Genomic DNA, 121,095 nt, shown 5'->3' with positions numbered 1-121,095 from the left:
TGGATGTCTTTGGAGGATGGTATCTCACATTTGTGGCTGTGTTAGCCCAGGGAGAAGAAGCTGTTGAATGTTGTATCCTACAGCACACCCTTTCCAGCTTTTCATACGACTCTTGCTTATTCCTCTTTCATAAGCTGCTGCAAAATCGTTTCTTCAAATCAAGTTGAATCCAAAAATTATTGTAGATTTGTCACAGACCTTTAGATTTATGAGTATGACTTTCAAAATAGATCTGCATTACCACATATCATTAAACCCCTAGTAATCTTATCAATACAGTACTTCTTTGATTAGATTTCTTGAAAGACAGCGTAGTTTGTTTCTTGCCTTCTTGACCTTAAGCCTCAATCTTCCTCAATTTGAAGCCTGCTGTATTACTGTGTATTCAGTATTTGCCATTCCCTGATGCAAACCTCCATGCTGTGTGACCTGAGGCCTGCAGTATAGATGTAGTTGGCATGAATATTGACCTCAGTACCAACTTCCATAATATTAAATGCCACTCTTTATAGATACCAGCTATTCATCAAAACCAGAGGACCTCTCATGGAGAGCTGTTCTTAGAGTACAGAAAGAAGTTTGTTCTGAAGCAGTACACGTTCACATTTTCATTTCAGACTTCTGTCTGAAATCTGGTCTCAGTTTTACTTTATTCAAAGGGCAGCTACAGAAGATTGAAAAGAATCTTTCAGTCCTCCTTGTTTATGAGAAACATTATGAACTAATATAATTAATCCAAAGATGTATAACTGGTGACTTAGCTTCACTAGAGGATTTTGTGTCTTCCACACAAACACCATGGTTCTTATGATTTCCACCAGTTCTTAGGTGAGAATTTCTGATTTCCTCCACCTCCCTTGTCAGTAACAGTGCTACTAAAGCTCTAACTTACCCTCAGTCCTCTAATCTTAATATTTTAACCTCATGGACCCTGCATCCAGACCACCATCTCAATATTCTAATAATAGTTTAATGCACTTGAGATGTTAATTCTCCTTGAAGCATATAAACTAGGTGAAGGGAATCATCTTCATCCTGATCATGAAGCTGTAGGAAAGGCCATAATACAGCTGACTGGCATTCATACAGCAAGCCCCTGACAGTTCTGTGATCAGCCAGAAACAGATCTTGAGCTCTTCAGTGCATACATAATGTTTTGCTCACTAAAATTTCTGCTTCTTCATTTAATGGAGTATCTTGTGGTTTGAAGGTCAAAAGCATCAGAGTTCTTCCTATTGCCACTGATGGTTTGCAGCTAGGTGGGAATAATGGAACTTCCTGCTTGTTTTGGAAGTGAGACAGTTAATGTATAAGTTTGTCTCTAAACAGAAGGCTTAAATCAAACTTCCTACCCTCTGCATTTATCTTGCTTTTCTACAGTGTTGTGTTTTGACACAGATGACCACAATTAGATTTTTGCAAAGATTTTGGGTCTAATATCATATTCTAGGGTGTTTTCCTATTACAAACACTGTTCAACAGGCACTGTGCTCATACTAATTTCTGACTTGCTTAGCTGATTTTAACAGAGGAGTTATAGTCATTAGTGAGAAAACTCATCTCTTTTCTTATTAGGTTGTTTCCATCTGAGTAAAATGCCACAGCTTCTCAGACTAATGCTGACCTGAAATTTTCCTTCTTTTTAATCCATATACTATTGACTGGGAGAGATTAGGATGTATGGATATACAGAAGTATTGACTAATGTAAAGCATTTTAATTTCAGGTGAGCAACTTTGTTTTTCTGAGGTCTAAAATATACTTGGAGGTAGCAATTTTGCCTTTAAAATCACATGGACAATCACTATAACTTTGCATGGGTGAATTCAGATCAATTAAACAATAGGCAAGATCTTATCTGAGCAGGTAGGTACAGTGCTTATTAACTGATATAATTTATTTGGAAAAGACTAACCAGTGGATAAAAATTAAGAGCAGCTGGTGATTTTGAACGAGAAAAAAAATCTGATTGTGTTATTAAAGGTAATTTTAAGATATTCACAGCAGACAGCCAGAAACAGGGGCCTTGGGAATAATCCAGAATTTTAAAATCATCATGGAGTTAGCTCATAATCTGTTTTTTGAATGGTGACAAATATGAAGAGATTTTTTAAACAGAATCTCTTTTTTTGTGGTTCAAGAAATGTTGAAGTTATAAAGAAGTTATGCAATGCGGTTTTAATTTTTCAATAAAAGTTTATCTTAAAAATGACTAATTTGTCTCATACAACTTTTGTGAAATCTTTTGTTTCCTTATGAATATGAGACAAAAGCCATGCAACATAATCCCTTATCTTAAAAATAGTAAGGAAAATGCTAAGGCAACTATTTAATTTTAGTTGCTGATTGAATGTGAGCTTGTACCAACAGAGGCTGAGGAAGAACCACAAGCACAGAACCTTGGTAAGTTTGGACAGGATTGTTGAGACATTAGTACTGTGTATAATGTGAAAAATGTGTTTTAAAATCTGGATTCTAGACCACATTTTGTGGCAACCCACCATTCTCTTGTAGAACATAAAATAATTTTAGGATTTTTTTATACCAAATAGGTTGAAAAATTTTGAACTCAGAAAAGTATAAAATTCTTTTTTTATGGTATGGATAAATTCTGATTAATTCCTGCTCTATTCATTATCCATAAAACAGTCATTGATTTTAACAGCATATAGGAAATTTGATTTTGATTACTTTAGGATAAGATGGGCATCCTTTAAGTAAGATGACTTTTCTTAAGAACAGCTGTATTTCCAAGTTAAATATTTTACGAAGTAGCCACTCATGAGAAAAATACATGCAAATAAACTTACTAAGTCAATTAGTGTAGCATACAAAAGCCATCATGTAAAGCACTAAAAGTTATGGAAGATTATTGTATGGTGTGAGTATTAAGCTTCAGCTTAGATTGTTCAGTAAAATGTTAAAACAACAACAAATCTATTTGTAGTTAGTACAGTCTCTGGGTAACAGAATTACAGCTGCCTGAATTTCTTCTGTAGTGTTTCATAATTTGCAAGTGATGACAGTAATGCTGAGGGTGATGATACATGAATTGGGAGCAGTGTTCACTCAAGAAGAGCAGCTAAGTGAGGAAGAGATGAGAAGATGCAAGCACTGTCTGAAAGCAAAGGGTAAAAGGAAGGATGGCTGCAAAACACAGAAGGATTTGAGTGTCATTAAAGCATTTGAAATAATCAGACTTTTGGACAAAACAAAATTAAAATTTTGGTTAGAAAAAAAGGTAAGATGCAAGAAGATAACTTTAAGTAGACCTGGTAAAGACAGGGAAAAGTTCTGGTTCTCTGCTTTAATAGATCTATCTACTGAGGAAAAATGGAACATTTTTTAGTAATGATGATAACAGAAAAAGCTGAAGATAAAATATTACAGACCTTGAGTTATTTCTGCTATGGATAAATACTCTGTTCAGCATCTGAATGTAATTATTTCAGATTGGATAAGTATACTTATGTGTATTTGTGATGTGTATTTGTGAGTGTATTTGTATGCCTTGATATAAATGAGAAGAACATGTATATGCCTTACATACACAGTGTGTATCAGAAAAAAATAAGTTTTGCACCATGATGACTGTTTTGTGTAGGACTTTCCAGGACAAGTTAAAGTATAATATTAAACAAGTATATAGTGAGTGAAATAGTAAGTTATTTTCCCTTACCCTTGACAGTATGTGTGTATGTGTTGGATATTTATATAAATGATTAAATCTCTATCATTTGAAATTCTCAAATTACATACCTTTTAACAGGATACCTGTCTGGTTCATCTAAGAACAGTTGGTTTGATGCAAGAATTACTCCATAAAAATTTTTGGCCTTGTTTTTTGCGGAAAGGTGTTGTGTCATGAACTGTGTGAGCACAAATATGTAAGATGAATGCAGATGATAGGAAATGGAGAAAAACTAAGTTTAACATTCAGTAAAACCTAGAAAAAATGTCTCTACAAGCAAAATCAACACATGTAAGTATAATTACTTTAGCTTAGACTATAGAAGTCTATCATCTGTGACCACAGTGTAAGCTGTGTGACAAAAAAAAAAAGCAGTATGACATCATTAAGAGTTTCAATTATGCTGGTGCATGAAGCAGGTATGTTGGCCTTCTGAAAAACAGAAACCTGAATGCTACTTTAAATCCAATGGGTGAAAGTGTCTCTAAAAAGCAACGTGAGAAAGGCATAAAACATTTCTCATTCAGTGTCACATGCTATTTATATCTTCTAAAGTTTCATGTAGTATAAATTACATTACATTGCCTTATTAGGACTTCCCATGGGCCGCAGCAAAAAAGGCCATTAATCTCAATTAAGCTTCTTCCTTTACTTTTGGGAAGGTTGCCTGCAGGGTAAGACTGATATATGTTCTTGTGGGTATACATCCAGTCTTTCCACCAGATAAATGCTTTATTTCCATTAGCTGAGGCTTTTTCTGGTTCCTAGCTGCATTTCCTGGCTGTGAGCACTGTCTGAAGACAAGGCCCTTATTGACTGTCTCCTTCAGGTGATTCCTCTCCTGCCACACACACGGCACTGGCCATCACTAAACACACTGCACAGCTCTTGATTATCTCAGGAGTACAGCTTCACTGGGCAGCAGGATGACATCTCCATATGCTGGGTTTAAAAGTGCTGAACCAAAGAACTGCTCTTTTGATTATAGCAGGATTTTCTATTTGTGAAAAAAATAATTACTTTTACTAATTCATTATAACCATGACTCTTAATGAACTCGTTTTAATCTGCCAGTAGGTGTGCTGCTGCAATAATTCACTGTGTTCACTTATCTTCATTGTACTTTAAAAGTCTGTTACTTGTACTGACTCAGTTATGTTTCAGGGGTACTATATTTCTTCATTCTGTTTTGATCTTCATGTCTCTTCTATTAGTCTACAATTTTTCAAGAAGAGATGTGGGGGAATTTTCCACTACAAAAGAATCAAGTTTAGTTTCCTTGTTATAAATACCCCATATCAGTGAGTAGTTGTTAGTTTTTACTCAATCATAGAAAATGTAATTATTCTGTAGGTGCAGATTAAAGACCAGCTTTATCTTACAGTATAATGTGATGCATCTTCTTTTGTTTTCTCAAGCACATGAGGCCTGTCTTTTTGCAAGCTGTGATGTGAAGTCCCAGATTGCTAATTGTGACCTGGCTCCCTGGCAGTAGGAACTGTAATTGCCATCAGACAGCTCCCTCTGCTTCCTGAAGTGAGTGTGTGCAGACTGATTCCAGCATTAGAGCTCGTGTTGCAGGTTAAAGAAGTTAAAAACACTTCTTCCTTTCAAATGCATCAACATTACTTTAAAAAGAGCTACGAGGCCAGTAATTGCTACAATTTTCCTTCCCTAAAAGCCCACAGTTTTTTTCCTCTCAGAAATTATGTGACTACAGTGTAAATAATTATGCTTAGCCATTGTGAAACGACTTAAGAACTCATGTTAATTTTCTATATATAATACAGCTATAATTGTACAATTACTGCTGTACTGGAAGCAGGCCAGAGGTGGAATAGAGGTCCTCAGGGGAGTTTGAAGGCTTTCTCATTTATTCCACAGCTCAGACCAGAGCTGTATCCATTAGGCTGGCAAAGTGGTCAAAAAAAGAAACTGAAATCACTGGATTATACTATAGAGACTTGGTTGGATTCTCAGAAAAATGTACATGGCTTGAATATACAACAGGAATGTCTGCTCCCCTCTCATCTTTTACCAAATACATTTAATTAAAACAGCTTCAGCAAACGTAGAACCCTTACTTAGGACCATGCCCCAGGGTTTTTGTAATAGCCACTAATTCACCTATCTACCTAGGTAATTTCTTAAAAGGCACAATTTATGTACAACCGTACATCTCTAGGCTTGTAACAACAAATTATCTGCAAATACAGGGCATCCACAAAATTTTAGAAGTAAATAATGTTTTATATGTTATCAGTCTTCCCAACATTCCATATTTCTCATCCTTCCAGTGATTGGATCAGTAGATCCTTTCAAATGTGTGTATAGGGGACAGAGAGTGTACATGGAAAGCTTCTGTGCCAGGCTGCCAAACCAGTGTCTTATGCCCATCTTTGAAAGGAAAACCAGATTGTGAGGTTGTTCTAACATGAGAAAAAAACCAAAACACGAGGGTTTCTTGGGTACAAATTCAAAGGGAAAGAGAACTGGTGCACCAAAGAACAGTCACACAGGGCTAATTCCTAAATAGTAAAGTTGTCCAGCAGGCAGAAAGGAAATGTACAACACATTTCTGGCTGAATAATTTACAAAGTGGTAAAACATCAGAAGAAGCCAAGAAATAATTTGATAGCACTTAAGTGATGCTCATTGCATATAGTTTGAAATAGACACCAGCATAGAGTATGTTATTTTGTAGGAATAAATAGAAATGTAAATGAGCATCTACCAGTCCTGACTGCTCACTTTTAATAATTTTAGATGCATAAGGTTTTGCTGGCAGTAATATTTTCTCATTACATCTGTTGGCACAAGAAACCTTTTTTACCATCTACTTCACTCAGCAAAGAGTACTGAGAGGAATTGTGTAGAGAGTAAAGCTTTCTTCTACCCACTTTTTAACCTATGTTTTCCTGTGTTAAATCAAGTTTATTTTCTAATAGTGTTAATGTCTATCAAATTACATGTTGGTTTCCTAGGTTAAATAACACAAGTTTCATTACTAAAATAATTTGAAATGGCAAAGAGCAAAGTTAAACAGTGAAAAATAAACTGCTTAGAAACAGACTTGTAGAAGCAAGTAATTTGAGCTAACAGATTATTCTATCTCTGTGTGATTTGAGTCTGATGTGCTCTCTGAAATGCAGATTCAGCAATCTGAGCAGCTGTTCAGCAGTTGCAACAAAGAATACCAAGGATTTAGAAAAATTGAGGCCCATTTCCCTATTACACTGTAAAATCAGGCTTTTATCTCTAGTCGTGGATGAGAGATGTGATTTGGTAAGTTCTCATCCTCTAAAACTGAGTCACATTCAGACTTTGAATATTTTTTTTATAAATCAATTACTGTTTGAAAAGCTTTTATGTAGTAAGTTATGCAGAATCTTCTCATGGAGAACTGGATGTATATCTTTAAATCAGACCAAATGTCTTGATCATTTATTATGTAAGAAGTAAAGAAAACAATATAAAATAATAAGTTTAAAGCATGCAAATAAAAATATGTCAAATATTAGAAATATTTTACCCAGAGTATTTTAATTTTACATTCTTTTGTTAAACACTACATCCTACAAATACCTTTTAAACTACCTTATAAAGTGAAAATCTTCATAATTCCTTTTGTATTTTTCCATGGTCTATAACCCACAGCTAGTTTTATGAGCCTGTATTATTTGTAGGTCTCTGGACTTGGTAACACTTTATAAGATGCAGCTGTTGAACTGCTTTTAGCTGGTTCAGTAATGGTTGCAATTGTTTTGCAGTTGACAGTAACTCCTGGGATTTAGTTGGTTTCTATTTAAAAACAACAACAACAAAAAGGAAACCGTTGATAAATTACATTCCTAATTTATGCAGTTATGTTGTAATCTGTTGATGGCTCTCTAAGAGATCAAGACTTAACTGCATAAAGAGGTAGTTTAGAACGTAGCATAAAAAATAAAAAAGAAATTATTTCATCCTGTAATGCTATTGAATTTAGTGCCATTACACAAAGGAAAACTAAAGTGAAACCGAATGAACTAGAACCAGGTGTACTGCTCTAGTTCTAAAAGGGATCTGGCTATAGTAGAAGAAAAAAGCAGTTTAGGGAAAACAAGGCCAGGGTGATCACAAGAGATGCTCTGCATCCCTTTTGTCAACTGCACCTTGGTTTCCAGTCACAATTTCAGGGTCATATTTCATGGTTGAACAACAACTTTAGCCTGCTAAATTTTGCTGCTGTGGCACAGCTGCATGTAATGGTATAAGAATGGTAGGCACTGTAATTCCTCTGTGAACATTCAGGTTATATTGTCCAAGACCCCTATTCATGATCATGGTCAGATTTCTTTGAATATCTCTAAGGATGAAGAGTGAGGGAGAACCTGATGTCTGGTGTCTCCTATTTTCCTTCCATATGTGATGGTGAAGCCTAAGCACACACCTGGAAGTGAGAGTAGCTTATTCCACTTGTAGTTAGGAGGGAGACCTGACTAGTAAAGTAAAAAAATTTAAACTACCTTAAAATCTAGAACTAAAAAACAAAACAAAACAACAAACAAACAACCCCCCCCCCCCAAATTAAACCCTCCCAAAACATACAAACAAACATCCCAACCCTAACTAACAAGCAGAGATCCAGTGTAAAAGGAGACTAAATATTTTCTTCTCCTTTCCAGATATCAGAAGAATCAATTTTCAAGACTTGGATCTATTAATCTTTTATATTTATTTGGCCTGAACAAATATAATGTTAAACATGCTGGAAATATCTCACAGGTGATAAAGAATTGTATTGTCTATTTGCAATGGAGAAATCAAATAATTCCCCACAATCTTCTTAATATTTTTGATAAGAGTTAACTATTAGAAAACTCATACAGAGTCAGAGATTTCCCTAAGAAAACAGAAAATATTGAAGAGGTAGGAGATGGGTGCCTGATGTGCTTGGACTTCTTAATGAATGACCAGTATTGACTGAGACAGTCTTCTAAAATTGTGTTGGTGTTCTTAAAGTAGTTGTGTTTTGATCTGTTTCAACAGCTTTGCTAACATTTTGCACTAAACAATTTGGAATCATAGCTTTTAAAGTCAACTAGAAACTAACCTGTGTTTTTCTTTTGTTTGCTTTTTAACTGAGTGGGAGTATCTAAACTGTTACCCATATTACAGTAATTAATTCAAAAGCTCTCTAATATCTGCTTTTCATTATGACAGTTAGGTCATGACTTGTGTATTAAAAAAAAAAAAAGAAACAACTGTAACAAATAAGATGTCTGTATAATTTTGAATTCTGACTGCATTTTGCACTGATCAGAATTTAAAATTGCTACTTTTCTGTTCAGATTTTCCCAGCTTAGTCACTGTATAAGGGACATTTTAAAGACAGAGCAAAAGGAAGTAGCCAGTTTTACCAGGAAAGGTACAAGGAGATAAAACAAGGTTAAACTGAGATGAGCTAGAAATCCCCTACAAATCTTACATTGTATATTTTAAAAGACAAAATGGGCTTGTACAAAATGGAGATGTACTGGAAACAGACCCACTGCCTTTAATACTCTAATATGAAAAAATGCAACTCTAAAGTTTGTGTCAGTAGCCCCAGTCAGTAGATTTTCTGTTTCCCACTGGGCTTTCAGTGGTCATTGAAGAGAAGCAGTAGGAAGAAGCAGCTGGAGAGCAGGGCAGGGGAGCAAACTGAGCACACAGATGTGTAGGGGAGGGCAGGTCTCACCTCGAGACCTGGACCTGGGAATTGCCTGTGGCTGTGAGCCTCTTCCAGCTCCTGCTGAATCTGGGCCTTAGCCTGCAATTTCTGGCTCTTGCAGCACTCTTATGTTCCTTTCCTAAGCAGTTCTGTGGCTTCCATCAAAACCAGTGGGTAAACTGCCTTTCCTCTGCTCGTTTCTTGGCCGCAGCAATTTCCTCTGTGCTTCTGTTTGTTAGTCTCTTTATGGTGACCACAATTTTTCCCCTTCATGCTGACTTAAGTAGGAAAAAATTTCAAATGATCATCTATTCTCAATTTTCTTCAGCCATTTAACTCTTTCTATCCTTGATGCTATTTTGCTTAGCAGATTCTTGGCCCAAATCCCTGTTCCAGGAATGTCTGGTCCTAGGATAACATCCAAGTTTGTGTTGGAAATTAAAAGCCCCATGTAACATCCCACAGTGCATTGAATTTGACACCATATCAAGAAAAGATGCTCAAAGAAATACACTTGGTAGGTGATGTCTGTCCCTGAAAACAAATAAAGCATCTTCCAGACACATCTTTGAAGATCCTAGCTACTGCTTTGTACATCACTTCTCTCTAAGGTCACACTCTAACACTATCCCATAAGTCAGAAGGAAGAAAGCCCTCATGGTTAAGGTTCAGTCATTTTTGTGAATAACACACTCTTCACGGTGTGTGATAGCATAAAAGCTGGTCCATATATTCAAGGAGGTATTACAGGACTCAAACCCTTGGCTATAGCAGTGATCTACCCAGAACAGCTAGAAGAGGAGTCAGTGCCAGCAAGAATAAAGGGGAAGCTCCAGAAACTGGCTGGGTCTTTCCAAGAGGGACTCTATCACCAGTCCTGTCAATTGCACTGACACCTGCAAACCCCATCTCAAAATAAATAAAAGATATTCCAGCACATCCATCTGGGCCCATCAGCTCTTGTTTCCCAAACTTTGTGCTTGCTGAGAAATGAATCTGATCAGGTGCCATCAGCAACGGCCATTGAATCATTCTTGTCAGCAGTATGGAAAAGCATTGTTGTTGTGTGTCATTTGGCTTTCAGTGCAGTGATTTCAGATGACAAACTGCTCATTTGATTTTTAAGCTCAATGCATAGGTGACATCCTCAGCTGCTGCCTTTGGGACACTGCAGAGAACAGGGAGAGCTCCATCTGCCTGCAGTGAAATAGAAACCACATCAAACAGATGCTTGTCCAGGGACAGTGATTCTTGTCAGAAACTGTTATTTAACTTAGTTTAACATATCTAGGTACCTGTGAAAATGACTTCTGGCACATTTTCGTGTGCTGTAACTCATTGGTTTTGCTAATTCACCCAGGAAATCCTTTAGCATTTCCTCTTTGGAAATGATGCCAAGAGCACTCATATAGCCAGCAAAGGAAGGATTGACCTAAACTGCAGCTTCTAGCCACTCTCATTAGTTCATGTGAGAGAGCAGAAATTCAAAATTTTTTTGGAGAAAGGTAGGGTGCTGCATTGGGTTGACACTTTCTGGCTAGGTTTATAGGATCTGATTATATCCAAGGACTTTTCTCTCTTTTAAATCAATTTTGTTTGCTCCCTCCAGCAAGAGCTCATTATGAGAACAATTATCTGGCTTTAACAAACTCCACCTACAGAATAATTCTACCTGGTATTATTCTTCCTAGGATTTTAAGGCCATTTTTTGAGGATTGCCACTCCCATGGCATATATTACATTAGCAGTTTGTTTTATTGTATTCAAGCTCCCAATCCTAATCTAGAAATAAATAATGTTCACAAGGAGAGGCCTCCTGCTTTTTCAGGTATGTGATAAATACCAGCAGAAGCTCGAAAGATACATTTCCCTGTTGTAGAAGGTAGAATCCTTCTCCTGAAGACTTGCAGGAAAAGAAGTTATCAGCTATTGAGGCAGAAGAAAATTAATCACAAAAGACCTCTCAGGGCAAGAAAAGATAAAGGACAGGGAGTTGAATGTTGGTTTTGTTGGGTTTTTTTTCTGAAGAGAGGATTAAAAATAACTTAAGAAATGCATAATTGTGGAACCTTTCATATTACATGTCAGGATGAAAATAGTTCAAAAATGAAACAAAGACTAAAAGGGTATTTTCCTGAGGCTAAAGCAAATTGAGCTTTCTCTGAACTAGCAATGTATTGTTTCGAGCATGGCTGGAAAGAGGCTAATGGTGCTTAGTTTGTAGCTGTCCAGAAGAGGGAGGAATGTGTCCTTCTGTGACTAATGAATGCACTTAGGAGGGCTGTCAGAGAGCTGGAGCTCTGTGGGCAGGAAAGGGGAGTATTGTGAATGTGTATAGCCCACGGGGTCAGATCATCCTTGTGTCAGAGTCTGAGTGCAGTATTTGTTTATCTCAAATTCCCTGTGATTATATTTGTTTTATTACTTCTTTCTGTAAAGAAGGACCTTCTAATACCTTTGTAGTTCTTCCTCTTTCACCCTATTCACAAGTCACAGGTTAGCCAAAAGAGTAGTAGCCCAGTGTAGCACAAGCAGCACATGTGTAGCACAAGACAGTGTTTGTAGACTGCCTGGCTTCAGAAGGCCCCTGTTCTGGACTTAGGGATGCAGAAGAAAATTACAGGGCTTCTGGGAGAGACAACTCTCTGCTACCTCTGCCTTAATACAAAGAGAGTTTCTGTTTCTTCCAGCTTTTAGAGCTGCTCCTGTACTCTGACAACCAAATCAATGAAGCCAAAGCTATAAAATCAAATACTGTGGATGAAACCATCACAGGGATGTCTTTTATCCCTGATATTCAATAATAGCATTTGGCATTTCTACCTGGTCAAATCTGTCAGGCCAGGTGTAATTTCTCTTTTTAATGTTCAATGTGTTTGCAATAACTCTGTAAAGCCTATAGAAAAGGTATGGACTTTTTTCCAAGACAGACCTTTGTGTCATGTTCAATAAATGGGACCCTGTTCAGGACAGGACATGAAAAGATTTAATATATGATGCATTTCTAAATACAGGGGATTTTTAATGTAAGACTTTCTCCAATACTGATTTCTTCTAGAAGAGTCTTCATCAACAGCTGTTCTAAACATCCCTCTGCAGACTCTGGCAGCTTGATAGTGCTGTAAAAGTGTACATTTGTTTTCCTACCTCACTGCTCTTTTCTCTTAAACTGTAAAATTTGAGTTGGGAAACTCCAAAGTAAATTTTTTTGGGGGGGGCTTTTTATGTGGACCAACATCTGTCATTAAAGTTTCAGTTTGTACTTTAGATAAAGGGCTCTAGAGAAATTGTAGATAAAGCAAAATGTAGACCTGATTTCTTAATTCACGATAAACAAATTTAAAGCTGAAATAGTACACATCACATACAAAGTACTGAGCACCCAAGACACTGCAGAATTGATTCTGTGAGCAAAAAAAAGTCTCATTTGATTTGTTGTATTTAAGAAAACGGGATTTAATACATCCTTGGTAAATAAAAAGGAGTGCAGCAGCAAATCCTTGACTATCAACAAAGTCTCTTAGTATAAGCAATTTCTGAAACTCCAGATTTTAGGCTAACCACTTGGGTCAAAAATGACTGACAACGCACGTAAGTATCATGTAATGAATTGGTTGGAAATTAATTAATCCTTCATTATGAACCCTTCTTCATAACATCCTAGCTGCACTACTCCCAAAGCCAGCTGCTATCTACAGCTGAATAGTAGCAGGCACATTAAGCCTCTTAAATAGTTGCATTGTGATTCCTAAATTGGGTGGCCAGAACCTTAGTCTATGCAATTGCTTCTATAATTAAGATTCTATCTGTGTTTCTATAATGAACCCTGTTTTCAGTTCAATATAGTTTAAAGAGGCTTCTTTTCTTTTTTAGCAGTGATTTCACGTACACTGTGTTATTCCCTGGTTAATAATGAAGTGAATCTTTAAAACATTCTTACATTTGTCATAAACTCTGTGCCCTCTCTGAACCATTTACCAGTGCATCTTTTACTGTGAATACATCTATTTAAAGGTTATTCTCTTCTATTATGTCTCCTCTTCATAATACACTCTGTAAAAATTCTTAACACTTTGCTTCAGGCCAGAATCTGGGGGGCTGATGTCTACATTAAATGGGACAACAAGCTACAGTAAGGATTGCAAGTTTAAAGTAATTATGGAGGCAAGTAAGAGAGGATATTGATTTTACTAAGCCCATTCCAATATTTAGCCACACATTTTCAAAGCTTTATAGGAGCAGAAGATATCTATTTTTGAGCTTAATCAGTCTTACAATCTCAGAAGAAACTCCTGTTGCAAGTAAAAATTGTATAATAAGCCATTCTGTCAGAAATTTATGGCTATAATATCATAAATAGTCAAAGATGTGCAGCTCAGATCTGTGTGAAAACTACTTACCAGTGTCTAACTCAGAGCTATTGGATCTTCAGCAGCTTTGGGAAGACAGAGTTTAACTGTAATACAGCCAAGTCAATCACTTCTACGAGTTAAAGCAATGAAGGCTTTTGGTAATTTCCTGTGTCCTATTAATAGAACCTCCACAAATTAGTTTTGCTGAGTTTCTGGTTTCTGAAACAAAAGCCTTGATTCTGGTCTCAACTGACTCAGGAAAGAGAGCTATAGATTACCTTTACAATTCTCTGATCCGTTGATGGCATCTGCAGTCCTTGGTGCAAATTACAGCAGCCAGAGGAACTGCTCCTGATGATAACCAGAGCATGACAACACTGACTACAGCTCTAACACATGCCCATGCTGGGAGCTCTGGGGAAAAAGCAGAGAGCAATTCTGGCAGCTATCTGCCACAGAGTGCTCACTTTACAGAGATGCAGAGTGCTCAGGCTGATCCTGAGACATTGTGGGCCTTCTCTCCCACTGAAGAAGAAGATTGCTGTGTGTCACAATAGCACCAACTTAGTTTTCAACTGAAGGCTCATGAGCTCCAGCTCCTTCCTTGCTGGATATAAGTCACTCTTAATTGTCTCAGGGAAACTGCTTCACCTCCTTTATGCATTAGTGTAAGTCAGCCATAATGCAATGGAAATTGATAGATATTTAGAGTGGTAAAAAAGTCAAGTGATCAAGACTAGGCTCTTTGAGTTTGGCATGGTCTTTTGTGCCTGGAGCACCAGGGGAGAACCAGCATTCTCACGGGGGAAACTGCCTAAGAGCAATTTGTCCAGCTAGTGCCTTCCTCCCTTGCATTTCATTCCCTGTTTAGCTGCGTAGCAACTAATGACCATGAAACCAGCTTTACAAAAGCCCCACATTACTTCTGTACTTAATTAACTTCTAGAGCAGCAGACCGTGGTATTTAACCATAACCTGCAGAGCAGAGTTTCAGGGGCTTGTTTGGTCTCACAAATGCTTGGCTTCCATTCAAAGTGCTTCACTGTTAATTTCTCTTTATATTCACACATTATCTGATCTTTTCATGGCTGTTTCCAGAAGCAAGTCAAGAACAGCTTCAGTCTCACATCCCCTGACATTTGCACGTATGCTTACCATTGCTACCTTACTTATTTCTTCTCAGATTGCCTCAGCTCCAAAGCACCTACTGCTCCTGGTCTCTGTTGTCTAAAACTATGGGGAGTGTTTGTGAGTGCTCCTGCAGCCAGTGAATGGGTGTATGGCTTCCCTGTGTCAGCAGGCTTTCACCAGCTATTTGTGTGAGCTAGAGGTACATTTTTGTTTTCTGTAGAGCCGAAGGGTCTGTACTTTAGGCCTCCTGTTAATGTGAAATTCTAAGTACTGTGGGTCCACAGCCAGGTGGATGCCTCCCAAGTAACAGTAGGTTGTTCCCTGTATGCTTGCAAAGGAGAAAACATCTCTTTGGGTGCTGCTAACATATGAGTTGATCTTAGACATACACCAGATTCTTTATAGCTCCTACCAAGCCCAGTCCTGCTCTGCTGGGACTGAAGTCAACAAGCAGATATTCTGAACTGCAATTCCTCATATTGGGCAAGACATTAAGAGCAAAAATGAATGAGGTCATACATTGATTGGGGGATAAAACTAAAAACTGTATTATGACCATCTTCTTAGTCACTGCACACTGCTGCTCTATTTCTACCTGAAACTGTAGCCTTCCTTCAGTGTTTGCTTACTGAGGCAATCCCTTTTATTACTGTAGGCCTTCCCATAACTCTAGCAGTATTCACTTAATTTAATTTTAAATGCACACATTCATTAAAATTATTCTATTTACTGATTCTTAATTATGCCTCAGAAGCTTTTGTTGTGGTGTGCTTGTCTATGTTTGAGCTTAAGACTGTTTCAGTAATAAATCATAATTTTCTGCCTGTCTTATCCTCTAAGTGATTTGGGTCAAATAGACTGATTTGTTCACTGTAGCTCCCTTCCTGCCACACATGCCTGGGTTTCATTCCTGCTTGCCCAGCACCAATAATACAGAAGGGCTGAAGGAGAGGAAAACAAAGCACAGTTGCTTTTCTTCATCCACTGCATACCCTGCTGTGCAGAAGGATGCTGGCCCTGCTGGAAGCATTTGCAGCACATCCTTTGCAAAGGTCAGTGTGGCTGCTTCATCTATTGCAAACTGGATTTTAGCCAGCAGCTGTAGCTGACAGTTTCAAGAAGGCCACTTCCCCATCCATCTTCCTCAGACAATTGTGCTGTGTGCAGTCTCCAAACTAATAATTCATCATTTGCACATATGTGCCTTCTACTCTGTTATTTTATTAACATATTAGAAGGGTCCTGCTTTATTTATTAAATTCATTATTATTCTTATCAAATGATGACATGTTGTTAGCCAGGAAGATGCACTTGCTATCTCACAACTAATTATTCCAATTAAGTTTTCATGATTCTACCATAAAGCACAGTTCATTAACTTTAATTACTTTTGAAATGCAGCTGCTGAGCTACAAATGTAAAAGAACAGGTAGGTTATATTTGTTTGTTAATTTCTGCAAATGGGGTTTGTTGTCATTGGGTCTTAAGTGATACTTTCAGACAATCTTGTTCCCTATTTCTTAGGTAAGATTTGTCTTTTTTATCTAAGAGGGTTCTAAAGCTTGCTTGTTTTTTTTACAGACTACGTTTTTGCCATAGAACATTGGATCAAATTCAAAGATATTTCTTCAAATAAACCTGTGTTTTTCAGCTCAGCCCTTAATGGGAATTGATGGACAACTGCAGTTTCTTTGCTGAGGTGGAACTATCCCAGAAAGAGTGACAGCACTTTGATGGAAAGGTGAGATGCTGTGGTAAGGCAGAAGTTCTTAAGGGAAGGAATTTCAGATCTTGCAGAGATGTATGTAATTTATGTCTCCAGTGAGGGGCCAGGTTCAGATTTCTCCAAAGGGTTGACTTCAGCCATTGTCCTGCTTTGGCTGCAATAGTTAATTTTTTTCTTAGTGGATGGTCAGAACAAAACATAGCTGCCTATTTTTGAGTTCATCATATGCAGGCATAAAACTTCTGCACATTTCTTGAGGAAGAGGAAAATGGAATTTCTTTGTTGCTGTGAAAATAAGACAAACTGACTATTGGTGCAATGGTACTGACTGGGTCTCAGAGGGTGTAATGTCTGAGCAGACTCAAGGAGCTGCAAAATCTACTGCCTTGTTTCACCACCAGCACCTTTAGGAAATGTGAAGTGCATTCCTCCTTTGATAACACTTCACTCTTGCAATTGCAGTCAGAGTAGATACAATTTGTATTTCCTTTCACAAACAGTTGTATGCAATTGCTGCAAATTTCCAGAGTGCTCTTCCTCAGCCCCTCACACACCTCTCAATGGTCACAGGAGCAGAATTCAGCCTTAGAAATGCTACTGCCAAAGACAGGGGTGTTTTTCACCTTTAAGTTTGTACATGGAGGGTTTGGCTTTGCTACTTCCTGGGAACTGTGTCATTAGAAGTAAGATTCATAAAATCAGCACTGTGTAACTTGGCCAATCCCAGTTTTAAGGCTGTTTACATGTTTAGAGGACAGATGGAAGTGTGTGAAAGGCTAGTATTCACAACACAGATTTTCAAATGCATATTTACCAAAGTGGCAAGTTTTTAATGGCAAAACACTGTTACTCTTTTGGTCCTGGTGTTGCTGAGCAGTACTATGAAGATTTTTCTATTTTTCCGCAGAAGTCAAAGTTTAAATCTTTTCTTTACAGTTTTTAATGACATGGGAAGGGGGCTTCTAATAGATATTTCACAGTGTCTATTTTGCTGTCTCTGCCAAGAGATAGCTTTTTAAGGATGAGGTGGGCAACATACTGAAGTGGGGCTTTTGTGTTTTCAGTGAAGCACAATTATTAAATCTGACCCAACATAAACTGAGTAGAAAATTCCTGCCCTTAATGAAATGTTTATTGGCACCAAAACCACTTACTTCCTCATAATTTCTGAGGAAACAGAATTGTCACTGAAATTTACTGTGTGGTCTAAAACTGCTCTGGAATTTATGTGATTTTGACCAGGGAGAGAGGCAACCCATTGTAGACTGGCTTGATTTGTGTTTCTTTCTTAACACAGTAATTCAAAATTCTTCCAGTCCCAAGGCAAGTCAATGAGGTTGAACATACTCTACAGAAGCCTTCACCAGATGAAGGTTTTCACCCATGGGTCAGTTTTTAACAAAGGATGGGCTTACATCACAGAGTCAGTCAGCCAGGAGGAGAACATCTGGCTTGCATCTGCCTCATGGACACACAAAACCATACAAACAACATGCAAAATTGACAGCACCTATCCAGAAGAATAAAAAGAGGCATCAAACAGGAGCCACTCTGGCAGAAGACAGCAAAAGAATGACAGTGGCTGGTAGTTTGCCATCAGCTGTGTATCTTTGAAGAAGCTTTGGATAAAGGGTGGTGAATCACAGCTTCTGTCTCAGGATTACATTGTACTGTATTATTGTCTACATGAACCTCTGATAGCAAGAAAGAAAGGAACATGCCTGGGATTTCCCTCCTGAATCTAAATGGAATATACATGGAAGCATGAGATTTGCCTAAGCTGGCATAGTTTTTTTACTTACTTTATCAGCTCACAGTAACAAATTCCTCATACTATATTAAGAGCACATAAATTCTTGAAAGGTATCGTTTATTTCTGTATTTTTCATTTTGCCTTCTTACTTTGCATTGCAACCTAGAGTTGGTTTCTTCTTGTACTGATGAGGAGAGACACTATGCAGGGAGGCAAACATGCCTGAACTGGTGTGCAGATGGAGCCCACGCCTGCTCCAGTGGAAACAGCTGAGCACAGTGAGGTGCTCAGGGGTGGAAGGGGGTTGGTCATCTCTGCAGGCAGCACTGGGGTAAATCACAAGCACAGAGCACAGAGACTTTTAATATTAAGCACTGTGATAGTACAGAGGGAAATGAGTCCTAAAGAGGTGAAGAATGGTAATGTGAATATTCTTTCCGTGCTCCATTAAGAATCTTTTAACACTGTGTTGCAGTTCACTAATAAATAGTGTTCCTGCATCACTAAAAGACGGGTGATAGCTTTCCTTAAAGAGGAGTTTCGAAGGTCATTGCGGAGGTCTGCGGGATCGGAACCAGGACGCACTGGTCTGCACGGGCAGGCTGTGAAAAAGCCCTCCGGGAACAAAGAACTCTCGGAGAGGGCAGATCTGCATCTGACATCCGTAGCGGCCCCGATAACCCACCGCCCGCAGCGAGACCCGCTGGCCGCCCAGGCTCTCCCTCAGAGCGGGCCTGTGCCGCTGCGTCTGGGACACCGCCGGCAGCGAGCACCGGCCCCGGTATCGCCCTGAACTTTGCTGCATGCCCTGAAACTGGTTACTCCAAAATTCGGCCCCTGGCCAGCGTTCCTCGCTTCTCTGCGCCGGTGCGCTGCTCCTCCCGCTTCAGCTCCCGCTCCAAACGGGCTCTGGCGCTCCCGGCGCCGCCCCGCAGCCCCGACCGGAGCTCCAGAGAGCTGTGGCAGTACAGAAGGCAGCACAGGTTATGACCCGCCACCTTTATGTTCTGTGCACACACTTACTATACCCTATTCATGTAGTTAACACACACGAATAATTAAATTAACTCTTCCCGTCTAGCACCGGCGGGCGCACCCGCCCCCAGACGGCGCCTCCGCCCTCGGCCGCCAGGGGGCGACGGGGCTGCAGGCAGGAGCGGAGCGCGCGGCCTGTCCCCTCGCGGCCGCCGTAGGGCCCCGCCTGGCGCCGGGCGGGGGCAGCGCGCGGTGCCACGTCCCCGTCGCGGCGAGTTTGCGGCCATGGGCGCCTCGCAGAGCATCGACATCCCCGGCGGCGGCACCGAGGGCTACCACGTCCTGCGGGTAAGGGCGGCGCGGCCCGGCCGGGGCCGCGGGGTCTGTCCCGCGTGGGGCTCCCCGCGCGGCCCCGGGACGGGCTTGGGCAGCGGGGCCGCCGGGGCTCCGCCGCGGCTCGCGGGAGCCGTGAGGTGCGCCGGGCCCGCGCTGCCGCCCCCGGGTTTGGGCAGTCTGGGGGAAGAATTGGTCCAGAATAAACAATTCCCCGGGCCGGCTCGTGCCTCCGAGTGCCCAGGCCGGCGGCTGGCGCACGGCAGGCGATGCGGGGTTTGGGCAGCCCTGGGGGCGCGGCGGCCTCTCCTCCCCGCTGTCACCCCCGGCCGCGGTCCGGGCTGCGCTCAGGTGCTCCCGGGGTAACGCGGCAGGCTCGGCCCGGGCTCTGCACCGGCACCGGGCCGTGCCTGCTGCCCCTCCGCATAGTTCGGGGCTGTCGGTTCGCGATGCTCTTTTTCATAGTCACACTGGTTTTGTTCACATTGTGGCCACAAAACTTTGAGCTCGTCTGCGAAATACAGAATATGTTGTTAGGTTGCATTCTTGAGGTTTTGTGAGCAGCCTTTCGGAAGCCCTTCCTTTTGCTTTTAGTGAGCAGAATGGTTCCCAGGTGCTGCTGTGGAATCGGAGGCACTGGGGCACAGGGACTTTGCTGGAGTCGGTGCCCGCCCACACCGCGGGTAGCAGGAGTGAGAGTGCCCTGGGTACCGTGCTGGGCTGGTGTGTGTTGGAATCGGAGCCTTTTGGATAAGTTCTCTGCTTTTGAGAAGCAGATACTGATGTTATCAAATCCAAACATTCTGCCAAAATTTATGTATGGACTAAAATCACAGTGGGTTTTTTCTCCCCTTCAATATTAATGGTATGTAAGAGTCCAGTGTTACTAATTAATGGCAGTCCATTTTGTCTTTCACCCAAAGAAAAAACTGTTCTGCAGGTTGGTAAAACTGGCAGACTTTTTTTTCCTCTTTTAGCATAGTGCAGTGTAAAATTTCATTAACGTTTTACTTTGGAGACTTGTAAAACCAGTATGTACTTTGCAGTTAGAGTATCAGTTACATCACATTTATGAGTTTTTTTGTTTGTTTAAAGCGTGGTAATAAATTGAGATTAATCCCTTCCATTAAGTAGAACCTACTCATTTTTTCTTGTACTCTTGCTTGGATCTGGTGCTTTTTGTTTTCATTTAGGCACTTTTTTTCTTGTAATGTTTTTGATATAGCCCAAAATGGCAGTGTTTGATTGCCAGTCTTTGTAAGTGTAATTGAGAGGTGCACATTAAAAAAGTTGATTTCCAAGAGGACATCCTTATTTATATTAAACGCAGGAAAGGACCTGCTTGCTGTATGAAATAGACTGATATTGCTGGTTTTCACTACCTTGTCTTCTTACTGGTATCTTGAGATGTCACAATAATGAGTGATTACTCTTTGTCTGTGGACAGACATCCTAAACTGCATCATGATCCCAGCCTAACAGTTATAATTTGGGATGTTTTGTATTGAAATGCATGTGGCATGCATGAATGTGGCTAGAATTTCTGTTTGTTGTTTTTCCAAGTTTAATTTTCCAGTTGCTGTCCTGTAGTAAGTTTGTTACAGACAGCATTGGGCTCATACTGTTGAAGGAGCTCTGCACAAGTCCTCTTGTCTGCATGGACTGACCTTCAATAGAACTTGGGTCAAGGAAAACTGCTGTTTTGTTCTAATTTACTCTCAAGTACGTTTTCTTTCTGAGCTCAGTACTTTAATGAGGTAAATGAGAGTGGTAGATGGAAAATAGCAGTAGTCTTCCAGTGTTACAGATCTAATTCAGGTAAGATCAGATTTCTTTGATAACACCAGACTTCTGTAAATAATGTAAAGTGATTGTTTAAAAGATTTCTTTACATGTGGAAAAATTATAGAAGTGTCAGAAGAATGTTTCAATTATTGGAAGATTTTGAGTAAGGCAGATAAATAAAAAATATGTGTTAAATGGCCGTGAAACAAAGAGTTTACATTGTGACTGCAGGAGTCAAGCACAAATTGCTAGAGATGAGCAGACTGAGCCTTGCAAGTTACAGGTTTTTACAATGAGACTTTTAGACTGTACATGCTGCCTCCCCCACAAAACTAGTAAAAAGTCTTTCTCAGCTCATTTCAAACAGGGACAGAAGTATATGCAGCAAGGGAACACTACTATAATTACTTCTCAATGTAAGATTTGCAGATCACTTAATTTTTTTGGCTACTTCTGCTGATATTCTGTTCAATGTTGCTTTCATTGTGATCTGTATCAGCAGTGTAGTTGTAACAGGAATTAGGAACCCTCCAGGACTGAAGCGCTGTCAAAGGAAAAGAATTTCATCATATGCATACTTGACAGTAGAAGTTGCTCTGGGTTGTATTGTTCGTGTTCTAGACATTAAAATGTAGCTTTTTTTTTTTTTTTTTTTTCTTTTGGTAAGAGGAAGAAAAAGTTGCCAAGTGTTCTGTTGCCCAAGTCTCTTCATAAGTAGACCTAGTCATGAGTCATTTGTTTGAAGCAATTGTCCTCAAGTTTCCTTTAACATAAGGTGTGTAGCTGATTAGACCAACTGGCTGACACTGTATTGCTCAGCATGTGTTTGTTTCTGCTCTTCAAAACAGAATTAAGGAGAATTTTGAGTAATTTTCTTGCTCAGCAGTGTGAAACTGCTGTAGTTTGCCCAGGCTGGTGTAATGACCTGACAGTTTATTCAGCTAGCAGTTGATGTCACAACATCCCCATGTCTGGGGGCACAGTGACTGGAAAGTGGCCCAGTGGAAAAGGTTTAGGGGTGCAGCTGAACATGAGCTAGCGTGCCCAGGTGGCCAAGGCCAGTGGCATCCTGGCCTGTATCAGGAATAGTGTGGCCAGCAGGGCCAGGGCAGTGACTGTCCTTTACTGGACACTGGGGGGGTCACACCTCAAGTGCTGTGTCCATTTCTGGGCCCCTCAGTTCAGAAAGGACACTGAGGTGCTGGAACAGATTCAGAGAAGCTCTGGAGCACAAGTCCTGTGAGGAGCAGCTGAGTGGGCTGGGAATGTTTAGCCTGGAGAAGAGCTCAGAGGAGAAAGTGGGAGTCAGCCTCTTCTCTTAAGTAACAAGTGACAGAAAAACAGGAAAAAGCCTCAAGTTGCACCAGGAGAGATTTAGAGATTGGACTTTGGGAAAACTTTCTTCATCAAAAGGATGGTCAGGTATTGGAATAGGCTGCCCAGGGAAGTGGTTTAATTACCATCCCTGAAAACATTCAGAACACTTGTAGATGTGGCCTTTGGGTTAGATTTAATGGTGAACTTGACAGTGCTGGGTTAGTGGTCAGACTTGATGATCATAGAGGTCTTTTCCAGACTAAATTTTTATAAGATTCTACATGAGAATTCTTATCTGTGAGGAATTTGGATGCTACCGTTTTATGTGGTGTTCTCCCTGAAAGATACTGAGCAGTAGTGCTCAAAGTTTAGATTTCCCACTCTTGTTTGAGTGCTTTGGTTTGCAGTAATAGTGATGCAAACGTGTTGCCTGAAGTGATGATTTGTCTTTTAAGGGAGGTTCACATTTTAAAAGTTTGAGTTAAATTCTTTGTGCTAAAATAAAAGGTTATCTACTAGATAGAATCTGTTTTCTTACCAAAAACTTATAAAGCTTTTTCTTTTGAAAACTGTGTTTCATCAAGAAATTCAATTCAGTTACACAACCTATTGTATTAAAATAACTGACAAAAATCCATGAGATTCTGTCAGATCTAACAGGAATTACTTATGTATGATACATAATGAAATTTTACTGCCAGTTATGGAGTGGGTGGAAGAACTACAAAACAACCTTTCAATATTTCTTTGCTAATAAAGTAGAGTACCAGGAAGAGTTTCTTATGTAGGGAAAAAAGAAATCCTTGGGAGTTGTGTATTTAATGCTTGAGGCTAAGCTTCTGAAATCTTAAAAACTAGTATAAGGTAGCTGACTTTCACAAGTGGTCAGAGCCTTAATCTGCCTCTGAAAAATCCACATTTCAGTGCTTAATTTCATTTGCAGTTACACTGCTCTCTTGGGGCTTCAATTTGTGCTGCTGGGCAGCTTCTTAAAATGTGTAATGTGCAATGTATACTGTGTGGGCATAGAATAATAGTGTTGGGAACAGTGTTCAACAAAGAAAAACTTCATCTGTTTACCGAGGAAGTCTTTTCAGTACTGCAAATTAAAATTGGTGTATTGACCTTGAAATCTTTTTCCTGTTTAATTCTTGACAGTGAATTAAAAGTGAAGATGGTGTGTAATCTATGTACTCAACAGTCTTTCTGTCATCTTGGTGAGAAACTGAAACCCTGCAGCACTGTGTGAGGCCCTTTTCTGCCCTCTGATATTCAGAATTTGATAGAGGTTTTCTTCATTTGCTCTTAAAAAATTCTGTTGTTGCATTGGCACAGCTTCTCTACATTTCCTGTGCCACTGTCTCTATTGTTGGAAAGTCATGGCATTTACCCATATGGGTCTGTAACTTGTATTTCTGAAATAACAGCTGGCTTTGAGAGAATCAGGCTTTCCAGGCTGCTGGGGATGGTATCTTGCCTGCAGTAGCATCTGTTGTAAATTATATTACTTGGTTATTTCTCAGCAATTATTCAATTACACAGGCAAGCTACTAAATACTTGGGGCACCCAGCAAAGCTGCATAAAGCCAAATTGCTCAGGAGACACAGAAGTGATGTACATATCCATAGAGTCTTTATTATTTCCATCCTTTAATGGAGCTGGAATAATTTGTGTCCTTCTGTTTTCTAAGGTCCCTGGTTATCCTTTGTTGCTGTAGCTTCTGGAAGAGAAGTCACAGAGGCCACAGAGCTTGGAGCAGAGAGCTGAATTGTGTATTGGGCACTGTGTGGTATTGATGGATTGGGTAGTGATTGAAAGTGAGATGTGTGGCAAAACCTGTATGGGGTCAGTGCGATTGTTGTGCAGGGCTGAGCACATCACTTCTTTAGGGAGGAGACTTTTCATGTGGAATAGATTCAGAATTTCTAGGTGGTATTTCTGGAACTGCCAGGTGTAAACGTGTTTTCTATCAGGGAAGGTAGGCCAGGGAAGTAGGAAGCTTTGTGACAGCCTGTGCATGGCAGGGTGACAGAAGGGATGCACATACCAGCTTCTGGTGTGTGGCTGACGCAGCTGTAAGGGCTTGTTTTCTTTTAGCTACAGCTTCCTGGTAGTTTTTACATGCCCAGTGAGAAACAAACCATTCAAGACTGTGATTTCAACATCTAAAGATACTTTCTGCAAACTAGTTGTTTGCAACTTGAAAAGTCTCTCAGTCCCTTCATCAGTTTGGGGCAGAACACAGATGTAGTATTCTGAGTAAATTATTTATACATCCCAGGGGTCAGTGAACTTGAGTTTGATGGATGCTGAACATGTGTGGTTCTCATCTATTTAAGTACTCCATCTTAATTCAAAAAGTTGTTCTATTGAATACTGGTCATTCTTGGCTCACAGTGTTCAGGATATAACCTCTTAGAGGTCATTAGGGCAGGATATTGTCAGGATGCAGAGGGACTGTTGTGATTTTGGTATGGTTTGGTTTTTTATTTCAAAGAGTTTCATTTAGAAATGGAGGAAAATCTCTGAATGACATAAAGTGCGGATTTTCATAATTTCAATGCCATGACATGTATCCAGTCCCAAAAATCTGATGTGTTATGCCGGATGTACTGATTTTTAGTGCTGAGGTTTAACTAACACATATTATGTCTTTAAAACTGTTTTCCCAGAAAGTTCTGAAACCATCTGCTGAGTAAATTCTGGTATAAAGCCTGTATGTCTGGTTCATTAAAAACACAAACTGTAAGTTCCTATATGACCCATGCAATAGGTGGTGGACTAAGTCAGTTCTCAAAATTGAGGGAACAACAAACAGTGTAAACTCATCCTGCATCCTTAGACACAGGGAAGGAGAAGATGTTTTGGATTACTTGATTACAAGGGAAACCTCAAGTCTGAGAATACCATTATGGATCATGTCTATAGGAAAGCAGAGTTTTTAAATTCTCCGTTCACAAAACTATTTAACCTCTCTTTGGTAGGCAGGTCTCAAGTATTCAATGTCTTAAGTAAATGCATTCTACATTTGGGAAGAATATTTCATATAGTGAATTTTAGCCTCTCTGTGGCTTTTCTCCTAAGCTAAAATTTCTGTTTGTGAAGGCTGTTCTCAGGTAGTCCTACATTATTGCATATTTGAATACCTACAGTTAAATTAGCTCTAGAAACAGTCCACAAATGCACAGTGTGCTGGGAGTATTTGTGGAGCTGGAGCCAGGGTGTCTGCCCCTGCAGCTTAGCTTGTGCTTTTACCTTATTTTCTGGTGCACAGTTTGGTGTCTGGTCTCTGGTTGTTCTTGGTGGGAGCCATCTTGAACAGACAGGTTGAGTAAGTAGCATGGAGACAGTAGTTTGGATCTAGGTACAGGAACTGCAGGATATTTGGTGATGGGGAAATGTGGTTCCATACACTTAATACTTGGAGAGGGAGAACACCTGTACCCCAGCTGTAGAAAATTATTTCCAAGGAGCATACAGGCATCTCGAAGAGGCACTTTTACAGACATACTTCAGTTCTCACTAGGATTTATAAATGTGGACTTTGGGGATGTTATTGTTGCCCCAGTGATTTTTATTACTTTGGCATATAGTTGGTTGCATGCTTTCTTACTGCTTTACAAATCTTGGGCAACAGTCAATGTGTGTGTGATGTGACTCTGGAATTACTAATTCCAGGCTTAGATTATGTGACTAATGTTCTAAGCTTTGGGCATCTATTACCCACAGGTAATCTGATTTTTTTCCCAAGCTCTGATTTCATGAACATATTGGGCAGAGATAAATAAAATTTAAGAAGAACATTTTTATTAGTAACCAAGCGCTTTTAAAATTCCATATTGGAATATTTTGTTCTAGATAAGTCATATTAAGAAAACTCAGTTTCTGCAGAATCAGGCTAGTATTGAACAATCAAATGCATTTTTACCACTTCTGTCAGGTAGAATAACATGTAAGGAACTGCACTGTAAAGGGTAACATTTTTTAGAAACATGTTTTTGGAAGGTGATTGTAGTACATAAAAGAAAAAGAGAAAAAGCTGGTGGGTAAAATGAATCAGCTTCCACACAGAAAAATACTGTCTTTGCTAAAAAAGCTATAGGAAAAACCTGACTGCCATATTGGAGTTACTTTTTCTTGTCAGCAGTGGGTAGCAATAGTGAAAAAATAACATTGGCAAAATGTCTCAGTTACTTACTCCATTTGGAATTAAAAGCATACTTTTAGCTTCTGGGAGCAGTGTGTATCCAAAACTTAAACCTTGTCTTAGTGGAGTGGTTGGATTATTTGAGCTGCCATGGCTGCAAAATTGCATGTTTCTTTTTCTACAACTTGAAGGTCTGTTAATGAAATTACTGGTTGTTCAGATGCCCTCCGTGTCTCAAGAATGTCACCAGGTGATGTTTAATCATGAGATAACAGCTGTGCTTACAGATGTGACTCTCTTCTTCCTTTAGTAAGCATAAGATAAAAAGTAAGGTCCAATGTTGGTATGACTGTGGATAGTACTTTTTAACCAACCTTTTCAGAATTCATTAACCTTGTATTTTCACTATAATCTCCTTTCTTGAAAAAAGTACTTATAATTTATCTGATGCAACTATTAAGCACTGCTTTTCCCAGGGAGTGGCTACTGCTATGTCATTCCTCAGTTTATAAATTACTAATTCTTCTGAAATCTATTTTATTTTTTTAAGGGAGGGATTTTTTGATTCTATAAATTATATTATTGTATTTGAATATTTTGAAATTATACATACAAACATTAGTAGCTACTAAAACTACAGTTGGCAGAAGTAGAAATATAATTCTAATCTATGAATCAGCACTGGAACGCTTTTACTAAATTTTTATTTAACTTTGTTAGGTACAAGAAAACTCACCAGGGCATAGAGCTGGATTGGAGCCATTCTTTGATTTTATCGTGTCCATTAATGGTTCAAGATTGGTAAGTGTGTTGCTATTTTATAACTTTCAATATAAACAATGTGTTGAGAATCTGATATTTATAGGTAAACCAATGGATTAGTTTTATTTAAATGTATATAAAATATTACTTCTTCCTTTAAAATGAGGAAAGCAAACTGCATCAGGAATTGATTTCCTTCACCCTGTAGAAACAGTTACTATTGGGTTTAGCTGGAGAATCAGACAGACATGCACTCTGCAGATATCTGCATCAAGACAGAATTGCCTGCTGATCTACCCCTCATGGCTTATGCTGGTGCCCCCCTAATTCTGTCTGCTTCCATGAGAACTCACAAACTTCACATAATCCAAAGAGGTTGACTGCAAAGCTGCTGTCAAAACTGTTGGCTGGGCAGGAGGCATGGGGGGAGCTTTCAAGCAGAGCTGTCAAACAACAGACCATTAAAGCAGTGGAAAAACCCAGCTGTGGGAAGCTCTGCACCCATGTGCCTGGATCCAAGAAAGCCTCTGAACCAATGGAAGTGTTTTCATTTTTGGAAAGTATGACCTGTTACTGTGAAGTTCCAGGGTTTTTCCAGAGTTATATGCTAGACTTGTGAAGGACCTGTTACAAAGCAGCTGTTAATACATGTTCTGGTAATGCACAGTGTAGCATCTTTGAAATGGAAGTGTTGCTGTAGAACTGAATGCTTGTTCTGTCAAACACTGACCCAAGCTCTTTTTAAACATTCACAGAATAAAGACAATGACACTCTCAAGGACCTTCTGAAAGCAAATGTTGAAAAACCTGTAAAAATGCTTGTGTACAGTAGCAAAACACTGGAACTGAGAGAAACATCAGTAACCCCCAGCAACATGTGGGGTGGGCAGGGCCTGCTGGGAGTGAGCATTCGCTTCTGCAGCTTTGATGGGGCCAATGAAAACGTCTGGCATGTCTTGGTATGTATGGGCTTGGCAGGATTCTCATTACAGCTGTTTCTGTCTTTCTGTTGGAAAGTAACTTGCATGGGATATAGCTAACAAGTCATGAGATCAGACTGGTCTCGTTGATCAAACTGGCTTTGATTGATTTTGGGTTTGAGAGGACTTTTGAACTACAAATACATATTTGTGAGTATATTGTCAGGTCTTGTATTTGAATGAATGGGTTTGTACAATACTCAGAGATACTGTATTTGGTACAACACCTGAACCATATGGAAAGGGACTCTCATAGAGCCACTGTTTCATTAGTTCATTACTGTGTTGAAAACGTGACCAGTTTGTCTGACTCAGAGCTTGTGTGAAGTTGCATATCTGTCTGTTCTGCTACTCCCTGACAGTTACATAGTGTTTTGTAACTTTCCATCTTAAAACTAGGAAGTGGAACCAAATTCTCCTGCTGCATTAGCTGGACTTAGACCTCATAGTGACTATATCATTGGAGCAGATACTGTAATGAATGAGGTAAGTATATAAAAATAAGGTCTTTATTTTTTAATAACAAAAAACCCAGTTGTACCAGGGCAGTTTTAAACATCTCTGTCTCTTTTTCTGTTCAATGTGAAGGGAAATCACATGCAAAGAGAATGGAGCTCTGGCATGGTGCCTCTTCTTAAAGGCAATCCTGGAAATAAGAACTGCTCTTAAATGCCTTCATTAAGTCAGATACAAGTTTTGTACTCTAAAATTAATATTTTGAATAGCAGATTTGAAATCTGGGTTGTGCCTGTCTTCTGAGTGGTGCAGCAAAACACATTTTAAAGTTGGCCTTGTGATAAAACAGAAGAACTGCAACAACTGCAACATGTGGCTGTTACCAGAGTCCATACAGAAAGTCAGGACTAGGATGATCAACCTAATGGCAAATGATAAAGGACAAGAAAGCTCTTACTCATTTTTTATCTTTTTGCAGTCTGAAGATCTCTTTTCCCTTATTGAAACACATGAAGCAAAGCCATTAAAACTTTATGTGTACAACACAGACACAGATAATTGTCGGGAAGTGGTGATTACTCCAAATTCTGCCTGGGGTGGAGAAGGCAGGTAAGGAGACAAAATGTTACAGGGCAATGGAGCAACTTCCTTACAGCACCAGCCTGAAAACTGCTGGGTTTAAGTTTTCTACAGAGACAGGGAAAGAGTGTTGTTATATCAGAAGTGTTTTTGCTCTAATAATTGTTTTGTATTGATTATTTATCCATAGAAAGGGAAGCAACGTGGGGGCAGGAGGGGAAGGTTGTGCAGCATTTACCTTGAAACTTATTGTTGTCTTGAGTTCTTCATGCATTGCTTGCTGTAGTCTGTAGTTGTAAAGTCACTTACCTGACTGAAATTTTTTTTTATTTTAAAAGCCTAGGATGTGGCATTGGTTATGGATATTTGCATAGGATACCTACTCGTCCATTTGAAGAGGGAAAGAAAATTTCTCTCCCAGGACAGTTGCCTAGTGCATCTCTGAGTCCCCTCAAAGATGGTTTCACAGAGGTAAGTTGTGGTCCCTTTCCTTCAGCTTGGCAAAAATGGATGATGATGTTTATTGCTTTTTTGCTTCTTTTGGTTCATGTAGAAACAAACCCTCATGATGCATCTTTCTTTTCTCTTTCAATAAGGTTCAGCTATCATCAGTTAATCCCTCAGCCACCCTCCCTCCTGGGTCAGCAGGCCTTGAGCAGAGTCTTTCAGGACTTTCTATTAGCTCACCTTCAACTACTGTCAGTAATGTTCTCAGCACAGGTTGGTATTGGAGCTGACCTGAAATGCAGGGCTTTTCTGACTTTTTGTTCTCTGAGATGTTTCTTATTTATTGAATAGAAGGCAGAAGAGAGAATAAAACTTTCTCTTTAATTTTTCTCAACAAAAAAAATTAATGTACTGGATTTGTGCCCTACTTGCTCACAAAATAGTTGCAAACAACTTCTATTAAAAATATAATGTGTATTACTTAGACTACTGTTTTTCTTATCTGCATTGTAATGTTAAGGCAAATAGTAATTCTCCTGTAAGCAATTCTTTATTTGTACTCCTTAGGGAAAGAAGATGAAGTGTTATATGTTTAAAATTAATGTTGTTTCCCTGTGTACTCCACCAGGTGTTCCAACAGTTCCACTATTACCACCACAAGTCAGTCAGTCCCTTACCTCTGTGCCACCAGTTAACCCAGCAACTACATTACCAGGTGAGTAGGTAAAATTTCTTAAAACATTTCTGAAGCAAAAATCTTATGGGAGCAAGGGAAGAGAGCCGTCTTTTCCACTGCATTTTGGGGAAGGTATAACTTCATACAATTTATGCATTTCATGTAAGATCTCTCTCTATACAGTCTCTACAGTGTGAAATACTATTTTTCTTGGAGTATGTTCACAGCATGTCTGTAGCACAGAGGAGTGACATGGCAACAAGAGTTACCAGGTTTACCTTTTAGGGCTCCCTGCACAGTGGATGCAGTATTCAGAATTTCTCAGGAAGGTTTTGCTTTGCTATTTGCAACAATTTTGGAAACCCATTTTTAAATGCTCAGCTTGATCACTATTCCTGGTATAAATACAGGGCTGACAATACAGAATTTATGTTGCAGTTTCTGTTTCTGAATTATATGGTAAACTGATATAATGCAAGTAAGAGTCTTTCTGCAGTGTGGTTGTTTCCTAATAATAATGAGCATTTCAAGCACTACTATGCCAGAAGTATTCACGAGGGGTAGAATTAGGATTGCACTGGATTTTGCTGTGGCATTGGTGTGCTGGTACAGGACTCGATTGTGCTTTCCAAAACACTGAAGGAGTTGTATTTTATGTTTTGCTTGTTATGAGACAAGTAGATAAAGCTGTGTCCATTACATAATGCTTGGAGGTACAGCCTCTAACACAGAAAATAGTACAGTAGAGCTCAGTGCATGCAAATAAGGGCAGAGAACTCACAGACTGAACTTGTTAGTAGTTTTCTATTTTCACTAGTCAGAAAAATATTATTGTCCTTTTATTCCCCAGTCACATAATCCACTCCTTCCCTAAACTCTGCAAATACAAGTTTTCCATTCACCTTTTTCTCTGAATAATATAATTGCTTTTTAAAAAAGCAAATTAGAATATTTCTTGCAATTTGCATTAATGTACTAGTGAAATTGTTCTTACTAAATATACTGGAGATTTAAAATTTGAATGAATTTGTATGAAGTTCAGCTTGTTTCAGATTTTTAAAAAATTCAAACAACATTTGCATCTAGCTGACAGAAAGCTCTTTGAGCCAGATTTTGTCATCCTTCATTGCAAATGAATTCTTGGGTAGCTAAAGATGGCTGGGTTTTAATCAAAATCTCTATACAGTGGCCTTACTTTAAAACTTTTCTCTGTCTTCATACTGTAGTATCAAGAGTTTATTTCTGAATTAGCCTTTTCTGAACTAAACACAAAGTATGAATAGAGCCCTTGTCCCAGAAATTGAGCTCTTCTGATGTAGGAAAATTCAGGAGCAGGAAGATGTTCCATAGCAAACACAGTGATGGAAGGCCACATGTTGCATTCATTGTATGTTTCTCTTTTACTTTAAGTCCTTTCTGACTTTGAAAATTCCTTTGTCTTGCCCTTTGATAGACATTTTTGTGATTAACTCTTGGCATGAACTAAGTAGAAAAGACTAATAATAGAGGGACCAATATTAGGGATCAGGGAATACTGTGTATTTAATCATATTATTGTTGTTTGCCACTCAAATTGGGAATGGAGAACTTCTGGTTTAGTGCTGTGGTGAAACAACTACCTTTGTTCAAAGCTGAACTTGGAGTACAAACCTTGTAGTTCTGGAATAAGATTCTGCTTTCCTCAGAAAAATCTGAAAGGTTTGGGATTATGTATTTATTAGCCCAGACTTCCTGCAGTAGGTATCTGTTCTCACTGTGCAACTTAAAAGCTGAAATTCAGGTGAATTTGCATTCTTCCATGTAAAAATTATGATGAAGATATAAAGCATGTTTTAAATTATCATCAAGATCTAAGAAACAGTTAGAAAAGGGCATTTTTAAGTTTTCAGCTGTAACTCTTCCACTCTTCTCTTAGGTCTGATGCCATTACCAGCAGGGCTTCCTAACCTGACTGATCTGTCCAAGCTTAATTTACCTGCACCACAGATTGTTCCAGAAATCATACAGCCTGGTATGTATTTCTGTAATTAGAGTTATCCTTGATGCTCTAATTTAGACCCATCTGGGGGAGTCCTGAAGAGGATAAATTAAATGTTTGCCTGAGATGGGAGTGGACGTTAGTGCCCAGATCAGGTAGACAAGGAATATGTCTTTAGATAAACTAATTCTGAACCTGTATCTGTGTTCAGATGTTTCATTTTGTATTACCTATCTCAGAAGAGATTGTGCCAAAAGTGAAAATATATTATTAATGGGTAAAAGAAAATATGAAGTGTTTATTTGTGAGATAGATGAGGAGATTGGAGCTGCCTGAACTGAATGCCAGAATTATTAACTAATATTAGATTTACAGTTTTGAATTCAGCAAAACTGCTGAAGGTGCACATGGAGTAAGCAAAGAAATATTGGAAGCTTATATGGAATATGGTTTTTGTTAACTTCTTGTTTCTTGCAGTTTCAGTGAAGGCCAGAAAAACCTACTCACCAGTGTTAATGCATTAAATACCTAGTCCTCTGGGGAGGTACCAGCAACCTCTGATTCTTCAATTCTGAAATCTGAAAAGTATCAGGCTTGAAATGAGCCTGCTGAGTCAGTGCTGCACAAACACCATTTGAGCTGGCTGTGGTGTGCAGCAGCTCACTGCCTTTTTTTTCCCCTTTTTCTCTTTAGGTTTGCAACCCCTTCCCCCCTTGCCGCCTCTGCATCTGATGGGAATAACGCCTCTATCGATGCCACCCAAGTGTGTTCCCATGCTTCCTTTGGGCACAGAGGCATCTACAGTGCCTACAGATTTGCTTCCCTCTATTACTCAAGCTGGAAGCTTTTCCATCAATCCTGGCACTACTGAAAATATAGAGGAGGCCTCTGCACTCACCTTGGATAGTACAACTCCAACTTCCAGGGCAACTGTTGTTGACAGATCAAATGAATCCTCTGCAGCTAATGAGAAAACAACTGGAATCACAGATACACAAGCTTCTGAATCATAACTCCAGATCATTCTGTTGGATTGGCTTGGTATTTATTTAGCCATGGGATACATATTTGAAAAGCAAGCTATCATTAATTTCATACTAGTTTGTACTTAATCTTTAGAAGTCCTGTAAATAATACGGAGGTATAATAAAAATAAAAGGGGATTTATAAAGTGGGGGGGGGGAGGAAGAACTTGTATGTCACCAAAAACAAAGTCCAGGTGGTAAATAAGAGTTCCACTGCCAAACTCTGAGGTATGTTTTTAATATAGGCTGACAGCCTTACCCTGCTAGGCCTGTCCTTGCTTATAATTAGCAATTTTTGCTTCCGATAGAAATGAAGCAGGTCTTGCGTGTGACATTTACGTACCATAGTTCTTGTTCTTTGCAAGTATCTTGTTTCTACAGTGGGGATGAGAATGTTTAGTCTGAGTTGTGAATTTTAACGCTGCAAAACTTCCACCTAAAGATATTTCTGTTAAAATTGCTGAGTGGCCTGTTAACTGACATGTTGTTATTCAGCTTGTACACAAATCCTTGTCTTTAAGCTCTGGAGAGTTGCTCAAGCCATGTTCTGTGACCACTGCTGCGTTGTTTCATACGCCCACTGTAAAAGGCATTGGGAAGGGAATACATGGAATGTTAAATGTAGCACACAATTTGGCACTTCATGACTACTGTAAGATGAATTAATGGATTAAGCATACATATAGCAATAAATTCCTGGAATTTTATTCTTTGTGTGACAAAATGGCACTTTTTTAAAAAATTCTTTAAGTCTCATTTTACTTTTTAACACAGATCTGTGAAAGTGCCCCCTTCCAGAGGAATGAGTCCAAGAGCAAAAGCCAGACATCTTAATGGCAGGCAGGATCAGCACTTGTGGTTAAATCCATTGCAGCAATGAGTCATTAAATCTGCCTGCATATGATTCATACTTGTCTTTTTAAATTTATATTTAGGACAAAAATTGCAGATTAACTGTCGATTATCCACTTGTAGAAACTGTTATGTGCACCATACTCCAGGTGATAGAATTTGCTTTTGTTATCAGATACAGTTGATGCAGAAAACTCTTCTGTACCACTCCAGTCCTTCTATATTACTGGGATTTCATTTATATGTAATTGCTACAAGCATATACAAACTTACCCATATCATCAGCAGGCTCGAGCTGAAGTCTGTCTCAACAGCTGTATAATTAGTTATTGCAATGTAGTTTGCCTGAACAGTGTTTGGAACAGTAGTTGTATCTGACATCTGATCATAATAATATCTCAAATAATTTGTTCATGCGGAAGCCTTATCTAATACCTGTTGTCCTGTCTTACCTTTATCACCTAAGTATTTGTCTTTCCTCTGCTCCACACCTGGGCATTTCTCATCATCTGTTATGGCAAAAGCCCATGTCAAAGACAGACCCCAAATACTTCTTCATACTGTGAGCAGTTTCTTTTCTCAGCTGCTTGGAGTGTGAAATCCCTCTGCCTTGCTAAGTAGGGCACTTGCTGTTTTTCAGAATGTATTTTTATTTACCTTTGTAAATCCAGTGTCATATACCTCAGAATTAAACCTTTACATGAGAAGAAGGATGTTCCCTCTTTTCTTTCCTCTAACAGAGAAAGTATGTTGGTATCAAGCTTCATTGAGCCTCCCAGGTCTAGCAGCCTTTCCTGCAACTTTGCAAACACTTCCAACGCAAGAAGAGTAAAAATATGTTTGTCACAAACCAAATTTAGAGCAATTGCTGATTGTAATCAGATGTTTTGAAATAGAATCCTTGGGTAGATGGTTTTGTTCTTGCAGTATGGCACAGTGTTCTCTGGCATGATTTTACTCTTTCCAACAGCAAGCTGCAAACTTTCATAGGTCTTGTGCACTTGTGCACTAGTAGTAGACAAAAGAAGATGCTTAGTCTGAAGTTTTGCATTTCTGTTAGCTATTTTAAGTCCCTTGTTGCTGACTGTATATCCAGCCTTTTGACAGCTACAAGAGCAGTGGAACCATCAGCAATTCTGCTGAAGATAATGCGACTTCAGATTTGGAGATGATTCAGTGATGCAGATCTCTAAACTAAAAAGATAAACATTGCAAAGTTGAACACTTACTACTTAAAATGAAAACACAGGCCTTGAAGTCATACAATTGTACTCTGTCCCTCTTTTTTTAATTCCTTCAACTTGATATGATGAAATTGTACCTTAATCACTTCTGGCAGGGTCTCTTCACGACTTGATTTTCCCACCAAAAAGAGAAAGTAAGGAGGAACAGGAACTCAGGCTACACCAAAGGACTGACAGCTGATGTAATCTTGTTTTCATGAGTTCATATTTTCAGCTGTTAATGAACAGTTATGAGCAGGCACATTAGCTTTATTTTAAGCATTGACACATGGAGTTCTTTAACAAGTCCTGACAGGAGATGAAGATAGATGTACCATGAACATCCCCAACCTTGCATGTAATTAAAAATTATTGACATGTGTATGACCTACTCTAAAATGCATACGGTAACTTCCTGCTCCACCAAAGGCTGGTCTGGGGCTGTGTTCACGGGCACCCCAGATTTGTGAGGACAGGATTGTCTCAACAGCCCTGTGAGCATGTTCTGAAGTGTCTTTTACAGTTTGGTGCTCTGCTGCTGCTCCACGAAACAGCTGCTCAGGCTGCAAGGTCAAGGCAGGAGTGTGGACAAAGCACTAATGGTGAATGTTTCATAGCTGGGGTTCAGATGGCAGGGCTGTGTCTGAGGCTCTGAAAGCCATCTTCTAAATCCTGCCCACATCAATCCGTGTCCCCGCTCCCGGGAAGTAGCTGCACAGGGCCACGAGATGGCGTGCACTTGTTTCTTTTGGCAGAATTTACAGGCTAAGACTCAGCAACAAGAGTGGTTGGTTCCTGCCCCCCCCACCAGCAGCAACTGTAGTCAAATGGATGCCAGCTGCATGCAGGATGATGGTGCTTGGGAACTGTAAGATCAACTGACCTGAAGGCAGAAAGGGGCTGAGCTTAATCTATTTCTAAGTTTCAGAGTTTTGTTGGCAGCTTTCTGATCGTATTTGAACTAATCCTGGACAGGGTGAAAGTTTTGGAGAAAGCAAATCCTTACAGGCAGGGACGTGTTTGAGATACTGTAATGCTGAAGGACAGCCTGGATAATAGTTCCAGCCCCTCCATGATCTAAGTGCTGATTATGGAATTAAGTTGAAGGGCGCAAGATAAGGATCGGGGATGTGGGATTGTGGCACTGTGTCTTCCTTGCTCATACACAGTCTTTGTCTGTACTAGTCAAACAAGAGTTCATAATCACTCTCTAACATGGAGGCCTAGCTGGCACCACGCTCAGATTTTTTGGTTCTTCACTTGGACTAAGACACCTGGAAGCTGTTTCAGTTTAGATTTGAATCCTGTAATGTTAGGTAAGAATCACACTGCAGAAGTGTTTCTTCAAGTGTTTGTCTTACATTCTTGTAATCCTCCTCTGTACATTCTTCATAAATATTTATGCAGTCTGGCACAGTGTCTTGTACTGTGCTGTGCCTCCTAGTAAAAATCTTGTAGGTCAGAAAACTAAAATCTTAAACTGATTTCCCTGTAATATCTGTGGAGAAACTGTTTTTTTTAGCTGCAGTAAGAGCCAACACTTGCCAGTTGTATGTGCTTGTGCCACAAGTACAGTTTTAAAGTTAAATACCTAAAGTGCAAGAACTAATCTCAAAATAAACCAAAACCAAATCCACAGTCTCAGTCAACCAGAAAGCTTCATTTAGCTCATGTGAAACTCCAGCACTCTTGGCCTGCAGCCCTGGCAAAAGAGTTAAAGGATAGTAATCTGCCATTTTATGGAATATCTAAGATTTGCAGAAGGTGGCTAGAAGCTACTGAGCCAGGAACAAACACCTCCTTTTCCTGAAACCTCAATTCATGTTTATCCTTAGGCCAGCGTGCAGTTAACAATTCATAATTTTACTTGGTAGATGACTGGTATTTCTTAGAAACAGCCTGTGCACATGATTTCAGTTTAGTAGCAAAGTTCTGAGTTTGTGCATGTGAAACAAGAGTTCAAAGGCACATGGGGACCTGCTCTGGGTGGAAGGGGTGAGGTGGTGTACATGATTGTGTTGCTTTACTCACATCAGGAGAGTGCAGTGTCTTGTCCACTGGCCATGTGCCTGCCTCTCCACTGCCCTTCTTGTACCTGGAAAGGAAGAATTGTCCTAGGAGGGAGCTGCAAACATTGCACTGACAAGATGACTGTGACCTTGTCCTATAAGACCAAAAGTTATGTTTCATCCTTAGTTGTACAATGTAAAATTTTTACTCTCTCTGAACTGTTTTCTTTGTTAGGTTCACAGTTAAAAGCTGCATTCCAGCATTGCTCAGCTCACCCACAAGAGAGAGCTTCAACAACCACAGAGGTCAAGCTCACCTTGGGCAATTGGGAAAGCCTATTCTGTCAACAAAACAACATTTTAGTAACAATCCTCTTGCCTGAGAACTGTTTCCTCTGCCAGCAAGTAGTTACGTGTTCATATACTTTGTACATGGCCCTGGCAGGTTAGGTGAGCTATGAAACCCCAACAGAAGCTAAAAACATAGGAAACTTGAGTGAACTCAAGCAGCAAAACCCACAGTTAACACAGGCTTGCTAGTTATGTAAGAAAAGCCTGCAGTGGATGATTAAAGTATTAGCAAAAGCAACACAGAGCTTTGTGTCTGATGAGGGGCACTGGAGGTAATGGGACTCACTGAGGGTTGATTCATCTGGACCTTCTGATGTGCAGAAATTATAGCATTGCCCAGGTCCTGCTTCCTGAACACATCTTTTCCCAGCCCTCAGAGTTCATCTGCCAACATCCTCTGCTGGCAGCTTTCAAGAACAAACAGTTCATTTCAATGATCATGCTCCTAAATGAAAGATGGAGGCAAATAGCTAATCTTCAGCAAAGCCCACTGCATTCTCATTTGGCATAATAGAAATAACTTCCAGTTCTTGGTAGAGAGAGCAGACAGACACTTCAATAGCTAAGACTTCCCAGTGACCATTTTGCTGCCATCTCACCCTTATCTCTCAAGCTGATTTCCCCTGAAATTGTTTAGTGAGTTTTCAAAATAGTCCTTAAAATCAAATTGAAGATTTTAAACCTCCCATCCAGGCATTTCTAAGTACCTACCCATTATATGGGCTTGGAGCTGTGCACATACCATAAGCAGCACTTACACACATGAAAGAAAGAATCAGGGAACTAAAGCTGGCTCAGAGGAATAAGGAACATCAGAACTTGTAAACAAAAGTTGCAATTTTTGCAAACAGCAGCTCACTATTAACTGAGTCATCAATCAAATATTATCAACTATGATGCTAAATACTAGAACTGTAATAAAATATATGAAAAGTTATTTCACAATACTGCTTATGCCCTCAGGTAAATAAATATGTGTTCACATGAAACGGAACAGAGAAAGTGTGGTCTCAGGCAGTGACACTGCTTTACTAAGGCTCAGAGATCTGACAGTAGGAGATGTTTTTAGAGATATAAACAGTACTTGGGTAAGTCCTTTAAGAGAGAAGCTATAACTTAAAAAAAAAAAAAAAGAAAGTAACTGGAAGTTTTTGTATTGCTGTATAACATGCCATGTTAGAAATTACTGAGTTTGTGAGACAATTATCTTTGTTTCAAAGCTGCCTTTTTAATTGAAACAGGTTTCTTGCTCATCTTACCAATAGCACCTCTTCAGAGAGAAGACAAAAAAGCCCCACAACCCAAAACCACGCCTGTAGTCTGGACACTAACTGTTTAATATGAAAAGGAACTTACTGTTCCTAACCCAGTTCCTGACTGTTTTCATTCCTAACTACTAAAAGTAACAAAAATAACGTACTTACGGATTACATTGTGCTTCAGAATATTTTTAGCCTGAAAGTGTGCATAAAGGAATAGAAAGACTTGGAGGAATTCAGGGTAAACTATTAAAGACTGTGAGGAACTGAACCAAATATTTTTGACACACTCCCTGGAATCTGCCATATGTCACTCACACGAGCATACTCGTGCATCCTTACCTGCAGATATTCACAGCTAGAGTTCAGTACAGGCTGCTCCCCAATCCCTCATCAATTTGCAGAAGTACTTGTGTCAGCCTTTACTCTTGTTTTTGCAATGCCTACTTGTCAGTCTACAAACTTCTGCCTCTGACAACTCAATACCCTCCCTCAGTAAGTACATTACCAGCTCCTGCTCTAAAGGACTTGCTGCCTTGGTGGTTGCTGCCATAACCAGTGCTACCAAGGTAATACTTCAAGATAAGGCCTGAAGGCCTCCCAGATTCTTGTCCACTTCATCATCTTCCTCCCCTTTTTCTCTCTTCACCTTACTCTACCTGTCATTTGTAGAATGGACCTTGTAGTATGATTCAGAAAGGCTACAATGGATTGCCAGAAACACAGGGAAATTTCTTGAGGTGTATAGGAAGAGAGATGGTGAAAAAGAGCTGTTAAAGGACAGAGGCCAGATAGCTGTCTTCTCACTAATCACTGTATTTGGCACTCTGCTTATCTACTCCATGGAGCAGGGGGGTTCTACTGTCAGGTCTTGTGGAGGATTCCTCATTTACCATCCTCATCCAAGGAGTGCCCATGCATTTTCAACTGATTCTCCTTGGACCTCGAGCAGAGGTCACCACCCACATCCAGTGCTCGGCAATCTCTGCACACTCTTGGTCACCACCCATCCAGCCCCAGCCTGTGCTCACCTCAGAGCATTTCTAAAAGACTAGAAATGTGTTTTCTAAAAGAAATACAGTATTTAAATCGATTAGGCAAATAATAAATAATGCCCTCAGCCTCCTGTCTGCAGCAGTCTGAGTGCTGGGCATATGGCGCCTTTCCAGACCGCATGGCGGCCAATGAGGCAGAGCTGGTGATTATTATTTCACCCACCTTTAGCAGGAAATAAAACACCTCTTTAATCCTGACAGTGGGACTCCCCAGCAGTTAAGCTAAGATGGTTCAAAAGGAATATAATTGAAAATTATGTTTAAGGCAGCAGAAATCAGTGATAAGACCTTTCAATTTTTTTAAGACTCCAGTCTCTGGCACTTTGGAAGTAATGGGATTTTTCATAGCTGTAGACAGTCAGGACCTCTGTTTCATAGCTCAGTCAGAAAGAAATCCTGCTTTTGAAAAAAGGGCATCTTTTCAGCAGGACTCAGTGGACAAGTGGCTGTGGCTCTGGACTGCTTACAAGTAGAGCAGCTGTACTTGCTGCTGCTCTCAGTTCTGGTTACCAATGGTGTTTTCTCAATGCTGTTCAACCACAAGGCAGCGTTAAGAGCTTGAATACTTGGACTGTTACTGTGAAAAAGCAGCAAGAGCAGTCATGCCATTCTGTGAAATATATAAGCAGATGAAGGTATTTTTGGGGTGCAAACAACTTCTAAAATTATCTGTTCCCCTGGAAAGTTAAACCCAGTATTATTGACTGTCAGTAAGTAGCTAGAGGGCTGACTGAATAGCCTAGTTAGGCAATTATGAACAGGAAGTACAGCTGCAAATCTCACATTATGGAACAGCAAACAGGGTCCTAAGTAGTCAAAAGAGACATTCTCCAAAAGGGAGAGGGGTATTTAAGAGGATGACATAGTCAGAGTTGTCCAGTGAAACTGTGCAAAGGGAAATTGAGACCAAATGTTTGTAACAATTCCTATGTCTCAGATTAATCTGCATAGCAGTCTTAGCAGGGAAGTGTTCAAATCCCCTTCCAGAAAAAGACAAAACAAAGTATTGGGTTCAGCAACCCAAAGGATAGGTCTGTGCTGAATTACTGGACTATGATGAAAAACATTTGTTGTTTTTGCGGGATTCATCTCACTCTATCCTCTTCCTATCCAGCAGAGCTTACTCACAGACACTGTAGTGCTCCTCTTTGAACTGGTTTGGCTCAGTGGGTGGACAGGCATTTAGCTAGTGGTGGTCACTTTGGAGGGAGGAGGGTTTGAAGAATCTTTACAGGCAGTCACTGAGAACAGATTCCAGCTGGCTTCAAGTTCTCCCACTAAGATGTGATGCACAGCAAAGTCTCATGCTCCTGAGCACCCCTGTCAGCTGATAGGCACACACAGCCTGGCATGCATGGCAGCACTGAAATGTACAGGCATAGTCACTGTTGTGCTACCCCTTAGGAAACAGCTGATTTTGCTGCAGTTTGAAACAACAGATGTGGGTTAAACCCTCAAAAAATTGTATCAATTTGAGACCTAATTAAAAGGAGCCTGAATCCAACCAAAGACAAAACTGAATAGCAAATACGGAACTTTGGTAACCTGACTGCATATTGCACCCACTTCTCTACTGACTTTGACTAGGTCAAAAAAAATGTTGAGTCCCTGCAGTTTCAGGTAGCTGTTGTCCCTTGCTCAGAAATATACTCAGCTATTAGCACAGAGCTATAATAGAGGCTGCCATTCTGGTTATGGGCACAGAGCTACTGAAGTTTGGCAAGACTTCCCATCTTCCACCCAGACCTGCTGCAGTGCCCACCACAAAATGCCACCAAAAGTTCCTATGCAAGCCTCACATTCCTGGATGAGCTGGAGCATATTCTTGAGAAGGAATTCAAACTTCACTTAACAGTGGTGGATTACATATCTACAACTATTAAAACTCTTACTGTATTTTGTTTCCCTCACTAGAAAGGGAACTTTTCTCCCCTGTTATGGTCTTTGTAAAGTTGTGTGCATTTTTTCAAGGGTACACTGCACAAAGATTGCCTTGCTTGACTGTTGGCTACACGTTCACAGGTGTCTTTGCTGGCAGTTATCAATGCTATCAAGAAAGCAGCATCCCTTAAAAGGCTTCCAACTGAATTTTAGCTCCAGGCCACATACTTTCTCTCTGCAGGGCAGCTTTTACCATCTAATCGCACTGGAACAAGAAGGCTTTAAAACTAGGAAAAAATGAATGAGGAAATCAGTGATACCAATTATGCACCAAATGAAGATAAGTCCCTCTGTCTCATTAGCACTGTTTAATTATGCTTGGATTTAAATTCTAAATATAGTTCATACAAATTCACAAGGGCAAGTGTTTGCTTCCCCCATTGTAATCCTCTTCACATCTAATACTCCTCTCTCCAACAAAATCAACAGTTTTAAGGACCTGTCCACTTGAGTCATAAATAGAAAAGATGCTGACACTTTCACCCCTTAAAAGTGAAAAATGTTGGTTAAGCAATGGCTTATGTTTGATATTTGCACTGTTGTGAGAGTCCAGAGGTCTCAGGTGACTTCTCAGCTTCCTGTGCTGGGTCTGTGTGTGTAGACATGAAGAGAGTTCCTGCTACAGTTTTCCATACTCTTAACAAAGCTAAAATAATACTTTAAAAGGTGTCTGAGTTTGGATTGTGTCATTTCAAATTACAAGAATGGCAGTAAAAAAAATAAAGTCCAGAGAAGACAGAAGAGCTGAATTATATTTCCAGCAATTATATTTTTATTGTGCTTTCAACTATTAGTATCAATGCATTTTGTAGATTCATCACTTCAGTATTTGAGTATTTGTGAACTCCAAGCAGAAGTAAAGCTTCACTCCAGAAGCTCTGATTTTTGTTTTAAGACTCTTGCTTCAAGTCAGTTTTCCTTCACTGTTTGTTACAAGCTATTCCTTCCTGTTTTACATAACCTATAAGAGAAACATATTTCTCTTAGTATTTGTTGAGTCAATTGCTATCCAAATACAGCCAAATGCTTCTGAATTCCAATATCCCATGCCAATCTCTAAGAAAATTAGTGTCATTAGTATTTAAATCCCCAGCCAGCTGAAAACAGAGAAGCCTTGGTCCAATATCCCAGAGGGATAAGCAGTCTTGACTGTTCAGTCACAGGCATCTGCTGCTCTGATACTGCCATGCCCATGCTCTGTGTCATGCCAGTGTAGGGTGCAGACAAGTAAAGCAGATGTTCAGCAGTTGGAATAGAGCACCTTGCTTTGCCAGTGGGCACTGGGAACCCAGGTGCCTCCTTTCCTGGGCTGCTGACACTATGTCTGATGCACATCTCCAGTGGAAAGCTGAGCTTTGATGTATCTTCCCTGATTTTAGACAGAGGCTGATTTATAAGTACCAAAGTGCTGCTAGTAAAACTATGATGGTTCAGGCAGCACTGCTTTTCCCCTTGTGTGCTGGGTTTACTTTCTGCATTATCTAAATATGAAACACAACATCAAACTTTGCCACTAGCCATTATGGCAATTCACCTTCTATCCTCCACTACATAGGGGCTGAGTCTGGAAGTGTTCTGGACACAAATCTAGTTATCTAAATGAGTACAGCTGAAGTGTTATTTCGGTCACACCATCCATCTGGAGCCCTGCCCAGCTGACTCCTGTTTGCTTTTCCCCAGTTTCAAACAGGAATGGCTCATACTGGCTTTTCCCCCATAATCTCTGTGCTCATCTGTGTTGCTCCTCAGCACAAAACTAGCAAAATTCTTTGCAACCTAAGTTATCTTCTGAAAAACCTGGAAGGAAAGGGGGTAAAAAAAAGAGGACTTCACATTGTTGTTTCATGTTAACAGAGCCCATCAAAGCATGCCCCCAAATACAAAGAACTATTGCAATGTAATTCAGCTGAACTCCTCTCAGTGGTCTCTGTGATTAAGAGAAAAAACCCACAAATCTTAACAGTTTTCATCATTAGGACCATGTTTTGTTGAATGTACTACATGTTAAGATTTTCATTTTAGCAATATACGAAAGTAATAATGCAAGTGGAAAAGGATGAGGGTCATTAAAAACACAAGAATCCTGACAGATGATAAAGGATGACAGAGGAGTAATTATTCTATTTTATGTGTAAAGGCTTTGTTAATTGGCCAATAGGACAATAAGCTTTAGGATATAGTAATTTGCTAGATTGATATGTGTTTTGGCTCAGTAATAAAACTATCCTGACAGCTCTAAGAAGACAATTTATGAGATCAGCTCAGCACCTAATATATTCTTATGTAACCCTACAAGCAGCATGAGGATTTCATGGTATCATATAAATGTTTTTGAATTGACATTTAACCAATGGAACAAAATGCTCCAAACCCACTATGGCAAGTGCAGTTTGCCAACTAATGGGTTACTTACCTGTCTTTGCAATGGAAAGCATGCAGGGAAGGTATTGTGCTCAAATCAGTGAGGAGAGCTCTGCCAGCAGCCAAAGAGCCACAGCTGCAAGCCTGAAACAAACAATTTGTGCCATAGTCAGGGTGATTACATCTGTCGTGAATGAAGTTGTACATTATGCAAATATACAAAGCTGTGCCACAACCCTTCATGTGGCTTTTTATAGGGAGTAATCCAGGGGAATGAAGGAATGCCACCTCCCTAGGTCAGCCCCCTTTACACACTGTTTGGCAAGTGCTGTTCTCTGCCATGCTCAGCCCAAAGGCACAGGAGGTAGATGGAGAATTCTGGGCACATGGGGCATGTTCTACTTCTCTGAATCCTTTAAATCTTTGCTAGTTCTATCAGTTTTAGTGGAAACTCCTGTTCTACCAATGAAGACAAGTGAAGATCTACTGGATCTGCTCACAAATGCACAGAGGAAAACAGTTTTTGGTGCTCTTTCCTGCAAAGTTTTCAACAATGCTAACAATTTTCCAGGTTTCATTCCAGGCCTGCTAAACCTATGAGTATCCCAGCAAGTTTAGACAGAAAACACAAGTAACCATCTCTACTGTCCTTGTCTTTTTCCTTGATTTATACACAGAATTTTACTGGCTTGGGAAACATAGCACAATGAAAAGATTGCAAGGTGACTCAATTACTTCCAGGAAAAAGTGCAATTTCTCCAACAGCAAGAGTTTCTCCAACTTTCTGTTAGGAGTTGAATAGCTGAAATTATTACTGCAAGAACCTCACTTACTCAGAGGATAATAATCTCAATTTCAAAAGATACAAATGAAGGTTCAAAATTAAATACATGGTAACTGTATAGAAAGCAAAGCTCATGTACTCTACATGGCAGGAAACTGTTTTTTGTGCCACAGTGCCAAGGACTGGAAATAATAGGCTTAAAGAGCAGTAAGAAAGACAGGATGCTAGGAAAAACTAGAATGGATCTCTGGGATAAAGATGCCTGTCAGTGACGGCTGCATTACTTAAGAATCAAGTGGACCAATTTCTTCAGGATATAAGTAAACTCGAGCCAAACTTAGGTACTGAAAGAGGTTAGAGAGTTTTTCAGGGGTTCTTGCCTAGGAAGCATTAAGGACTGAGTACAACCTGCTTTATTTGTGGAAGGTGTGCTTGGAAACACACAGGCCTCAGGTAGCAGGCACGTAATGCCAGATCCCCAGGATGGTGACTTGAGGAGCTCCACATATCTCATTAGACTCTTTTCACCAATCTGTGATCACAAAGATATGAGATTTCTGGATCATTCATTATTTCTCTGAAAAATGTGTGAAAAATGTCTTACCTTTCCTACAAAGGCAAGGCAGTCCTCAAGTCGGCAGTCCCCGTCTGCCTGGATCCAGCCTGGGCCCTGCGGCAGGGCTCTGCTCCCTGTGATGGGCGGCAGGGGGAAACGCTGGGCTGGCCGTGCTGCCCACACCCCAAGGCCTGATGCACCAGGGCCTGATGGCTCTTCCAAGAGTAATAAAAGACCAAAAGACACTTCTCAGCTCGCCGAACCCCCGGGCCGCACAGCCTGGCTGCGGGGCTGTGCCCGGCAGGGCCCGGCCGCTCCCCGGGCTGGAGCTGCCGCGCCCCGCCCGCCTGTGCGGGACCTGAGGGACGGGAGAGAGCCCGGCCGGGCTGGTGGCCCCACCTCACACCTGCGGTTTTCCCACCTTCGGGAAGACATCAAAGCTGGAGCAGGAACACGCAGGATGCTTTGAATTCCAAACATGCATTCCTTTTCGGGGTTGCAGATTTTAAAACACGCAGTCACCTGCTCCCCGGGCCGTGCTGTTCCAGTGCCTGCACTGCCACGATGCATTTCCCCACTTCCCGCCAGCGTCAAAACCACTTCTCAGAAGATCTAAATATTGACCAGCCTCCATGAAATAAAAACACGGTTCACACTATCCAACGTATTTTCGTGTGGTAAAACCAACAATTCAATTTCAGTTATCAGCATGTAGAATAAGAAAGAACGAAATCTAATGTCAACTTACAGCTATAGCACATTCTTCTTGAACTCTGCACTCTGTCTTATGCTGTAGAGAAAGGAAAGGATGGAGTCCCAGCGTTCTGCATGAGTCTAATTTTCTAATAATTCTATGAGCTAATCTTATCCCACAGCTCAATACTTAAAAAAGGACCACTGAAATACTTCTGAGTTGTTACTGTGTGGTCTATTCAATCAAATAAAATTTTGGTTACCTTATCATGACAGATGCTTAAGTTTCATGGAATCTTCCCTTTCACCTCCACTGTTACTTAAATTAATTATTGTATTATTGGTCATTTGTTTGTAATTAAGAAGAGTTTGCTTTAAATATTTTCCTGTTGCTCACTGATACGGTTATGTGATTTGCCCTGTTCTGAAATGCAAAAACACACAATGAAAACCTTGAAATTTCAACTGCCGTTGTTTATTACTGTTTTGGCTACATTCTCTACAATTTCAGCAGCATCTTAAAGAGACAGTTAACATTTCTTTATATACAATGAAAACAAAATGGCTTGCAACATCAGAAACAAGAGCAACAGTTTAACTGTACAATACTAAATGAAAACCTGTGGTAATACAGCCTCCTCTTTCTGCAACATGGACAAAATTACATATAGGTATTCAGCATCAAGAATGAGATAGTAAAAAGAATAGTGAACAAGAGAGAGATACACTGTTCTGAAAAATAAGTTTCTACCATACAAGGCAGTTAGAAAATGTTTCACATTTTAAAATATCTGTACAAGCCACAAGAAACATTTCCTTGCTGATAGGAACTTCCAGAAATAGAGAATAACCATGAGCAACTTCTACATCTATTATCAATGCGCTCTGCAGGACGAGAACGCAATAAACTGACTTAAAGAACTGTACTGTATATTGCCAACACAGATCTGCTTTACATGCCTTGATTGTTAAGGATTGCCTATTCTCAATCTCTCGTACAGCTGACTCGCACCTTAAGGAGGTCATTTGACTCTTGTAAAAGTAAAAGCAACATCATTTAGCAGCAATTAAAAGCGCCTTGAGGGAGACTTAAAAAAAATACAATATCCAATTAGAAAAAGCCATACTTTAAACATTTGTACAGGAATAAGTTGCTGAAATTTAACTGAAAATGTGACATCTGTACAACAATTTACAATAGAGCTAGAAGGGAATTTATCATTATTCCTGCATAGAACATTATACATGACCTGTTTGCATTTGGTTTCATACTGTCGCTTGCTTTTATTAGAAGCCTGGAAGGTTTCACAAGTTTCAATACCACAGCAAGTATAGTATTTTTAAAAAACTGAATGGATTTCAAAATTAGCAATCTATTTGAGAAATAAGTACCAGGAATTCCATATCACCCTTCCAATCTAAATTCAGTGAAACACCACCACATTTTTGGAGGTACAAGCCTGAGTAGCCAAATAAAATACTCCCATTTTATTTGAGAAATCTGATGCTGAACATTATCTTTCACCGTCTCACACTCCTTACTTTGGTTTCGAAAGATCAGTGTCTTGGAAAGATGGCAGTTCATTTAGTTTGTAACCAGGCACAATTTTTCATGTGTTTTCAAATTTGCTCACTACCCTTTTTTATTTAAATAATGAAAAACTACCCTTCATGTTAGAACTTTCCAGTATCCACCAAATGTACTTTAAAGTATTAAAAAGATTATTTACAATGTTCCCCAGAAAAAACTAAAAACCTTTTCTTAAGTCTTAAACACAGTATACCTGCTAGTTTGTAACAGAAAGTGTCATCCTTCATCCTTCAATGTTTAACGCTGTTTCTCAGAAGGGTACATTTACTCACACAGTCCATGATCCATTCCAATCATACAAATGACACTATGTAGGAGGACTTCAGTCTGAAAACACAGTTATCAAACTTGTCCTGTGTAAAAACACACAAATGCTTTCAAGCTCATGTCTGCATCTGAAAACTAAACAAAGATATCATCCCATTCCTCAGCTGGAGAAATTTCAGTACGAAATAATGCTTGAAGTAGGTGGTGTAGGGGATGCTGCTAGGCCAGTCATATGCAAGTTTCCTGAAGAATTGGATCTCCTCATATGAGGGAGAAGATAAGGATCATTAGCCAGCTGGTGGACATCAAATCTATCCTCTTTTCGGTATGCTAAACAGCGTCTGATAAAGGCCTAGAAAAGAAATGTACAAGGTTACAGTAACATTCCAAACACACTTGCTTTCAGGCAAATAGGCAAGTCCTCCTAGATAAACTAGCTTCTAAACAAATTATTGTTCTTAAATAATTCCATTCGAATGACAATTCAATTCAAATGACAGTAATACTTTACTGCTGAGCCCACTGAAGAAATGTCACATGGTAGATAGAAAAAAATCAGCAAATTAATTTGCTTCAGATAATCACACTTCAAATATATATTTCCATGTTTAGGAACTATATTTACAAGTAAAACGTTAGCACTGCACTCAATTAGATTTTTGCATGTTTGGTGTCTGAATAGACTAATAAAAACCAGAGTCAGGGGATTGTAAAAGGAGATCCTTCTACTTTCTCCCATGAGCTTCTAAAACCATCGAGTGGGGAAGAATAGGTGGATGATGCAGAGACAGAATTTCAATGCCTTTAGCTGACTTTGGAACATAGACGTGTACCATGATAGGGTATGGCAAAACATGAAATTGACACTGATGGCTGCCATGCTCAAGAGGCATTATATAAAGAATATTTGGGAAACCACTACCTTGATGAAACTCCCTTCCCATGACATCAACACAATCATACCTGCTTAAAATTATCCAATCAACTGAAAAACTCTGTAGCTACATTCACTATGTCATCCCTACATAAGGTCCATAAGGTTTATGCCAATCATTTTGTGCTAAAAGTTTCTGACAAGTCTTATGTCTAGCACACACAGAACATCTGGTCTCCTGAGAGCCTGGGCTTCAACATTTAATGACAGAAAATCCTTATTATTGCTACAGAACTGATTAGCACATCATTACTTAATTTAGAACTTAATTTAAAAGAATTACATATATCTTCTTGGATAAATCTGTTCAGCTGTTTGTTCTTTGCTCCAATTAAAAACTGGAGATTAAAGGAGAAAAATCTGTGATAGGTTTCAAAGAATCATGCTAGAATTTACTTCTATCATTTGCATATTCAGCATGAACAAGGTACAATATAAAAATCATGCACATCTGTTAGTAGATATTCGCATGTTCTTGGATATTACAGATTTTAATCAAATTCTTCACAGTAAATCCTTCAAAACAAATGAACTGTAAACATTTATTCACAAGATCTTCAGAGTAACAGTTTGTGTCTAAAATGTTTTTAAAATACTTCACAGTTTTGTGGTACTGTAGCCACACTAGTGTGAAGCAAAGGAGACCATTGCACAAAATAGGAAACAGTGAGGAGGATCAAAGGACAGTTACAGTCTGAAAACTAACTAACAATGTCACTTGAGGTTCCATATTTATTCAGTCTCCATGTTTTCCAAATCAGAATTTCAGTTTACAAGCTGTTCTTTTGCAACTGCCAGGTCTATAAATCTGAAAAACAATTTGGATTCTGCATAGTCATTGTAAATGGTCTGCATTAAGAAGTTAGTCTGAAATTGTTTTATAGCATTTCCACCAGAGAATAATTTCTCCCTCTCTCTCACAGCTATCATGACAATGGTTAATATAGTGGAGAATACTGGAAGTTTTTTCTAGTCTTTCAAACAAACAGAGCATGCAAATAAATACAGAATGCAAAAAGTTGCCAATTCTCCATGCTGAACTGTCTATTCTTTCCTAACATCCTCTACATAAAAACTACTAACAACAAAGAAATGCAAAGTTAAAAGACACAGATAAAAACTCTTACTATGTAAAGCTATCAGTAACATGATGTGTATTTGTCAACTGCATTCAAGGGATACCTTTTAAAATGCCAGTGAAATACCAACAGCAAACAATAACCTCATTCAAAACCCCCCAATTCTAACTACAATTCTTCAACCAGTTTTTCATAATCTTAACTGCAACTCTCTTACTAACATTATTTTTAGAAAATATAATGAACAAAAATACACCACCACTTGTTTATGCAAGTTTCTGTACCCAGAAGACTTATTTTCTTGAGAAGTTACTGCCTCTAGAAATATGTTTCCTTTCCTTTTAATCTCTAGAAGCTGAATCTTAACATTCCTAAATTTTTGGCATCTTGTGTCCCAAATCTAAGTTTGTTTAATTAGTTGCTGAAACTTGAATAAGCATTCTACTATCTTGGCATTTTTTTAAAAGAGAACATCTATTGCATCTGGTTTATTAATAGTCATTAAAATTGTTAAAGTTATATAAATAATTTTCAAAAATTGCAACAGTTTTTACAAGCAAGTAACATATAATATTTTCTTCCACTTTGAGAGAATTGGACTTGAGTTACAGATGCTCACAGTAGTAATTATTTGGGAAACCACCTTAATCATTTTCTGAATAGCCAGGCTGTGTAGAGGAATTGACACCTTTGCAGCAGATCAACCATTTTGGCACTTTTATTTTCTGAATGTGTATCAAAATATCTTCTAGATTCTTAATCTCAAAAATTATTTTCTAAACTCAGATTTAAGTTAATATACACATACTATGACCTTTCAAGGGGAAGAGTATTAGGGGTCATATTCTTCAGGCACCTGGTAGTCAAGCAGTTCTAGCCAATAAGGCTGCAGAGAATAACATCCACTATTTACAGAAAGAGCTTGCTACTGTTAGCAGCAGCATTTCACAAGAACTTCTAGTGAGACAGCCTGAATGAGACACATAAGATCCTCTGGGAAAAAGTAAAGCAGGCAATTTTTGAGGTGGCCTACTTAAAAACCACTTGCAAATTTCTGGAAAACATATATATAGTTTTGCTCTGAAGTACATGATTTTGAGAAGTCCCAGAATAAGGTTGCTTAAATAAAAACATCAAAATACAAATTCTCAATTATGTTTCTCTACATACTTAGTTACTATGTCCCACAGCATTCTTGGGTTAACAACAATTTTACAGCTGAATCTAAGATAAAGATTTTTTTACTTGGAGATTATAGTAAAAGTTACCTTGGCTTCATTGCTTACAACGGGTTTGACAGGGAATTGAACTTCTGTGGCTTTTAATATTGTATTTTCTTGTAAGATATCTTGCTGTGATTGATTGTGGCCAAATGGCTGCAAAACAAGCACATGATTTTTTTCAGGAGATTTATCCAACTACTTTGATTTCATAAATATTTATGCTATAGTAAGTTGTTGCAGTGTTAAAACAAACTGCCAACTATTCTGCAAATAAAAAAGTTACAGGCAAGATTTCCTAATTTTTTTTGCAAAATTAATGTAAAAGAAGTAACACAAGTAACTTTCCATGTAGATTCATGTGCTTACAAATGTAATTCAGAGTCTACTGAGAACAGGCATCTACACTAAAACTCTTTAGATATTCCAAAGTTTTTCTTACCTTTCTACCATAAAGGCATTGGAAAAAGATTACTCCAACTGACCACACATCAACCTTATTAGAAATCTTTGGTGGCTCTTTGCCAACTACAAAACACTCTGGAGGCAAGTACCTGGAAAACAAAACAGGCATTTCAGTCTTTAAATATGGCATCACTAGAATGTGCTCAATTATCAAACACCTCACCCACACATCTCTCAGCTTTTGACAAAAAACAGTTGCCCTACAATCTGCATTCCAGCACCCTGCAACCCACCAAAACTGATATTACAGTTTTTGTACAGTTAGTCAAACAGAGGGGTCACAAGGACTAATACAAATATTTTTTACCTAAAATTATTACTTTTTTTAAAATTGGGACCCCAGATTAAATGTGAAGCCATCTGTCAGAGCAAGAAAAGATGAAAGCCAAATAGGGCATTTAGAGGAACACCTGGTTAGGAATCAAAGAAAGACCCTTTACCCAAATTTTTAGTAAAAATTGTAACATTTCCCAGAGGCATATATGATAGACAAAGGTGATTGTGATTTCTGTCCCTATATTCTGTAGAAAGAGAACTTAATGAAAGTTGAGGAAGTTCCCAAGCCATTACCAAATTACAGAATAACTGATTAAATGGAACTTCCTTTACAAAGCAAACAAAACCTTCCAAATATATTAATTTAAGTGCACTCAAGTATTATTGACTGTTATATTTAAAATTAAAGAAGGCTAAAAACTATTAGGGCAACTACAAAACAGGCACTCTTTTGTTAACAACATATAACACTTAAATAGAAACTTTGAAGAAATATTTGTAGAAATAAAAATGGAAATAGGCAGAAAAATTAGATGAAAATGCAACAATTTAAAATAGTATCACAAACTCTCTTCTAGAATACTTGTCTTCAATTCTGATTACAACAATCAAGACAAGTGATATTAAAGTGACACAAATGCAAAGAAGGTTACTAAAATGATCTGAAGAATGGATAGCCTACAGTTCAGGGGAAAAAAAAAAAAAAAGCGAAGGCTACTAAAACACCAAGGAGCAAGTACTAGAAAAGGGTCACAACCTACTTGAGGGAGAACAATGTTAGCACAGGAGCAAACCAGTACAAACTGGCCACAAACATACACAGTCTGTAAATTAGAGGATTAGGTTTCTAATGATCAGAGAACTGCGGTTACAGAAGACTTCAAATCAGATTACTGGGGCCAAAACACTAACTGAATTTAATATAAACATCCAGAAGTTTACCAAAGAGATTATATAACCTAACTGCCAGGCAAGGCAGGTAACTGGATCGAGCAACTCAAGAAATCCCTTCCAGGGCTATGCTGCTGACAGCTTGTGCAATGTGCTCTGAACAGACTCATCCCAAATTCAAACTCACTCTAAGTGTTCCCCTCCCTAATGAAGATTCTGGGCTCAGAGAAAGCATGAATAAAAAAATGCAGAGATTCACCATGAATCTATAATGATTACAGATATTTTTTTACATTTAAGTTTGCAGCACCATTAGTGTCTGAGGCATTCTAGACAAAATCCAAAAGCCCAAATTTTTCTGATCTATATTCCTAAAATAAAACATTTAAACTGTTTTTTAAATAGGTAAAGAATTCAAAAAGAGTCACAAAACCCTAACACTTCTAAAATGCTTCAACTTGAATAATCATTCTTCCTCAGCATGCGCACAGCAGCATTTGTGGAAGACTGTGTGTTTCCTTTTCTAAAGACTCTGATGGAGAAGGCAAAATACAACTCCTCAATATGGGAAGAGGTGCAAAGCAAATAGGAATGACACTGGCTTCTCTGTAGAGCAAGTGACTTCTAACAACCTGGCCAATACAGGATTTCTAATCCACCCACCCTGACACAGCCAGCACAAACCCAGGCTCAAAGAGCTACTGTGCCATGAAAAATCTGCATCTTTAGAGACCAAATTCTAAAAACAGATTTTCTGTAAGCAACAAAATGCTTATTATCATTCCTTTGGCAGCTCTAAAATTCCAGTGTTTTGGATGAGCATGCAAATACACAAAAAATAAATCACTGCTTCTGAGCTGTCATTAACCTTTAGGAAGAAAGAGTAAATACTCTTTTGTCCTAAGGACATTACCTGTTGGTAATCCCTATTCTACAATTTCCAAGTACTAAGCACCCAAGCTTAATCATCATTGCTCTGTCAAATGTCTTCAACCACCAGCAGCCAAAGATTAAATACCTTCTTCTTCAGAGGAAACCATGTTTCTAAATCATAATGATCATCTCCACACTTATCTATATATACATATTTATAAATAAATAAATATCACATACTCTCTCTTGATTTACTTGTTACTCTTCTAACACTTGGGAATATCAACATCACAGTACTGCACAAAAACCTCCATTTGCCATCCATGATAGTATTTTTAGTCCTAGCTGTCTCTTCAAATCGGCTTTATAAGACATTTATATGCATTTATAGAATCTGAACAATGATCCAAAGTCAAAACCAGCAAAATCAAACCAGGCCTTACCAGTAAGTTCCTGCTCCCTGTGAAGTTAAATCCATTCCATCCACCCCATAGCTATCATCATCCATTATTTTGGACAGACCAAAATCAGTAATTTTTATTTCTCCACATGCTGTTCCATCTACAAGAAGGATATTACCTATTCAGAGGGGAAAAAAAGGAAAAATTACTTCAAAAAAGCTAACAGAATGCTTTATTTCCAAAATCAAGTTCAATTTTCAAGCACATCTAACTTCATGAGGGTAAGTGACAATTTTACAGAATCAAAGACTCAGTACCATAAAACAGTCTGGGTTAAAAGGGACCCATGACCAAACACACAGCCTTGGTGTTATTTGCACTGTGCTTGAACCAGCTGAGATACATTTACATAATCTTTACATCCTCAAATCTAGCATAATTTGACTATGACAAGTTTCTGTGCAACTCTCTAGGTTACCATCATGATCTGAAATGCTTCTCTCAGTTGGGAGCTGGCTGGTCAGCAAAGAAACACCAAAAATGGAGTGAGGAAACATCAGAATGCAGCAGTATGCTAGTTACAAATAAGTTTCATTATTTTTCTGTCAGAATGAACCCTACACTACAGTTTTCAGAGTTTGCATATGCCACAAAATTGTGCCATGAAATTGCTGCAATCCTACAAATCTTACTCTATGTGTCAAAGTTGTACAATAATTTCTTGATATAAAAATTATTTGATGAAGTTCCTCTGAGAACAAAAACTAACAAGACTAAGAACACATTCTGTACAATTTCAAAGACAAGAGAAAACTGTGTGAACGCTTTACTACAGAACAGAAAGCAAACAGCCTGGCACTTAGAATTACTTTAGAAACCCCACACTTGGAAGTGTAGCAGATTAAAGCATATGAAGAATATAAGCATCATTCATGCAAGATGGTAAAACAAAGGCCATGGAATCAAGACAAATATTGTTTATATTTCTATGACATATTGTAAAGAAAACTCTCTGTAAAGTCCTGTTTTAGAGTGCTTATGCTGGGATGCTGAAAGTGATTATGTATTTACAGGTTTAAGAACACAAATGGGAAAAATTAATTACACATCAGCATTCCACAATTACCAGACAGGATAGAGCCTACTAATGATATTATCTGTTTATACTGCTAATTACCAATGCATGTATCTATTAGCTATATGATCTTTTTTCCTACAAATTTAAATCAGAATAATGCAAAGCAGGGAAGTTGTAACAAATGTTTTCCACAGAAAAGGCAGGTGATTCTGGCAATGAAATTCTGAAGAAAAGTACATACATTTGCCAGTTGTTAACAATAACCCTGACACACAGAAGGTAACTCAAGCATTTTCAGGCATGAATTACAAACAAAATAAGGGATAAAAAATAAATTACATTTTCAATCATAACATTTCTCACTTACCTGGTTTAAGATCATAGTGTATAATAGGGGGCTTGATCTCATTGAGATACCGTAGTGCATTTACTATTTGCATTACAATGGACCTAGCTTCTTTCTCTGACATCAATTTATGTTGCTTGAGATAGAAATCCAAGTCATTGCCTTCACAGTATTCTAAAACCGTGCAAAACCTAGGGTAGAATTTAGAGAGACAAAATGAAATGAATGTATCATACTGCACAATCAGGAACAGACATGACAACCTAATTTAATTCTGACAAATTTAAGAATGGCTGCCTGAATATTAAAATATATGAATGAAATTGTTCATAGAACACATGATGTAACTATTACCTTATGAAAACTGATGTAAATCAGAACATTCATACTCACTAAAAGAAAGAATGCATCCATATGGATGAGAAATTAAGAAAAGCCTCTTTATTTACAGTAGAGACATTTCTCAGTATCAAAATACCTTAACTATCCCTTAAGATGTGAAGATTTAATGCCAAGAGGTGCAGCCCAGTCAACCAGGGGCTACACCTAGGCTAGTAATGCTCCTGATGTCATTTAGTCTTGGAAAATTGTCTAAGATATGGCAGCCTTTAGATGCCAGTCAGGTGTTGTAAAACACTCTCTTCATCACCTCATAGAAGGCCTGTAATATTTAGCAGACAAAATTCTGCAACTAGTGTGGGGTTTTTTAACATGTTTTGGCTGAAAGCAAGAACATACGTTATTTTGGTTCAAATACTCTTCAATCCTGTTTCTCTAATATACAGCACTAAAATCCTTGCCAAGTTCTACTTACGTATCTGTATCCAGGGAGAAGTAGTCATAGAGTTTAACTATTCGGGGGTGATCCAGTTCTTTGTGTATTCTATACTCTCTGCAGGCATGTCTAAAAGAAGATGGATATATTAACCTTCTACAATCAACATAATGCTATTAAGCTTAACATATGAAGCATAAGTAATTAATATTTACTTGTGGTAGTTTTCTTTCTTTTCATCCCTCCAGCTTTTGTTAAGCTGGTGAATCTTCACAGCAGCGTATCTTTGTTCATAAAGATCAAAAGCCTAAAAAAGAAATGCATGAATATGGCAAAGTTATAACCAAAAGTGATAAAAATAACACCCAATAAGGTGAGGAAAAAAGCTGGCATGTAATTCACAAGTCTATTGACAAGGCTACTGTCATACCTTCCACGGGTTAATCAGTCTGGTCAACCCATTACTTAATTATATCTCCTTTTGTCCCCCCCCACCAGTTTAAATGTACATGGCTCAAAAATTAGATTTATCAGACTCAACAAACTCTACCTTGTATACTTCACTGAAGCCACCTCGGCCAAGTAAATGGAGTAACAAATACCGTTCATTCAATGTGGGGTGATCTTTAAATCTTGAAAGAAAAAAAATTGTTTTATTCTGTTTAAGGTATACAAGTAGCATCTAAAATGTAAATTTCTTAGTATTACTCATCAAATAAAGCTTTCTTTTTAGAAACAACATATAATATTCTGAGCAACAATACATCACAGAAATCTTACAATACAGCTGTACAACATGACCAATTTCAGTACCTTTTGACTACTTAGTTTACACATACTATTATAACACTGTCATCAAAACAGTCAATCCTGGAAAATACTTTGTTATTTTGCTCTATTTTTTTGAGGACAAGAAAAGGGTGCTTAAATTTCAACATGTGATACATGGGTCTTTCTTTGTTGTGCCAAATTCCAGAGAAGACTCACACTTCAACTTTCTGGAACAAACAACAAGGACATTCTTCCAATTTCACACAAAACATGACCAGATATGTTGTATATTACTGCCTCTTTTTTGAAAAACATAGATTTTATATAACACTAGGAAGTTAAAACAAATCAGAAACAGCAATATGAGGAAAACACACAGAAGAACTGACTATGTGCTCGCACTCTATGCAAAAATAAAATGAGAACACTTCTTTCAAATACAGAATGATGCTGCCAGACTAAGAAAAAGGACCATACTTTCTGTCCTAATATATATAGAAGAAAAAACACATTCTTCCATCTAATCAGAGGGAAGGGATCTGAATATTCATCACATTCTTAGTACAATAATGAGAAAGGCAAGAATCTAAGGCAAGCTGCCAGTTATGTCCCATAGACAACTTTAAAGAAGAGTTTAGGGCCAGTCTGCCAGTAGCTCATCCCATCCTTCCACATTCTCTACATTTTTGGAAGTATGATCATAGGTAGTCAAGTATTTGAGAGAAGATGTATACTTTTGCTTCCTGTGTTTCTTTTAGAAATAAAACTTTCCTATTCATTCAGTATGAAGATACATATTTCAATGCTAAATATTTTTTTAAAGAAACCATAAACGGTCATTAATAAATTCAGTGTAGAAGAAAAAGAAATCTAGAAGCAGCTTCATTAGGCACTTGATGTCATGTGACAGTAGCCCAATTCTTTTTTTATGGTCCTTCTATTACATGTGTATCTCTAGTAGGCCAATCTTGTGAATTTCCACTGCTCCTTTCCAGCAACAGAGCTAGCTGAAAGTGTTGGTGAAACTGTAGTGTCTGTATTTGTCATCATGGAAAACAGACTTAATTCTTTAAATTATGTCATTATTACTTTCAAAACTACACAGTAACAGTTCATATTATGTAGCAATTTAACATTGTGATACACTGCCATTCAAGGTGAAATACAAAGTAACAACATAATATGGCTCTTTCCTGCTAGGTACCTACACCTAGTGGGAATGAAACCACAGCGCCATAAACACAAAACTGATTTTAAGCGCAGAACAAAATTGCTGCTTGTGCACCAAATCTTCCTGCCATTTTCTTGCATTATTATCAACTAAGTGAACTGCATTAAGTTATCTCACACGTGGATTTTTTAGTTTAGTAATATGGTCTAGCAAGTTTTAGCTCTTCACTACAAGCTGTGTAGCTATGTTATTTCTTGCATACTCAAGAAAACCATTATTAAATTCACCAAATTGAAAGAAATTTTAGTTTAAAGAAATTTTAAGTTTAAATAAATTGGTGTTTAAAATACATATATAAACATAGAGAACCAAAAAGAAATTATGAACAACTCTCTCTTCTACAGGCAAAATGTGCTACTACAGAATGGCTTTAAAAATAGACATGCAAAATTCAGATAGTAAAGACTCTTACTGTGAATTATCTTCATTATTTATTCTTTTCAGTTCTCTTATGTGAAGATTCCTAACTCTTTCCAAACGTTCAAGTTCTGCTTGTATTTCAGCTTCCTCCTGCAAATCAAAAGAAGGAAATATAAAAGCTCATTTATTTTCCATTTGAAGAAGGTATTTTTACCCCTGCATCAATACTAGTGGTGATGGAGGAACATTACATTACAAAACCCTGCTGAACTAGAAGAAAGCACTGCTTTTCTCTTAAAGCCAGAAAATTCAGAAAGATAAGGCAAAAGCCTGTTTCAAGAAATTTTTCTGTTCATGAACCCACAGGTAATGGGATGTTCATGATTTTGTTCTGCACTGTAGGGATGCTATTTGAAATGAGAGGCAGCTGGGTTTTGTACCAAGCCAAGGAGATAAATTATCTGGGAAGCGGTCTGAAATTGATGTACAAAGGAAGAAAAAACTGAGATATGGGCTATTAGAGATTCTGTACAAACCGACAGATTAAGAAAAGACATGTAAAATAATTTAAGGCTGAAGTGCAAATCAAGTAAAAGAATAAAAGAGCACATCATTACAGCAGAAACATTCTTAAGGTGCTGATATAAGACACCAAACCCAATCTAATTTGAAAAGATTTTTCCATTTGTACCTTATTAAATTCACAAATGAAGAATGCGTATTGCATAAGATTTTCAGTGCAACTTCAAAAGAAGCATGTCAGGTAGGAGCACATTCCTTAACTAATTCAAGCACTTAATTTTATCTCATCTTTATTCTATGCATTAGGAAACAATGAAATAAATAATTTATTCAGGTCCTCTAAAATCATAAAGATTTCATGATGCCTAATCTGTGGAAACCTATGTATCTATACTCAAATTGCAACACACACACATTGAAAGATACTTTAGACAGGGTTATATTGATTTCAGAGTTAGTGCCTCTAGAACCTGAAAATTTGAAGAGATGGGAGACAAAACTAATCCACATCAGAAAGCTCATAATTATGGAATTATTTTAGCTGAAAAAGAAAAAACCCTGGCATCTGATACATATTTTTTTAGTAGCACCACCCGTCATCACCTCTTGTTATTTTGGCAGAGCCTTTTGCACAGCCACATGGTATATCAAACTGGAATACTTAATCTTTTCTTCAAGAGAAACAAAAAACAAACAGAAGAAAGAAAAAAAAGAAACTAGTATCACAAAAAAGCCCAAACATACTTGTTTTTTGAAAGAAACTAGATCAGCTCTCCAATCCAATTTATTCTCTGACTGTACAACCTGGTGGTGCTGGTAAAAGCAACAGGGCAACAAGTCTTTGCACAAGGGGATGGAGGCACAAGTCAGCAAGGAAGAAAGAAAATGCCATAATGATATAGTTCTGAAGCAACAACTGCATTTGTATGACCTAAAACACATATTAAATGACCACATACGAAATGAATTGAGGAGTCTGGACTAAATTATTTCAGTGAATATCCTGAAACAATCCCCATAAGTGATGGAAAAAAACTTCTCATCCCAAAACAAGACATGACATGAACCTCCATGGAAGAAATGAAAATCAAATTCCTAATAATTTAAAAGCTGGACGAAATACCACTAATCTGTCAGCAGATCTGGATGGACCATTTATTTTTCCTAAGATACAATGTCAAGAGTTGGGTTTTTTCCTGTTTATATAATGTGAAATTCTTTTTTTATATATTTAGACACATCCCTGCAGTTCTCTATTAAATACCCTGAAATGATAGGCAGTTCCTCATAACCCAGTAGTCCTTTATAAGAATTTTAGTCCTTCTCCCTTCACAAAAGGCCACACACTCATACACACAATTGTCTATGTTCTTCCCAAAGGCTAACAAAAAAAAAAATCCATCAGTTATGCCTCTTTTGGACCTTTTTGTTCATATATTATGCAATTCAGTGGTTCTCAAAATGTGGTTCATAGGCCAATGCTAGTCCAAAGAGAACTGGCTGGTTGCATTGTTTCCAGCTGTTATTTAGGACACTCAGGCTGTGAATACCTTTAAGCAAGAATGAACCAGCTTAGCTGCCTCAGGTCACTGCTATATAAAAGGAAGTGAGAAAACAAGAGACTCTCTCCAGGACCAAAGCAACTAGCTGGAAAAGAATTTCCTGGGTAGCAGTAGGAAAAGAAAACTGGTGGTGGCAGCATGTACAGGGCACCAAAAATAAGAGCACCAGGAAAGCATCTCAAGAGTGAAAAGGAAGAGGAGCAGTCAGCAAAACAGCATATGCTAAAGGAATGAAGAAAAAAAATGCAAATAGCAAAGAAGCACAGAGGAGTAATACAGCCATGTAAAATGAAGGTAACAAAATTGGTGTGCTTAGTTAAAGACAAAATCTGTATCACATATTAGAATTAAAATGTAAGAATATAGTTTTATTATTTTCTTTAGATATACTTAAATATGATTCCCTAAGAATAACGTTTGTTTCCCCCCATTATTTAGTCAAGGAATTTCCATCTTCTGCAAAGTAATCCAGCATTGATGCTCAAGGTGAAACTAAAATTCAGGTATTAAATAACTCTGTAACAGTTAATTTTGTGTATCATTTTAAATTACCATTAGACTTTCATAAAGTTAAAGCATGGAAAAAACCCTACAGAATTTCCTAAGAGAATTTTATGTAAAGCTGGAGCTTCTAAGCCATTAACAATGAAGAACAATGCAGGCAGTTTACTTCACTAGTGCCAGCAAATTATATGCAGATTTCCCAGTACAGATTCAAATACTTTCCTGTCATATTCTTTAGAAACAGCTGCAGATTTCTCACGGGGCCAGTTCAGTTTATTATAGCAGGATTTTTAACAGGTGGCCTGTACACTTGAAGAAAACAGGCCTGAAACAGACTCCTGCAACATTTCAAGGCAAAAACACTATGACCTGTTTTGACTCAACTCAGAAACTGCTACTCAGCACATACAAGTCCTTTTCTTTCACTCTTGCTCAGGTATTTGTCTGCATCAACTGTCACTCCATTTTACAGCTTATTCCTCAAGGTCTTTGCTTGAATGAGCAATAGTTTCTTCATGTAATAATTACCTCACTACACAGATTTACTAGAATCATGGGATTCAAGAATAAGGTTTTTTCAGAACTCAAAGACTAGAGTAAAATATCTGATTGCAAAAATAATTTAAGACAGAGAACAGATTTTCTATTCAAGTAGGAAAATTATATTCTCTTGTGATAGGTAATATGCTAGCTGATAACAAATGAAGTAAATACTGCAAACAATGAAACTGTTGTATTGATTCAGAAGTACAATGATTGAGAATTGGACCTTTCCAAAAGTAAAAAAAAAAAAAAAAAAAAAAAAAAAAAAAAGAAGCCCACACATCAAACTTGTCTCCACACATCACACCTGTCTGGCTCTGACTAAGTTCTGAAACAAGAGTTCACAAACTGGAAGAGGAAGAGCAGGATTGGTGACATCATCACTGTTAGCACCCTTAGATGGATTTAAAGAACCAGTACAGTGTTACACTGGATGGATACATTATTGCTCCCCTGTAATCCCAGTGTTCATGAAAAATTGCACCAACAGAAACAACAGGAAGGCCACTATTAGGCATGAAGTAGTACAGCAATTTCAGTATAAGGTTTTTTAATCAGACAGCTCTCAACAACCTATCTCTTCATTTTGATAGTACTAATTTTCATAGGTTGTCACAATTAAAAAAAACATACCTTTTTGAGATGTCCTAATCGAAGCTTGAAAATTTCTTCCTGTTCATGGTACTCTGCTAGAGTCAAACTGAAAATGAAACAATCATGTAATTATAGCTTTTATATGATGGTAAACAAAACAATAGCATTTTTACTTAAAAACTACAGTACATCCAGTATCTTGTTGCTATATTGCCACTAGAAGTACATTTTTGAACCATCTGAGCATCTTGGATTTGTCATATCAGGGTCAAAACATACTTACAAAATGCCTGCATTTGGTATTCTACAATATCAACTACCTCTCCCCACTGAACCATTTAAATTCATCCACATAGCCTGTTAATTACCTAGATACATCTTGAATCTTATCACCATCCCAGATTTTGGATAGATGGATGCTACTCCACTGCTTGGTTCTCAACTCTAACACATTCAGAAATTAGACAAGAATGATAACACTGGAATTCTGAGCTGTGATTTACAGATGGTAGTGCAAAACCATACATTTCAAGTTCATTAGCACTACATTTTGCATGAAACCACAAACTCAGCTTGGAATTCACTTATGACTCTCTTGCTTGTTCTCTTTGCATCTTCCTCTTCTCAGCAATTTCTAGCTACAAATAATTCAGTAGTCCCTCACTGTCTGTAGACTTGCTCAGACATAAATTCAGTTATCATACCAATAATATGGACTGTTTGCAAAGATTAGTAACTAGAAACGTGCAAATTGATTGCATGCATTGTTCACCTGATGAACAAAAAAGACAAACCACCCAAAAAAAAACCCCAAGAGACTTAAGTTCCAGATAAGAAACCATGCACATACAAGAAAGAGAAATAGGGGATGGGGAAGAAGAAAAAGGTAGGGCCTTGTTCAAAGGGTTCACACAAATCCCTACAAAAGAAATTAGAATTACACTTTTTATTGTTTTGCACTTTTGGTATGATATAAAGCTAAAACTCATAGGATAATATATTCTCACAAAGTCCATATTTCTGTGGGTTCAACTATCAGCTGGGAAGATCCCAAGGTGGTTAGAAGGTTATAAATACTGTTTTTATTGCAAGTCTGAGAACTAGAATATCCTGAGAATCACCAGGCATTTTCCCAGAGATGAGGGACACTAACTCAGATTTTTGTTACAGCAAATGCCAACCAACTTCAACAAAATTTGCAGAAATCTAATAGATTATATGACTTCTTCCTCCCTTTTAAATTTCAAGTTCACCATAGTTTTCAGAATTCCAACACCTGTAATTTGATTGTGTCTCAGAAGTTGTTGATAAAGGAGTGCATCTTTTTCAGATCAAATCTGGTGGTGCTAAAGCTTTCATAGAGTGCTTTCCATTCCTCTTGCTATAAATATTGAATTTTGCTGCCCACTTCCTGATTTGACCAAGACAGAAAACTGATTCAATCAAATCTCAGTGAAATTACTGAGGGGTTTTTTTTTGACCACACCATCCAAATTTTCAAGAAATTGGAAAGAGCCTCACAAGTCTATAGTTATTTCATCAGCCTTCTGGGTCTGTAACATATAGAAAACACTCAGATCAGGCGACAAAAGCACCCATCATCACATCCTGTCAGAATCTGAGAGGCAATAGTTTCTTTTAAGACATGTCATACAAAGTTACCCTGCATCTTTTTTTCTTACTGTAATTCAGAGCAGTCTTGTATTACAGTCAATTGGCATCCCCAAACACTCTGAAGGCAATGGAGGGAAGAAATTTGCCTCTCCAAGACAGACAGAAGGTCTCTTACTACCAGATTTTGGGACTTAACATTTATATTCTTTTCCTAGCAGAATCTTCTCTGGGTTTAGTCAGTGTATGCTACATCTTAAAAGAAGAGGCATTAAAGCAAATGTGAGATGGGCTGTCTCCCTAGCTAGGAAAGCTGGCAATGCACTTGGACTTTGTACAGTCCGAGCAACAGCAAGAAACATAAGAAACAAATGCTCCAATTCCTGCTGTAATACATCTACTAGCACTATCAAAGAAATCCAGACCATGCTAGACAACTTACAAGAATATCCCTGACACTTTTCCAACACTTCTATTAAAACAGTAAAATACTCTAATGTGGATTCTCAGTTAAAAGAGACCAATGCCAATGTTTACAAGGCATTGTAAACAAACAAACAAACCAAAATTTGCCATTTCCAGATTCTTATCTACAGTATAAAATATAGCTTGTGCATTTCCAGAAATACAGATAGTGAAGTTTGTCTTTCTCAGGAAGAAGAGTCAGTATTTTAGGTGACAGAGCAATGCTGAACTGCCAGTAAAGCATACTCAAAATTTAAAAATTTAAGAACAACAAAGTTTATGACATGACCTACCAGAACTTTCAGTGAACACTGGGAGCCCTAAAACCACAGATCCCCTTAAAAACTGACATAATATGGAAAATCTGGTCCTTTGTATAAAATCTGAGGTGTCCACCCAGAGTTACAAAGTGCCTAGAGAGCTCTAGCAAGTATCACCTTTCAAAAAGTCCTGGAAGAGCCCTCTTGAGCACAGAGCACAACCTGGACATCAGATTGAAAACATTAACATTCAGAGTCACTCTTTCCATGTTTCTAAGTCATAACCCAATAAATGATTGTTTTCCATTTTTCTATTTCCTTACAAATCTAACTCTATTAGAAGCACAGCATGTTTCACAGCAATCCAAAACTGTCATTACTGACCACCACATTTCAGAGAAAGGGATGAAACACAGAGCTCTATACAATACAGTCACTTTGGATTTTGTTCATTTACTTCTGAAAAATAAAACTTTATTCTCTCATACTCAGAAACACTTTTTTTTTAGGAATTTAATAGTTTTTATCTAAAAATACAGTGTACTTGGTATTAAAATAGCACACAACGAACAGCAGTAAGCCAATAATAGTGTCTGTTTTCTGGCTGTAGGCCACCAGCCCAGTGCATAGTCTGAATACATCCTACCAGCCTAGAGACTGCTCCTCATCAGCCACCACTTCCTACCTGCATCCACTCACCATACCTTTTGCAGGGCAGTGGCATGATGGAGACACCATCTGAAAACAACATTACAGAATGACACAATGTCTGGGTTGAAGGGGCCTTAAAGATCATCTAGTTCCAACCCTCCTGCCATGGGCAGGGAGGAATGCCACCCACTAGGTCTGGTTGCTCAGAGCACCATCCAAGGCACCTGCAAGACACCACAGTTTCCTGCAGAAGGGGTTGCTCCTCTATCACTTGAGACACACAGGTCTCATCAGGCATGGAGGGAAGATGAGGAGCACAGGGTAGGGATGTCAATCACAAAAAAGGCTGCTGCCATCTTAAGCTGGATAGTAAGACCTGGGGCTAATCTGAGGAGCACTGGGGAAGAAGGGCAGCTGGGAACAGGTTGCATGAATTAATGTGGCAACCATGACCTTTTCTACACAAAATTATTGTACAATAAATCCTGCATTTTAACTGTCTGCAGCCAAATAAACTCTGAAACATAAGCAATAAATTAAATGCACTTAAAATGCACTGGATGCGCATTCTGCGCGTGTAGCATAATTCTCCTGTGACATACAGGTGTCATGATGTGCCACTCTTACTTGTTACTGGAAGAAAGGAGATAGCTTTCCTGGCTTGAAAGAGGATTATGTTTTCACTACCCCATTTCAAAGGTTTTGACACAATATACATGTGTAGACATAACCAGTCTTCTTCTTACTTCTTCCTCGTATGTGCAGACAAAATCTTCTACAATCAAAATTCTTTTACTAGTGGGTACAGACAAGACAAAAAACCCAAACTAGCCATGTGTTCCTTGCTCTTCACCATGATCAAGCCTGGTATCCCTATAAGAATCTCTCTTCCCACCTCTGCCCTGCTGGAAAATCAACCTGCATATACAGGCACAGCAGACTGCAGCCATGCTCCCAAACAGCCATATATACATCCAATGCAAGTTTTCTGGCTACAGTTTCTGAAGCTCTTCACTTTTGGCCCAAGTTTGTTCTCACTCCAGTTCCTCAAATTTCTACAAGGACAAAAAAACTTCTACCAAGTCAAAACCTTTCGTGACGTCTTTTCACCCATTGTTTCCATGTTTGCCTTAGAAATAGACTGCCTCAGGGAAGGAGCTGTCTTTACTTGTCCAGTAAAGTCCAGACACATTGTTGGCACTTCAGCCTGAAAAAGTTCCTGAAAATATTTTCATTTGTTCCATACAGAACAGAATGCTCCTGCTAAATGATGCATTTGTTCAGCCACAGTAACAAACCCTGCCAGCTCTCTCTGCTGTCCCAGTCCAAACTGCATGCAGGGACAAGGACACATACAGGCTACCATGGAGGAAGCACTTGAAAAGGTGACAGGGAAGTGAATGCAACTAAAAAGGCTGAAGCTGCAGAGGAAGGATTCCACTATCTAAACCAAATAAAACATTACTCCTAGAAGTAATTGTCTCATGAAATAAGAGCTGCTTCCAAAAAGTGGGGATCTGCACGATAATATTACAAAATCCTCTCACATATCTCCAAAGGATTTGGAATAGAGTTTTCAAACAGATTATTTTCCCAGGTCTAGGAAGGCAACCTCTACTTCAAATAAATATTTTTTCTTTAAATACATTTAAATTTATTCCTTCCACGTAAGACTAATAAAATGACTTTGCTCAGCAGAAAACAGAACTCTCAAAATTGAAGCTACTTTTTAGTTTTGTCTTGGGCCACAAAAAGGAGAAGAATGATGAAAAACCAGGACAGTGTTTAGATTCATGTGTTCCATGTTACTTGAAGCACTAAGCCACCATTCACTCACAAGACACTAGAAGACTGGCCACTTTTATACCAACCACTTCAGAGCAAAAATTCTGCTTTTACTTTTCTATCACAGTCCACAGTATATTCAGCTAAACTAAAACAATGCCTCATTAAGAATGCCTCAGGCAACACCTTCAGCCTGTTTCAAAAGAGTTGACACCTGTTTGCAGAAAAAGCTTCAATACTCCTGATTGTTACAAAGCTATAAATCATTTGTCAATACCAGAAGCTGCAGATATTTTTTAACACAAACAATGTAGTGGTAAAGACACCTGTTGGTAACAATCTCTAGCAAGATGTTTGTATGTTTAAAATAAACCTGCTTGATCACTTGTATGTTATACTAATTCACAACTGGTTTAGTTCATTTATCTCAAGCAGCTCTGCATTTCCTCTTGCCTCATATAAACAGAAACTTTTCCATTTGACTATACTAATTAAGATCATTACTGTCAAAGTAATGCAGAAACAGTCATAAGCAATGTAATAGGAGAGAATCTTTAGAGCACATGACAAATTTACTGTAAAATGGAAGTACATAATTAATGTTTTACCAAGATACACAAAGCAATTAATTCTGTACTGAAAAGCAGAAAGGAGTCAACACATAACACTACAATATAAAGTTATAACAAAAATCCTAAATACAAAAATCCCCTTTCAACTAAAGGCCTAAGAACATAAGGTAGCTAAATGATTCTGTGATTTCAGGATGCATTACAGACCTCCTCAAAGATCTGAAACAAAATTTATAAGCTTACAATAGAGGCAAGTAAAATCATATCTAGACTATATAATGATCAAAGTATGATCCTTAAATGTAGAACAGTTTTGGTTCAGTAACTGCTTACATTTTTGCTAGCACCAGATACAAAAGGACAAATTTGATTGTTCTCCTGGCAATTCCATAGCAAGCAAGCATTTTCATGTGTCATTTAATATGCAACTGGTTAAGCCAGATGAAATGAAAATTTGCAGTCTTCAGTAAATTAGAAATTATTTAACACCATGTAACACCAGAAAATATTCTGAAATTTATTAGCAAGAATTCATCTTGTCCTACTTAAAAATTAGAACACGTTGTCTGTATTTTTTTCCCAATTTATATCTTACCACCTCTCAAAGCAGCAACAAGATTATGGGAGTATAACCAGCCAAAAGTTAGCAAATTAAAACATCTGTAAATTTCCAGGTATTTTCCATTACTTACATGTTACTTTTAATAACGAGAGGGACTGCATTCAAAAGCACAGCAGTATTATTTTTAAGATAACAGCAATATTAACTGATATTCTGAAGTATTAATTATGATCTAAGAAGAAATACAGGCACTAAGCATTACTAAAGTCACAATGAGCAATGACTTTCCAGCTCTTTACCAAAATACGAGCAACGCTAACCAAGACTTGCTTACATTGCCAGCCTTACTACTGTCTCTTCATGGCTTTTTTGGCACAGTAAAACAACTTCACAATGTGAATTTTAAGAATGATGCTTTATGCAAAACACATGCAGCTGTCTTCAAAGGGATGGTCCAAATGTATTTGTTTAGCAGAGCTAACTAGAGCAATTTATATATTCTTCATCCTGGGAGGTATAAATGACTGCCTTCACACCAAAGAGGGGACAAGTGACCATGCTCAATACAGGCAGCTTACTTCTACAACGTAACACAGATTAATTTGCTGCTCTTTTTAAGCCTAATAATTTGCTTTTTACTTAAAAATAAACTAGGAACAGATACACTATCAGCTGCAGCCTCTTAGCATAAAGGGCAGTAACTAGTATCTTGAAGCAGCAATTTCATAAAATTCAAACTAAATATCAAGAACACATCTTTGTGTGCCTTGAATTATAACCCTTCTGTCCACAGGAAAAAAAAAGTCCCAAGAAAAAAGAGAGTTCTTTAATAAGCTTCAGTTTTTATGTTTCAATGACAAAAAATTACAACATTGTTAATATGTGAAAATGGGATCAGTAACTTCTGACAGTTGGTCTCAGGATGTAGCATTCAGAAAAGGGGGAAAAGATAATATTTCCAATTGTTTTAAGACATGTCTTCAAATACTAAAGGCTGAAAGAAGTTTTTTTGTCAACGGAATACCGTTATATGGAAAAAAAAAATCTCCAACTAAAAGAGAAGCTCTTAAACCAATGTGGATAAAGAAAAGTTCAATCCATATCAGTGACATTGCAAGACTAAGAAGTCTTGTAAGGTAAGGACACTCCTAGATCAGGATAACATAAGGAACATTGCCTATCCCCAGAATGGGCCCTTCTCTGGTGACTTTACAAAAAATAAACAGTACAACAACTTCATAGACAGTGCAATTCTACAACTTCATAGGCAGTGGTGCCAATTCCCTAACATCAGCAAGTCCTCAGTGAGAATATAGCTGCTGAATATACCGAGTGTCTTTTTATGCTGTTATTTGAATAGAACACACACAGACAATATCTGAGAATTTATGTAAAAGACTGATTGAAATGTTAAACTTACAGCTGTGGTAAATTGGGTCTAACAAAGGGATCGTTTTCTGCCCCATTCACAGCTTTATTTTTCCTCTGCTTGGGTTCAGAATTGGCAGATGGTGCCTGAGAATTATTTGTAGTTGGAGGCTTTCGTTTGGCCAGGAGCTTTCTTTGCCTTTCAATGTCTTCCCTTTGTTGATTCACCCACTCTTGCTGCCTGTAAACCCCAAAAAAAGCTTTATTAAAGTTTCATCAATTTGTATTTTTTCAAGAGCTATCTTTTTAACTGAAAAGGCATTTAGAAATTTTTTAAAACTTACTGTACATGTGAAAATGTTTCCTAGGAGAATAAACACCAGTGCTCTTCATGAAGTGGAATAATCTGGTAAAGTTATGGCACAATTTACTTTTTAAATATACGGTGGTTTCAAGGGGATTGTTTGGGTTTATTTGTTGTTGTTTGGGGGTTTTGTGGGGCTTTTTGTTTTGTTTTTTAAAGTGTTATGCGTGACTTCTGCACTAGAAAAAGAAAAAAAGATCTGAGCTGGTGGATACCTGATTTTATACCATAAAAAACACTCCTGACAGCATCAATAGAGAGTACCTGATTTTTATACTGAATATGATCTGGTCATTCCCAAATAAATCATCAGTTTGGTTGTAGGGTAAACGATAGCAGCTTTTATGCAAAACACATCTACAGACAGTTTTTAAGACTGTTAAAAAAAAACAGTGCCCCAGAAAATCACATAATGCTAGGACTAAATACTATCCTTGAAAAACTAAAATCTCGGTGAATTACTTTTTAAAATATATGTATTCTTCTAGCTGTATATCTATTGGTATCTCTAATGAATTAGACTTATTACCAATGAACTTCTTTGGAGTTCAAATTATTTTGCCACCACCTCAAAAAGTCTTGCAGAGCCCTCTTGCTTGGCCCCATCTCTGCTGAACACCTGTTATGGCAGCTCTTTTCCAGGTGCTTGCACCCTCCATCCACTTGCACTAGACCCTGGCTGAGGCTGCCAGATTTGTCACTGCTCCTTCACAGCACTAAGGAGCAGGATGCTGAAAAAAGCTGCTGCCATGAGGACGTGCAGTTAGCACCTATGTGATCAGTGAGAGCTTCACAGACCTCATCTGTCCCAATGACCACCACTGATGCATAGTCATCTTCCTGAAAAATCACTGATTGACCTCTACAGTTCTATCAGCTGAGTGGAATGACTATGTGCTGCTTATTTACTGCATTCATACTTTTTTAAAGATAGTTAAAGTGAAACCAAACTGTTTTTCAAAGACACACAACCTTAGCATTCCCTCAGCTGATTAATGGAGTTCTATACTCTATTCTCAGTCTTCAAAAGGCAAAGCAAATTACTACATATGAAAAGTTGCTTCAATCCTAGAACACTAGTAATAAAAAACTCCACTAGAGGGAAGTAACAATTAGTGAGAATTTTAAGAACATAGCATTGACTAACTTCACAAGATTTTGAAATGCAAAGCCATCTGTCCACTGTTCAGTAAATGAAGCACCATGACGAACTGTTGTAAAATGCCCCAGGCGTAATCTGTCTTGCATGCTCTTCTCTCTGCTTGCCAGCTTCTCCTGTGTGCTCTAAGAAAACAAAAAAAAGTCATATTTAGTAACACTGAAGTGTTCAAGAAGTCAATAAAACACTTAGGGGTTTTTTTTTTCCTCCAACAGCCTTTTAAGGCAGGGATAAGAGGAGAGTAAACAAAAATATGTTGCAGCATTTGCCCCATTTATTCTAATTTCTACAGAACTCAAGCATCTGCAGTTGCCAGAACCAGTACTAGAGGACAATTTATGCACCAAAAAACCCAGCTGAGTTTGGCTCAGTTTTCCTGTAAAGTTTGTTGCTCTTTATCATTAAAATGCCACTTTATTTAGACCATCAGCATCATAGAAGATATAAATAAGATTGTATCAGTACATGTCTACTACAACAATTGATCTGACTCAGATATCATAAAGAAAACACTTTCTATACTTAGCCTGCAAATTTCCTTGATAAAGCATCTATGTTACTACTTGTATCACAGTGACTTGGGGCAGGGACTTCTGTGTGGCAATGCACTGTGGGCAGCTTAACTGCAATCAGATATTCACTGGCAATGACAGAGGCAGATGCCCTGCTCACAATCAGCACTGGTACCACAAGCATCCTTGGGATGTGACAACCAAGTGAGTCTGCCTGGTTCTCCTCAGATATGAAAGAGCACTATAAACAACTAAAGCAAGGAAACCTCTTCACTTGTTACAAATGTGTGCTTCAAAAGAAATGTCTATGGCCTGAAATCACACACACACACAAAGGTAAGAAGTTGTCAGAATTAAGGATCTTTTTACAAACAGACTTCTAGACTGAACAAGGGCCTTTCAAAGGAAACATCCCTTGTGGTACTCTCAGTGTGAAGGGATGCACTTACAATCATGCCAAACAGACCTGATGCATCTTTTCCCTGCATTCCCCTCATGCTGGAACTTAAAAAGATCTGCAATAATTTATTTATGACATGCTAGTGAGAAAACTCTCCTGAATCCTCCAATGACTCCCTTGCTGCCATTGTGCATGACAGCAGGACCCAGCAGCCAGCACTATGGAAGGCAGCTCTTACACTTTTTTGTACCTTAATTTCTAATAACATGATTTTCTAACAACTTTTTAAGATTTGTTTAAAATGAGGCTATTTTAAAGAAGAGGGAGAGAAACAGGGTATCCTTGTCTTTTAATAAATTACTACTAGTTTAAATGTAATTGGCATTTCAAAACAATAATTCTTTCATTAATAGTAGTATGAAGCCAGCCATCTTAATTTCCTTTTTTCCATTAATTCTGAGCTAACATGGCATTTTATCATCTTACATCAAAAATTACCTTAGCCAGTTAAGTGTCTCACAAAGAGATATTATCCATCTCGTCTTCACAACAGATTATATTCAAAAATTCTTTTATCCACCATGATCTAACAATGTGTCCAGAAAATATGCCATATACTAAATTCCTAACTTTTATGCTTTGCTATGTTGAATTACTTATGATGGGTAAACCCTTAAATTAAAAAGGTGTATTTTCCACTATCTGAAAAAAGCTAAATGTTTTATTTAGCTTATTCAGGTTTATAAAAATACTGCCTGATAGAGACCATGGATACGAACTTTCAAGTGACTAATGTGAAAAAGTTGAAGTGAAAATGAAGGAATCATAATGGAGTTTTACTTCAATCTCCCAGCTTTTATCACAAAGATCTTAAGAGTAGTTAACTTACCTTTTCAATTAGTAGCTTCTTGCTCATTGAAATACATTTGTTTAACCTTTCTTTGTATTTTTCAAGTAGTTTTTGTTGTTCATCTATTTGTCTTCTAAGATCACAATTAGCCTAATAAATAGATACAAATTATGAAGAGATATATTAAAATACCGTTTTTTAAATGAGCTGTCACCAAAATGAAATATATCTACTTTCACATGACTGAAATAAGAAACATACATACATAAACACATCTATTTATCTAAATAAAAATTGCATTTCACAGACCTCTCCCTATCTATAGAAGGATGCCTTACTTCTTTATTTCCTTTACATTGTCCTGCAATCTGTACAACAGAGCACTCAGCATAATGACAATATACAAAAGGTCTGTACCAATGTCATATTCAGCTCTCCACTTAGGGCCCCATTTACATTCAAACTGGAAGTTTAAATTTTAACATCAGACCTTTTTATATTATTTCTGAAGTCATGTGAGTCCCAACATCTTCAATTTAAAAGAAATCAAAAATTTCACAGTGATAAAAGTTTCAATGATCTGAGTAGGAAGCTGAACAAATTCCCTGTGTTCCAATTATATTTAACTTATTACCTTAAAAATCCCACAACAATATTATTTTGACTAAAACAAAATTTTTTAAAAATAGTTCAGGGTTGTCTATCCCATACTGTTGAACATGTATTAAAACAATCTACATATACAATTTCATAGTACATGATTGTATGTTAATATTTTTATGCACTGTACACATACAAACACTCAACAGACTACGACTTGTGAATACAGGTTTGTTTCATATTTCTGTATATCCCCTCTCCAGTGCTTCCTTCAAGAGGATAAGCATTAAGATTTTTTTTCTGAAAGCAGGTCTTCGAGCACAGTATAGCATAGTTTTCTTACTGAAGGTAGTTATTAATTGCCTGTAATTATTTCTGTCACAATCACCTCCATTCTGAAAATGCCAACAATTGTTCCACAGATAATGGCTATTCACAATCAGAACCAAAAAAAACCCAAAAACAACCCATTAGGTGAATATTAAATTATGAATTTAAGGAATTAATTGACTGCCTGCAAACATTGCACCTTCAGAAGTCTGTAAACATATTTAATCATTAAAAAGTTGTAGCATAGAAGCTGAAAAAAACGCATTTCATTATAGAGACTTCTTAAATTTAAGAAAAAAATTACAAAAATCAAAAACTTGTTGTACCTTTTTTTTTTTTTTGGTAATTTTTAAAAAATGTAAAACACTGTCCTCATATTCAGTCTGTTGTTCTGAATAAATACCTTTACTTCAGGTCCAACACTTACCCTGAGTAAGTCATCTATACGACCTTCTTTCTTTTCCAAGTCTTGATTTTTATTACTTTCTAGTGCAGCTAATTTCAGCATTGTGAGATCAGTCTAGAAAAAACATTTTGAAATATTTATTATTTCTTTTACAACTACAGCGCAATTCTTATGCTCATTAGGCAAAGAAATAAACTATTTTAAAACATTTAACAAGACTAGCAAATCTTATTTTCGGGTATTTGGAAGCATCATGAAAGGATCTTATTCAGAATCACTTTCCTTCTTCACAAGGACAACTGTGAACAGTTGGGACATTAACATTAACAGTATGAAGAAGATTTCATCACTAACTGAGAAGTTACTGTTCATAAAAAAGCATAAAAAACAGGGCAAGAAGGTAAATGTCAACTAATTAATTTCTCTGTATTGGTCAACAGGTAAAGCAACCTTTTCCTGACTAATGTGAGACAGAACAGATCATGTCAGAAGTGGCAGAGAGAATGAAACAGTTGATTTCAGCTTTTAAAAGTCACGTCAGAATTATGTGTTGATCATTTTGATTGCCATCTCATCCATCTCATTTTTCTTCTTCAATGTCGGATTTTAAATGCGGTATGACAATGGCAGCTGTCAGTTCAAATACTGCCTGAAAAAGCAGCCTCTACTTCTAAAATCACACAACAGCTAAAATCTTGAGTAAAACCCTACCAGTGACATGGTCATCCACGTAATCATGAAGTGGAATGCTGGGAGCTGAGCAAGCGCAGAATAAAAACTCACAGAGATACTTTAATTATGAGCTACTGAACTTAAGAGAAAAATGCTTTGGCAATATTAAAAAGCAAAGCTTTTGAAAGTCTTTAAGAGTTTAGAAGTTAAAAGACAAAGAAATAAACATAACTATTTTTTTTTCTGCAGTCTAAAGTGATCTACTCAAAAAGTTACCTGAGTAATTTTAATAGATAACTGCTTTGGTTGTGTGAGAGGGTGGTCCCCAAAAGCTAATGAAGTAGGAGAAGGACTATTCTGTCGAACCTGAAAGGCATGAAAGCAAAATACCTTAGATACAGCTGTAATATTTCATTATAAGCATAATCTTGGTACAACCCTCGGCAGGGACATCTCAAAGAACTGAGAAAAAAGGTATTTTTTTACACAAGCTACTACTTGGAGCACTGCATTGAGAGCTATCAGGATGGTGTTACATACCACTTGCAGTTCAGGAAGAATGCAATATATTCTCTGAGAAAAAAAAAAAATTGTCACTTTTGGGAAACAGACTGAAAGATTTAAGACAATACAAGACTGACATAAGGTAATGTCAGTCTTACAGACTTATTTTTCTGATTCTGAGCTTTCACAACTCAAGAATAATGTGAGTTATTTTTGGAGTGTTTAGCTCTCTTGTGGGAGAAGCAGAGAGGGGAAGCTAGTGCAGATCAGAACGCAAATCCTGTTAATGAACCTAGTTTGTGTGAATGAGACCTTTTACAAGCCAAATTCCAAAATCTGTATTACACTCCATATTGTTGGCAAGACCAAGAGGATGCCTGAAGTTGAAAGTACATGGAATAAAAGCTGACGTCTACCATCAGAGAAAACAAATCTTTTCTGTAGCTGGCAAAATTTGTTTGGCCATTTAGAATAACATGTTGGTATGCTGAGCACTGAAATTGCGTTTATGAAAAAGAAAAAATGAATTAGCACAACCAACAAAGAGAATTTTAAATGTGGATTAGAAAAAAATAGATCAAAAAAAATTATGATTTATCAAAAACTGAGCTTTTAAAGTCCCAATCTAGGAGGCCAAGTTTCTTTATGAGTAACAAAAAAACTCCCTTTTTTTGTGTGACGCCTATGAATAGATGTCATTACAACACTGTATTTAACATTTTACATAACTACCTTGTATGTAAAAAGATGCTTAAGAAAAAATTACCCAGTGATAATGAAAACTTTAGCTTTAATACTTAATTTGATTTTTTTTTCCTGTTGAAAGAATGGGCTCTTCCCCAGAACTCATTCCTTTGAAAACTCTCCCCTTGAATATAGATTATTTTCAATTTTGCTATTTTTGGACTATAAAATGATCTCCAGCAGTACTGAAGTTCTCAGACTTACAGAAGAAGGAGCGGAATGTGAATTCTGAGGAGAGCGGATTGCAGGAGGCACACCTCGCACTGGACTCGAGCCGTTCCCACCTTGGTACTGTAGAGCACATACGGAACTCCAATCAGTCAATCTTCTCAAAACATATTATACATCTACTGAATGTACACAGTTCATTCTACAGCTCATCTGTACACAGAATTTGTAAATCAGATTGTATTACTTTTATTAGTGCAGCCTTTAGCTGTTTAAAGAACTGGGTGAAAGATAATGGTTTTTGTATTTTAGTTCAGGCTCCATCAAGAGATGACTGCATCTCCACTTCAAGGTTTAATCTCAGAAGATTACATAAAGAAAAAAGAAGTAACCTCTCAAGAGGCCTTCCCATTACAACCAAAAATGTTGTAGCATCGAAAAAAAGCTAAAAGGGTATTTTAAAAGAAAATTTTAAAGCCAAAGTAAATGTCACAAAATTCTTACCTCAAAATAGTCACTAATCTTGTGACCACGTCCCCCAATATTCTTTCCTGCAATAAATACAGTAATACATTGGAATTGGTTAAATAAATTACTTGTTAAGGGGTCTTATATTTTTACCTACAAAATTATTATAGCAAAATATTACCACTTCTTAATTGGTTTTCTTTGATGTGGTAATACATGATGTCCCTATACAGGTATTTAAGAGATGGCCAAAAGAAAGGCATTTGCATATTCTATTCATTGAGAAATCAGATATTAAGTCACCCTCAATTCCTAAACCAGAGTAGACTTTATACAAATCCTCGACCTCTTCTAGATAACAGGAAATTCATCTCTCATCCTACAGATCAAACCTTTAGCTCTAAGTCCCTCCCCTTTTCAAGCACTATCTCAAAGCATCAAATTAACCAAGTCTACTTAACATTATATACTCCAGGTGAGTTATTATGCCCAAATATTCTGCCCAAGTATTATCCTCGGTGCTAGTAACAGTGAGGGCATAGAGAATGACAAGTATTTCCAGTCTTCTTAACCTGACTAAGAATTGGGTAATTCACAATGTTAACTAGGGAAATAAAACACCAGAGAATGAGATTAGAAATTTATTTTAAATGGATTGATACTTCAGGAGAACTGACATGAATTGTATTTCTTCAACAGGAGGACCTGACCCATATATGGAATTCCAAAGATTGCACCTGTATCTTATCCAATGCACAAATGTTTTCTTCTGTTTGGCCCTAAGATAACCAGTAAATCTTAAGAGTGGGTTTTTCTGATGTAGAAGTCAGACAATCTTTTTTACCAAAGATTTTCAAGCTTTTCTATCATTTCAGCCCTGATGAATTCTCTCCAGTTCAGTATACCTCTATACTGACACTGCTGCATAATGCTGGGTCACTAAAAAGTAACACAAAAAACCTGAAACATTTGGCAGCCCTTTTTGTGTCAAAGCTTTTAACAGAAAAAATTAGATAAATAATTCCAAGGACTAGAACAGCACACAGCCAACTTCTCCAGTAGTTACCCAGAAGTGTCCTTATTGCTCCTACTTCCCTCCAGCCAATTCTTTATCTACCCTGTAATTCTGCTAGTGATTTCCATCCTCATGCTTAATTCTCATATATCACTTTATCAAATTTGTTTTCATGCAGATAAATGAGACAGACTGCATTCCTTTTCAGTATAGAAAAATGTATTTGATGTCACGTTACAGAACTCTGCACTGAAGAACTACGTCAAATTATTTTGGCACAGCCAATTATGAATAGATTTACACTGATTTATGCCACTTTCCAACTACTCCTATGTTCTAAACAATCCCTTTCTTCAGCATTTATGGATTAATTTACATATTACAAATATCCTGGGTATTAAATATATAAGAGATTGATTTGTTGTTTCTTTTTTCCAATACAATAGTAGTTTTTTGCTGTGCTTCAACTGTACCACTTCAAGAGGCTGTAGTTTCTTATGCCAGCTCCTTGAGAATATTGCAGTGCAGACTACTCAGTTTTACTGCTGCTGACACTAAAACAGTGATTATAAGACATTATAATTATGTTTTCTGTATTAAAAGGTCGCAAAAATTTCCATCATCTCTAATTTCAACGCTCATTAGTAACAGGAAGGATAAGCTACTATAACAATGAAAATAGGAAATTTCATTCAGGTTCTTTGAACAAAGCAGGTGTCAATGAAGTAACACTTAGGAAGAAATTAATTTTAATCAAAAACCATGATTCTTCTACTAATAGCATGCTGCATCACAATGACTTCCAAATATGGAGCCCATTGCTTTAGATCTGAAGTGACATTTTCTAGCTCTGATAGAATGAAAAATAAAGCTCATACAGATGTTATCAGAACTATTTCTGCCCCCCTTCTCAATTTTTGAATTTTTATCTTGAGGTTAAATTTCCACCAGTCTTCACCCAAAAGCCACACTAAAGAGGAATGACAAAAACTAAACTTTGTAAATATTAAAAAAGAAATCAGTCTCATCATGATTTTCACCATCCCTCTATATTACTACAATCTTCCACAGAAAAGGAAGAATAAAATTCAATTTTTATATATACCTATAAAACAAGCATCAGATACTGTAATCAGTAATCCCTTTTTTTTCCCCTTATCTCCTGAAAAGAAATTCAAACCACAAGGTTTTTTTTGCATGAGAAGAATTGCTGTAATTCTTAAAAAGATGACAGAGTTATGTCATAGCTGCGAGTTACACATGCAGTAGCTCAGGATTCTTTTGGGTAATTACCAGTCCAGTTCACATTTCACTTGCCCATCCCTTCCAGTGAAAAATGGGAGAGTGAGAAGAATAAATAACTTATCATCCAAAACATAACATCCATCTTACATAAGTGAATATACAGAATTTTTAAGGCTAACAGTCAAAACTGTGTTACATGTAACCACTATTCAATCAATTTGCATTTTAATTTACCTTGGCTGCTTTCACTCTGAGTGTCTGCTTTTCTTTTTCTTCCTCTGGAAGGTTCTGACTGTTTCTTCTCTGGAGTCTACAAACAACAAAAAGAACATGATACAACATAAGCTCTATTTATTTGTATTATTGCTGTATTATTGTGAAATAAATTTAAATCCTCATCCATAAAACATGATTTCACAATTCAGCAGGGATGCAATTTCAGACCGTAGTTAAACTAGATAATACGATCTTTGGTGAATCAGGTACAAGCTGGAAGAGGTATTTAAGAAAGTGAGAAGTAATTCTTAAATTATTTCCCAAAAGGCAATTCCACATATTAATTGTTAAGCAATTACACCTTTTCATTTATTCCAGAGTTTATGAACACCCATTTTTGTTTCATTTATGCTACATTTTACCAAGATCTCTGTATTTTTGTGCGGGTGTTTTAAAGCTTAATACTTAAGTGAAATAATCTGATTCTTGATGGTGTTTTCAATACACTGCTGAAGCATAAACACAAGGTTCTAGTGCTTCAATAGGAAGACAACGTTACAGTTTTTCATAAGTGCAAAAGATATTTCCAAACTAATAAAAACTGTAGAGATTTCTAGAATCTGCTGAGAATTAAAAAGAAAGAAAAAGAGGAAAAGTAGAGAGCAAAAAATTGATCAAAATGTATCCACTTAGAAATTGTCATCCTCCTCATATACTTTCATCTCAAGAAAAAAAAAAAGCAAAGCATCAATGATAAGTGAAAAAATACAAACCTGTTAGTATTTCTGGAATAAAATTTTCTATACAGTTGCCTAGAAATTACAATCACCATGTACAACATAGATAACAAGAAAAGGCTGTGATCAGAAGTATCTCTAAATTATATTTGCTCCCTTTGATCTGAGGATTCAAACCAGTTAGTCTCCCCAATTTAAGTTAAATAATAAAACCTGCTCTTGCTCAGTATATTGCAGCTCTGTGTGTGTGTATTCTTCATGGTGCCTCATACATAATTGGAGAAATCACAGGAGGCATTACATGAACTATTTTATCAGTACTAGCTTACCAGCAAAGCAGAGGCCTTTAAAATAGCTCAGACTAAATTTGAGATCAGTGACAAGATGCTTCATTCTCTCATGATATCATCATTTTATTGTATCTGTCATTTGGTGCTCCAAGTATGCTTTCTTAACACAGCAAATTATATCAACATTCAAATTTCAACCACCAGTAAAATCAAAATTCAAGGACATTTCAATTCCAAACTTCATGTATAATCAACAAATACTGTTGGCAAGAACCACTTTAAGCTACCTGTGATCCATAGAAAATTACTAGTCTATAAAAGAACCAGCAAGACAAGAAAGGTCTTCCTCACCCACACCATGTATTTTTTTATGTGTTTTGACTCCATGTGTAGCTTCATGAAGATATCTTTGGAAATTTTACAATCATGAATGCTGTATTATCAGGCTACAAATTAGGTTTAAATTAAATGTATTTTATTTTAATTAAACTCATCCAACTGACATCTGCATCTTTTACAGTGCTATCATACATTAGCAGAGGATACAACCCAGATTCCTGGAAATGGAGTTCTCAAGACTATTGATTCAAAAAGCAGAAAGCATAGCTTAGAAATTTTACTTTAATAATTTGGAATTATTGCCAGGTAAATATGCAATAGCTACCTTTCCACAAACTAAATTGAAACTGCTTAACCAAGTATTTGCATGTTATTCTTGTTTTACAATTTTTAATTTTGCAGTTACATTGCATTGTAGCCATTTTTATCAACATATTGAGAAAAAAAAAAAGAAAAAAAAAGAAAAAAGTGTTTAGAAGCTAATTAATGACCAAACACATAAGATTTCCCCCACCAAAACTAGTTTCTAGTTGCTGTGGTTTGTATTTAAAAAACAGCCATTTAAAGAGGTTTATAGTTTTAAAACTCAAGTGATTCATAAAAGTCTATTTCCTTAAGCTCTTCTGATTTCTTTCAGTGCTTAATTTAACCTTCCAAACTAAAAAGTACTAGCACACTAATGAGGTTATTAATGAGGTTACTCAACAAGGTCATGTTCCCCTTTTCTAAGCACAAAATTCACATGATAATGTACAGCACACATCAATCACTAGAAAATGCAGTCCAAAATCCTTCCTAATGAATGGAGTCATACGAATGACAAGAAACTGAAGACTAATGGGGCCAGGGAGTATTTCCCTGATAAATTAAGACTGAAGCTACTTTCTGTACCTGCTGAAGTATTTACATATAGCCAAGATTTAGACTAAAATCTTATTACTTCATAAGCAAGATAAAATAGTTTTAACATTACCCAATGCTAGATTGTAGAGTTACATTAAAGTCACACAGAGCTTGGCATATTAGCAGAGCCTCATACATCTTGGTCTTGATCCTAGTTTTCCCCTCAATTTCACTGTGCTTCCCCTGAGTCTCCCCTTCACATTCACAGATTTAATGTGCTTCATGATGAAAGTAGAGAGTAATGACATGAATGCATCATCAGGGTTTGGTCAGAAATTGACACTCTTGCTAGAAATTAATTTCAATGATTCGGAGATTTGCATTTCTCCTTTTGTTTTTCCTCCCAAGACCTATTGTATTACAACAGTGCTCTTACAACAGCAATGATGGCACTGCTTCCCCAATGAGCAAGTCTTCCTATTTCCACATTAGCATCACTATTACTATGAAACCTCCAAGGTCTGATTATTAAAACAAACAAAAACCAACACTAAACAATCCCACAACCTGTTTGCAATACTAAGACCTACAGATTACTTTTTATGGTACTTTAGTATATAAGTAACCAGATGTAATTTTAAGAGCTGTAAAAATTTATTAGCATACTTACTACTACAGTTATAATTTAAGCAAATACAACTAACAACTTCTGAAAAAGTCAAGAAAATGTATTTTGCTACTCCATATCATTAAGACCCATCTTTCACTGTGCAATGGAGCACAGTGAACTTCTGTGCAGAGAGATTTTCAAAAAAGAAGTCTGATTCTATTTTAGAATACAAGTCTTAGAACAGTTAAAAGACAAAATATTATCCCTGCCCAGAAGCATGGCTTGAGGTTAAAACACTGTGCAGAGACTTTCAAACTCACATGCCTCGGAAAAGCTTTGCCTCTGTATCTCATGTATAGAACTGTAAAATAACATTTTCCTACACCAAAAACTTATTATACATATAGTCAATGTTCTGAGATCACTCAACTACTCACAGACATATTTTTCTGTCAAGGAATTGCAATAATGCATCATAACCTTCAGGCTACTGCAGCACATTTCCATTCCCACACCTACATCAGAACTGCATCACTGCCCAGAGTATTTCTAGGAAAAGCCATGAATAAAAACAACAAGCAGACAGAATCCTCTGGTTAAGAAAATAGTCTATGCAGTTGGATGCATAATCCAGCTGGGAAAGGTGAGTGGAATAAAAAAACATTGCAGAGCTTTTTTGCAACAAGAAAAACAAATCACACATACAGAATTTTATTTGTAAGGTATCAGCTTTAGGAACCAATTAAACTAACTTGCTGGCAGCCCAGTAAAAAAGCATCTTGTAGTGACTGAGCAAATGAACAATTGGGCCTCAAAGTAAAGCTCTAACATGTGAAAAAAACACCAACAGCACATTCCAAATAACCACCTCTCCAGCATGACACACTGTCACACATGATCTAACTTAGGCTAGAAATCCACTCTTGGTTACAAAGGATATAATCTTATCCATACAATCTGTGACACACAGAGACAAAAGTGTCAGAGGGACTCACCGACCCCAAAAATAGGTAAATTCTAAGAGCTGTAGTATTAGTGCAACTGTATCAATGCTCATCACTAAGAGGAAAATATCCTACTCAAGGGAAGTCTGAGCTCTGCACATTGAAACCTAATAAAAGCATTAATCCTTTTTTTTTTTATTATAAACTGGATTTAGGTAAGAAAATGCACAGTGACAACTGCAGCTTTTATAAATAAAGATGACAGCTACTAAGGATGTTTGTCCTTGGCATAAATCCATATTTGAAAAGAAAACACAGTAAACTAGTTTCTAGAGTATTTTCAAGGACTCATCCCAAGATCAGTGGAAGTTAGCCATGCTGATGAAACACTTACTACGTATGAAACAAAAGACAGCAAACTATGTAAGCATTTTCAGCTCCAAAAGCTGTATGCACCCTCAGACCATGACTACACAGATAGCAGAGATGTAGAAGCAGCTAGTTTCATGACCAAAATCCACAGGAACTGACTTCATCCAGTCATGGTTCCTCTTCCAAGAGATAATGTCTTCCAGTAATTTATGCTCTTTCCTATCCATCTGAGTAGTCTGCATTTTACTTTAAAAGCTTCTACACAAAATCAGGCATCAAAGTAGAACAGAAAAAAAAATTACTTGTTAGCATTACAATTCTGAGCTAATAATGAATCTGCCCCACACACTCACCTCTGATTCTTTATCACTTAAAGATCCCAAGCTTCCAAAGCTGTGATTTGAACTCTCGTTATTTGTTGAGGCCTACCAAGACAAATAAAATACTCAACATTACACACAGAATTATAGAACACAAACCACTGTTAGCACTTACAGTTACAACAAGTAACAGTCATTTCATGCTTTCATGGAAAAATTAACTGTAGAGCACCTGTGACTTGAAAGAGGGATAAGAAGTTTGACAGGTGGATATTTTGACACAGCGCAGTAAATTATGAATTTCTCTTGCTTCTAAGCCAAGTAAAACCCTAGCATATTCAAAACCAGGGGAGAACATTCTGGAGACTACTAGAATTTTTCATTTTTTTTAAGAAAATAAGGTGTCAATTAAAATAGGTTTTAATTTTCTGTTACAGAATAGATTTTAAAAATAATATTTGCAATAGTCTGGTCTGTCTCGGAGAAGATTAAAACCTGTTGACACTATTATTCTACATTCTAAAAACATATTATTTCCCCCAACACAATAAACTTACATTAGTGAGGGAAGAAAACAAACCAACAAACAAAAAACTATACAAAACCCCCACAAAGTAGTGATATAGTCCCAAATCACAATATTTATTTAGAAATTTACTAAGGCTGATTTATTCAGAGATCTTTCGAACACAGCATGTCATAAGGACATTTTAATGAGTCATCATCAGCTGAGTGTCTTTTCAATAAAAAAAAATAACCAGCAAAACTCTTATACTGATGGACTGGTCTCTTTTCTAGAAGAAGGCAGAACAAACACTTTGAAGTGAAATTAGCTCCAAGGCAGTTTGCTCCTGAGCATTAAATTCCAGCCCTGTATCAATTTGCAGGACAGTACTCATCTGTGACATCTGAATAGCTAGATCATCTCTGAATTACAATTTCCAGAGAAATGTTAATTAAACACACAAAATTTCCATGTATGTTTTCACCCTCAGGACAGTCTCCAGTACAGAAATGTCTGCAGCTAGTTCTTCCTTGCCTTGTGTCAATATCTGGTCATCCAAGTCAGATACAACAATAATATCAGTAACCTACACTTGTATTTCCAACCCTGCTTACTGAAAAAGCTTGAACATGATGGGCTTTTTTCCCCTGAGAAATTCCAAAACTCTTTAGCAAAACAGTTGGTAAGGGTAGCCTTTCAAAAGAGTATTCCCAATAAATAAGAGTCCATTTCAATTTAATTACTTGAAGAATATAATGACCTAGTATATTTCAAAAATAAACATTAGAGTGCAGCTACAAACTGTGTATTGTCTTGCTAGTTTAGGAAAATTAGAATCCTGGTACATGGGGATTTGGGTTTGTGTACAAATAAATTTTCTCATTTTGGCCTTCAAAGTGAAGGCAGATCAATGGATGTTACATTTAAAACTCACATTTTCCCAGTTACCTCTACACATCAGATCAAAAATGTTTTATCAGGTTTTTTTAAGAAAAATCAGATAAGCCTGTCTGAACACTCCCCACCAAGACTACAGACTATATTTTTAAAAAAGCATTTTTTTCCAAACACAGCCCAGGATCAGCTACTACATTTCACATTATCTGCATGGATACACTGAATGATCACAAATAAAAGAAATACAAACAAAACTGATATAATTGTGGTTTTACTGATGGTATAACAAATTACAGGACTAGAAGGTAAGAACAACAGTGTCTTAAATGAGGATCTGCATCTATAAGAAAACAGTGGCAATAGTATCTTCTGCAAGCATTTTCCAAAGCATTTGATAGTATTAAAAAAACTCACTACTTCATCTAAATATCCATTTGGAAACCAAGTGGACGAGATTCAAATCTTGGAATGCATCAAGGAAAAGAAATTCATTTTTTCCATGACAGAGTGAAAAAATGAAATTAGTTATTATAAATTTTTCTGGCTAACTTGGATGAACAAACGAGAATGTGAAATTGGAATGTAATTTGGCTGACAGTTAAAATCAGCTGAACAACAGACAATAAAAAAAAAGACTTCAACAGATCTATGGAAATGGTAAGCAGTGAGTCACAGAGAATCAAAGTTTAAAGAAGAGAAACCCCAAGAAATTCGATAATGCCTTTAAAAAAATGTATTACACATACAGCAGTAGACAGATTATGAGGAGAAATTTGCAATAAAGGAAGTGACCAAATCTGCTGCATCTAAAAGCAAAAGTTAAATTAAGTTAGAAGTACAAATCTAGTAATAAAAAAGAATAGTAATTTGAATTATGAGCAACTACCTGAGCTATTAAAATGAGTTAATTAATGAGGGGAGTAAGCACTACTAGAGAACCCAAGAAATAAATATGCAAAGTTGGGTCAGAATTATTGTGTTTGTGTCTTGCTAAGATTTTTAAGCATAAGATATGGCAAGCACACAATTTTGCAATCATAATGAGAAGATAACTGAACAGTCCATCAACATCACTGTGTCAATCCAACCTCATTTCTTCTCCTGACTATTTAACTCACTTCTTGGTTCAAATGGTAGTAATGTGACCATTACCTTAAAGTCACTCTCCAAAGCAAATTAAGGTATGACACAAGATCACTATGTAATAATTTCAATTCCATGTAGTTTGTTCACAGTCACCAATACATGACATGTCTTTAGAAATTTCATCCATGACTGCTATCAGGGAGTATTTTATTCTGTAATCTGTACTGGTAACTAAAATTCAGCATAGAAAGCTAAAAATACTGTAAGCTTGTGTAAAACACTTAAAACATGAGGACACTGCAAATACTTTGGAAACAGAATTCAGAAGTAATTTAGTCATGAGGGAAATGAGCCAAAAAAATTAGTATTACACCTTTTTAATATCAGTTTATGAAATACTGTACTTGATGGAGAACATTCAAATGCACAGACACAAAATGGAGTACTTCTGGCTAGGCAATAGTATTGCAGAAATCAGTCTTGGAAGCTGAAGCTAGTAACGTGAACAGAATATGCAACAAAGACAAAATTATTTTGTAGATATACGAACTGCAGGGAAATATGCAACATATGAAAAGTAATTATTCAATATTCATAAGGTTCTTCCTCAAGTGTTGCATCCTGGCTTAGATACTAAAGGACAAGAAGTCTACAATAAAAGTAAGAGAAACTGACATAAATATCTGGAAATACTGAAGTAATTTGTTTACCTATATGTATAAATCTTCAAAAAATTTTGATCTTATAAACAGACATCACACCAGAATCCCCATGTCTATTTCAAGTGGAACTGTAAGCAGATGGTCATCTGCAGCAAGGACAACTCCACCTAAATACTGGGAAAATTTTCCATCTCTGATCACATGTGCAGTATAGCAAAATCACAAAAGAGCATGTATAAACTCATTCTTCAGTGTTTTTAAGAACAATTCAATGTCCATGTCACAGAAAGGTTCAGGATAAACCATCATATGCCAAAGCAAAATAACAGACAAACAAGGATTTTTCTGAGAGCCTCTTTTAACCCAATGCTTTTACAAGTAAAGAACTTTGACAATATGAAAACAAGATGGTGTGAGATAAATTAGTATTTCAAACATGGCAGATCTGAATGACTGCTCTTAGGACTTACTTTAGCTCCAACACTGCAACTTCCAGTACTCCCGGTGCTGCCACTTACTACTCCTGTGAATCTTGCCTCTAACAATTCTTGTCTTCTTGGGTCCAGGCTATGAAGTTCATCCATTGCTCCTAAAAGAAATACATATATATATTCATTACATTTCCTAATATTTGCAGTGGAATATTTCACAAGCAAGCTAAACATACCACTGGCCTATGCAAAGGAAGGATGTGTACCCTCAAGTTGACAATGACTCACCATCTGTTACCTAATAATCAAAGCACTCAAGGAATTACAAAAATTTTGTGTCAAGTTCTGCATATCAGAATAGCCTTGTCAATTCTGGTTGAAAACTAGAACCTGTTAGAGGCATGTTAAGAGACATAGAGTCTGCAGTATGCAATACGCCAACCAGGCAATTATTTATAGATTAAAAACTAGCTGACAGGAACAAAATATTTTCCAGCATAAAACCTCCCAATTCTGCAATGCATTCTGCAAAGCTCTGGTTTTTGGTATTATTTAAACGTTAGACTATCAATGTCAAAGATCAATAAGCAGGAATTATAGAGGAAAAAAAAGGAAAATCAGAAGGTAGATCACAGTCCTCAACACATGCAAAGGAATGCAGTGTTATATGGAGATCCAAAGGTCAGAGAAAAAAGGAGCAGGATCAGCAATAATAAAGGAGCCAAGAATAACAGAGACCCTTGCAGAGGTGATAGCTTCGACAGAGCCCTGTAAATGGGGTAAAGCAGTACTGCTGGCATCTGCAAGGAAAGTAAGGTGGAAGGAAATGGAGGAACAAAAGGAGTTTCTGATGAGCTCAGCCTACATGAGTAGGCTGCAACATGATGTGCAGCTTCCTAATTTGTATTTAAATCACTTATGGCTGTTTAATGAGTCTGAAAGATGATGTAGACAAATAAGTCTTCCATATTTACACAAACTGCATTCTGTGTTTTTTAATCTTTTCAACTACTTGAACATTCCGTTTATCTTCAACTGGAAACATTTCAGTTGCTTTATTTTAAATAAGATATTTCATGTCGAAGTCTTAAATGCACTATTGTAATAGCACATCCTTCATGTACTACATAATAAAATAGCCTCAATTTTTTCCGACCAAGACACAACCAAGTTGGTGCTTTTCAGTCCCACAGGACAACATGGCAGTTCAGAAAGAAATGGTGCCATGAAAAAAACCTTTTGAAATTCTGTTTTTGTGAAAACTAGTTTTCAAAGTTTAACTGCTGCTATAAACCTCTACTCATCAGCTAAACATTCTAACCAATGCACCAACGTAGCTTTTCCCTTGCTATAAGTCAAAGGACACTTTCTTACGGGACTCTTGGGTATCTCAAAATCTTCAGCATTCAAGCCCTAGACAGATCCTTCTGACATTTTTGCCACTCTGGGCCATACAGCTAACCCCTCTGGCACGGAAAGCACTGGTTCTGCTATTTGGCTAGTTCAAGTTGCCCCTGTTCTGTAGGAAGGCAGATGATGGCAGGTGTGGTGTCAGCACTCCTTTCCCACGGAAACTGGTAACAGTTCTTCCTCCAATGGAAGAAAATCACACTAATACATAAACAATTGGTGAGGAAACATCCAGGTAATGTGTTTGTGGCAGTCTTCTTTTGAAAAATCAAACAGGGAGTGGTAGGTTGGAGATACCATATTTTGTTACTACACCCAAATGCAGCCACAGACAGAAGTGGAGGACTCTTCCAACAATGCAGGGAATTACACAGTCTCAAATTGCAGCTGGCTTTTCTGCAGTTGTAATGCTGCTACTGAACTTGCCTAGTAAAAATTTCTCCATTTTCTACATCTCATCAATTGTAAACACCCTGTGCTTAGAAGTGTTGGCGTATGTACACGTAAACTCAGTGCTGAACAATCAGGAATCCTCTAAACTCTTGCTCTCCAAACTGTGCTTGTGTACTGCTTTCAAGGGTATCTATAACAAACTGGACATTCTCATATGCATAAAAAATATTTCTTACATTTATGGACCGTGCAGTGAGGATATTTTTTTTTAACCAGAGACCTTCAGCATGTCTTTCCCAGTATATATGTATGTTATATATACCTTAATGGGAAAGTATTGCTATGAAAAAGCATAAGAAATTAATCACAATAGATTTGTCAGGAAAGTTTAAATTATTATTGTTTTGTTATAGTAGAAGTTTTTAAGTGTACACTACTCTGAAAAAAAGCATTTTAGTTTAGCAAAGTAAACCATTCAATGAAGCAGGGCTAGCAATATTTTGATTTATTAGCCCATTTGACTGCCCACAGAAGTTCAACGACCACTCAAAATCACCACTCTAACTCAGCAATTACAAAACCATGTACACATTCTGCTATAATCACTGGATAGCTAAGGCTCATCTGAAGTACTGCAGGTCTCATGTACTGTGTCAAGATACTAATGCACTAATAAGATCAGGACTCCTGGGTCAACTCACTGGTCAGAATGATGATGTAGCACATAAAGGGGCAACCCACAGCACAGATAAAATATAACCCTTCTTCTTTCTGCTCAGATTTTGGAGCCTACACACACTAATGAATGCACTGCTTTCTCTTCACTATTTCTGCCAAAGTGTTTTTCTTGCTATTATGTTAGGCGGGTTTTGGTATGGGTTTTGTTATTGTTAGATATTCAAAACCATAAAGCAACAGGCACTGTGCTATCTTTGTGATTTAAAGGACAAGACAGAAAAGCTGGATTCAAACTTTATTTCAACAGACAGAAATCCCAGAAAGGATCCCAAGAGCTGCCTTTCTCATTTATGTTGTAATTTAAATACACCATCCACATCCAAACACACAGCTGTTTTATCAAAAACAAGTAGGTCTGTACAACTCTTCATTTCTCAACACAAGTTACCTATTTTTAAAAGTACTGGCAGTTTTAAGGCATTTCATGTGAGGGCCAATTTTTTAAAAAAATTATTAAAATTACATATTAAATGTAAGGGAGATACAATTTTTTCTTAAGCATTAAATTTTATAAAATCTCCTCTCACGGCCTTGCTACCAACAAGACTGACATAACTCACAGTCCTGAAAACACACCCAGACTTCTTCTTTCAACTAATGTCATTCCTACACCTGAAGGCCAACTCACTTACTCAAGGGACATCCAACCACATTACACAAGTACTTACAGAATATTTACCATGGTGCTAAAGGAAAGCATTGCTACCACCAACCTCCATTCAAACTTCTACTATCTTCCAAAGAACACCTGGAAGGTTACCTGAAATTCACAGAAGAGTCCTAAAAAACTACATTTCTTTATTTCTTGTAATCATTACATTAGATTCTGTATGCTGCTTCTGATAGTTTTTTGGGTTTTTTTTAAATTACCAACATTTTCTTGCTTTTGTATTTTCGTGGAGTGCTGGTATCCTCCACATTAATTTATCAGACCAATAAAGAGCCTCTTCTCTAAAAACTAATATAAAATATGCAGATACCTAGTCCTGAAAATGACATTTTTAGCAGGATTTTTTCTGAAAAGAACTCCAAACTCCTCTGAGAATTTCTTAAGCAATGGGGTAAGCCCAAAGTCAAAGTTCTAAGTCAGAGAAGCAATCTGCAAGCTTTTCCATGGCATTTGGTATAATCTATTCTACTGAATTTTACCTTAGCAAAACAGAGATGAAAAGCTTCAAAGGATTCTCCGTGGCAGTTAGAACACTTTAGAACCAGTGACCAAAAAAGTCCAATGACACCTGCATCCCAAGGCTCTACACCCCCAAATACACAAATACATGCAAATGATTCACTTATTTAACCAAGTACTTGCCCAGGCCTCAATAAAACTGATATTTTAGAAGAAAAGTTTTGGCAGAGAGTTGCAGCTGCAATTACCCTTTACCTTCTAAAACTGCATATTTTGTGATACTCTTGTAGTACAACCTCTAGCTTGAACACTGGTAGACTACACAGAGCAGCACTGCAGATCCAAACTATTTTTCTTTTCCACCAAATATAGAGTCAAGCTCCACAACTCAGTATTTATCTTTGACTCTCTTATTACCCTGTATTGACTCTTATTATCTGGCCATCAATTACAGCTTTGAAATGAAGAAAGATCAACAGCTTCACACATTGTCAGCTTTCTACAATGAAGATGAAGTTCATTATGCAGAAGCCAGATTCTTCTTAGAACAACTGTCCAGATTAGATTGAGGCCCCCTTCTCCTGAATTCAAGGCCAGCACAAACCACCTTTCACTTAAGTGAAAGCCAAACTGGTTTGGTCTGGTTTCTTTAATGCATTTATATGCATATAGGTTTTAATGCCAAAGCAAAATACTTCAACACAGAGACCTATCTGTTGAATAGAAAAAGACAGTTTAACAAAAGCCCAAATGTAAATTGAATTTCCTGATGTGCTCCTAGTAAGCACTCAGATTTTATGGTAACACACACAGTATGAGAGTTATGTGCAGCATCTTTTCAGGAAAAGCTCACATTAACTTTGATAATATTGGTGCTGTGCAGTCTTCCTCAATGGCAGTAGCATGCTTTAGAACAGTAATTCAAACTAATATCCAACTAAAAGGGAAAGGAGCAAAAAAGGAGGCAGGGAAGGCACTGTACACATTTCCAGTAGCAGGAACAGCTGCCTGAAAAGCAGGGGAATTTTTTGCCCTCACTCCCTTAGTTTTTTCATCAAGATTCCTTTAAAGGTATCAAACCAGACTTTAAGCATGGCAATCATTCCAAGTATAGAAACCACTGTTTAACAGCACTGCAATGCAATCCTTCAAGTCCTTAAGTAATTGTTTATTTCAATTTGGAATATCCTAAATATGTATTCAGCCCACTATATAGATGCTCCAATAATTTAACTTTCTAGCAAGGGAGTATGATAGCTCTTGTCATTCTAGAATACACATTTACCAGCAAGCTGGTAAAAAGAAAGCTTTAAAATATCAAATGCAGAACTGACTACAAAAAATTACTAAATCCACATTTTTAAACCCTTATGCAGTCCCTTAAAAATGAGGCCACACAACTACTTTTCTCTGTTCACCAACATAAAGGTACATATCTGCATCCACATGTATTTCCTTTCAATACAGCTCTTCTCTTGTTTCATTTAGGGAAAAAAAACAACGCAGACCAAACCAAACTACACTTTCAATTTCATTCTTCTTGCCTATCTTTCTGAAAGTCTGGGCTTCCCTTATTGCAGAACCAACCAGAGAGGTCTATTTAATTTCCAGGAAAATAGGCTAATGAAGCTAATACTTCTGCCTCCAAGAAAACAAACTACTTGGTAATAAGCTATTATGTAGTTAGGTAAATGTTGATCCGAGTCTCTTCCAGATTATACTTTCAATGCTTTAAAAAAGCCAGTGGAGAATAAAGTCACCCAGAACAAGCTGTCAGTCAAGGAATAGAGGGAGCACTAAAATACCAGTTTGGTGAAAAAGCAAGGCAAACCAACTAGCATCAAACTGTATGGAATGACTGAAAATCTTAATTTCTAAATTGGAAAATGACACCTGTTCAATCTAAAATAGCACATTTGGGCAGTGAGGTTGAGACATTAAAAAAACCCCAAAAAACTCACAAAGTGGACCTGTATTGCAAAACCATATCTTGAATATTCTTTTCCACTGTGTGCTTTGAGAATCTGGAAACAGCCTTGAAAATTACTAATGTTCTAAAAATCAGGTTGAGAAAATAGTATAATGGCATAAAGCCAAGCAGTTTTAATTTGAGAAGAGTTCAATTTCAAGGTGACAGCAAAAGTACAGCCCATCTTAGCAGAAGGCTTTGAAGTGCATCACCATCCAATGTGAATCACAATCCTGAAGTCAAGAAGGTCCCACACAATCGAAATCAGCAGTCAGTAGGGCAGAGAAAGACAATCCGAGATATACAGCAAAGCAAATAAAATAAAATCCCAGAACTATATTTATGTCCAGACAATCCTAGAGGACATCACTTACCAAAGCTCTTCCAAAACACTTAACAAACAGCTACAGATTACTCCTGACAAAGTTTAACCTGGGAGTTTAGAAATGCTTAAAATCACCAACTTCCTAAGGAACAGGATTAACTTCTGTAAAAGACTGTGTAGCTCTACAATGTCTGAACAACAGGTACCATGAAAAAGTTCAGCGCACTACATTCAAGTTGAAAACCTTAGCTGTAGCTGAAGTTAACAGTGGCAGTAGATGAAACAAGAAAAGATATAAGGATATAAAATATATCCTGATGTTCAAGTGAAACTAGCCTTTTGAAAAAATCATAAAAGGTAAAAAAATCCTAATGACAGAGAGACATATCTAAGCCCAGGGTAAAGAAAAAACAGAATCCATTTAATTAATCAAGAGTGAAAATGCATTATTTCCCAGCACCTGAGAACACTGAAGCACATAACACAGCACACACCCCCCCAAAACTGCCAGGGTGCCTAGGTGAACTTAACAGGCTTCTCTTATTAATTTAAAAGGGACTGAGGGGTAAAAGACAGATAATTAGCAGACAGATCAGGCTTTGGTCTACATTAAACCTGTGAGAGGGAAATAATCTAACTGCCAAATTTTGGCTTTAAAAAGCACAACTGTGGAAAATCTAAAAGTATAAGAAAAAAAATCTTTCCTACAAACATAAAAAGATAGCAGTTTTGGACAAACATTATAAATTTATATATGCTGATTATTTCATAATTGTTTTAATAATTTCATAGTTTCATAATTGCTGGATGGAAACTTACTAAAATACTAAGAGAATTAAAGGTTTTTCTGATGTGGACAAAAAAAACCCTCAAACACAGTAACTTCTAACCTTTCTCATGGATTAAAAAGTTGACAAGGAAGTGCATTTTGGATAGATTGCTGGGTTAATCAAAATTAACTTTTCTGGTGCCCAAAGAATAGGAAAATATTCCATGTCCCTCCTCTCCCCAAGATGCAGCACTCTATTTACATTTGGAAATCTTTTTAAAATGACTGTAGCCCTTCAACATTGTTTATTTCACTTTTCCCAACAGTTCAACAGTCCAGAAATTTGATCTAAAATAAAGAAAACTTTGGCTGCTGGATAGATAAGTAATTTTCTGCAAATCATTCTACAACAGAAATCAATCCTTTAGCGTTAAAAAAAAATCGTAATGATCTTTAGACTTCATGCCTGTGCTGCCAGTTTTTGGATTTCAATTTTGTGGCCAACAACCTGGAAAAGAGAAGAAAATTATCGAGAAATATGTTCCTCAGGGAACCCCTGCCAACACCTTGAAAAAAGACTTATGAATAAAGCACTTGGGCCAACTCCAGAGCAGCCAGGAGACATTTGTGGATAACAATTTAAGAATGTTTAATTCTCCCTGCCTTCAGCTAGGTGCTGAATTCTAGGGATCTCTTGAGGATTATGTGTCTCATCAGATGGCTGTAGGCAGCAGAGGCAGGATGAATTTACAAGTTGCCTACCAACGCTTCAATTTGGCCACAGACCAACAACATATACTCCTGTGAGTGGGTTTATGCCACAAGGATGGTAGCTCAGAATGGCTCATTCAGAGCTCAGGGAGCAAGTGATTCATACAACAGAGAGAACAATGGATCCCTGGGTCTGCTCTGGGAAGCTGGGGCTAAACCAGTTACGCAACCTTGGCACAGACAACGCTCGGCCACCCTACCAATCCTATTCCCTGGAAATATGACTGAATTGCCTAAAAGACACACCTGGCTCAAAAGTAATGCTTGGGCCTCCTGAATCAATAAAGAATTCTCAGAAACTTCTGATGACAGTATTTTCCCTAAGTACTACATACAAGAAATTAAACTCTCCTTTGATTCCACAGATAAAAACTGCATAGGTGTAAATACAATCTGTTGAGGTGCAGTGAAGTACTCAAGAAAAACAAACAGTAATTTAAGAGAAAGACCTAAAAAGGAAAAAAAAAAAAGTCACAACTGACTGAGCACCTTAAAAAATGACATCCAAGCATAAAAAATGGTAAAACCTGTATGCCTACGACAGCTTCCAAGACTGAAGACTAAATTAACAATGCTGATGGTCTGAAAGCCACTTTTTCCACAATACTCATTGAAACAATGGCATGCTGTCTCATTTCAATTTTATTTATTATTCAGAAAATGAATCAATATTTAGTTTTATTTGGCATGTAAAACCATATAATAGGTCTGTTTTTAGTCAGATTTTTCTTTCTGACAGCTTTTCTTGTAGGAATTCTTCACTAATTAAACTTTTCTCATCTTGCTCCAGAAATTATTATGCCATTATTTTTGCAGTGTGAGGATAAGTGATAGGAGTTGGCAAGTATGAAATAATTAATAAAGAGAAGATAAGATACAGAACAGAACATTCAACCTGGTATCTATCTATCCATTTCCCAGACTTTCAATACAACTCCATGTGCATCATGTACAGGAAGCGTTAGCATAGCAAATACTGCTATGAGCAACAGAACCACGACAAGGTCCTTCCTGAGTCTGTTGAATAATGCTTAATGTGATGAATGAAGGGAATGAAGGGACAAACAACAATTGAAAGAACAAGCAGTGTATTTCTCCTTGTACTCAGCATTGGTGAAGTCACACCTTGAATAGTATGTTCAGTTCTGGGCCCCTTGCTTTAAAAGGGACATTAAGGTGCTGGAGCATGTCAAGTGAAGGGCAGCAAGGCTGTGAAAGGTCTGGAAAACCTGTGTTTTGGGGAATGGCTGAGTGAGCTGTTTAGTCTTGAGAAGGCTCAGGAGGGGCCTCACTGCTCTCTACAGCTCCCTCAAGGAAGGCTGTAGTAAGGTGGGGACCAGTCTCTTCTATGGGCCTTAAGGGAGAAGGACCAAAAAATGGTCTTAAGCTGAGACAGGAAATTCAGATTAAATATTAGAATTCATTTTTTTCACTTTTAGGGTGGTCAGGCACTGGAATAACTTGCCTAGGGAGGTGGTAGATTCACCAGCCCTGGACATGTTTAACAGGTGTCTGGATCTGAGTGATATATAATGGTTTCAATGATAGTGCTAGGCTAATGGTAGGACTGGATGATCCTGAAGGTCTCTTCCAACTTTGATGATTCTATAATTCTGTATTACTACTAGATCGAAAGCTGTTTATCTGGAATTGCCACCCCTCAATGGCACTTAGGAGGCTACATTCTGAAGAGTGGTATCACTGTATTTTCTCCTTTCCTTTACACACCTTTACTGAATTCAATAGAGAAGTTCATCAGCACCACAACAGAAACACATGCTGTGCCCCACTGCAGAACAGTCCACTTGGAAGAATAATCTCTCACATCCAAAATCACTTTGCATGTCCACTAATCCCTTCTAGGCTCTTATAAACAGTATTGAGTTAGAAAAGATTAGAGTGTACTTCCTATATGAAAATCCCAGTATGCAGTGTCTTTTCCCATCATGAAAGCCCTCCCATATCAATAAAATAGAAAAGCCACTATAAAAAATACACCATGGGAAAGTAGCAACAGTCAATAATAACCCTTCTGAAAATGCCCTAATTTATAAGGCTTACTCCTACAATTAGGAGTTTAAATAATAAGGAATTTGCTAAAACCAGGTATTTCAAGTTGTTGACTACAATACTACATGCAGAACAAGCCTGAAGGGTCAACACTCTGAACATATACAAACTACACAGGCAATACCCTGAACGTGTTCATTACAAGGAATGGTGTCTATTTATTTGAAATTTGTTGCTGTATCATCCCAAGTACCTCATTTACTTGCTTTTTAAAAAGGTCTGGACTCCTCACTTCCAACTGTTCTCTATATTATTCTGAACTACCAAGAGCAAGTTCTGAGTTGGCAGAAGGATTTTGGTGTTTTTTCAAAAATGCCAACTTCCACCCCTTAATAGCAAGCTGTCAGAACCCGAATGCTTCAAAGAAACAGAAAGAAACAGGTTTGTTGAGGCACTCCTCACTGACCATTTTGCACTCTTCACTGCTGAAGAAAGTGATACCAGACACCAGGTTTATTGACTAGTTAACTCTCACAGTCTGAAGTACTGCTCTAAGCACTTACTCCATGTAGAACAAATATATAGATACTGAAAAACAAATGCATGTTCAGTAAAACTCATTTTTAACGACAGCATCTGATTTGAACATCTGCTACAGTGACAGAATAATTAGAGATACAAAGCTCTCTTTTAAAGTGCTTTTAATAAAGTTTTGTTCCAAACAACTGTCCATTTTGGCAGCAGCTGGACAGCCAGCTAACACATCCACCTCACGTTTCTCGTCATCTCTGACCACTATAGTCTGTGCATGCATAAATGTGATCCTAACATCTTTAAAATCTCCCAAAAAGCCCTTAACAATCCTATCTATGTTCCATACAGCAGCTTTTTCCTGGAAAGGGAAGATTTACTACACAGTTTTAAGGTCAAAAGCATAACTTTTCTTTCTTTAGAGTTAAGATCAGTGTTCTGCTTAAGAAAAAATGCCACTAAATACATTGCTTTTTGACTGTATGTGACAAAGTTAAAGAAAAGTTAAAAGAATATATGAAGGCACCCCTTTGGGTTGCCTTTGTCAATCAAAAGTCCAAGACACAAGTCCTTGCTAGTGTCGTACAGAGCAGTATCACAGTATCAATGTTGATGTATTACACTCTACTACTCCCACTGAAATAAACAGATATACAATTCACACAAGTTTATGCTTACAAGTCCTCTATAAGGTAAGAAAACCTATTTATATTTTACAGAAAGTACCTATTGTCTTGGCCAAAGTTATGCAAGACATGTGCGGTAGAACGCTAAAAGACTGCCTGTCTATGCAGCAAACATCTGCCTTGAACACAACATTATGTCAAGAGAGATAAAAACTAACAGCCTGGGCTGCACATACGCAGGTGACGTGCTGCCTGTCTATCTCTACATCTCCCTCTTCATCTATGTAGAAATGTGCAGCAATTACTCTTGCTTCCAGGCAACTCTGTAAAAGGTATCCAAACAGAAAGAGAGCAGCAGAATTTGCCCATTTCAGCTTCATTTGCTGCAAAACCAGACGCTCCCTGTCCCCCTGGGGAAGAGGCAGCAAGCAGGGAGAAGCACACTGCAAGTTCATGGGTCACTTGTTGGCGATGCAGACTAACAGGTCACAAGATAACACCAGTTTTGTGATAGTCTCAAATGCATCCCACTCTGAACAAAAGGCTCACTACATTCCATCCCTCCATTTATTTCTATGCTGAAAAGGACTAAAAGCCAGGAGCACTCCTGAAGAAGAAACATCTACCTAGAGAAATACCAGAAAGGACAGCAAATTTTATTTGCAGTATTCAGTCAGAAGGCAGCAAACCGAGAGCTCTAAACACTCAAGTGCACGAAATGGCTGTTCTGCAAGAATTTAAAATGGCACAGGCCTTTTTCACATATCAAAAATAAACAGTAGCTTCTGCTGTCTGAAGGAGTGGAAAGGAAGTTAAAAGCAGAGGTAACCTATCGAGCAGGAACAGAGCAAGCAATGTCTCTTCCCATAGGGCTTTTGGTTCTCATCCTCCCCAGGAAAAGTAAACTATGAAGGAAGAAGATGCTGCTCATTTTCCCCAAATACATTTTTTTGAAGTTACCCATAAGGTAGAGAGGCAGGCCAAAACCCTTCATCAATTTAATAAATTTATTTTTCTGAGTTACAACACCAGTCATTTAGTATCTGAAAGCTGCATTTGTGTCAAGAGAAATGCATTTCAGTTGTTAATTCCCTGAAATTCCAAATCTCCTTACCTCTGTAGCTCCTACTGCCATTTCTACCCTCATGATCTTCAAAATCTCCCAAGTACAGACACAGCCCACTGACCCACAAGGCAAGTGCTCTGTTCCCTGGAGCACACAGGACAAACTGCTGACTACAGTACATGGCTCTTAATCTATATTGTTTTTGCTGTTACATGGTGAGGAGCATGTTATAAGAAACTAAAAAAAAAAAAAAAACAAAACAAATCCTAAGTGTTTCCAAATATATTCATCGATTTCACTTATTACATTGGGATTAACTAGAATATCAGCCTCCATACAATTTTAACATCGAATATGAAAAAAAGCTCATGACACCTCTGAGATTAAACTAGGACAGTAAATTCACCACTCATTGTAATTACAAGACACATGAAATATTTTGGTTTTTGTACTACAGCATTTTAAGAAAAAGGTATTAACCTCCAGTAACACCATCGATGTCCTCCTTTTTCAAAATACCTGTATGGTTCACACAGCACAGAAACCACAGAAAACTGAAACAAAAATAATGCATACTAAGATATTTAGACTGCAGAATCACAAGATTCATCCCAAACCACCACACACTTTGTGCAGCAGGGATTCTGTTCCCTGTGCTAAGCAGCTACCTGTGAGATGGCCCACAGTTTTCTCTTGGAGGCACCCTGTCTAGGTGGTGCTCAGAGAAGCCAGCAACTAGCTACTGTTCCTTCAGGTTGGTTTTTTGGTTTTTAAATTTACATCTTAAACAATCCAAGTTTCACTAAACACAGGAAGAAACTCATTTCCTCAATGTCCCTTGTAGGGAGGGTCTCTCAGAACATGGCTAGACAAATTATACACACACAGAGGTGACATGTTAATGACTACACCTACATTTTTCTGGGACTTCCAGCCTTGTCCCCCTTCTACAGACAAAAAAAAAAAAAAAAAAAAAAAAAAAAGACTTAAATGAAATGACACATGAATCAGTAAAAATTAAAGTTTAAGGCTGGGGGAGGGGACTATTTCAAGCTTTTTACTCCTAACAGCACAGCTACAAAGTCTGTTGATACCAACAGTATACATTAAATTCAGTTGCAACTTTGAGTACTGAACAATTTTAAAAATTTAAAACCCACTCAGTTCACACACAAAGAAACTTCCTATGTAATCATCTGTCAAAAATTCAGTTTTAGTTTTGCTCAGCATTATCGTTAAAGAAATTTGCATTACAGCCATTTCTCCTATCCAAAGCTCATTGCCTAATTTTAAACCAGCTTTCTTTTCTGCTATACTATCACTTTCATTCAAGTTTTAGAAGAAAAAAACACAAGGGATTTTCATTCCTTTCAACACAGTCCCTTCCTAAGAACTGCCCATCTTGCTGGCTAAGCGAACCTCGTGGAACACAGTCTGCAATCACACGAATAAAACTTCAAAATGTAAATGCAGTTAAAGCCCTAGAGGCAACTAGAAATTAGGAAATAGAAGGGTTATAAATGTTTGATATCACAAATTGAAAAACAAAATATTTTCAGGTATATGTTCAAAACATACTTCAAGACACCAGTAAAAATACTCACCTGTAATTAACATCATTCACCATGTAGAAGCAACTGAACACTCACAGTACTACTGCCCTTTTATTCTTAATGGATAAGGATGTTGCACTGCCTTCTGTGGACCACTGTAGGCATAATTTTAGCAAAAAAAAGTGATCCAATCTCTCCTTCCCATCTGACAGCAGATAAAGCAGGATTTCTTTTTAAAATAGCTCACACCAGAGGCAGGGGAGTACCATGAAATCTCTTGGATGGGTTTTGTGAAGCCTGCTTCCTCAAGCCAACTTCACAGAGACAGAACAGACCACACTACTGGGAGGCAGCAGCACACCTTACCAACATCTGACAAATTGGGATGTCTTTTAGCTGGTGCACATTTATCACAACTGCTCCACTTTGGGGTAACTAAGCACCAGCTAACCACATGGGAAATGCTTTAAAACTGAATACATTATCACCATACATATGATGGCCTTAAGAGAGGAACCCGACCAGGCTTACCTCCATCACTAAGAAAACACAGACAGTCCAAGTGAGACCAATGCCTTAGAGTCAGGCACAGCCAAGGTCCTGACAAGTCTCCAGGTGCACAGTGCTATCCACCACACTCCCCATCCCAGACTGCTGCTTTAGTGAGCTGTCTCAGTGACAAAACCTTAAGCACTATTCAAAGCAATTGAATAAAAACATGTCAGTAAGGAGAAAGTTCCACCAACAGCAGCTCCCTGAAGAACAAAGGCTGAGCTGGAAGCCGCCCTCCTCGGCCTGCCTGAGCCCACCAGGAGCTTCCATTGCTGGCAGGGCCAGCACACACCACATGCCCCCAGAGCTGGCAGCTTCGTCTCTTCCAGCTCCTGCATTGCCACAGTAAACACGAGCATGTGATAAAGTCTAACCACCAGAAAACTCCTAAATAGGTAGCAAATAGCAACACAAATAACTGAGTGCACCAGGCAGGTTTGGGTCTAACTGTTAAAACGAAATCAGTCTAGTCTCTAATGCAACCCTTTCCATCCCTAATAGATAGCCGTGGTAGTTACCTGAAACTGATTCACTGCTTTCACACAACAAAATACTGTTCTGTGAGTGCTACATGCTAACGAGATTATTTTACCAAATGAGAAAACTCCACTAAAAATGGTTTATTTTTCAGAAATTAGCTCTTCCACTCACTATCTTTGGATCATTGATACACAAGCCAAATAAATTCCATGACTCAATGGATGCAACAAAAAGCACTCGCAACAACTTGTCTTAACTTAAACCTAAAAATCACATGAGCATTTTCATTAAAGACTAAAAAAACACTAACAACACCTGTTATTTCCCAAAAATCTCTCATTTGAGCTATTACCCACAACAACCTTAAAACTGGATTTCAGTTTTTCTCAAGTGGTAACTGGTGGTCAGTGAAAACTTTGACGCTTCAGATACACAAGGATTCCTCTCCAGTCTTTAGAGACACAGGTGCCTGTGACTGCGAAATCCTAAGTGCATAAAGCCCTCAGCCTTGCTGCCAGCACTACAGCAGGAGAGCTCCTGATGTGCTGTGGGACACAGGAGGCTCCTGGGTACATCCTTGCACCACCGTGTCACTGAGTGCACCTCCAGCTGAGCATGGGAGCTCAAACATCCAGAAGGTTCCTGCTCCTACTGCACTGACCCACTCCCTGCATTGAAAGACTGCCCTCCCACCAGCAGTATCAACAGCATGCACAAATGGAAACTGAGCAGGAGGACACTGCTTAGAGAAGCAGGATGGTACTAGAGGTCACCCTTGCAGCCCAGTACCAGTCAGGAAGGGAAACAGGCAGTGGGAGAAGGCAGGCTGAGTGACCTGCTGGTGTAGGAGAGAGAACACATCCCACCCAGGAACAGCAGGGATGGTGGCACACTCCCAAATCCTGCAACTTCTGACAGTCACTAGTATTGCTGCCTCATTGCTTGCTTCCCTTAGAAAGATGGGATTTCAAAGCCACAAGAACAACACAACAAAAAAAATTTTGTAAAAATAGCAGTAAAAATTCCCCCCTCCCCCTTTTTTTTTTTTTTTTTTTTTTTTGTTCAAACAAACTTGAAGAGAAAGATTTAAGGGAAACAGCAGGAAGGTGGTGTCAGACGCTGGCAGAGACTGGTGCCTGTTGTTTGCACTTCTCTGGAAGAAAAAAAACAAGTGAAAGGCTCAGAGAACAGCACGTTGTGATTTAGCCAAGAGAACAAATCAGGTCAACTAGCAATCACACAACACAGGGGGGGAAAAACCAAACCCTGTCACTATTAGGGTAATTTACTAGAGGTTATTTCATTGTCATAGTTTCACTATTCTGTACCCAAATTATGATATATGTTGCAAGTATAGCAAATAGGAGAAAATACAAGAAACACAGTATTAATGTATCATCCAATACACAATCAGGCTGGTGTGAACTTTACACGTTTCTGTTCTTCTGTTTAAATACCAAAACAATACAAAAAACTAAAACTCATGACATGGCAAAACCAGCATGATTAACCCAGCTGCCAAACTTTGTACCTGTACCTGCAATCATCATCAGATTTAACAAAATTGTATTTTTGAAAAAATGAAGCAAGTTTTTAAGAGGTATGTAATAATACACAACAGGAATTTAGAACATTTTAACTAAAAAGCAGCTGAAACCTTTGTGTAAGTTTAGCTTGCTTTTCAGACTGCTTTATGAAATGCAGGGTCCTAACAACAATACTAGTATTCCTAATGATAAAACAGTTCACTAAGACAATGGTTTGTGTATATATAAAAACATGTACATTCAAGATATATAAAACTGCTGCTTCCTTAATAGTAACCACTTTCATGTTCTGGACATACATGTAGCATATATCAACTGAAAAAAATTTTGTATGGATGCAGAATACAAAGACCAACATGATATTTGCTTTTTGGTTTGAATACTGGTGTAACTCCTTTTAAGCATAATTTGTATCACAAGCATTTAATAATATAATTTAATTACAAAGAGGCAATACGCAATTTGATTGTATAAGTAAATTAAATAAGCAATGAACTTCAAAAAAGCAACCACATACTGAGGCTATAACATGCACAAGTGCTTTTTAAATCTCACTTAAAAATTTTAAACCTGCATCTTCAGGAATTATTTCTATTTGAATCCTACTTGTAACTTTAAAATATTAAAATTTCATTCCTCATAATGACTCTTCATAAGACTAAGAACACAAGTACTAGAAGAAGAACTACTCCACTTTATTCAAAGTTAAAGTTGTGGAGAGCTTACAAGACAGCCTCTTACCAAACCTTACTACTGTGACTAAAACTACTAAAACTAATTAATTTAATAGTTAAGAAGCTTCTAAAAGATGCATCAAAGACACAGCAATCATAATCAAACAGCCACCAGCTCAAGAAATAACTGAATTGCTGAAAAAACCCTGCAAAAAACAAAGAAAATAATAGTAATACCTATAAGCTACTCTTTATAATCATTGCTATCATAGTTAAAATGAAAAACTTATTTAAAAAAAAAACTTAACACACTCCCTAGACCATCACCACTCTTGAATTCTACAGATGTCAAAGTGATTAGTATTAATGTGTAGATTTTATTTTCAATTGCTTTATAATGAAAATATCAACTTAAAGGACACTACTTTTCTCATCACTTTTACTAAGAATAATCTAAGAAATAACAAAGGTTATAACATTTTTGAAAGGCAAAGTAGTTAGCAAGAGGGTATTAGGACACACACTAAAATTGGCCAAAGTACCATTGTAAAATTTAGGACAAAACTGTGGAATCTATGAGAACCTATCATTAACTAGAAAAACCCCAATATTTACCAAACACAGCTATGCAGTGTACAGGCTGGATCAGTCTAAGCCACAGGAGAGAAAAAAAAAGAAGTATTACAAATCCTACTTGTAGCATCATCTGAGTTTGTCTCCACAGAACCAAGATTTCGAAGAGCTCCATAGCAGAGAAGAGAAATGGGAAACATCTCTGCTGTTCAATCTACATGATCCTAAGAGCATCACAGTGTCACAGTGGGAAGACCAAGATCTACATTATACTGTTTCAGACTCATGGGACTTATAAAACTCACATATTTATTTTTAAGATTACTTTCCAATTTCCTGCCCTTCAGCATATAGTTCAGAAGTTTGTTTAACTACAAAAAAAAAAAAAAAAAAAAAAAAAAAAAGGCAATCCACCAAAAGTTAATATATATATAAAACATAGTGCTTGAAGTATCTACATGCTTTCAGTTCAAGGTAGTTACAAAATTAAATACTAATAGGATGGGTGGGTGTGATACCATACAACAGATTTTTCTAAAAGCATCAGGATTTCCTTTATTCCTCAAAAAAAAATTATTATTTTTCTCTTATAGGTATAGATCTATTAGAAATCCATAGAAATGGATACTCCTAATACTCCTCAACTCCTGAAACAACTATGGTCAGGCTTCATTTCCTGTAAAAGGCACTCTGGAGTTTCTTACCAACATCTTCATCTCTTAAAATACGAAGCTCAGAGTGCTTTGTTCATAAGGATGTCATAAAGAAAGCACTGCAACCTTAAGTTTCCACCTACTTAAAACTGCAGATATGATGAGGCAAGATACATTGCTTAATGTTCCTGCTGCCATCTCTCAGCAAGCAGAGGCGGTCCTAGGGAATACCAACCTTCTCCATGACGTCCAGTTTCACATAAAAGCTCCAGTAAATTAACTCTCCCACTCTGAAGTGACCAGATTCCTGACACAGTTGTGTAGTCACACAGTAATCACTAGCTCTCCCTCTAAATCCTTGGAGGACAGTTCTCAGCTTCAGAGCCTTTCCAGATAAAGCTATTGAACACAAGGCAGGCAATTTTTCTTATTTGTGTATTTTAAAAACACGCTTCAGCACCAAATGTTTAATTGAAGCTTAGAGCAATAGAATCTATGGTGACGTATAAAGTTTATGATCTATTAAATTCATAAAAGAGAAAGATACATTCAAACATTATAAACTTGGCAAACAGATCATCACATCACTGGAAGCTGTGGGTGAACTGCCTGAACTGCAGTTTTGAAACACTTGATTAGCTTTCACCAGCAACTGCTTCAGCCATTTTTGTTTGTTCAACCACTTCGGCAGTTGGTTTACTCAGAACTGCTGAAGAGCAACCAACAACTTGGAAAGCAGGAAAGCCTGGCTTTCCCTTCCCAATGATGAAGACAAAGGACTGGTGTCTGGATTTGATCTATTAACTCCAAATTTCACAAGGCATGGTGACTGGAAGTAACTGACTCATTTCACAACTAGACAATCCTCCTTTATCTGGTCTAAATGCAAAGCGCACTTGGATATATTTGTTTCTTTTTCTGTATGTAGCACAATTAGAATTCATTTTATTTAACTAACAAAGTTAGCTAAAAGCTGTCTAAAGCATGGGGAATTATGTTTCTTAAACATTAAGAATCTAAGCTGCGTAACTCCTTAAATAAACGCATATAGATGTGTCCCCTCCTGCCTAGCAAGAGGTATGATCAAATTAGACCAATTAGAATCAACTTTCCTTGAGGAAAAATAATTAAGCACAAATGCAAAATAAAATTAAAAACAATTATTTAATCAGGGTTTCCTGCTCACTGATTTAAGTCATGATTAAAATTAATAATATAGTCACTCTGATTTCAGTCAATCCCTCCAGCATGCACCCATCCCAAAGGGTCGCACAGTCCCAGTCTTTCCCCAACATCTTCAGCATGTCCAACTTCATTTAAGACCTTCTGCTCCCTTCTACCAGAAGTAAATTTGAGGCAGATTAAAGCTTACAAGCAGTCACATTTTTGCCACCTAACACATCCTCCTCAGGGAAAGCCTAGGTGCCAAGACTTCTGCTGGTATATCCCATCGCTCTGCTTAGGAATGAAAGAAAGGAGTAAGATCTCCAGAGAGAAAGTGCCTGGGAAGGAAGCAGACCCTTACTTCCTATCCCAAACAAAGCATGTCAATAAGGATGGAATCAAGATGATGAGAAATGTAGGATCCAAAATACCTTTTGATGCTTACTAATGCTTCCCTACTTTGTCCTTAAGTACTGAACATAAAGTGCAGTACTTGTTCCTTGTTATTTTCAGCAACTATTAGAAGTTTTCCACTTGCAACACCTGAAAAACTGGGTTATATTATGGTGGCCAGCTTCTGTTTAACTGCTCTCCAACGACCACAACTGAAGTACTGGCATTCTCAACAGAAAACCTGACCACTCTTCTTCCTCTATCCACCTTCACATTCACCCAGAATTTGGCAACCCAAATTTCCCTTTTCCTCTTATAGCTGAAACACACCAAGCCAAACAGAAAGAAGTTCATAAAGCTTTTCTTCCTCCCACTTGTTTGCTTTTATGCATTTTAGCTACAGTTCAGGAACTACTCTACTGCATAAAACAATTTACTAACTTCAATATCTTTTCTTGCATAAAAAAGCTCAGCATGGAAGCAAAAAATTTAGTTTAGGATAAACGGATTGGGAGCAAGTACAGCTCCAAAACACGACCTTATACCAAGAACACAAAAAGCACAAAGGATTATTTAAGCCTGTCGAATTTCCATAATCTCAATTCTTAAGGTAGCAAAATTCTACAGAACTAACATTGGTCATGATATATATATGGTAGTATTTCCTAGCAGTCACAACAGTATTTTGCAATCATTTAGGATTATCAGGCTCCAAGAAAACCCAAAGAAATGTCAATACTAACTTCAGACTACAGTTAATACTAACAAGCAAGTTAGCTTCAGTTCAGTGGATTAAAAAAATTACTTGCTGAAAGAAAAAGCAAACAAGAAAAAGACATAGAGGAAAAAAAAAGAATGAGAGGAATAACAAGTTTTTTATTTGAATAGAGATAATACATAAAAACATCCTGTCCCTATACTGATTCCCTCTTCATTTAAAATGGAATAGGTTAATGGGAAATTCCATTCCAGGCAGAATAAAACAGAATTAAAACAAAACAGTTGGCCAAGGACTAATTTACTCTATTTGCTACAGCACTTGCCTTTTAGAAAACCAGATTCAAACAAGGATCTGTACTAAAAAAATCTTTCCTTTCCTGTTTCTCATTTGGACATGCTACAAGATCTCCAAAGAATCTGGCATAAGAATCAGCTTACTACAAGAATCACATCTTCAACAAAACCAGCAATAGCACCACAAACTAGAATTCCTGTATTTTACTGGCATAACATTAATCTCAGGCAACACCTGCTCATGCTACAGCCAGCCTAAATAACCTTTTGTAATTGCTGTGCTCATTCTGAGTAAAAATATGCCATCATTTTCAAATGCAGAAAGTGTTTCTGTTCTCTGTTCCCATAAAAACTGGCCAAATACATAAATTTTTTGACCTACAGTTGAATAATAAAAGCCAACAAACTAAGAACTTGCTGTCAAAGCAAATAAAGTAGCTGAAGTTTTACACTACATACAAACAACAGAAAACAACTCTGGAAGCTTTAATGAGATTCAGGTTGCTTTTATGCTCATGGACTAATACATTGTATGTAGCATACATACAATCTAGAAGCACTTTCTAGACTGGAAACTTAAGGAGGAAATAAACTGTACCTTCGTGCTCAGATACACAACTACCATAATATTTTAGGTAACAATAAATACAAACAATACACATTTATCGAATTTTAGAAAAAAGCTACCAAAAATTCCCTACCCATACAACATAACTTCTTCAAAGACTGTCAAATACATGCCATAAATTTATTTACCATTTTGCCATCATATATTAATTTGGGCTCAAATTTGAAAAGTGAAATTTGCATTCTTGTTTTGTTCATTCAAAGTTCTATCTAGCATTCTATTTTGCTTTCAGCAGAGTATTGAAAGCCAACAGCACACGGAAAAAGTAACTTACAAAGCATTATGCTTAGTTATCAGACACTGCAGCATTGCCCAGTGAGCCAACCCTGTCCTGGGCTGGACCAAAAGCAGCACATCTAGAATGTGAAGGGAGGGGATTCTGCCCCTCTACTGCACTCTGCTGAGACCCCACCTGGAGAGCAATGAAGGACATGGACCTGCTGGAAGAACCAAGACAAAGGCCATGAAGATGATGAGAGGGCTGGAACATCTCTGATATGAAGACAGGCCAAGAGAGCTGGCGATGCTCAGCCTGGGGAAGAAAAGGCTCCAGGGAGACCATACAGCACCTGCCAGTACCTGAAGGGGGCCTATAAGAAAGTTGGACAGGAACTTTTTACAAGAGCATGTAGGGACAGGACAAGGGATAACAGCTTTAAAGTGATATAGCGTAGATTTAGATCATATATTAGAAATAAATTATTTACTTTGGGTATGGTGAGACTCTGCAGCAGGTTGGCCCTCCTGTAGTTGTGGAGTTGTGCCTGCTGCATCCCTGGAAGCGTTCAAGGTCAAGCCAGAATGGGGCTTTGAGCAACCTGGTCCACTGGGAGGTGTCCTTGACCGTGGCATGGTGTTGGAACCAGGTATCTGTACAGTCCTTTCCAACCCAAGGCAACCCATGAAATTTCTTCTGACTCTACCTTGTCAGCACTGGCCTGAACATTCTCCATTTACAAAACAGCACTTTGCAGGTATGCTCTTTAATATTTTTAGTTACACACATGAAGTAGATAAAAGTCAAGAAACTTCAAACAGGAAATTGTGGACTGCAATTGTGTGAGCTATGGCACAAGATTTAGTGACACAACCACACATACAGTATGTAAAATAACACCGTGTAACAGTCCTCCTGAATTCCTGATAACATCTACTGCAGGGCTCTTAAGTGACCACACATACCACACCAAAGTTATGGGTATATAAAACAACTGACAGAACAACAGACATTCACGAGCTACACTAAAATGCAAACAAGAGATAGTTGTTAATATACGGTAAAAGTGTACAGACGCAACTACATTCAAGTCCATCCCAGACTTTTCATTTCTAAACCTCAAAAAATAATTTCAAATCAATACAGTTAAGCCATGAGGCCACTCTAGATCAAGATATAGAAGATAATATCCAATGGAAAATGTTGCAGCACACTTAAAAAATTAAAATATCTTTAAATATTATTTCTTCCAAATTCACACATATTTTCCTAGTAGAAAACAAGGTACTGCCATTCTTTCAAAACGCGTTTGTGCAATTGTTATATGTGCTAGAGCTTTTCTTTTTTGGTTTTTTCCTATTAGAGAGTCCAAAAATATTTTTAGAACTTCCTAAATCAAGGTGCTGAGGGTTTCTGCTCTTAATAAACCAGAATCTTCAAATGCCCACGTGAGACATGTGAGATGATACCAGACCTTCATAGGTGAGGTGAGATCAACCACAGAACACATGGTACAGTCTGCAAAAGTCTGCCCCTCCAAAGGCAACAGGGACATAACTCTCACAGGAGCTAACCAAAGGGATTTTAATTCACAAACAAGCAGGCCAGGCTGGGAAAGAAACTCTGCACAAGTGCCAAATGTGCTGTATTGGTAAATATTACCCACTCGAAACTGGCACCAGCAGCGATGCAGCTGTGATCCAGTATGGGCCGGCAGCCTTGTGCACTGCTCCAAAACTCACAAGCTCCATTAACATCACAAGGTGTCACAAGTTTAGAATTGATGATGGCACAGGCTCCCATAAACACACTGCACTGCAAATATTCCATACATATTAGTTTGATCTAGCATCAATTTTTCACACATATAAGCCGACGTCTATGAACATACTAATGTGTATTTCAAGGCCTAGTGATACTTCTTTGTAAAACATATATACATAAAATGAGATGCATTAATAATATCCCACAAGCATGACTGCAAAACATAAACCCAAGCATGGCAGCTAATGCTCATTTTCAAAGAGAGCTACCTAGTGAGGACATAGAATTTAAATGCAACCCAGGACCACCACGCAAATACAACACATAACAGTACCAAGCAAACACTAAGGTTTTGGTTACTTTTAACCCCATAATCTGTATTAGTGGATGCAAATTACAGTACCCAGAAAAATCCAACAGCATGAGTTGCAAAAAAGAAAAACATAAATAACATAATCATCGTATTAAAAATGGGTTTCACAAAAGGTATCTTTCTTGTCTCAATAGAGGTACTCAAGGACCACCATTTTTTGTTAAAATAGACAGATACAAAATTTACCCAGCAATAATTTCAAGCCTGTATGGCAGGTATTTGAAATACATCCAAAAATATTTTACATATACATATTACCTGTATGCATATTAATAACAAGAGTTGCAACAGTGAAGAAACCTACTCTCAATAAACTTAAAACTACGAATTTGGCTGCTGGTAGTCGTTTTTCTGACAGCTCTGGCTTCCCAGAGAAGATGAGCACAAAATGCCTGCCACTTTACTCAGCATCTTTAACATATACCATAATTCCTTCCCAGGTATTTTCTAGAGCATTTCACGTCAATCTACCTGCAGGAGCGTGTGCAAAAGTGACACAGAGTGATACAAGTCTGACAACTACTGGTGTGGAAAATGGAGAAACCAGACTGCATTATACGTTTTCACTATGTCGAATCCCTGTTTACCAAGTCCCTACATTTCTTATCAACCAAAAAAAAACCCAACAAAACCAAGAAAACGCAAAAAGCAAGCAAGCAACTGCAGGAAGACCTAAAAAACAAAGACTCCCTATCTTCGCAACTATTTCTATTTTAAGTTAGCAAGTTTCCTGCTTGGCGATGACGTTTTCCAGATGCTACAAGAAATGTTATATGGTATTCATTAAACTGGGGCAAATCAATTAAAATTATACAACTGCTCGGTATGCAAGTATCTGTGCATAAAAGTTCTCCTCCGCCACTAACTGGCGTTCAGCAAGTAGTTATTTTAGCTAAAAGCGCCGAGCAGCTCACTAGCTGTAAAACTGCTACATCTTGTGGCAACACAACACAAGGAGGAAAAGCAGACAATACCCGAAAGGGAACAGCGAAGGGACTTGTTTGCTCATAACCTTCATACAGAGATATTCCCTGCAAACACCCACAACACCCTGCTGTCGCTGTTGGTGTAACACAAGAGGGGAGGAGCAGGGGAGGGAGGAGAAAAATATTATCATCGAAGGCGTGATGGAGGACAGGAGAAAGTTGCAGTCATTCCGTGGCGGCCGCAAGGCGCCCTGTCACTTCTGGCCGCAAACCCGGCCGCCCCCGAGGGCGCTTTCCCCATGGGGACGAACCTCCGGTGTCGGCCCCTCTCCTTCCCACCTCCATGATGCTAAAAAGTGCCCAACTCCCTCCAGCAACAGCGGCCGCATCCTCCGGCGCGGCACTTCTACTTAGCCGCTGGCGGAGGGGAGCCTGTTTCGGGGAGGACGCGGCGAGCGGCCGCCCGAAGAGACCGAGCGGCTGCGGCAGGCGGACGGCCCGGGGACGGAGGGAGCACGGCGGGTCCCCGTCCGCGGCCCGGCGCGGGGAGGAACAACGAGGCGCCGCCGCGCTGACGAGCGGGCGGGGGCGGCAGGGCCCCGCTCGCCCAGCGCCCGAGGCTCCGCTCACCGCCACCGGGCCCAGCGCTGACCCCGCGCCGCCGCCGGGGGCACCGACCTCTCCCGCCGCCGCTTCCCGGCGGCCCGGGACCGGCCTCCGGCAGCGGCGGCGGCCGGGCCCCCCCCCACCGAGGGCCAGGCCCCCCGCGCAGCCCCGCGGCGCGCTGGTTACCTTCCTTGGGCGGCTTGCCGGGCGGCGCGCCGTGCAGCTGGGAGGCCGCCGCCGCCGCGGAGCAGCCCTGCAGGCTCGGTGGGGACGTGGAGAGCCGGGACCAAGATGGCGGCCCCTCCAAACTTCCACTGCTACTTTGGACACTCATCAAGCTACTTTCCTGGAGCCCGGCAGCCGCCGGGGGCGGCGGGGAAGGCGGCGCGGCGGGGGGACACCCAGCGCCGCGCTCATGGCCGGGGGGCCGGCCCGACACCGGCGCGGGGAGGCCGCCGGCTGGGAGCGAGCTCCGGAGGCAGGCGGGGCGCGGGAGAGACGGGGCGCGGGGCCAGCGCAACCTGCCCGCACCTCTGCACTGCGTCGCCGCCGCCGAGCAGCCGCCTGTGTCTGAGGCCAACCTTCCCCGCCGCCGCCGCCGCTGCCGCCGGGGAGGGGAGGGGAGGGCGCAGGCGGGGAGGGGTCATGCGCAAACACGATCGCGAGCCGAGCGAGCGCCGCGCTCCGCCGGCGCCCAGCCGAGCCCCGCCGAGCCGGAGCCGCCCAGGGGCGGCCGGCGGGAGCGGCGCCAGCCGCGCACGCACCTGCCCCCAGCCCCACCGCGCCGCGCGGCCCGAGCGCGCCGGCTGCTCCCGCCTCAGGGCTCCTGCCCCGCGGCCGGCTGACCCTTCTGCCCGTGCACGCCCGCGCCGCGGCGATACCCCCCCTTCCTCGCCCGAGCGCGCACCTTCCGCGCCGCGGGCGGCCCTCCGTTGGCCGCCCCGGCCCAGCCGGAGCTAGCTCCCCTGAGGCCGCGGCGTTCCCCTCCGTCTCGGTTTCCTCGGCGGCACGGTCCGCCCGTGCCCCCGCGCCGACCGCCGCGCCTGCCCCCGCGCCCCGCCGCCACGGCCATGGTGGTGTCGGGGCGGGGCGGCGGGGGCGGGAGCGGCGGAGCCGGAGCCGGTACACGCGGCTGCCGCGGCCGGGCCGGAGCCGCGCCGCCCGGCACCTCCCCGGCGTGCGGCCGCGCGGGGCGAGCCCAGCCCGCTGCGGTGGGAGTGCGGGCGGCAGCGGCGGGACTGAGCGGGCTCTTGCAGCGCCGTCCAGGTGAACGTTCTGCAGGCGGCATCTCCGGGGGCTCTCGGGCGCCTGCCGCTTCTCAGCGTTCTTCTTTTCCCGGACAGGACGCTGTGGGAGCAGAGACTCGGGGGAAGCTGATGTCCCGAGGGAGAAGGCTTTGGCCGCCAGCCGCTTCGCTGAGGAGCTGCCATCGGATGAAGTGGAAGTCGGGCAGGAGCCATGTACCAGGCCCACCACCTCACACGCTCCAACCACCAGACTGGGGCTCCCGGCTGGGCACCAACGCCGACCTGGCACGTTTCAGAACGGTCCTCTCTGCCTTGAGCTTAGAGACTTAAGTGCAAACTTAGCCGAATTTTTCAGTTTTTCCTTCCTTAAAATTAACATAGTCATGACTGAGAATGTGAGATACATGGGAAGTCACTTCTGGAACAAAGACTTTTAATTTACCAATGCAACTCGTAAATATATTTGCATATATATAATATATATAACAGGGATAATAATGACTTTTATTACTTACAAAAAAAATCACAGGTTGCAGATGTATTGCATATTGTGTATATGAAGAATATATTCATTCAGACATGGCGCTTGTTTTGTGGTTGCTGTGTGGAGACATCCTGGCCATCTACTAACCTACTTTCCCCTCTATTTGAGAATGACAGGAATAGATTACTAATGTTGGATTGCAGCTCTCTGCAACATATTACTGCACACATATTACTAAATCTGTCTCTTCTTTTTCAAGTGACATCTGTCAAATTATCTAAGATCTTCACCTCCCACAAGTATACAGCATAGCTGGAAGTTTCCTTGAAATTTGGTATTAACTTAAACTAAAAATTAGTATGTTTACTTGCTAAACAAGTCTGTTCCAGGACATATATATAGTAACAGCTATACTTTTTATTTTATTTTTTATTTTTTTTTCAGAGAGAAGTGACCTGATAATTCAACAAGGACCTGCTTTTAAGGACTTGATCCTAAAGATTTCTCAGACTTTACCTAAGCAAATTACATCAGGAAATTTCCAGTTCTTGGGAATGAAGTAAAACTGCTATTTCACTCTGACTGCAATATTAATATTTAGTAGCTGGTATAGAATATTCTTGCAAGGTTAAAACTGAAACATATTCATAATCCCACAGTCCATATGATAGCATAAGTGAATGTGCACCTAATTTCCTGGTGAATATACCCTGCTGCAGCATGCTGCTCTTAAGATCTGCCAAGTAAAAAGCAGTAAGTGAAAGAAATTGTCTCTTTTTTTATAGCCCTTTGCATCCACTTAATACAAACTCCTGCTATTGTTACAAAACCATACATAAGCAAGCATTCTTCCTTTCAGTTCTGCTTACAAACTGTTGACTACACATCATCCACTGATACAACTGAGAGTTCTTGTTTAAATAAAGCTTTACTTACTTTGATTAGGGGAACAGCACTTCATGAAGAAGATCCCATTCATTATTTCCTCTATCAGACATGCAGTTTAAATATTCTAAAAATGCTGAAGTGTCTTTTATGTTTTAAAACATTAACACTATGAAAAAAAAAATCTGATCTTTGCCATCTCATAATGTGTCAGACAACACCTCATCAAGGGACCAGAAGTGAGTAGGCATATACTGCAGGACTTCCCAGCAGAGCACAGTACCTGCTGCAAAATATGGGTTGAGTCTGCATTTTGTAACATAGCAGAGCTGTATCTCTTGGTTTCATGAGCTGTTGATGTAGAGATTGAAAGAAGAGTATGAATTATATAGATCATCTCTAGATGAGACAACATATAAACTTCAAGAATACATGGAACAGGTATATTCCCCTCTTTAGGCGAATATAGTTTACAGAACTATAGTTTATAGAACTACAGTTCTGTAACTTTAGTTTACAGAAAACATACTTTTTTACTGAGTTAGAGCTGACACTGATTTTAATATACCCTTTATTTGTAAAGCCACATTGCTTCAGTGTTACAAATTTAACAGTGTCATGGCAGGAGAGAACATTTTCCTTAATACCTTTCAGAAATTTCAAATTTCAAGACTTCCCTTATCAAATAGTATCGTAAATGTACATAATGCTTTTCCTTGAATGCCATAATTTTATTTTGCAATAAAACTTTATGATCCAGTGGCCAGAGAGATGGCCTTTCTCTCAATGTGATGAGCAGTCAGTCAGCATCACCTGCCACCTCAATGATCCACCTCAAATAGTACCAAGTATTACTAATTACATTTTTAAAACATCATAAATAGTAAATTTTTCTCTTTGCCTTCTAGTTTTTTGGAACAGAATAGCCTGCTATCAAGGTTTATGTGAACACTGCATACCATCAACATCAGGCATAACTTGAGGTAGTAGATACAGAGAAATCAACTTTCAGTGAGATAACAATGAATACGGTGCCACACACCTAACTACATGGGAAAACTTGATTCCAGGTGAAGCTCCAGAAAACTCATTTAGTTTTGCTAATTCCTAAGGAAGATGATCTCAAAACTCATATCAGAACAGAGAAGAGTGAAAAACCTGTGTGCTGTTTTTCTCATAAGAATGTGTCAAATGAAAGTTAGAAACATTTATGGCAGAAGTTACTCTCCAATTGAGGACAACTGAAGAACAGAAAAGCATAAGGAATTTTCCTTATTCCAAAGATTAAAAAAAAAAGGTAAGCAACAAAATTCTGAAAAGCATTAAAATTGTAAGAGCTTTCAATTTTGTAACTGGAATTACCTATGCAAGAAACTTTTATCACAGTAAGTTCACAATATCTAGAAAATAAGAGAAGTTAACTCCCAGATAGTAAAGGAAGCTGCTTAAAGGAAAGAATTAATGGTCTGAATAATGACAATAAGGAAGATTACAGCAGGAGTGAGTTTTTGGAGACATCTACATTGCATCTATAAAGATTACTGTACACTCAGGTGAAATGTCAATTATAAAATTTCCACATACATCCTTTAGATAAACAAAGAGAAATAACATTACACACAAAATCCAGAGTTTATCCCACATGTTCTTAAGGAAGAATATGCTGTCACTGTGGGACAAGTTACAGAGATACAGCAGTTTCTTCCCTGTTGTGAGACCTTCACCTCCATTGTTCATAGGCACCAATTATTTTTTGGTGTCCTCATGAAAGATTTGTATCTAATAACATGAAATAATACATGTTCTTAATAACTGCATATATCTCACTTCTCTTTTTCCCACCAAAGTCAATTTGCTATTAGCTGGCTTAGGTTTCATGCAAGCAGCAGATACTGCAATACCAAGGTGTAGCAACTGACCACAACAGATAACTGATTATATGAATAAGGTATGTTTACATACAGGTTTCAAGTAAGACCATTTTAAAATTATGTCAGTTATTAGAAGGAAGTCCTCCAATTCACAAGATGATTGGAAGAAGTAGAGGTAGAAATGGAACTTGATTTAGGAGACAGGTTCTTTTAGGAATGAAGGTCAAGAGTTACAAGAAATTACAATATCCTTGCAAAGTAGTAAACTATATGCTCTCAACTATATGCCTCCAAACTTAAATCAGTCTCTGTCAGCTACAAATCAGGGAAATAACAGGAGTCAGAGATCATTAGGGTCTCTATTTCTGCTTTTGGCATCTATTTTACATGTAGCTTTCTTCCATCTCTTTCTTCCATTGTGCCATTGGACTTGGCACAAGACAGTAGAGCAACCAAAACTTAGTATCCTTTGATTTATCCCCTCAATTATTTGTGATGCCAGTGAAACAGGTTTCAAATTCTTTGTTAGTTCCTTGTCAGCCTAGCACTGGATAATAGACTCATAGCAGTATTTTCTTAAAGCATAAGCTATTACAGTATGCCTCACTGTATATTTGCCAATATTTATGAATTTTATACATAAAAATATGTATACACATACTCACCTACCCCATACATAGAAAGACCTACACACATCCTATAAGTATGCCAACACCAGCAGCCAATCTGATTTAACTAGCATAGTAGAAAAATATTCTTGCAACTAAATAGACACACTGGTATAGCAGCTTGTGTAGAAAACGCCAAAATTGTTTTATAATCAAAATGATATATTTATGACATTTCTAGGTTAGATGTAATGTAATATGCTGCAAAAACATAACAGAAAAAAAAATTACTGTCTTCTGTCTTGGTGAAGGCTGGAAGTTTGTAGCTCAAACACACTGTCCTTCCTTCTCCTAACACAGCTGAGCACATGTATGGACTCTCCCTGGTTCAGACCAACATGCTCCTGGCCAGTCTGGGCTGGGATAATGACTAGAATCTTCCAGTCTGTGTTCTGTAGGTCAGAAGATTTAGAATGCAGTTTTGGCACAACTACAAGGTAAAATGTCACGTGGCTGTGACAGCAAGAGCATTGCTGTGATAGAACACCATCTCAGATTGGAACAGCTTCTGCACCTGTTTCTCACAAAGCATTTCTATTTATGAGCAAATAGGAATGTTGCAATTGTACTAACATTAATTTTAAAGTTTAAAGTTTTCTGAAACTGGTTTAGTGCAATAACACTTTTATAGGAAAGAGTTATTTTGAACTTGATTAAATCAATTTTGAGGCTCACTGAATTAGAGCTGTATCCTTAAGCCATATAGTGCACTACATGCTTTACAATTTTTTCAATATGGCACTTGCTGGCAATTCTGAGTTGCAAGGTAACAAAACATGCATAAATAATATACTAGCAAAAATATATTCCCTACCAGCTTATCAAGATGCAGAGAAGCTAAAATGAAAACAGTGTTATCACATTAAGCCTACACTTAGGAACTAGACACAAACACTGTGTAAACACAGATCTATTTTCATCATTTATGTAATTGTCATAAACTGCATTATACCTTTAATATCATCACCATTAGTCAGATCCAGTGATCCACCTCTACTATCCTGATTTTTGTTCCAAATCTCCAAGAAGCCTGCAAACAACTTCCCATCAAACCAAACAAAAATTAAACTGAATTTGGGTTGCTGTTTTTGCCATAGAAATGCTCCTAGCTCTAGCTACTTTGATTATTAGCTACCTTTCAGTCAGAATCAAGGACAGTTTTACAATCTTCCTATTTATGTCATTTTAATAAAAAATACTTTGGTTTTTAATGTTCCCTGGTGAAGAAATAATAACAAAAAAAAAATCTGGATGGATGCTACATTCACTTTCTTTCTCTCCATCTGTCTGTTTTCATTTTATTTTATTACTTTTCTTCCCATGTCCCTTGCAATCTACTTGTCTGCTCTTCTCTGCAGTTTTTTTCTACACTCAGACTATTCCTTTTACAATGCTGCTCTCAGGTAAACAGGCCCCTCTTATCTGTCAGGCTTCCTCTCCATGTATTTTTAAGCTCATGCTTTTCCACACATCTTTCATAGTTCTATCTCACTCTTTACACCTTATATCTTCTTTCCTGAAGTATCTGTCTTGCCTGGAGCTTATTTTGTTGCCTTTGATTTTAAGCCATTAGAGACAGACAGTGTTTGCAGAGAGCCATGTCTGTATGTGGTTTCCAATAGCAATGGGGCATGTCTTGATGCTTTTATTCAGACAAAAGTCTTACCAGATTAGGGTTGTTGTTTTGGGGTTTTTCTGTAATTGCTGAATAAGGCCTTCAAATTTTGGCCACAAACCACCAACAATAAGCCTGACAGATGATTAAATATTAAGATACTAAAATAACAGTATTCTAATTACAGATTTCTCTGCCTCTGTCCCCTTCCAGCTCCAGATGAGCTGGTCTGCTACTGTTCTGACACCCACTCAGTTCATTGTCCTATCCCTTGCTCTGTCCAAGCACACCTCCAAAAAAACAGGTAACACAGCCCATAGTCAGCAGATTTGAAATAATCTTTCTTTCAGGATACTGAGATTTCAGACAGTTTAGGATTTAAGTGAGGAAAGGCTGCTTTGCATATTTATCTCATCAGCTAATCCTTCCTAATGAGACAAAGGTGGGAGATATAAATATGAAACTGATCACAAAACAATAAAATTAATGATGCCAAAGAAAGCATAGAGTGACAGAAAGAATATGGCTTTCCAAAAGTGGATTTTTCTTGGCTTACAGAATGAATGGGTGGGTAGATCTCTTGGAAGAAATTCATTAGGAAATAGGAGAAAAGAAGAGCCAACGGTTAGTGAAAAAAATATATTAAAGGCACAACAGCAGACTACCCTGATGTAAAGTAAGCAAGGCTTCATCAGGAGCTATTTGGTTAACTGAAAAACAGGAAGGAATCATGCAAAACAGTGAAAGCAAGAACTGATGACTAAAAATGAGTTTCAAAGAATAGTAAACTCACACAAGGAACAAAGGATGAAGGCTAAGAGGTTATATGAATTAATCTAGGAAAGGACCTAAAAAACAATAGAAGGTTACACACACACACAAAGGGAGACAAAGAAAAGTTCAAATCCAGTATCCAAATAAAAAAGGGCAAATAACATGACACAAAGAATTCTGAAATATTCAATGATTATTTGCCTAATGTGTCGACAAAGTATCTTAGTGTCAGACATGCAAAACAATTAATTTTAACAAAGGTCTAAGACACATAGACCAGAAAAGGGTTAAAAGGGTGTTAAGCAATATTAAGAAATGCCAGCTTCCAATCCTGCTGACTTAAACATGTAGTTCAGAAAGCAGTGGATAAAGCCAGCCTCCCTGTAGCCTTGTGTCTCCTGACTGCATTAGCCCAGGGCAACAAGTATGACTGAAATTTATGGCTGGAATATTCATAACATTCTACTGTGAGTTTTCCAATGCCTGATATCAGGATTTCATTTACACTGAATTCCTTGTTGCCATGGAAGGCTATTTTCCTGCTTATTTTCACAAAAT

The 121,095-nt window shown here is 38.2% G+C and overlaps 3 protein-coding genes and 1 long non-coding RNA gene across 5 annotated transcripts; 2 read left to right on the top strand and 2 right to left on the bottom strand.

The window, feature by feature from the left end:
• The first annotated feature begins 19,517 nt into the window (after positions 1-19,517).
• Positions 19,518-34,516, top strand: GORASP2 (golgi reassembly stacking protein 2). Its single transcript, XM_079310950.1, has 10 exons — positions 19,518-19,671; positions 27,627-27,707; positions 28,424-28,627; positions 29,048-29,134; positions 29,583-29,713; positions 30,022-30,154; positions 30,280-30,403; positions 30,759-30,845; positions 32,722-32,817; positions 33,478-34,516. The coding sequence occupies exons 1-10, from the start codon at positions 19,609-19,611 to the stop codon at positions 33,795-33,797; spliced, it is 1,326 nt and encodes a 441-aa protein (XP_079167076.1). The 5' UTR covers positions 19,518-19,608; the 3' UTR covers positions 33,798-34,516.
• Positions 34,517-43,412: 8,896 nt separating this feature from the next.
• Positions 43,413-47,217, bottom strand: LOC306804411. Its single transcript, XR_013774877.1, has 3 exons — positions 46,622-47,217; positions 44,913-45,004; positions 43,413-44,296 (listed from the first exon to the last, which is right to left on the bottom strand). It is a non-coding gene; the product is annotated as an uncharacterized lncRNA (long non-coding RNA).
• A 129-nt stretch (positions 47,218-47,346) lies between these two features.
• On the bottom strand, positions 47,347-114,073 carry TLK1 (tousled like kinase 1). 2 transcript variants are annotated; one of them, XM_079310949.1, is made up of 21 exons: positions 113,901-114,073; positions 88,179-88,297; positions 84,592-84,663; positions 80,122-80,197; positions 77,664-77,710; positions 77,196-77,282; positions 76,020-76,109; positions 75,093-75,185; positions 73,775-73,885; positions 71,962-72,098; positions 70,503-70,691; positions 63,216-63,282; positions 59,504-59,601; positions 57,640-57,721; positions 57,305-57,396; positions 57,129-57,218; positions 56,336-56,505; positions 54,933-55,068; positions 52,427-52,538; positions 52,033-52,140; positions 47,347-49,103 (listed from the first exon to the last, which is right to left on the bottom strand). In XM_079310949.1, the coding sequence occupies exons 2-21, from the start codon at positions 88,290-88,292 to the stop codon at positions 48,927-48,929; spliced, it is 2,148 nt and encodes a 715-aa protein (XP_079167075.1). In that variant the 5' UTR covers positions 88,293-88,297; positions 113,901-114,073; the 3' UTR covers positions 47,347-48,926. The 2 variants fall into 2 exon arrangements, with proteins under 2 accessions (XP_079167075.1, XP_079167074.1); XM_079310948.1 differs by lacking the exon at positions 113,901-114,073 and adding an exon at positions 113,180-113,700.
• LOC306804410 (uncharacterized protein) lies at positions 113,903-116,818 on the top strand. Its single transcript, XM_079310951.1, has 4 exons — positions 113,903-114,259; positions 114,337-114,540; positions 115,169-115,477; positions 116,518-116,818. Exons 1-3 carry the CDS (start codon positions 114,064-114,066, stop codon positions 115,285-115,287), a joined length of 519 nt encoding a protein of 172 aa, XP_079167077.1. The 5' UTR covers positions 113,903-114,063; the 3' UTR covers positions 115,288-115,477; positions 116,518-116,818.
• Positions 116,819-121,095: the final 4,277 nt, after the last annotated feature.

This window comes from Erithacus rubecula, assembly GCF_903797595.1.
Source record: "Erithacus rubecula genome assembly, chromosome: 8".
Classification (NCBI taxonomy): Eukaryota; Metazoa; Chordata; class Aves; order Passeriformes; family Muscicapidae; genus Erithacus; species Erithacus rubecula.
Note: the sequence above shows the minus strand (reverse complement) of the source record. Positions and strands in the feature narration are given on the sequence as shown.

Bases quoted from the DNA above. Each gene is read 5' to 3' on its own strand.
- GORASP2 (XM_079310950.1), top strand. From the start codon at position 19,609: ATGGGCGCCTCGCAGAGCATCGACATCCCCGGCGGCGGCACCGAGGGC. The intron at 30,404-30,758 runs GTTGGTATTGGA...GTACTCCACCAG, and splicing joins CAGTAATGTTCTCAGCACAG to GTGTTCCAACAGTTCCACTA. The intron at 32,818-33,477 runs GTATGTATTTCT...TTTTCTCTTTAG, and splicing joins TCCAGAAATCATACAGCCTG to GTTTGCAACCCCTTCCCCCC.
- TLK1 (XM_079310948.1), bottom strand. From the start codon at position 113,327: ATGAGTGTCCAAAGTAGCAGTGGAAGTTTGGAGGGGCCGCCATCTTGG. The intron at 59,602-63,215 runs GTATGTTTTTTT...TTTGATTTGCAG, and splicing joins GATTAGGACATCTCAAAAAG to GAGGAAGCTGAAATACAAGC. The intron at 49,104-52,032 runs GTAACTTTTACT...TTTCTTTTCTAG, and splicing joins TTGTAAGCAATGAAGCCAAG to GCCTTTATCAGACGCTGTTT.
- LOC306804410 (XM_079310951.1), top strand. From the start codon at position 114,064: ATGGTGGTGTCGGGGCGGGGCGGCGGGGGCGGGAGCGGCGGAGCCGGA. The intron at 114,260-114,336 runs GTGAACGTTCTG...TTTCCCGGACAG, and splicing joins GCTCTTGCAGCGCCGTCCAG to GACGCTGTGGGAGCAGAGAC. The intron at 114,541-115,168 runs GTCCTCTCTGCC...TTTTTTTTTCAG, and splicing joins ACCTGGCACGTTTCAGAACG to AGAGAAGTGACCTGATAATT.